The 144,179-nt window shown below is 37.5% G+C and overlaps 1 protein-coding gene across 3 annotated transcripts; it reads right to left on the reverse strand.

Annotated features, from left to right (window-relative positions):
* Window positions 1–6,694: 6,694 nt before the first annotated feature.
* Window positions 6,695–105,472, reverse strand: MACC1 (MET transcriptional regulator MACC1). Of its 3 annotated transcripts, XR_011256610.1 has the most exons (6): window positions 105,256–105,472; window positions 34,146–34,268; window positions 30,631–32,675; window positions 26,798–26,986; window positions 17,081–17,345; window positions 7,758–8,212 (listed from the first exon to the last, which is right to left on the reverse strand). XR_011256610.1 is itself a non-coding variant. In XM_069587630.1 (5 exons), the coding sequence occupies exons 1-5, from the start codon at window positions 105,293–105,295 to the stop codon at window positions 8,000–8,002; spliced, it is 2,610 nt and encodes an 869-aa protein (XP_069443731.1). In that variant the 5' UTR covers window positions 105,296–105,472; the 3' UTR covers window positions 6,695–7,999. The 3 variants fall into 3 exon arrangements, 2 of the variants coding, with proteins under 2 accessions (XP_069443731.1, XP_069443732.1); XM_069587630.1 differs by lacking the exon at window positions 17,081–17,345 and having other exon boundaries at window positions 6,695–8,212; XM_069587631.1 differs by lacking the exons at window positions 17,081–17,345; window positions 105,256–105,472 and adding an exon at window positions 94,687–94,853 and having other exon boundaries at window positions 6,695–8,212.
* Between the last annotated feature and the right edge of the window lie 38,707 nt (window positions 105,473–144,179).

Genomic DNA, 144,179 nt, shown 5'->3' on the forward strand with positions numbered 1-144,179 from the left:
GTGAGTGAAGGTGCTCAGTCGTGTCCGACTCTTTGCAACCCCATGGACTGTAGCCTACCAGGCTCCTCTGTCCATGGGATTTTCCAGGCAAGAGTACTGGAGTGGATTGCCATTTCCTTCTCCAGGGGATCTTCCCGGTTGGGAAGAGTTGGACACAACTGTGCGACTTCACTCACTTCACTTCACTCACTCTCTCATAGCAAAATAAATCTATAAAACCCATAAAATATACCATTCATTAGCCATTCATAAACATTTAAGCCTAAGAGGACTTTAGAGACTACCCAGTTCGAGCCCCTTATTTTACAGATGAGAAAACGGAAGCCTGAGGAGGCTGAATGACAGGTCAAAAGTCTCTTAGGAAGTGATAGGAAAAAATTAGAAGCCACAGCTGCCATCCCTGGACTAGTATCTTATAGAATAAGCCTTTCACGTTGTACTCACTACTACAACAGCACTGCTTGCTCTGGAATTTTCTCCTTTGCCATAATTATTCAGTTCAGTTCAGTCACTCAGTCATGTCCGTCTCTTCGAGACCCCATGAACTGCAGCACAACAGGCCTCCCTGTCCATCACCAGCTCCTGGAGTTCACTCAAACTCACGTCCATTGAATCGGTGATGCCATCCAGCCATCTCATCCTCTGTCGTCCCCTTCTCCTCCTGCCTCCAAATCCTCCCAGCATCAGAGTCTTTTCCAGTGAGTCAACTCTTCGTATGAGGTGGCCAACATACTGCAGTTTCAGCTTTAGCATCATTCCCTCCAAAGAACACCCAGGACTGATTGCCTTTAGAATAGACTGGTTGGATCTCCTTGCAGTCGAAGAGACTCTCAAGAGTCTTCTCCAACACCACAGTTCAAAAGCATAAATTCTTTAGCACTCAGCCTTCTTCACAGTCCAACTTTCACATCCATACATGACCACTGGAAAAACCATAGCCTTGACTAGATGGACCTTTGTTGGTAAAGTAATGTCTCTGCTTTTTAATGTGCTATCTAGGTTGGTCATAACTTTTCTTCCAAGGAGTAAGCATCTTTTAATTTCATGGCTGCAATCACCATCTGCAGTGATTTTGGAGCCCCCCAAAATAAAGTCTGCCAATGTTTCCACTGTTCCCCCATCTATTTCCCATGAAGTGGTGGGACCAGACGCCATGATCTTCATTTCCTGAGTATTGAGCTTTAAGCCAACTTTTTCACTCTTCTCTTTCACTTTCATCAAGAGGCTTTTTAGTTCCCTTTCACTTTCTGCCATAAGGGTAGTGTCCTCTGCATATCTGAGGTTATTGATATTTCTCCCAGCAACCTTGATTCCAGCTTGCACTTCTTCCAGCCCAGCATTTCTCATGATGTACTCTGCATAGAAGTTAAATAAGCAGGGTGACAATATACAGCCTTGATGTATATTTAGAACCAGTCTGTTGTTCCATGTCCAGTTCTAACTGTTGCCTCCTGACCTGCATATAGGTTTCTCAAGAGGCAGGTCAGGTGGTCTGGTATTCCCATCTCTTGAAGAATTTTCCACAGTTTGTTGTGATCCACACAGTCAAAGGCTTTGGCATAGTCAATAAAGCAGAAATAGATGTTTTACTGGAACTCTCTTGCTTTTTCGATGATCCAGCGGATGTTGGCAATTGGATCTCTGGTTCCTCTGCTTTTTCTAAACCAGCTTGAACATCTGGAAGTTCATGGTTCATGTACTGCTGAAGCCTGGCTTGGAGAATTCTGAGCATTACTTTACTAACATGTGAGATGAGTGCAATTGTGCGGTAGTTTGAGCATTCTTTGGCATTGCCTTTCTTTGGGATTGGAATGAAAACTGACCTTTTCCAGTCCTGTGGCCACTGCTGAGTTTTCCAAATGTGCTGGCATATTGAGTGCAGCACTTTGACAGCATCATCTTTCAGGATTTGAAATAGCTCCACTGGAATTCCATCACCTCCACTAGCTTTGTTCGTAGTGATGCTTTCTAAGGCCCACTTGACTTCACATTCCAGGAAATCTGGCTCTAGGTGAGTGATCGCACAGTGATTATCTTGGTTCTGAAGAACTTTTTTGTACAGTTCTTCTGTGTATTCTTGCCACCTCGTCTTAATATCTTCTGCTTCTGTTAGGTCCATACCATTTCTGTCCTTCATCGAGCCCATGTTTGCATGAAATGTTCCATTGGTATCTCTAATTTTCTTGAAGAGATCTCTAGTCTTCCTCATTCTGTTGTTTTCCTCTATTTCTTGCTGTGATCACTGAGGAATGCTTTCTTATCTCTTCTTGCTATTCTTTGGAACTCTGCATTCAGATGATTATATCTTTCCTTTTCTCCTTTGCTTTTCGCTTCTCTTCTTTTCCCAGCTATTTGTAAGGCCTCCCCAGACAGCCATTTTCCTTTTTTGAATTTCTTTTCCATGGGGATGGTCTGATCCCTGTCTCCTGTACAATGTCACGAACCTCCGTCCATAGTTCATCAGGCACTCTATTAGATCTAGTCCTTTAAATCTATTTCTCACTTCCACTGTATAATCATAAGGGATTTGATTTAGGTCATACCTGCATGGTCTGGTGGTTGTCCCTACTTTCTCTAATTTAAGTCTGAATTTGGCAATAAGTTCATGATCTGACCCATAGTCAGCTCTGGTCTTGTTTTTGGTGACTGTATAGAGCTTCTCCATCTTTGGCTGCAAAGAATATAATCAATCTGATTTCGCAAGCGCCCCGGCTGCAAAGGACCTCACAGAAGCATGGCCGAGAGGAGCTACCCCACATCCTAGGTCAGGGGCGGCGTCCGAGAGGAGCTACCCCGCATCCGAGGCCAGGGGTGGCAGTTGAGAGGAGCTACCCTGTGTTCAAGGTCAAAGGCGGGGTCCAAGAGGAGCTACCCCACCTCTGAGGTCAGGGGCGGTAGCCGAGAGCAGCTATCCCGCATCCGAGACCCGGGGCGGGGGCCATGAGTGCCAGGCTGTGACAGCACAGGAGCGGCCCAGAGGAGCTACCCCATGCCCGAGGCCAGGGGCGGCGGCCGAGAAGGGCAACCCCATGTCCAAGGAGCAGTGGCTGCGACGGTGCAGGAGGGCTGAGGGGAGCTACTCCATGTTTAAGGTCAGGAGTGGTGGCGGTGAGGAGATAACCCTCCTCCAAGGCAAGGAGCAGCAGCTGCACTTTGCTGGAGCAGCTGTAAAGAGATACCCCACGTCCAAGGTAAGAGAAACCCAAGTAAGATGGTAGGTATTGCAAGAGGGCATCAGAGGGCAGACACACTGAAACCATAATCACAGACAACTAGTCAGTCTAATCCCACTAGGACCACAGCCTTGTCTAACTCAATGAAACTAAGCCATGCCCTGTGGGGCCACCCAAGATGGCCGGGCATGGTGGAGAGGTCTGACAGAATGTGGTCCACTGGAGAAGGGAATGGCAAACCACTTCATATTCTTGCCTTGAGAACCCCATGAACAGTATGAAAAGGCAAAATGATAGGATACTGAAAAGGGAACTCCCCAGGTCAGTAGGTGCCCAATATGCTACTGGAGATCAGTGGAGAAAGAACTCCAGAAAGAATGAAGGGATGGAGCCAAAGCAAAAACGATACCCAGTTGCCAAGGTCCAATGCTGTAAAGAGCAATATTGCATAGGACCTGGAATGTCAGGTCCATGAATCAAGGCAAATTGGAAGTGGTCAAACAGGAGATGGCAAGGTGAACATCGACATTCTAGGAATCCGCAAACTAAAATGGACTGGAATGGGTGAATTTAACTCAGATGACCATTATATCTACTACTGCGGGCAGGAATCCCTCAGAAGAAATGGAGTAGCCATCATGGTCAACAAAAGAGTCCAAAATGCATTACTTGGATGCAATCTCAAAAACGACAGAATGATCTCTGTTCGTTGCCAAGGCAAACCATTCAATATCACAGTAATCCAAGTCTATGCCCCAACCAGTAACACTGAAGAAGCTGAAGTTGAACGGTTCTATGAACACTTACAAGACCTTTTAGAACTAACACCCAAAAAAGATGTCCTTTTCATTATAGGGGACTGGAATGCAAAGTAGGAAGTCAAGAAACACCTGGAGTAACCGGCAAATTTGGCCTTGGAATACGGAATGAAGCAGGGCAAAGGCTAATGGAGTTTTGCCAAGAGAATGCACTGGTCATAGCAAACATCCTCTTCCAACAACACAAGAGAAGACTCTATACATGGACATCTGCAGACTACTAATTATTACCCAGTACTAATTTCTCCATCACTCCTTCATGTATGTGTGTGTGTGTGTGTGTGTGTGTGTGTGTGTGTGTTAGCTGCTCAGTCATGTCTGACTCTTTGTGACCCTATGGACTGTAGCCTGCCTGGCTCCTCTGTCCATGGAATTCTCCAGGCAAGAATTCTGGAGTGGGTTGCCATACCCGTCTCCAGGAGAACTCCCAACCCAGGGATAGAACCTGGGTCTCCTGCATTGCAGGCAGATTCTTTACCATCTGAGCCACTAGGGAAGCTCCCCTTCATGCGTGAACCGACACTATTATTCAGAATTGCAAAGCTATTAGATTTAAAGCTTTCTGGCCTCCATAGGCCTAGAAATGTATAAAAAGAAAAGGTAAAATATGTATGCAAAAGCCACAGATTTCTACAACAGTTAGTGAAATACTGAAATACTGTAGTGTATCCATAAGTCACTTATTCATGTTGTGGTCTAGGAAATAAGCATGCAAGAAACCAAATTTCAACAATTATGTTATTCTGAAGAAAGTCTTTGGGTTAACCCCACCTCTTTAGAACTCTGGAATTCACTAAATTATACAGCAGCACGTGAAGGAAACTTCATATGGAAGGGGAAGAAGTTTGTAGATATAAAAAGAAAAAAAATCTATTTAAACAGGAAAAGCCTTCAGAGACATAATTTTTATTATCTCTCTTTCCTTTATAGTGCCTAAAATATTCCTTAGACATGAAAAAATTATAGGAAATATAATTTACAACAGCACAGCATGCAAATCCATTTTGAAACTTCCAATTATGTATTGTACTGTATGATTTTGAATGCATTTCCTTCATTGTATCTACATATAACATATTCAAAGCTATTTAGCAGTAGCAACATTTCTTAGACAAACACCATCCATTAATGTAATGCATTCTGCTCCTTCCAGAGACCTAGTTATCCCCAGTTTCAAAATTTCATGTGGTATTTTCTACATTACAGAACATGAAAGTGTGCTGTACTCATGACTGGCATGAACAGTTAATGACACACTATTACTTGCACCTCCTTAATTGACTTTCATATTAAGGCTTTAACAGAAGGAAGTAGAGGATCTGTGGCTTACATAGAAAAATTACTACATTGCAAGCTGAGCTCCAAACAAGAATCTCATCCTAATTCATCATTAGGCGAAAAGCCTGAGGAACTGAAAGAACCAGCTATGCTTTTTCCAGTTTCCAAATGCTTGAAGAAGTTTTACATTAATGGCTTTTGATGCTTTTAATGATGTCAAGGATGGGATTTAATTGCCTTATTAATTCTCTTGATTTGCTGCCAAATGTTAAAGGCAATTTGTGATTACTGAGCTAATCTTTTCTGATTATGAAAATCCATTATAGGAAGAAAAATATAAAATTCAGAAAAGTGGAAATGATTTATAAAAATGTTAGAATATATTTAAAAGAACAGAATGTTTGGACATGGGTTTAAAATTCCTCTGAAAGGATTTGTTATGAGATTGTAAGATATCGTTGTGTATATTAATATTTAAACTGTTGTTTCATCCTTAAATTAGAGAGATAATACTGTTCATTTTTAAAACTCTTCTTAAACTTCCCAACCACAATCACAAGACTCTGATGTGATAAACCTGAGTGATTTATTTAATCTTACTGCCCTAATCAACTCACAAGATCTCTGTTGTCTCAGATCTTAGAGCCTGGAAAAACCCAGTTATTAATTCCTTATTATCCTTTCCCGAAATTCTCTGGTTTGCTGACATGCTAATAAGATTCCAAGAATGTTCTAAAGAAAGCAAAAGCAAAATCACCACTAAAAATGATTGTGTTCCGAACTTACAGATTGTTTCTTTTTTCTCCCTTCTCCCTGAATTCATTTTCAACTGAAATAAATTCTGTCCTTGAATGTGTGTACATAACTTCTTGGGCAGGCTGTATTCACTTGTCATCAAATATAAATATTAAAAGCCTTAAAGATCTTAAATCCTAATTCAAATTACCTTTGCCAGCATACCAAATACCTCAGGGTGGGTGTATTAAAAGCTCTAAAATGATTCTGCTTTTACTTTTTAGCCAAATGGACATGTTTTATTCAGGATCCTTAAATAAAATCCTTATTCAGCTCATCCACATTACCTTTGAAGACTTCTCTTTCTTTCCTTCACTCCTTCACCCTTCCCAGCCCTTCACCTTGGATACCTGCATCTCCTGAGCTCCCTTCCTGCTTGAGGTCTTCAATGCATTGAGGAACTGCCCTCTCCACCCTCTCCAGACAAGAAGCAATGTCTGATCCTCCTTCAGGCTCACCATTTCTTTACCAGGGAAAACTTATGTGATCTCCCTGGTCCACATGATCCCACCCACCCCTCCCCCCACCCCTCCCCCACCTCTCCCTCCACCCCTCCCCACCAAATCTATATCTCTTGGCATTCCAGCCTTTCCTCTGCAGCTGGTATTGCAGATGCCATTTTAAATAAAATTAATTGTATAATTCTTTATTATTGCCTCTATCACTTCAGCAGTACTGAAATCAGGGGGATCATGCTGTTTTTCTCCCATTATTAACCTCAAACATCTATGCATCTGCCACAAAGTGGGTATACACATTCTGTCAACTGAATGACAATAAATGAGTGACTGTCTAGAGCACATAAACAGAGGCAGACAGCCAAAGGACTGGACACAGGAGTAAGCACAGACCATCCCTTATCAACTCTCTAACAGTTAGCATTTATACTTGCCTACATTTCTATACAATCTTTGTATTCCAAAAGATTTATAAAACATTCTGAAACACACACACATACACATGATTACATAAACATCTGAGCATGCACACACACACTCACAGGTATCAGTGTTTCTGGTAGATAAGATGGCTGCATTCAGCAGCTATAAATCAGGCTTTTAAAAAATAACCCTCCTTCTTAAAAAGTCTTTGACAGTTAAAAGAATTACTCTGCATTATGATCCTGAAGAAAAAGTTGAAGGATTAGCTAGACCTCAAGATGGAGGAAGGTGGGAAAAATTCCAGTTGGTGGATGCAGAAAACAGATTTCCAGTCGTTTCTTCCTTCTGGCACTTTCATGAGATGGTAGAATAGAGCAGAGAGCTTAATTAAGAAGAAATAATTACCCATAAGTTTTAATATGCATTGTGTGTTTTTTAAACTATATTCCCATGTGCTGTTTTCTTAAAAAAAAAAAAAAAGAGCCAGATTTTGCAAACAGAAAACCTGCTCCACACTGGCTGTATAGCCCTGACTGTCCTCTCCAGTCCTTAGTTTCTTCACATGAAAAATGGGAATAATCCTAACAAATGCCACTGGAAATAAAAGAGATCAGCTAGAGAAAGTATGTAGTCTGGTGCCTGGCCACAGAGCATTGCTTCTTTCTCCTCTCCCTCTACCTGTCTGCTGGCAAAATTCCAGTGTTTTTATTGAGAGCCTCTGGATTATCTGGGTTTCGGTGTGATGTAATAATGCCGGCAGTCATTTGTTTTAACTAAAAGAAATTAAGAGTAACTTTGAAAGGGAGAAAGAGTTTTTTCTTTCTTTTCTCAACAATAAAGCAGCTTAATGTTTGTATGTGAAAGGGAGACACAAAAATACATATTTGATTATAAAACCCATCCTTGGATTTTGTGTTAGGCTATGTTTTCACCAGGAAAAACTTTTTTTTTTTTCTTAAAAGCAATACTTTTATGAGAGTCTTTTCCTTTCTCTCTCTCTCACACACACCCCTTTCTCCCTCTACTCCTTCCTCTCAAAACGTATCCTTCATTTCTATACTTCCTCACAAGTGGAGAATGCAGTTGCTCTCAAAACCTCTAAAGAATTCACTAGTATTAAAGCTCCAGTTAAGTCTCGCCACTGTTTGGTCACAGGGTTTTTCATTCTGTCCAAAGCTGATTGTAGGTCTTGTAACACATCTCTGTAGCTGTTTCCATAGTGAGCACTCCAAGTATAAAGAAAATCATAGGCAGGTTTCCACATCATCTATAAAGGAAAAAAAATTAGACTAGTTTGTAAATAAGTCAGAGAGGAAAATAGATGCTTTAAAAAAGGGTTAAAAAGGTTCTTAAAATTTGAAAACAGAATACTAATTATATATATATATATATATACACACATACATATTTACACACATTTATTTAACGTCACAGATGATGCTCAGTCGCACAGTCAGGTCCAACTCTTTGTGACCCCACAGACTATAGCCTGCAAGGCTACTCTGTCCGTGGAATTTTCCAGGCAAGAATATTGGAGTGGGCTGCCATTTCCTCATCCAGGGGATTTTCCCAACCCAGGGATCAAACCCATGTTTACTGTATCTCCTGCATTGGCAGATGGGTTCCTTACCACTAGTACCACCTGGCAAGTACAATATCACAGAAAATATGTTTTAATAACTATCACTCCTGTTATATCCCTGTGTTTCTAAAACTCTAGATTTTAAAAACAATGACCATAATAGGGCCTTTTTTTCTAGATTCATCTAAATACTGCTCATTTTCTTCATGTGAATTCCTTGTGCAATTTTTTTTATTATAACAAATATTACTGATAAACTTTTCACTCTCTGACACAATTTTAAGGTTTAAGTCATAACTCTTTTATTGTTATATATGTATCTGTGGTGATCTTTACCACACCATATATAACAAGAAGGAGCTGAACAGTATATCTAATGCTTTAAGTCACTGTATTTGAGCAAGTCTCAGTTCAGTTCAGTCACTCAGTCATGCCCAACTCTTAGCGACCCCATGGACTGCAGCACGACAGGCCTCCCTGTCCATCACCAACTCCTGGAGCTTATTCAGACTCATGTCCATAGAGTCGGTGACACCATCCAACCATCTCATCCTCTGTCGTCCCCTTCTCCTCCTGCCTTCAAACTCTCCCAGCATCAGGGTCTTTTCCAAAGAGTCAGTTCTTTGCATCAGGTGGCCAAAGTATTGGTGCTTCAGCTTTAGTATCAGTTCTTCCAATGAATATTCAGGACTGATTTCCTTTAGGATAGACTGGTTGGATCTCCTTGCAGTCCAAGGGACTCTCAAGAGTATTCTCCAACACCACAGTTCAAAAGCATCAATTCTTCAGTGCTCAGCTTTCTTTATAGTCCAACTCTTCCATCCATACACGACTATTGGAGAAATCATAGTTTTGAGTAGACATACCTTTGTTGGCAAAGTAATGCCTCTGCTTTTTAATAGGCTGACTAGGTTGGTCATAGCTTTTCTTCCAAGGAGCAAGCATCTTTTAATTTCATTGCTGCAGTCACCATCTGCAGTGATTTTGGAGCCCCCCAAAATAAATTCTCTCACTGTTTCCATTGTTTCCCCATCTATTTTTCATGAGCAAGTCTATAAATAAGTAAAAATGTAGCTTCATGATCAAGTCAAAAGGAACACAGAAATATACCTCTCTAATTAAAAAATAATTTAATGATATATTTTAATAACCAAAAGAAGAATAGATATTCAATACTTCATTGTGCTTTCTCTAAAGCACCTACCCATACCAATGATCTCATTGTTTCCATAGAAATAAATGTACGTCAAAGAGGAACCTCACAAAAGAGGGTGTATATAATGGTAACCAAGGCAACCAGCCTCAGAGAGAATAGAGACAAAGGCTGACCAAATAAGACAAACTGTAGAAAACACACACAGACACATAGCCAGGTTAAAATACATTTTTTCTAGGATAATAACAAAATGAACCCTGTACTTTTAATCAGAATATTTGGAATATAAACTTTGTTACTTGCTACTTTCTGGGTTCGCTAAACTAATTCATTTGTGATTTTATCACTTGCAAAGTGCAGGAACACAGACTGTGAGTGACATATTATGCAGAGCTGCCCCTTTAAAATAGAGCCTCCATTAATAGTAATATCACGTGAAGCAGGGCCTTGAGATCTAATTGTCACCCTTCACTGATATCTCCATATACTCTACATTGAAGCTAACAGAATGAAAGACCTAAATAAGGAGTTCTGCTATGTTTCATTTCAATCTAAATATTAATGAAAGAGTAGGCATCAAGACCAAAGTATAGTTTTATGTTATTTATTCAACTGGCATTCCTGGGAAGCCATGAACACCTGTATTTTCACCTCTCCAGGCAAAGCTTGATTCTTCAGGATACTGAATGGAAGAAAATTATCAGTTAAACCATATTGATGTGGTCTTGATGCAGCAACAGAAATCACACCATATTTCTGTATATAAGATTTATCCTCACCAAGCACTGTATCTTCCATCACAGTAAACTGTGAATGAGGTGTTCTCTCATCTACTTTCCTGAACACTCACACTGAAACCAAACTTCCCAAAGTGTAGGTTCCACCAATACTCTGCCATGCAAAATGAGTTGAGGCACAGTAATAGAACCTTACTGTCAGATTCAGTCTTGCCTATCACTGCTAAGATGCACAGAAACACTAACTGAATAGTTTATTCTGTAGCGGGTATATCTCAGTTCAGTTCTGTTCAGTCGCTCAGTCATGTCCAACTCTTCGTGACCCCATGGACTGCAGCACGCCAGGCCTCCCTGTCCATCACCAACTCCCGGAGCTTATTCAAACCCATGTCCTTCGCATTAGTGATGTCATCCAACTGTCTCATCCTCTGTTGTCCCCTTCTCCTCCTGCCTTCAATCTTTCCCAGCATCAGGGTCTTTTCAAATGAGTCAGTTCTTTGCATCAGGTGGCCAAAGTATTGGAATTTCAGCTTTAGCATCAGTCCTTCCAATGAATATTCAGGACTGATTTCCTTTAGGATGGACAGGTTGGATCTCCTTGCAGTCCAAGGGACTCTCAGGAGTATTTTCCAACACCACAGGTCAAAAGCATCAATTCTTCAGCGCTCAACTTTCTTTACAGTCCAACTCTCACATCCATATATCACTACTGGAAAAACTATAGCTTTGAATAGATAGACCTTTGTTGGTCAAGTAATGTCTCTGCTTTTTAATATGCTGTGTAGGTTGATCATAGCTTTTCTTCCAAGGAGTAAGCATCTTTTAATTTCATGGCTGCAGCCACCACCTGCGGTGATTTTGGAGCCCCCAAAATTAAAGTCTCTCACTGTTTCCATTGTTTCCCCATCTATTTCCCATGAAGTGATGGGACCAGATGCCATGATCTTCATTTTCTAAATGTTGAATTTTAAGACAACTTTTTCACTCTCCCCTTTCACTTTCAACAAAAGGCTCTTTCGTTCTTCTCCACTTTCTGCCTAAGGGTGGTGTCATCTTTGTATCTGAGGTATTGGTACTTCTTCTGGCAATCTTGATTCCAGCTTGTGCTTCTTCCAGCCCAGCATTTCTCATAACGTACTCTGCATATAAGTTAAATAAGCAGGATGACAATATACAGCCTTGACGTACTCCTTTTCCTATTTGGAACCAGTCTGTTGCTCCATGTCCAGTTCTAACTGTTGCTTCCTGACCTACATACTGATTTCTCAAGAGGCAGGTCAGGTGGTCTGGTATTCCCATCTCTTTAAGAATTTGTTGTGATGCACACAGTCAAAGGCTTTGGCATAGTCAATAAAGCAGAAGTAGATATTTTTCTGGAACTCGTGCTTTTTCAACGATCCAGCGTATTTGGCAATTTGATCTCTGGTTCCTCTGCCTTTTCTAAATCCATATCTAACTCTATATCCTATACCTCTGTAAAAGCTTTAAACTTATAATCTATGTTGGATTCATTTAAAATTCCCTGATGTTCAACCAACTGGTACATTATTTTTCAACTTTTTATATATTGTTTAAAATGCTAATGTTTATAGCTAAAGACATCTAAGACTTTATTTTAAGCCCCCCAGTGACTGAGTCTGATGAAAAGACGTGTTTGATGATATGATAAACAGCAACTGAGAGCATTTCAGTACCGAGATAATGACACAGTATCACAGAGAACAGATGTCTCTTAAGGACAGCGAATGGGTAATTTTCAGGTTGTGCACTACGATGCAGATTCCAAGTATATACCTTCACTAACTTTCTTGAGTAGAAAAGCTCTGTGTCAAGTATCTTGTCACAGTACAGCAGATTGTTATGTACAGAAAACACCTGAGGCATACTCAGTCACAAAGCAGCTCCTTGGTGCTGTCAGAAGCAGGTAATACACCAAAGTGATATGGGAATTAGAAAGTACAGATTCAGAAGTCCAGTGGTATATCTACCCACTTACTAAGGCAGCTGCTGCTGCTAAATCACTTCAGTCGTGTCCAAATCTGTGCGACCTCATAGACGGCAGCCCACCAGGCTGCCCCATCCCTGGGATTCTCCAGGCAAGAACACTGGAGTGGGTTGCCATTTCCTTCTCCAGTGCATGAAAGTGAAAAGTGAAAGTGAAGTCACTCAGTCGTGTTTGACTCTTAGCGACCCCAGGGACTGAAGCCTACCAGGCTCCTCCAACCATGGGATTTTCCAGGCAAGAGTACGGGAGTGGGGTGCCAAAGGCAGAGGGCCACATAATCCCTTCAAGTTTGGTAATTTGTACTGATAGCATAACAGTATCACCAGTTTTTGCAATTCAGCGGAATGTGGATAGATTGCTGAGTCCCAGATCCTAATTAGGACCTCTGAAGTGGGAAATGACTTCCCAGGAGTCTCCTGTATTTGTCAGAAATACAAGGAGACATATTGCCCCTACACTCATTAGAAATCCCCTGGAGTCTAAACTATAAGCTACCTAGAAATAGGTATAGTGGTTTTGAACTATAAACACATGGTAAACTTCATGATTTGTACTAAAGCATGAGCACATTTTGCATCCCGTTTTTGCTCCTATTTGCTGCGAACTAAACCTGGATATTCCTTTGGTGGAAAATTTGTTCTGCTATATATAATATCATTGGTGGCTCTCAATACAGATGACAGAGAAATACCACTGTGGTACACATTCAATGAAAATGTTTGAAATACATTGTTGTTAGTTATTTCACTTTTTAAATCAAAATTATTGAGCAACTGCTATAAGGAAAAGGAATAAAATGAATATAGCAGAGCTCTTGTTTTTAGAAGTTTTATAGCATGGAAGGGAGATTGATTCTTGTGGAAACGCTGGCCCAGTGTATGAACAGACAAGATTTGGTAGTATATAATAATTTAGAAAAATTCAAAACTACTTGCAGATTATAATTCAATGTAAGACAAAAAAAAAAATGGCAGTTCCATCAACTGAGAAGCACTATGCTGTAATAGAAAGATGAGAATTGATTTCAGAATCCTGGGTTCATATCCAATTTCCTTTTTCTTTTGGAGCATTCTTGCTTGGAGAATCCCATGAAGAGAGGAGCCTGATGGGTACAGTCTATAGGGTCTCAAAGAATATGACACGACTAAAGCAACTTAGCACCGTATGTCATGACATGGGATAGTTACAGTAAACTTATCAAATTATCAGAGCTTTTAATTTTTATTCTATAAAACAGTGATAATAATCTCTATGTCTGTGTCCAAAACACCTCATGAAGTGTCTGGCATATAGGATGCATTTAATACTTTTCAATAGGATATGATTGTACTTTTTGGTGAGGGAAAGATAGGCAGTAGGGTTTCAGCCTTACTAAGTTTGAAGTAAAGCAGGGGCTATCTGTTATCCCCAATAAGAAACTGAAATAGAGAGATGACCTCTAGGGAGCAGGCAAGGGTTTAGCATAACTCATGCTAAAGTGATGGTGAAAAGAATGAGAGTAGAGGAAAATGACAAGGAGGAAAATAAAGGTGTAAAAAGTTTAAGCCATAATGAAGTCTACAATTGGGGACCACAATTAAGAAACAGAAGCAATAAAAGGGTGGAGAAAAGCTGGTGTTAGAGTAATAGAAAAATGAAACAGATTGCTTCATGCTGCAAAAGTTAGACTAGATAGTATCCCCCAAAGGACATTCAATGGTTTGCTCACACAAATTTATGTTCATGCAGTTTCCCAATTCCATGTTCAGTGACACACTGGAAGATTAAAGTCATCCATGTTGGAAGAATTTACACCGAGGACAGTAGTAAAAGCTATAAATTAGGGCTTTTCCTCCCTGGACAAACTTGTACAACTTCTACCAGCATAGCACTCTCTCACTGAAGATGTCTCTCTTCTGTTACTTCTGCTACTTGGAACATCAAGTGATGTGGAAACATGAAAGAAAATGGAAAAAGTTCAGGATTTTGGCAATTAATAGGAATTTGGTAACCTTGGAGGAGGCAGTTTCAAGAGAGTGAAAGGCAGACTGCAGGTATAAGCAGGCGCCAAGGAACTGGAAGCCAAAGAACAAACGGGTCGCATCTGGGATTTGGAAGTTAAGGGAAGAGAGACAACACTAGAAGTAGAGGCAGTGGAAGATAAAACTACGTTTCAAAGGAAAATAGTCTGTAAAAAGTGATATTATATAACTGAAAGGAGAATTTGGTGTGAATCCTAACTTAGCCAGATGGAGAATTTAGGGCTGCTGGGGATTAAAGAGGTAGCAAATGTAACATATTCAAGGAGAAAAGTCAACTTTCTTTAGGCAGAAAAGACATAAAGACAGACAAACATTAAAATAATTATGGATTGGGGCAGGTAATTAAGGGGGCAAGTATCAAGAATAATCGAGAAGGGATTAGATCAAAAGCATATGTTGTAGTTATGTACTTGATACACTGATGAGAAATATTAAATTTGAGGATCTATATTTTCCCTCAAAATATAACTTTTTCTATATTAAGCACAGTAAATATAACTTTTTCTATATTAAGATTTGCCTTAACAAAGCATGATAGAAGTCCAGCTTTCATCAATGCAATAGTCTAATCAGTTGTTTGTTGTCCTATATGGTATAGGTATATGACAATAGGGCTCAAATTCTTAAATACTTACATTTTTATTTCTTCAGCACTTTTTATTGTTTAAAATCATTCTAGTTTTCTTAGCAAGTGAATATATGTTATCATAGGCAAAGACAAAAAACATAACTTGCATACATTAATTAACTATGGCCTTTATGTCCATCACGAACTCGATGGACATGAGTTTGAGCAAGCTCCGGGAGTTGGTGATGGACAGGAAAGCCTGGCGTGCTGCAGTCCACGGGGTCACAAAGAGTCAGACACAACTGAGCGACTGAACTAAACTGAACTGATGGACTTTATGAAGTTATATCCAAATAAACATACATAGTAAGACAACAAAGGATTCTAAACTTTATAATAAATTAAAGAGAAAACAAAATTATTTGCTCTGGGAAAGTTTGAATGAATAAAATGAGTAGAATTAACAATTTTCTTTCTAGGATGATCTAAGTTAAAACCTCTAGGATGATCTAAGTTGAATCTAAAAAAATTGGAAATGAGTTGTGGACTGCCAAGAACTCTTCCAGGTTTATGTTATCTTATATCTATTCAGTGGATTAAAAATAGTTCTTCCTCTCTTGCTCAATGCTATGATCTAAGGAAAGATATTCAGGAACTCTGCACTAATGCTCTGACTAATCAAAAGGACAACATGCTCTTGAAGGTTTGTTTTTGTTGAATTTTTCCTAATGACAAAACAATTTCCATCAGCCTTTTCATCTTTATCATAAGTATTTGACACAGAGGCATCATTCTCATCTCTTTAAGATTTTTTATGTTAACTTCATGGTGTTTATGGGTTCATCTTTGAATAGGAAGCATGAGGCTGATGAAAGCCGAGAGTTGTTAATTTCTCGCCTCTGTGCTATGATCTCTTTGTATAAAGGGCAGCAGCATCAGTAAAGCATTTAACCTATGAAGTCTGAGCAGTTTCCAAATCCTCAGAATTTTTATAGTAGGAATACGTCTTTGATTTATCTTTCAGATATTAGAAGACAAATAAAAATGTAAAGGAGCAGTGAAAAAGTAATGTGTGATGCTAAAAGAAATGAAACAGGATAGAGTTTTCCAAATTTAGAGTGCTTGTTCCTAAAAGCCAATCAGATGTATTAGATAATGCAATAGATAATGAAATGCAACATGAACAAAAGCAATTCAAATTGAGCAAAGCATTCCTCATCTTATTTTAGCTCATAAAATATGAATAGTATAAAGAACGCAAGTGGTTTTAACTACCTTGAGATAATTACATTTTGCCACATTAAAGAATTAATAATCCACCTACTTTCCTCATGAAACTATAGAAGCAATGTTTCATTTTAAGTACAATTATCTGATGTATCAAGGCAAATTTGCCTCATTAGTGATAATTATATGCGTTCTATCTTCAGTGCATCATTTACAATATCCAGGTGGTCCTTCCATCACTTGTAGTCGGTAAATACATAAATATTACTGAAGATGAGGTTGCCATTATCTTCAGAAAAGAAAGGAGGCTAACATATCAGGCATCCCTATTTCCTTAGAAAGGAGACAGCACTTGGACTTGGTTAAAATTTGACCTAAGATTCTCTTCGAAAAGTCCCTTTGGGCAGAGACAGCTGTGTTTGCTCTAGAAATAACCTCTTGAAACTTCAGGGATTAAGCATGGGCTGCCGTCTTTGGGGTCTCACAGAGTCAGACAGGACTGAAGCGACTTAGCAGCAGCAGCAGCAGCAGCAGAGGAAGACAGAAGACCCATTCCTTGCTACTACGTCAAAACAGTCTAACATCTTAGGAAAACCTAGGTAGGAAAACCTAGGTAGGAAACAAGTCCAGGTCACCTGGCTATAAATATGAGGCCATTTCACCAAAGTATTACCACACATTTATTTCAGTATTAGATTGTTAATAAATACTAATTTAAGTCTTATAATTAGCTACACCGGTTTTCTGAATTTTTTTGTGATCATTAATAATAAAACTTGATGGAGAAAAATCTAAATTCTAATACAAATATTAGTGTTTATAAATACATTTTAAAATACCTTTGTAATATTTAACCTAATATGACTATTACTTCTATCTGATTTTTAGTGTGCTAATCAGACACATTGTTGTTGTTGTTTAGTCGCTCAGTTGTATCCAGCTCTTTGTGACCCCATGGACTGTAGCCCTCCAGGCTCATCTGTGGAATTTCCCAGGCAGGAATACTGGAGTGAGTTGCCATCTCTTATACCAAGGGATCTTCTTTCCCATGGGTCAAATCCGCGTCTCCTGCACTGACAGGTGGGTTCTTTACCACTGAGCCACCTGGGAACCCAATCAGATATATAATGCAGAATTAAACCACATATCACAGGAATACAGTGTGTTTCCCCATATATTACACTGTGATGTCTTTTTTCTCTATTCTATCATCTCAAAAAAGAAGGAGTGTATATTTTTAGAATTACAGATTATAGTACCGAGCATTATAGTACTCTACAAAATAAACCATGATAGTCTAAATGTTATGTCACTGTGCCAGATCTCTAGTACAAACAATGAACATCTGAGAAATTATTCTAAACACTTTGCCACTGGTAGATGAATTTTCATATAATATGTTCTCTTTTTAAAGAAATTATTAATATATTTCTTACTGTAAAACAGCAGCAAACCATAGACATAAGCACCAAGGCTAGACCTGAGCCAGGCCCAGATACAAAACCAGGCAATACCACACTCTATAAGCAGAGTCCATACGTTGCAGTGTGAACCAGAAAACCATAAGAGTACAAGGATGTTCCTTTCACTTTTTATAAGAGATATTTTCCAAAGAAAATTAAATGCTGTTAAGCCAGTAAGAAAAATCTGATCAGCCAGGTTTCCACCCCCTCCCCTCATTTTTTCTGTGCATCACCATTTGCCAGTCTCTCAGAAGAAGGTTTAAAATCACTGTGGGGCTGGTGCACTGAGATGACCCAGAGGGATAGTACGGGGAGGGAGGTGGGAGGGGGTTTCAGGATGGGGAGCAACATGTGTATACCTGTGGCAGATTCATGTTGAAGTATGGCAAAACCAATACAATATTGTACAGTAATTAACCTCCAATTAAAATAAATAAATTTATATTAAGAAAAAATAAAATAAAATCACTGTGGTTTTTCCCTTATCTACATTCTTTCTATGGTTACTCTTGGCTATATTACTTAAAAATTATTATACTTCATTCCCTTTTTCAAAATCACGCATTGTCACACAGTTGTCACATTCACCTATTCCTCTTAGACAAAATAATAAATAACATGTATTTAGCTATTACAATGTGCAAAGCATTGTCCCAAATATTTCACATTTCAATCCTTCAAACATCTGAAGAATAGGAGAGTATTATTTGCTTCATTTTACAAGAAAAAGTGATTCCTAAAAACAGTCAAGTAATGTGTCCAAGGTCTTAGGCTAATAGCTGGTAGAGCTGGGACAGAAATCCAGACAAGGAATTTTAACCAATGGTCTGGCAGTCATTCAAGACTCTCCAAAGTATATCTATGTCCAGCCATATCTCCTCATAATTATTAAAATGGCCTATCTCCTCAAACACTCAGTGGTCTCCTCAGTGGCCTCTAGAAGTCACTGTATCCTGAGCCCTGAAATCTCCTCTAGTCTTCACCAGTTAGTAACATGTTACCTATCCTTCAGGACTAAGATATGCCCTCTGAAAGCTCCTGACTCTTTGATTATCTTTTATTTAGTTAACTCTGAAAAGAAGTTATCATCAGCAGAGCACAGTGAACAGAACTGTGTGTAAAACAAACCTAGATTTAAATCCTACTTCTGTCACTTATCTGCCACATAACTCTGGATAGCTAACACAAATGTATTCACTCAGTTTGCATATCTGCAAAAAGAAAATTGTTTAATATTTGCCTTGAAAAGTTTGTTGAAGTAAAGGAGATATTGTAAAGAAAACGCTCATAATGATTGGATGACACACAGTAAACATATAACTATTATTCTCATTATTATTTATATTCACTTATTTTAGCATCTAGTCATATATGTCTTTGAAAATATAACAATGCAAATATTAACAGTTTATCCCAATTCCCATGCCAAATGAAATGTGACTTCAGAGAGAAAAAAATCATATCTTTCATTCTGTGTTTGTTGTAGTTCCTATGTTCCAATGTTGAGAACTGATAATCACAGAAAACATGTTAATTGTATGGATGATTTAAATACTGAATAAGGATACAGAGGTGAGAGTCTAAAAAAGTAGGAAGAACTCCATTTAGAACTTTCATTCAGCTATAAAAAAATAATAAAATTACCTGTTTAAGGATTCCTACTTTACCATTTTAAAGCTAGACTTAAAATAAAGTGCTCTGAACACTGCAGCAGCCAGTTGGAGAACGAGGAGGGAAAAGATTGCTAGAAGATAAGACAGAGAATTATCTTCTCACTGATTAAGTGCAGATGGCAAAACATATAAATATTGCCTATTATAACTCTCTATAAATGAATGGATTCTGAGATGAAAAAATATTACCATTAGGAATGTTGACTTCACTGGACTTTTCTATGGGAGGATGGCCCATTTTGGTAAATCAGACAAGAGATCAGCCTCAGCAGGTTTATTGGTGCCTGTTGAGGTGGAGGTGGAGCCCAGTGGGCACTGCCAGAGGTAGTTTAAAAGGGGAAGTGAACCTTTAGTGTCCTTGGTGAATAAATGTTCATACTGAGTAAGATGGAAAGAGCACAGCCTTTATTGTTAGGCAGGGGACCAATGTGAGACAGTTGCTAAGGAAATCACTTCTGTCATAAATAGTAATAATCTCCAGAAAGTTAAATAAAGGATACCTAGTTTAGGCTGGTGAGTATCTTGACCCCTAAACCCCCAGCATTCTACTTGTAAAATACAACTGCTTTTAAATATGGACTCATTTTTTAAATGTTTTATTGCTACCTATTTTGAAAAAAAGTAGGCTCAGAAAAACTCAGAAAAAAATTTTACTAACATTCACAGGAAATTTTTCTTTGTATAGTGTAAATATACTCTTTTCTCAAAAGAAATACTCTGAAAAACACATTTTGCTTATAATCATATTCTAGGTTGTGTAACTTTGCTTTTTATGTAGGAATTGTGACATCATTAGAAAAACTGAATAACTTTTCTTAAAATTTTACTTGGGGCAATGGTTAATTTAAAATTGTTGTTCTCAGACATCTCCAGAGAGAAGCTTTTTTCATCTTATAGAAGAATAAAAAGTGGCCAAAAGAAAAATGTGACACTCTTTTGATAATCCATTTTTAAACTGGCTGAGGCGTTGAGACAAATTTTGATAGAATCATGACATGGCTTGAAAAAAAAAGAAATGAGCTTTTTAAATTCCCCATCCCAACCATAACTCCCAGCTCTGCCACTCAGCCACTATACTGTATTTGAATTGGTGGTCAATGTGTAGGGGTTAAAGTATAAGGACCCCAAAGTCAAAGGTCTGTGCTCCAGACTTGGTTCTGTGAGTTTCTAGCTATGTGCATTTGAGCAAGTTACTTAGCCTCCCTACAGCTCAGATAACATTAGTATCCACCCCACAAGTTTTTGGTTGAAAGGATTAAATAAGTTAATTTTTGAACTGTTACTGGAATAGCGACTGGCACAGAGTAAGTGCCAGATAACTGTTAGATAAAATAAAAATAGAACAAAGGAAAAAGGGAGAAGTTGAACAGCAAGGAAAGTGAGTGAAAAGAAGCTGATTGTAGGCATTGGCACACACAGGAGGAAATTTTCTAAATGCATGTCCACTGAGGAAGTGAGATAAAGGAAATAAAAAGCAGCATGGGAACCACAAGAACTTGTTATCTCCTTGCCTCAGTTTCAATACCCTCCCTCTGCATACCCTATCCAGAACTAATAAAAGTATGTTTTGAAATCAACTGCTTAACCTGTAAATTAGTCTCATTGAAGAATCATCTCCTCCTTAAGAAAAAAATATTGTACAGGTTTTTTTTCTTTTTTCAGAGACATGGAAACTAGCACACATTTACCCTTCACAGTACATAATCTAAAAGGTAAAGAATCTCATAGATTATTCGGAATAGCTTGAAGCCAATATACTATGAATTAGTTTCTAAACATTTAACCATATGCACCAAAGTGATGGGGGCTTCCCGGGTAAAGAAGACAGCGGTAAAGAGACACCTTCAATGCAGGAGCCACAGGAGACGTGGGTTCAATCGCTGGGTCCGGAAGATCCCTTGGAGGAGGGCATGGCAACCCACTCCAGTATTCTTGCCTGGAGAATCCCATGGATAGAGGACCCTGGCAGACTACAATCCATAGAGCTGCGAAGAGTCAGACACGACTGAAGCGACTTAGCACAGCAAGCACCAAAAATTGAACAACAGGCCCTAGAAAGACACACAGAGGTTTTCCTTTCTGCTTCTGAGTATTTATCAGCCTCAGGCATAGACTTAGTCATTCGTGATTTGGGCTGTGCTAAAGTAAATAAAGGAAAAGTAGGCTGTTAGCTGGCCTCTATGAATATTTGCCGGGAGGACAAACTGAAAACAACCACAATTTGAGAGAAGTTGGATATTTAACAAAATTCCTTGATAAACAACTCTATGTAAAATCTTTTTAAAACCAGAGCTTAGTGAGAAAAAAAAAACAAGCCCTGATTTCAACTGGACAACTTTTTTTGGAAATATATATATATATATATATATATATATATATATTATAACTGTTTTAGGTTCACAGCAAAATTGAGAGGAAGATGCAAAGATTTCCCATTTATCTCCAGCCTCCACACATGCATAGCCTTCCCCATTATCAACATCCTTCACCACAGTGGTATATTGGATACAACTGATGAATTTACACTGATACATCATAAGCACTCAAAGTCCATAGTGTAGGGTTAACACCTAGCTTTGTACATTCAATTGGTCTGGACAAATATAAAATGATATGTATTCATCACTATGGCAAAAATCCTTTGCATTCTGCCTATTTATTCCTCTCTTCCAAACTCTGGCAACCACTGATCTGTCTCCATAGTTTTGACTTTTCCAGAACATCATATGTTTGGAATTGTACAGTATATAGCATTTTCAGATTGGGTTCTTTTCTTTAGTAATGTTATTTGAAGGATCTTCCACGTCTTTTCATAGCTTGATAACTCATTTTTTTATGTGCTGAATAAAACTTCATTGTCATGTAATATTCTAGTATACCACGGTGTACTTATCCATTCACATTCACCTACTGAAGGACATCTTGGTTACTTCCAGGTTTTACTAATTATGAATACAGAAGCTTTAACATTCATGCACAGGGTTTTGTGTGGACAAAAGTTTTCACTGCCTTTGAGTAAATACCAAGGAGCAGGACTGATGGATCATATACCAAGAGTATGTTTCATTTGCCAGAAACAGCCAAGACGCTCCAACATAACTGTGTATTTCCATGAGCAATGAATGAGGGTTCCTGTTACTCATATTCTCAATAGCATTTGCTGCGGTCAGTGTTCTGGATTTTGGCTACCCTGACAGGTGTCTGAGTGTGTGCTTGTGCTCAGTTGTATCCAACTCTTTGAGACCCCATGGACTGTAGGCTGCCAGGTTCTAGTCTGCAGACATACCCTGCACACACAGGTGACATAGTTACTTCAAAGTAAGGAAATGTTCTCAAGACATTAATACCCAGTTCTATGCTCAAAAAGGAAGCAGAGAATATAGATTATGCCTCCTGTCAAGTCATTATCTAACTAGAGAGACAATTTTTCCTTAAGTGAAATATCTTGAAAACGTTTGCACTCATGTGAAACACAGATATAGGCCATTTTATATGTGCTCATCACAGGAATATTTTTATTTCAGTTCAGTTCAGTTAAGTTGCTCATTTGCGACCCCATGAACTGGAGCATGTCAGGATTCCCTGTCCATCACCAACTCCCGGAGCTTCTCAAACTCATGTCCTTCGAGGCAGTGATGCCATCCAAGCATTCATCATATGTCGTCCCCTTCTCCTCCTCCCTTCGGTCTTGCCCAGCATCAAGGTCTTTTCCAATAAGTCAGTTCGCATCAGGTGGCCAAAGTATTGGAGCTTTATCTTCAGTATCAGTCCTTCCAATGAATTAGTTCAGTTCAGTCGCTCAGTCATGTCTGGTTCTTTGCCACCCCGTGAATCGCAGCACACCAGGCCTCCCTGTCCATCACCATCTCCGGGAGTTCACTCAGACTCACGTCCATCGAGTCCGTGATGCCATCCAGCCATCTCATCCTCTGTCGTCCCCTTCTCCTCCTGCCCCCAATCCCTCCCAGCATCAGAGTCTTTTCCAATGAATCAACTCTTCGCATGAGGTGGCCAAAGTACTGGAGTTTCAGCCTCGGCATCATTCCTTCCAAAGAAATCCCAGGGTTGATCTCCTTCAGAATGGACTGGTTGGATCTCCTTGCAGTCCAAGGGACTCTCAAGAGTCTTCTCCAACACCACAGCTCAATTCTTCGGCGCTCAGCCTTCTTCACAGTCCAACTCTCATATCCATACATGACCACAAGAAAAACCATAGCCTTGACTAGACGGACCTTAGTCAGCAAAGTAATGTCTCTGCTTTTGAATATGCTATCTAGGTTGGTCATAACTTTTCTTCCAAGGAGCAAGCGTCTTTTAATTTCATGGCTGCAGTCACCATCTGCACTGATTTTGGAGCCCAAAAAGTAAAGTCTGACACTGTTTCCACTGTTTCCCCATCTATTTCCCATGAAGTGATCGGACCAGATGCCATGATCTTCGTTTTCTGAATATTCAGGACTAATTTCCTTTAGGATGGACTGGTTTGATCTTCTTGTGTCCAGGGGACTGTCAAGAGTCTTCTCTAATACCACAGTTCAAAAGCATCAATTCTTCAGTGCTCAGCTTTCTCTATGGTCCAAACCTCACATCCATACATGATTACTGGAAAAACCATAGCTTTAACTAGATGGACCTTTGTTAGCAAAGTAATGTCTCTACTTTCAATACGCTGTCTAGGTTTCTCATAGTGTTTCTCCAAGGAGCAAGTGTCTTTAATTTCATGGCTGTAGTCACCATCTGAAGTGACTTTGGAGCCCAAGAAAACAAAGCCTGTCAGTGTTTCCACTGTTTCCCCATGTATTTGCCATGAAGTGATCACACTGCCATGGCGTTCATTTTCTGAATGTTGAGTTTTAAGGTACCTTTTTCACTCTCCTCTTTCACTTTCATAAAGAGGCTCTTTAGTTCTTCTTGGCTTTCTGCCATAAGGGTGGCTTCATGTGCGTATCTGAGATTTTTTTATATTTCTCCCAGCAATCTTGATTCCAGCTTGTGCTTCATCCAGCTTGGCATTTTACATGATGCACTCTGCACCCTGTTAAATAAGCAGGGTGATAATATACAGCCTTGATGTACTTCTTTCCCAATTTGGAACCAGTCCATTGTTCCATATCCAGTTCTAACTGTTGCTTCTTGACTTGTATACAGATTTCCCAGGAGGCAGGTCAGGTGGTCTGGCAATCCCATCTCTTTAAGAATTTTCCACAGTCTGTTGTGACCCACACAAAGGCTTTAATGGAGTCAATGAAGCAGAAGTAGATGTTTTTCTGGAATTCTCTTGCTTTTCTGTGATCCAAAGGACATTAACAATTTGATCTCTGGTTCCTCTGCCTTTTCTAAATCCAGTTTGAACATCTGGAAGTTTTAGGTTCATGTACTGTTGAAGACTAGATCGGAGAATTTTGAGCATTACTTTACTAGCATGTGAGATGAGTAGAACTGTACAGTAGTTTGAACACTCTTTGGCATTGCCTTTCTTTGGGATTGGAATGAAAGCTGACCTTTTCCAGTCCTGCGGCCACTTGTGAGTTTTCCAAATTTGCTGGCATATTGAGTGCAGCAATTTAACAGCATTATTTTCTAGGATTTGAAATAGCTCGGCTGGAATTCCATCACCTCCTCTAGCTTTGTTCATAGTGATGCTTCCTATGATCCACTTGACCTCATAATCCAGGTGGTCTGGCACTAGGTCAGTTACCACACCATCATGGTTATCTGGGTCATTAAGATCTTTTTTGTATAGTTCTTCTGTGTATTCTTCCCACCTCTTAATCTCTTGTGCTTCTGTTAGGTTCATACTGTTTCTGTCCTTTATTGTGCCCATCTTTGCATGAAATGTTCCCTTGGTGTTTCTTTTTTTTTTTTTTTTTTTGTATTTCTAAATGTTTTGTTCCCTTGGTATTTCAAATTTCTAGTCTTTCCCATTCTGTTGTTTTCGTCTATTTCTTTGCATCTATCACTTAGGAAGGCTCTCTTGTCTCTCCTTGCTATTCTTTGGAACTCTGCATTCAGATGGATATATCTTTACTTTTCTCCTTGCCTTTTGCTTCTCTTTTTCTCTCAGCTCCTTAGACAACCATTTTGCCTTTTTGCATTTCTTTTTCTTGGGGATAGTTATGATCACAGCCTCCTGTACAGTGTTACAGTGTTCTTCAGGCACTCTTTCTATCAGATCTAATCCCTTTAATCTATTTGTCACTTCTACTGTATAATCATAAGAGATTTGATTTAGTCAATAAAAAAAGACTCATATGTCTTTATGGTAAATAGAGAAAATAATTATATAACTTACACTGAATAGTATACTTTATTTTAATATTAATATTTTTTTTTGCATTTTACGTATTTGCTTTGTTTTACATGCTGTGAGAAAGGGGATATTTCCTGCCATACCAGTAAACAAGGATTACAGTCATGAGTGATTCCAGCCCTTCAAATGTGAATTCCTGAGTCCTAAGGGTACCCAGGAAGAGTACCTGAGCTCTCTGGCCCGCTGGGCCACAATCACTCCCTACAGTGAGCATGGAGGAATTCAGGAAGTGAAAAATGCAGGATGCTGGGCCCAGATGGCTGAGATGCATATTAAAGGAATGATTTCAGTAAGCCCAGACTCTTGTATTTTCCCATACACAGAAAAGTGCTACATTGCTTAACTTGAGATATCTGGTTTTCTGTAATTTACCAAACACTTTTGATGTTCAGACTGCCTGCCCTTTGTTGCAAACTTCTATATGACTTGACTCTTCCCCCCACTTCCTCAGAGCAGTTCTTTCAGGGCTGCTCAAGATGCTGCCTCCCAGGCTTAACTCCGCAAAATTTCCAAATAAAACATAACTCTCAACTTTCAGTTTGTGACTATATTTTAAGTTGACATCTGTCGTTCTGTATTTGATGTCTATAGTTACTGTATGCAAAATTGTGAAGGAGATAGATAACGCACACAGATATCTCTAGCTATTGTTACCAACGACCTCACACCATTTACTCTCTTAAATTTTTTTGTCACCAAACATTATTTACCACCAAAGACTAATTCTATTTTTGAAGCTGATAAATAATTACTATTGTGTCCCTTTTCCTTGTCCTGACTGGGTCCCAACTCCTTCAAAGTTTATCTTTTCTCCGCCTCAAGTTCTTATAGCCCTTCATAACAACTGTCTATCTTATTTGGTCAATTTATTTGATAAAAGGCCGTATGCAGTCCAGTAGGAAAAACATCAATATATCTTAAAGGTTCTTAATACCATTAAAGAGTGATGTGTATATTTCAGATAACATCAATGGTTATAGATTCAGTGATTTCAGTGAGTGGATCCCTTAGGACACTCCCTCAATCAGTTAGTATATGCAGTGGACTCTTGACTGCATTTGATTTACTTTGTCTGCAGTTTTTTACTACTTAGATGAACAGAAATCTTACCTCTACAGCCACATCTCCAGATTTTCCTTGGTGAGGAATTTCATATGCCTCCATTTGTCGCTTTGTGAGTCGCACTAGCTTTTCAGCTAGTTCCCTCCAGCCTTTCCCAAGCTTGACAGCTGAAGTCAGAATAGCAGCCTCCTGGACAAGATGCACTACTAATCCTTGGCAATCAATCTTCAGCAGAGCCTGCAGCAACAACTACATGTCATAACTTTAAGCAACTAATTTGAACTTTTATCTAGAAATTAAATTTGTTATTACATATTCTAGAAACTTGCATCCTTTTTTTTCACCACACATATATTTGAGTTTTCTAAAATTCAAAGAGTTGATTTACTTTTAAGCGAATCCAACAAGCAAAGTACAGAGGATACAAACTAGACCAGAATTAAGGGGAGTTTCAGGGCTAACTTGGTAGCTAATTATAGGGCCTTAAGTAAACCACTTAACTAAAATGTCTCTTAATATCCTTAATTACCAAAGAAGGAAGTTGAATTAGCCACTTCCAAAGATACGCTGAAGTTTTAGCAGTTAATAATTTATTAACCCATGATTATTCACTATACAAACAGTAATTACTTTCCTTCCAGAGGACTGGCTATAGGATTCCTAGAGTGAGCACACAGCTGTTGGTAAACATTATTTAATTTTTTAATCAAAATATGATTTAAAACTCCCCAGAATTATATGTATTGCATAAAAATGAGAAACTTGGACAACCTTCAACAAAGCTATTGCTATTAATAACTTAAAAAATTAACTCTCTCCCTTTACCATCAATGTGCTGCTGCTGCTAAGTTGCTTCAGTCGTGTCCGACTCTGTGTGACCCCATAGACAGCAGCCCACTAAGCTCCCCCGTCCCTGGGATTTTCCAGGCAAGAGTACTGGAATGGGTTGCCATTGCCTTCTCCATATCATCAATGTAGTTAATGCTAAATTTAAATCACAAGGTATCAAATATAAAACACTTAGGTTTCAACAATGCAAAAAAGAAAAAATTCAGACTTTTTTTTATTCGTTAAGCATTGAGCTTTGTCAGTCACCATGCATGTTTCAAACAAGTCTACGAGTTTCTCTTTTGTCTTGAATATATTTTTAAAGTACAAGAGATTTATCTATATTTCTTTTCTGTTCAAATAAAAATGTTCAGTAGTCCTTCATCATTTAATGGCACTTAAAAGCTTTATCTATCATTATGAAACAATAAGTAAAAATGAATGACTAAGTGAAGCAACTATTACAGTCCAAGGAATGTTCATTCTTATGGATGCATTAGGAGAACTACTCATGGTCTCTATACATGGACTATATTTATCCGTAAATTTATGGAGACGAGTTGTGACCTCAGGGAGAAGCAGTGCTGAGACAGCAGGCCCCTGAGGGTGCTTTTAGTAAACTGTGGAGTGGGTTCAGTTTATCCCAGTTCCTTGTTTTAAGGAAAATAATTTGCACTTAAAGTTATAAAACCTAAGTTTAAAATCCAACTCCACAAAGAACAGGAATTTAGATAAATCACAAAATATCTCTATTTAATGACTTAAAGTGGATATTATAGTAATACTACCCCGTCTAACCCCTTAAAATCATTATGAAAGTTGAATCAGATGCTGAAGTGCTTAGAGTGTCAAACTGCAAAATATATAAAGACAGTCTTAATGTCTAGATATGATTGAGGAGATTGTAACCCACAATCTTTATAAGTTCATTTCCAGCTACTCCAAGCTGGAATCCCAAGTATATAATCCAAGAAAAAGGTACTCCTAATTCCATTGACTGTATAGTCCATGGGGTTGTGAGAGTTGGAAGCAACTGAATGACTTTCACTTTCACTTTTCACTATACCAATAAAGTTTCAAGAGGTAGCCTCTATACCATATGCTTCATCATCTTCTGGTTAGATAACTAGGCCTTAGCTCTTTCCTTTCAGAAATTTTGAAGCCTCCACTGAGGCACAACATGAAATTGTAGGAAATACTCACTTAAACGAGCTCTCCACCAGCACTATCTAGTTAGTCACCAAAGTGGCTCAACTATCATACACTAACATAGAGTAAGTGTAACCCAGCTTAAACTTTAAGACCATTTGGTCAATATAACCTTTTCTGCCACAAACAGAAACAAGAAAGCAATTTTCAGTTCAAACTTTCACGGGTCCATGCTGAACACAAGCTATGAGAGGTCATGAGCTATTGCAAAATGCATGTGCAGCTTCAACCAGGTAGATTAGCCAATGACTGTAAACATCCTGGATTAAGTGAGAATGCATCACACCATCATAAAACCACCTATTTAACTGGATATTGGGTTTTAAAAATTCACCCTTCTCAGTATCACTGTAGAATCATAAAAACAATTGAAGAGTTATCTGTGTGTGTGTGTGTTAGTCACTCAGTCATACTTGACTTTTTGCAACCCCATGAACTATAGCCGACCAGACTCCTCTGTCCATGGAATTCTCCAGGCAAGAATACTGGAGTGGGTTGCCATTCCCTTGTCCAGGGGATCTTCCTGACCCTGGGACTGAACCCAGAGCTCCCACACTGCAGGCAGATTCTTTACCGTTTGAGCTACCCGGGAAGCCCATAAGCCCACATGTATATATATATATATATATATACATATATATATATATATATATACTATATCATGTTAGCTATTGTTAACATCACAGAATAAACCCCTTGCCAAAAATTTTTTCTCCCATTTTGCATTTCGATTAAAACTTGACTCCTCTACATGAATCTGCTTCACTTTACATGAACCACTCATCTCTTATAGGGCACCTGTTTTGCAATTATAATGATATTTACTACACACCAATACACATACAAATATCTTTATATACCTATGTACATTGTTAAAAACTTTGTTTCAGGGAAATATAGTGGTTTTATGTGTGGCTTTGGAACCAAAAAGATTTCAAATCCCATCTCTGATACTAACCAACTGGCAGATCTTGGGCAAGTTGCCCAACCTCCCAAGACTCTGTTTCCTCTATTTGAAGATAGAGATACTAACTAGACTTATCCTGTATTGCGATTAAAATGGCCAAATGAAAGAGTATGTATACAGTGCTGGGCACAGTGCCAAATATATAGAGATCCTTAGGAAAGTGGTATATATCATTATTATTATTTATACAGTCACATTTTAGCCATTTTTAGAAATATGCTCTTGATTTTTTTAAAATAAATTACTGAATATCCAAATGTAAGACAAAACAGTTCTTCATGTTTTTTATAATTCTCTGCTGAGCCTTACACTGGGATGAATGCTCTGTTGAAAAAAAACCATGATTCTTAGAGTCCTATTAAAACATAAAGAAGAGAATTAGCAATATCACTTTTGGATTGTGAGGCACCACATACATAAGACAAATGTTAAATTGCTAAAGTTAAGGACATTGGTAGCACATCTAAAAAACACTAAAAAGTGAATCTACAGCAATGCCCAAGTTAAGTAGTTTTGTTTCAGTTTTGTCTTATTTACTTTCATGTAATTGGAACTCCTCTGATATTTTAAGAGCTATCTAAATATTTGAGAGAGGAAAAAAAGGGATCTCTTAATTGTTGTGTTTTAGCACAAACAGAATCTTTAATCTTCCATTAAAGGATGATCCTTGGGGGCCTAGTTTCTGGGAAAATCACAATTGAATGTCAAATCTAAGACACTAGTTATATGATCTTGTACGCAAAGCTCTGAAGTGACTTCAGTTTACTTGAGACTACTGAGAGTTTTTCAAACTACTCTCATATGTTTACTTATAAATATTGCCAAGTTAATAAAGTTCTCTACGGTAAGTAAATTCCTGTGATCAAGCAATACTCACCACAGTAAGTTCATAAAGAAACTTCCTGGTATTTCTATCTGCATGGCAATCTTCCTTTAACTTCTTTACAACATAAGCAACTTTTTCTGATTCTTTGTCTGCTTGTAGCTGATCAAAGTCTTCTAGTGCCAGATGTGAATAGCCTAGGACATAAGCTAAAACTTTCCAATCATACACTTTTTCTGACACCAAAGTCAAGACAACTGAGTAGATGTAAGTCAGTTTTTTAAGAGGCAGGGTAATTTGTTCAAGAAGATTCTGGGTTGTGAAGACAGTATCTGACATAGACATTACTTGTTCCTTTGCAATCACCCTGATGTTTTTGCAATGTAAAAGTCCAATCTTGCCTCTCAGGACTCCCACATACCATTCTTTCACTTTGGACTGTCCAATGGCTTTTACTTTACCTTCTCCAAGAAGAGCTACTGTGTCCCCTTTGAAATATTCAAGTAAGTATTCAATCTTATTTTGTCTTATCACTGTCTTCTGGGTTATTCCATAGCTGGTAAAGTTCAATTTTTTGTCTTGAAATGTAGGGTATTTAACATGCACTGTTGGTAATAAAGGCAAAGATTTGCTTTCCTTCTTCTTCTGCAAATCACTTGGAAGATTTGACAGACTTTTTAGGTTCGGAGCTGGATCAGGTGAAGTTATAAAGAACTGTGTCACTGGCCTACCACTGCACGGCTCCAACTGAACACAGAAAACAAACAAGTGCATTTCTCTGGAGTCAACTAAATAGAAGAAAAATTGTTGATGAACTACTTGACCTGATTGCAAGTGCTTTTGCTTAACTTCTTTCCTTTTTCTTTCTGCTTTTACTTCAAAATCAGGATCACATGATAAGACAGATATACTTAAATCTTGTGGCTTTTCAAGTAGGAAGGAATGCTTCCCCCAGAGCTGAAACACAACTGGAGATGTGTTGGGTTTCCCACCTTTTTTAATATCAGAGATAGTAAGCTTTCCTGGCATATAACTATGTCCACAAACTGTGAAAATGGCAGTGAAACTGGGGTGGATATATTTGGGTCCATAAATTCCAACTGAAATGGTTTTGTGGATATAATCCCAAATGGTGGCAGCTGGTGATTGAGTACCTTTAGTTTGTGCGACAACCACTAGATACATCACTTGACTCAAGTCTACTAGCTTGACCTGGATGGTGTCTTTATAAATGTAGCAGTTGTTTAATACTTTGAAAGGGCCTTCTTTATCCAGACTGTGTAAACACACTATTTCTGCCATGACTTGGCTGAAAGGATCCTTTTTCACTTCAGCCCCAATTTTCATCTCCAGCAAAATGGCTTCCATTGTGTTGAGGTTACCTAACATGATTTCCAACAGTGGGCTTATGGTGCATGAAAGATCATGGTTAAGCTTTTGTGGAGGATCTAGAAAAGCCCTTAGAGATACCTCTTGGAATTCTCCCACAGCTACATGGCCTTGGGGCACATGAACAGTGATATCTGATTCAGGTAACTGTACTGACCCTCCTTGGTGGTTTAATTTGCAAACGACTATAGTCTCTGCAACTTGTGTTTGGGCCCATCCAGGACTCTGATTAATTGTACTCAAATCTAGGCAGGAACGGGCAAGGTGGCGCTGACTTAACCAAGCCATTTTATAAGCCTCTCGATCATTTCGAAGCCATTCTAAGTCTTGTTCTAAGATCTGGTCAAAGTTATGTATATTCTGATGGGCATGTGCTGTGTCATCCAAAATGTCCAAAAGTTCTGAAACACTTTTAGATCTTCCAGACTTTCTTGAGGAAGACTGCCTAAGCAACTGATGCACATCAAGTTCATCACCAGAGGAATCAAAAGAGTTTCCAGTTTCTATTTCTCTAAAAAAAAGAAGAGGATCTTCCTTCAAGATAGAAATATTATCTCTCTTCTGGTTATTTCTTAGCTGAGTTATATCATCCAAAAATGGGTTAGATGCAGACAGTCCATTCCAGAATGGATTTGTAGCACTGGAAGCATTATTGCCATGAAGTGTGAAATCCTCTGGCCAATCAAGAGGCAAACCTGGATCTGGACATTCTTGTTATTTAAACGAAAATAAAGCAAAACAAAGATGAAATGGCATTCTGAGATACAACCAAGATTAAGTTTTACTATAGCTTAAAAATTGAAGAATTTTTATTTGTCTTTGATCTCCAGTCTAAGTACTACAAAATCAATGTTAATTTCGGTTAAATTTTCATGATGAGAGGAAATAGAAATTGTTCGACCAGGTTATTTTGACTCTATGTAACATTATTTTATCTTAATACACTATGATTTATAAACAAAAATATTTAGAAATTTCAATAATAATCATTTAACACATATTTGTGAAAATGACCCAGACTACATACATTTATACCTTAATATGTCATTTTCATAAATGAGTACCTCTGAATAAACAGAATAATTTAGTCTGTTATCCAGATTTTTCCAAATATACAGTGGTTGGTCTCATTACATCTAGATTATTTATTTAACATTTTCTTTCCTGATAATATTCAATATGTGAAAAATATCAAATATATCTATAAACAGCTAAAATTTTTTTTAAAAAACCAACAAACTAGACAAGCATGGATTCCTTAGAATATTTTCCAAAAATTTCATATTGAAAAATTTTAACAGGTTGAATTTTTTTTCATGAAAAGTGAACATTTCATGAAAATAAGCACAGAAAAAATAGACCACCATTACATTTACTACTTGAAGGAATTCTTTGAGCTTTTTAAAGTTTAAAATGGCAAAGAAGAGTCTTATTACCACCACAAAAGGGAAATATGCTGTTACTTTGGAAAGTGGATATTTTAAGAATCAGCAACACATTCAAATACTTGTATATCAACAATAATGAATTTCTATATATCTCAAAAATACTGAATATTTATGTTTAGAGCAAATTATATTTGATCACTTTTTCAATAAATATTGATAATGATTCTGTGGACTTTGTAAAACTGTGGCTGCTTTAGAGAAAATGAAAGCTAAAATAGAAAAAATGAGTTCAAGTAAGCTTTCAGACATTTTTGTTATATATAGAACTATATATTGATTGAAATTAGTTTTAAGTGTCATATATTAAAAATGTTAAGATACATTTTGAAAAACAATTGCTGCATTTCTTTTATTTTCACAATTTTCTTCAAATCCAGGACCTTCAAACTCTCTTAAAACCTACATTTCCTCTGAGAATCTTTTCAATCCTTTTATACTGGATTTGTTGGCCCACTGCAACCTACAGATGCCTCTTTAACCTCAAAATTCACTGTATTTACTGCATATACTGCTCATTTAATAAAGAACTTTGTCTCCTTATAATACTTATCATTACCTGTTTTATTTTGACTATTTTATTGTTCACATCTTTTAAATGATAGTGTAAGTATTTCAATGATAAAGTTGTGATTTGACAATTCTCTTAATTGTTTGTAACAGTTTTCAGAAGTAGTCCCCCAATAATTAGTCATGATGGATTAAAAAAAATTCAATATTTATAAATTCCTATACCTGTAATATCACAATTTCTTGAGGATTTTCGGGCTTCCATGTCAAACAGATTCCCTTCAGACATACTTCGTGAAATTCCTCCTGACCAAAAATGGGCTTTTTCATTGGTTAGCATTATTCCACCTACAAAGTAAACAATATATAGGCATATGTATGTTATATATATATGTATGTATATTTCTTATAAGATAATATAAGCAGGTTGGCATAGAAACCAAACTCAAAGAAATCCACAGATTTAAATAGAAAACTACATATAAAAATACTCTTCATAGATCCTCTACTTCTGGTAGGATGCTTGACAGATATCCTTATACAGCTATTAATACTCCATTGAAAAACACTCAGATCCTGGATTAATAGCAACAAACAAATCTAGAAATGCACTAGGGATACTATACTATAAAAAATGTAATAATGAAAAACTCAAGGATAACAAAAAGAATAGTAAGTTGAAACTCCACTAAATAGGCATTTCTTGTTTGATGACTAAAAAACTAAAAAAATCATTAAACTAGATATCCTCTCCAATCCTCCTATAAATTCAATGCAGTTCCAGAAAAAATCACATATTACAAACATGTTTGTAATTTAGGCTGTTTTGAAAATTATGAAGAAAAGCAAAGGACTATTCAAGACAATCCAGAAGGACATAATAGAAGATGTGATACTAGATATCATAATTTATTAGAAATAAGTGCTAAGTAAGACAATGTGGATTGGAATAGAAATATACTAAGGACACACAATATCCCCAGAAGTAGTATCACCCTCAAACAAGAACTTAATATTTATATATGATAGAGATAGGCAGAGCAGTGTGGAAATAGATAATTCAATTAACAGTGATGGTACAATTGATGGTTCATGCTGAAAAAAATTACATTGATCATATGCAAAAATTTATTCTAAGAGATTTAAAGACTGAAAAGCAAAATTTTAAAAGTAGAGACTAAGGATTTATCTTGATGCTGTTTAGAAACAATTTTTAGGCAAAGCACAAACACAAAGCAAACCATAAAAAAAAGAATGATATACTATATATCAAAGTACATTGTTCACAAAAAGTAAAAACACAAGCCAAAAACCTGGAGAAGATATTTTCATTATATATTGCTGAAGATAAAAAAGGATTGGATTCCAACATATATTGAAGACTTCTACAAAATAAGACATTACTAAAAAATTTGAAACAATATCTGAATAAGCATTTATCACAAAAAGCAAAAATAATCAATCCCTAAATATATTAAGATTGAAGACAAGAGGAGGATGTTGTTCAGTTGCTAAGTTATGTCTGACTCTTCGCAACCCCATGAAGTTTAGCACATCTGGCTTCCGTGTCCATCATCATCTCCCGTAGCTTGCTCAGACTTATGTTCGTTGAGTCAGTGTTACCATCCAACCATCTCATCCTCTGTCGTCCCCTTCTCCTCATGCCTTCAATCTTTTCCAGCATCAAGGTCTTTTCTAATGAGTCAGTTCTTCACATCAGGTAGCCAAAGTATTGGAGCTTCAGCATCAGTCCTTCCAATGAATATTCTGAATTTATTTCCTTCAGGATTGACTGGTTTGATCTCCTTGCTACCCAAGGGACTCTCAGGAGTCTTCTCCAACACCACAGTTCAAAAGCATCAATTCTTCGGCACTCAGCTTTCTTTATGGTCCAACTCTCACATCCATACATGACTACTGGAAAAACCATAGCTTTGACTAGATGGGCCTTTGCTGGCAAAGTAATGTCTCTGCTTTTTAACATGCTGTCTATGTTAGTCACAGCTTTTCTTCCAAAGGAGCAAGCATCTTTTAATTTCATGGCTGCAGGTACCACCTGCAGTGATTTCGGAACCCAATAAAATAAAGTCTGTCAGTGTTTCCACTGTTTCCAATCTAAGTGATGGGACAAGATGCCATGATGTTCGTTTTTTAAATACTGAGTTTTAAGCCAGCTTTTTTATTGTGTCCTTTCACCATCATCAAGAGGCTCTTTAGTTCCTCTTCACTTTCTGACATACGGATGGTGTCATTTGCATATATGAGGTTATTGATATTTTCCCCAGCAATCTTGATTCCAGCTTGCAATTCATCCAGTCCAGCATTTTGCATGATGTACTCTGCATATAAGTTAAATGAGCAGAGTGACAGTATACAGCCTTGACATACTTCTTTCCCATTTTGGAACCAGTCTGTTGTTCCATGTCCAGTTCTAACTGTCATTACTTTTTAATTTATTTATTTTTTATTGAAGGATAATTTCTCTACAGAATTTTGCTGTTTTCTGTGAAACCTCAACATGAATCAGCCATAGGTATACATATATTCTCTTTCTTTTGAACCTCCCTCCCATCTCCCTCTCTATCCCACCACTTTTCTCAACACAGAGTCCCTGTTTGAGTTTCCTGAGCCATATAGCAAATTCCAGTTGGCTATCTATTTTACATATGGTAATGTAAGTTTCCAAGTTACTCTTTCTATACATCTTATCCTCTCCTCCTCACTTCCCATGTCCATAAGTCTATTCTCTATTTCTGTTTCTCCACTGTTGCCCTGTAAATAAATTCTTCAGTACCATTTTTCTAGATTCCATATATATGCATTAGAATATGGTATTTCTCTTTCTGACTTACTTCACTCTGTATAACAGATCCTACGTTCATCCACCTCATTAAAATTGATTCAAATGCATTCCTTTTTGTGGCTGAGTAATATTCCATTGTCTATATGACCACAACTTCTTTAGCCATTCATCTGTCGATGGACATCTGGGTTGCTTCCATATTCTAGCTATTGTAAATAATGCTGCAATGAACAATAGGATACATGTGTCTTTTTCAATTTTTCTTTCCTCAGGGTATATGCCTAGGAGTGGGATTGCTGGGTCATATGGTGGTTTTGTTGATAGTTTTTTAAGTAATGTCTATATCATCCTCCATAGTGGCTGTATCAATTTACATTTCCACCAACAGTGCAAGCATGTTCCCATTTCTCCATACCTTCTCCAGATTTACTGTTTGTAGGCTTTTTGATCATGGCCATTCTGACTGGAGTGAGGTGATATCTCACTGTAATTTTGATTTGCATTTCTCTAAGATCAGCCCTGGGATTTCTTTGGAAGGAATGATGCTAAAGCTGAAACTCTAGTACTTTGGCCACCTCATGTGAAGAGTTGACTCATTGGAAAAGACTTTGATACTGGGAGGGATTGTGGGCAGGAGAAGAAGGGGATGACAGAGGATGAGATGGCTGGATGGCATCACTGACTCGATGGATGCGAGTCTGGGTGAACTCTGGGAGTTGGTGATGGACAGGGAGGCCTGGCATGCTGCGATTCATGGGGTCGCAAACAGTCAAACACAACTGAGTGACTGAACTGAACTGAACTGAACAATGAGCGACGTTGAGCATCTTTTCATGTGTTTGTTAGCCATTTGGATGTCTTCTTTGGAGAAATGCCTGTTTGGGTCTTTTTCCCACTTTTTGATTGGGTTGTTTGTTTTTCTGGTATGAGTTGTATGAGCTGCTTGTATATTTTGGATATTAATCCTTTGTCAGTTGTTTCATTTGCTATTATTTTCTCCCATTCTCAGGGTGTCTTTTCTCCTTGCTTAGAGTTTATTTGCTGTCCAAAAGGTTTTAAGTTTAATCAGGTGCCACTTGTTTACTTTTGTTTTTATTTCCATTATTCTAGGAAGTGGGTCATAGAGGATCTTGCTTTGATTATGTCATCAACTGTTCTGCCTATGTTTTCCTCTAAGAGTTTTATAGTTTTTGGCCTTACATTTAGGTCTTTAATCCATTTTGAGTTTATCTTTGTGTATGGTGTTAGGAAGTGTTCTAATTTCATTCTTTTACATGTAGCTGTTCAGTTTTCCCAGCACCATTTATTGAACAGACTGTCTTTGCCGCATTATATATTCTTGCCTCCTTTGTCAAAAATAAGGTACTCATAGGTGCATGGGTTTATTTCTGGGCTTTCTATCTTATCCATTGGTGTTTATTTCTGTTTTTAGCCAGTGCCATACTGTCTTGATGACTGTAGCTTTGTAGCATAATCTGAAGTCAGGAAGGTTGATTCCTCCAGCTCCATTCTTTCACAAGACTGCTTTGGCGATTCTGGGTCTTTTGCATTTCCATATGAATTGTGAAATTTTTTGTTCTAATTCTAGTTCTGTGAAAAATGCCAATGGTAACTTGATAAGGATCGCATTGAATCTGTAGATTGTGTTTGGGAGTGTAGTCATTTTCACAATATTGATTCTTTCTACCCAGGGACATGGAATATCTCTCCATCTGTTTATGTCATCTTTGATTTCTTTTAATAGTGACTTACACTTTTCTGTATCCAGTTCTTTTGTCTCCTTAGGTAGGTTTATTCCTAGATATTTAATTCTTTTTGTTGCAATGGTGAATGGGATTGATTCCTCGATTTCTCTTTCTGATTATTCATTGTTAGTATATAGAATTGCAAGTGATTTCTGTGTATTGATTTTGTATCCTGCAACTTTGCTAAATTCACTGATTAGCTCTAGTAATTTTCTGATACTATCTTTAGGGTTTTCTATGTAGAGTATCATGTCATTTGCAAACAGTGAGAGCTTTATTTCTTCTTTTCTGATATGGATTCCTGTTATTTATTTGTCATCACTGTTTGCTGTAGCTAGGAATTCCAGAACTATGTTGAATAATAGTGGCAAAAGTGGACACCCTTGTCTTATTCCTGATCTTAAGGGGAATGCTTTCAGTTTTTCACCATTAAGAATAATGTTCGCTGTAGGCTTATCATATATGGTCTTTACTATGTTGAGGTAGGTTCCTTCTATGCCCATTTTTTGAAGAGTTTTAATCATAAATGGGTGCTGAATTTTGTCAAAGGGTTTTTTGTGCATCTATAGAAATTATCATGTGGTTTTTATCTTCTAACTTGTTGGAAGATGGTGTATCACATTGATTGATTTGCATATATTGAAGAATCCTTGCATTCCTGGAATAAATTCAACTTGATCATGGTGTACAAGCTTTTTGATGTGTTGCTGAATTCTGTTTGCTAAAATTTTGTTGAGGATTTTTGCATCTATGTTCATCAATGATATTGGCCTGTACTTTTGTTTTTGTGTGTTGTTATTGTCTGGTTTTGGTATCAAGGTGATGGCTTGGAAGTGTTCCTTCCTCTGCAATTTTTTGAAAGAGTTTTAGAAGGATAGGCATTCAGTTCAGTTCAGTAGCTCAGTTGTGTCCAACTCTTTGCGACCCCATGAATTGCAGCACACCAGGCCTCCCTGTCCATCACCATCTCCTGGCGTTCACTCAGACTCACGTCCATCGAGTCCGTGATGCCATCCAGCCATCTCATCCTCGGCCGTCCCCTTCACCTCCTGCCCCTAATCCCTCCCAGCATCAGAGTCTTTTCCAATGAGTCAACTCTTCCCATGAGGTGGCCAAAGTACTGGAGCTTCAGCTTTAGCATCATTCCTTCCAAAGAAATCCCAGGGCTGATCTCCTTCAGAATGGACTGGTTGGATCTCCATGCAGTCCAAGGGACTCTCAAGAGTCTTCTCCAACACCACAGCTCAAAAGCATCAATTCTTCGGCACTCAGCCTTCTTCACAGTCCAACTCTCACATCCATACATGACCACTGGAAAAACCATAGCCTTGACTAGATGGACCTTAGTCAGCAAAGTAATGTCTCTACTTTTGAATATACTATCTAGGTTGGTCATAACTTTCCTTCCAAGGAGTAAGCGTCTTTTAATTTCATGGCTGCAGTCACCATCTGCACTGATTTTGGAGCCCAAAAAAATAAAGTCTGACACTGTTTCTACTTTTTCCCCATCTATTTCCCATGAAGTGATGGGACTGGATACCATTATCTTCATTTTCTGAATGTTGAGCTTTAAGCCAACTTTTTCACTCTCCTCTTTCACTTTCATCAAGAGGCTTTTTAGCTCCTCTTCACTTTCTGCCATAAGGGTGGTGTCATCTGCATATCTGAGGTTATTGATATTTCTCCTGGCAATCTTGATTCCAGCTTGTGTTTCTTCCAGTCCAGCATTTCTCATGATGTACTCTGCATATAAGTTAAATAAGTAGGGTGACAAATTACAGCCTTGATGTACTCCTTTTAGGTGATGGCTTGGAAGTGTTCCTTCCTCTGCAATTTCTTGAAAGAGTTTTAGAAGGATAGGCATTAGCTCTTCTCTAAATGTTTGACAGAACTCTCCTGTGAAGCCATCTGATCCTGGGCTTTTGTTTTTGGGAGATTTTTGATCACAGCTTCAATTTCAGTGCTTCTAATAGGTTTGTTCATAATTTCTATTTCTTCCTGGTTCAGTCTTGGAAGATTGAACTTTTCTAAGAATCTGTCCATTTCTTACAGTTTGTCTATTTTATTGCCATATAGTTGTTCATAATGGTCTCTTATAAGCCTTTGTATTTCTGCATTGTTTCTTGTAACCTCTCTTTTTTCATTTCTAATGTTGTTGATTTGATTCTTCTCTCTTTTTTTCTTGATGAGTCTGGCTAAAGACTTGTCAATTTTGTTTATCGTCTCAAAGAACCAGCTTTTAGTTTTATTAATCATTACTATTGTTTCTTTCATTACTTTTTCATTTATTTCCCCTTGGATCTTTATGATTTCTTTCCTTCTATTATTTTTTTTTCTTTCTGTTCTTCTTTTTCCAGTTGTTTCAGGTTTAAAGTTAGGTTGTCTATTCGTGTTTTATTTTATCCTTGAGGCAGTATTGTATTGTTATAAACTTCCCTCTTAGAAGTGCTTTTCCTACATCTGATAGGTTTTGAGTTGTTGTTTTTTCATTGTCATTTGCTTCTAAAAATTTTTTGATTTCTCATTTGATTTCTTCAGTAACCTGTTGGATTATTTAGAAATGTGTTGTTTAATCTCCATGTGTTTGTGTTTCTTACAGTTTTTTTTTTTTCTTGTAATTGATATATAGTCCCATAGCATTATGGTCTGAGAAGATGCTTGATACAATTTCAATTTTCTTAAATTTACTGAGGTTTGATTTGTGACCCAAGATGTGGTCTATCCTGGAGAATGTTCCATGTGCACTTGAAAAGAAGGTGTATTCTTCTGCATTTGGATAGAATGTCCTAAAGATATCAATGAGATCCACCTCATCCAATGTATCACGTAAGACTTCCATTTCCTTATTAATTTTCTGTTTTGATGATCTGTCCATTGGTGTGAGTTGGGTGTTAAGATCTGCTACTATTATTGTGTTACTGTCAATTTCTCCTTTTATGTCTGTTAGCACTTTACTCATGTATTGAGGTACTCCTAGGTAGGGTGCATAGTTATTTACAATTGTTATGTCTTCCTCTTGGATTGATCCCTTGATCATTATGCAGTGTCCTTCCTTTCCTCTTGTAATCTTCTTTAAGGTCTATTTTGTCTGCTATGAAGATTGCTACTCCAGCTTTCTTTTGCTTCCTATTTGCATGGAATGTATTTTTCCATCCTCTCACTTTCAGTCTATATGTGTCTTGAGGTCTGAAGTGGGTTTCTTGCAGATGGCATATATATGGGTCTTCTTTTTGTATCCATTCAGCCAACCTGTGTCTTTTGGTTGGAGCATTTAATCCATTTACCTTTAAAGTAATTATTTATATATATGTATATGTATATATATATATATGTATATATATATATTCTTATTGCCATTTAAAGTAATTATACATATATATATATATATATATATATATATTCCTATTGACATTTTCTTAATTGTTCAGGGTAGATTTTGTAAATCTTTTTTCTCTTCTTGTATTTTTTGACTATGTAAGTCCCTTTAACATTTGCTGTAAAGCTGGCTTGGTGGTACTGAATTCTCTTGTCTGAATTTCCTTGTCTGAAAAACTTTTTATTTCTCCATCAAATTTGAATGAGATCCTTGCCAAGTACATTTTTCCTTGCCAGGTAGATTTTTCCCTTTCAATACTTTAAATATATCCTGCCATTTCCTTCTGGCCTGCAGAGTTTCTGCTGAAAGATCAGCTGTTAAGTGTATGGGGTTTCCCTTATGTGTTACTTGTTGCTTTTCCCTTGCTGCTTTTCATATTCTCTCTTTGTGATTAGTCTTTGTTAGTTCGATTAGTATGTGTTTTGGCGTGTTTCTCCTTGGGTTTATCCTGTGTGGGACTCTTTGTGCCTCTTGGACTTGATGGACTATTTTCTTTTCCATGTTGTGGACATTTTAACTATAATCTCTTAAAATTTTTGTCATACCCTTTTCCTCTTCTTTTTCTGGGACACCTATAATTTGAATATTGGTGTGTTTGACATTGTCCCAGAGGTCTCTGAAATGGTCCTCAGTTCTTTTCATTCTTTTTACTTTATTCGGCTCTTCAGAAGTTATTTCCACCATTTTATCTTCCACCTCACTGATTCGTTCTTCTGCTTCAGACAGTCTGTTATTGATTCCTGCTAGAGTATTTTTCATTTCAGTAATTGTGCTGTTTGTCTCTGTGTGTTTATTCTTTAATTCTTCTAATTCTTTGTTAATCGATTCTTGCATTTTCTCCATTTTGTTTTCAAGGTGTTTGATCATCTTTACTATCATTATTCTGAATTGTTTTCCAGATAGTTTCCCTATTTCCTCTTCATTTATTTAGACTTCTGTGTTTCTACTTTGTTCCTTCACTTGTGCAGTATTTCTCTGCTTCTTCATTTTTTTTTAAGTTATTGTGTTTGAGGACTCCTTTTCCTAGGCTTCAAAGAAAATTGAATTCTTTCCTTGAAGAAGGTTGAATTCTTTCTTCCTTTTGGTTTCTGCCCTCCTATGGTTGCTCCAGTGGTTTGTGTAAGCTTTGTATAGGGTGATATTTGTGCTGAGATTTTGTCTGTTTGATTGTTTGTTTTTCCTCTAATGGGCAAGGCTGAGTGAGGTGGTACTCCTGTCTGTTGATGATTGGGTTTGTATTCTTGTTTTCTTTGTTGTTCAGATGAGGTGTCCTGCACAGGCTGCTACTGGTGGTTGGGTGATGCCAGGTCTTGTATTCAAGTGATTTCTTTTGTGTGAGTTCTCACTATTTGATACTCCCCAGGGTTAGTTCTCTGGTAGTCTAGGGTCTTGGAGTCAGAGCTCCCACTCCAAAGGCTCAGGGCTTGATATCTGCTCAGGAACAAAGATTTCACAAGTGGTTTGTTATGGCATTAAATGAGATTAAAACAAATATCCAAAAACAAGAAACCAATGATGAACTCCAGATAAATGGCAGTTACAAAATCAGGCAAATAATAATTAAAATAATGGGATATACAGATACACCCATGAACAAAGTCAAAACAGCCCAACAAAAATAAAGTACAGTAGATTGATGCAGAGAACAAAGGAAATCAAAAATTATATTTATCCGTTAAGAACAAAACTAACTAAAGCACAGATTGGAAAACAAAACTAAAGCAAGGTGCTTAGTGGGAAATAAAGAAATTAAAACAAAGCTAACAAATTTGTTGAGAGAAAAGGAAAGAAGAAAAGAAAGAACAGATATGCAAAATTAAATAGAGGTAGATTTGTATACATTAAAGATTAACTGCAAGAGGAAAAGAATAGTAGGAAAGGAAAATAAAGGAATAAATGTAGAAAAAATATAACAGGTTTAAAAAAATTAAAATTATAAAAAAGAGAAAAAAAAGAAAAATCAGAAGAAGAAAGAAAAAAGGAAAAAAATAAAGGAAAACTCCACAGAACTGCCAACGCCCAATTAAGAGGCAGAGGTTTATAACAACAATAAAAAGTATAACTGAATATACACGTATACATATATACCCTTAAGCAAAATCAAAACAGTCCAGGAAAAATAAAGTACAAATAGATTGATCCCGTGAACAAAGGAAACCAAAAATTACATCTACCAGAATGAAACTAAAGCACAAACTGGAAGACAAAACTAAAGCAAGATGCCAATTGGGGAATGAAGCAATCAAAATAAAACTAACAAATCTGTTGAGAGGAAACGAGAGAAGGAAAGGAAAGAAAAAGTAGATATGCAAAGTTAAATAGAGGTAGATAAAGAAGATTTATATACGTTAAAGATTAACTGCAAGAGGAAGAGAACAGTAGGAAAAGCAAACAAAGGAATAAATGCAGAAAAAATAATAATAGACTTAAAAATTAAAATTTAAAAAAGAGAAAAGAAAAATAAAAAAGGAAACCTCCACAGCTGCAAAAGCCCAATGTACAGGCAGAGGTTTATAACAATAAAAATGTGACTGAAAAAAAAAAATGTGACTGAAAAAAAAAGCTCAAAGGCTTAATTGGATTTCTTAGTGCCAATAAAATCGACAACTACAACAGAACGGGGAAAAAGAAAAAAATATTGAAAAGAATCTACAGAACAACTCAAAAAATAAGAACAGTAAATGTTTTTCTTGAGTCACTGCTGTCAGAGTCCTTTCCCTTGCTGCAAGTCACAGTCCACCTCACCTCCCTAGGATGCCCTCCAACACTGTGCTGATCTCTGGACCTGCTGTGGGGGCAGCTCAGATTTTAATCTGGTCCTACTCCTGTGTGTCTTGCCTTCAATGTCCACAGCTATCAGAGCTACTGCATTTTCTTTTGTGGGAGCTCTCAATGGCCTTTTATATAATCCATAGACACAAAGTCTGCCCAGTTGATCATGTGGATTTAATCTGCAGCTTTTACAGCTGTTTTGAAAATTTTGGGTCTTCTTCCTTAGCCACACTGCCCCTGGGTTTCAATTGTGGTTTTATTTCCACTTCTACATGCAGGTCGCCCACTGGGGTTTAGCTCCTGAGGCTGCCCTTGAGGACCTTGGTTTGCCTCTGTGAGGGCCAGGTGCGGAGGTGGTGCAGCTGCTTGGTTCCCAGGGGTTCTGGCAGCACCAGGTACTCAAAGGGGCTGACAGCAAGGGCAGCAGGAAATATAGTGCTTTAGAAGAGTATGGCAACCAGTATTGGCCAATACTCTTTAGTATTCTTGCCTGGAGACCCCCCTCTCTGAAAGAGAAGTCTGGCAGGCCACAATCCACAGGGTCGCAAAGAGTCAGACACAACCGAAGCAACCCTGCGTGCATAGATGCAAGAATTCTTTTGCCTCTGGCAGCTCTGCCCCAGTGAGAGTTGAGTGTGAAACTGGAGCAGCTGCTTGGCTTGCAGGGACCCTGGTGGAGCCAAGTGTGCAGGGACATGCACTGCCTCTGCTGCAGGAGTTATGGCCCTATAAGAGTCTTTTTTTGAGCCTCTTGTAGCTGGCAATCAGAAGGCCTCTTTGGTCAGTCTTTGTAGCTCCGCCCTTTCAGGCACATAGAGGGGCCCCCCTGACTGGGGTTTACTCTGTAGATTGGCGCATCAGTTACTTAAAGGAGCACCCTGGGCGGGGTCCTACTCTGTAGTTCAGTGCGTCAGGTGTTTGATGGGGCAGCCTCTCTATTGTTCAGCTGCCGGTGGTGGTGTGTGGAGAGAGAAAGGCTATGGTGATGTTTCTACCCACTACATGTGACTCAGCAGCATCGCCTTGCTTCCATGGCTGCCTGGCTTTCCTCCACAGGCATTTCCCACCATGATCTCCTCCCTCATATCCCCTCAATCCGTCTCTCTGGAGTCAAAGCAGCCCCCGCCCTGGGATTGCCCCACAATCCCTAAACTCCAGCTCCCAGCCACTGTGCCTTCCAGGGGACCAGCGCTCCTGTCCAGGGTACATATGGCTGCAGCAAGGACTGTCTGATTCTCATTCCATTTAGGCTGCCACAGAACAGCTGTTTCACTCTCAGCCTTATGTGTTTGTCCTCTGACTCAGTCAATTACCCCGACATGGGGATCGGACCCCTGCTTCAGTTCCCCATCCACAGAGGGCAGGTCCAGTCCTACTAACATTCCTGTTTTTCCCCCTAGTTCCTTATTCCTACCGAGTTTTGCATTGATTCTATATATTCTTTTCCACTGGTCAGGTACTCCTGTCCCCTCTCACCTGGTGTTCTCCATGCACTTCTGTGTCTGAAGGTGTATTCCTATTTGTATCTGTGGAGAAAGATGTACTCCACGTCCATCTATTCCTCTGCCACCCTGTTCTCTAACTGTTGCTTCTTGACCTGCATGCAGGCTTCTCAGGAGGCAGGTAAGGTGGTCTAGTATTCCCATCTCTTGAAGAAATTCCCAGTTTGTTGAGATCCACAGAGTCAAAGGCTTTAGCACAGTCAATGAAGCAGATTTTTTTTTTTTTGGAATTTTCTTGCTTTTTCTATGACCCAACAGATGTTGGCAATTTGATCTCTGGTTCTTCTACCTTTTCTAAATCTAGGTTGAATATCCAGAAATTCTCAGTTCAAGTACTGGTGAAGCTTAGCTTGGAGAATTTTGAGCATTATTTTGCTAGTGTGTGAGATAAGTACAATTGTGCAGTAGTTTGAACATTCTTTGGCATTGTCTTTCTTTGGGATTGAAATGAAAACTGACCTTTTCCAGTCCTGTGGCCACTTGTGAGTTTTCCAAATTTTCTGGCATATTTAGTGCAGCACTTTATCAGCATCATCTTTTAGGACTTGAAACAGCTCAGATGGAATTCCATCACCTTCTCTAGCTTTGTTTATGGTGATTGTTCCTAAGGCCCACTTGACTTCGCACTCCAGGATGTCTGGCTCTAAGTGAATGACCACACCATCGTGGTTATCTGGGTCATTATGACCTTTTTTGTATAGTTAGTCTGTGTATTCTTGCCACCTCTTGTTAATATCAAATAAATATATTAAAATATGCTCAATTTATCAGTAATCAGGGAAAGGTAATCAGGGATGCCACATGAGATACAATTATCAAACATGAAATTTGGAAAAGTTTTAAAATCTGGCAACACTAATTATTGGAAAAGATGAGGAGTACAGCAAACTTATATATTTCTAGTGGAAGCGTCAAAAGCACAACCACTTAGAAATCAATCTAGTATTATCTAGGAAAGATGCTTACAGGGTGCGTGTGTGTGTGCGCGTGTGCGCGCGTGCACGCGCGCACGCACTCAGTCCTGTCCGACTCTTTGCGGCCCTATAGACTGTAGCCTGCCAGGCTCCTCTGCCCATGAGATTTCCCAGACAAAAATGGGGTGCCATTTTCTATTCCAGGGATCTTTCCCACCCGGGCCTCATGGGTTGCAGGTGCATTCTTTACCACTAGCGCCACCTGGGATGCTGGTACCTAGCAATTTTAATTCCAGTTATTTGTTTCTAGTAAACCTTGCATATGTGCATTAGAAGAAATATATAAGAATGTTTTTTATATATTTATCAAAAAACTAGAATCAATCAAAATATCCTTTGCTATATAAGGTAATAAACTGTGGTGTTATAATACAATGGAGTATCATGCAACTATGAAAACATGAATTAGAAGTAAAAGTATCAGTATGTACTAACTGTAGACATGGCATTGCTGAGCTTCAGCTTTCTTTACATATATGTTTTCTCTGAGACCTATGACAACACTGAAAAATAGGTATATTAAATCAGATTTCATAGAGTCCAAAAGTGAATCTTAGCCATGGGACATAAATAACCTACAAGATCAAATAGCTGGTGAGTGGCTGACCAGTCATAATTCCCCATGCACATTACAGCTATCCCATACACTCCATAATGCAAGCTGCCATATACCCCTTCCCAGAGTCAAGATTCCCAGGATTCTATTCTGAGCCTATCCTACCTTGCAGTTCCAGTTTCCACTGTTGCTTAACCTTGCTTCCTGTTGTCCATCTGTTAACCACACCTCCTTCACCTCTCACTTGTCTTTTTTGCCATACGTTACTTTCAAGTTCTTGACATTTTATTTCAAAAACTTTTTTTAAGAAATAAAAAGCCTTTTCTGATATAAAAGAAAAAAAATTAAAAAGGAGAAAGGAAAATAGGGGAGGAAGGAAAAGAAAAGAAAAAGGAGGACCTTCCCTGCCAGTCCACTGGTTAAGACTCCCTCCACGCTCCCAATGGAGGGGAAGCAGGCCCAATCCCTGACTGGGCAGCTAAGACCCCACATATTCCAAAGGAAAGGAAGGCGGAGAAAGAAAAGGAAAAAGTGGTCATATTTTCCAAACATGGTATATAAGCAAATGCAAAAATTATCTCATTAAAATATGGTGCAATAGCAGTTTTTTTCTCTAACAGGTAAAGCCACATGGAAAGTTTCGGTGAAAAGCAGAATTTTATGTGCATTTTATACTGAACCTCGTTTCTTGGCAGATTCTCAAAATTCTCTGGCTGATTTTGCCAAATGTAATGCCCAATACTAAAATCCTTAGAACACTTTGAAATAGTGTAGCCAAAACTTTAAAACAGGAAAACTAAGTTCACATCCTTCAGTAAAATTAAGCAAATTAAAGTGGGGAAAATACTTAAATATAAAAAGTATTTTTCAAAAAGATAAAGTACATTTTAAAAGGAAAACCAGTTTAGACAGAAATCTACCTAAACTCTTTAATTTCTTATAGAAAAAAGACAGAAAGGAATAATTTATACCAAGGATTATTTAGCAGCAAATAACCCTTGATGTAAAACATAATTATAACCCAATGGAATACAGTGAGAATATCTCAACCATGTAAGAACCAGGAACAATGCCTTATGACATTATGCTCCTGTAGGATCATAACTCCTCACAAAGGAACAGGGTGGTTGTGCTGGAATTTTTTGTAGAGTAGTCCTCTTCTCCAGTCACCTAAGAAGATCTTCACTGTCATTTAAGCCAGTAGTTGTAAAATGCAACCCCACTAGAATGACATGGAAGGTTTGAACAAACACCAAACAAAACAGTTTGCTGGAGCCACCCCATCAGCGCTTCTAATCTATTAACAGAAGGGCTGGGGTTGCACTTGAGAATTTGCTTTTCTAAGGAAGTGGCCAAGTGATAGGACGCAGTGGTTCTGGGGACGCAGAGGACACATTTTAAGAATCACATTCTAAAAACCACCCTGCTGATTTCTTTCCCAATAGATTTCTCCTATCTTCTGGCTATTCCCACTACCCCTCAACAGATCTTTCTTCTTGTACGTTTTTTCTGTATGAACACACACACAGGATTACACACATACATACACACATACACACATGCATACACACCTCACTGGACTTTCTTCTAAATCTGGAATTCTTTTCCTATAAATACAGGGACAGGCAATATAAGGGAAAAGCTCTTGACTGGAAGGAACATGGTGCCGGCATGCAGAGGGTAGTGCATATTTACACAGGTGCAAATAGCACTAGACACATTTATCATTTATTTCCTTGTGTTTTCTTCTAGTTAAACTTTACACTCAGTTGCAATTGCTGTCAGAAACAGGAAATTTTAAACTTCATCTAAAGAAGCGTGAGTCAGTCTTTTTTGGAATGAGTAAATAGGAAAAGAACAATCTAGTACTTTACTAACTTAACTGGGGACGTGCTTTGGCCAGTATGCTTTTACAGCACAATCATTCTGACTCTACATGATCTACCTTTTTTTTCTTAAAGAACCAGTGAGTAAAGTTTTGACCTTCATTTATTTTACTGTTTCAATTAGGCCTTAAGTGACTTAGAAAATCTACCAATTATATAATTTAGTAAAAGATTACAGATTTTTTTTCAGAAGGGGGGCAGTGTTTCCAAGAGTAACCTGGGAAGCAGTATCATTTAAAAGAATTACTCCTTTAAAATGCATTCATTTGAAGTTGTTATGCTTATGCTAGTCATTATACAGGGAAGATTGCTATTTTTAGCCACCAAGTAGGTTCAAAGTATTTTCCAACTTATCCTTGAATATCTCAGGTCTCCTTTATATTTCTATGATCTCTACTGCATTTAATTTTTGACCTATGTGATATTAAAAATACTTCCATCTAGGCTATAACTCTTATAGGTGACAGTACATGCTAAAATGTCAGAAAAGCAATTATTGGATTAGTGGACTTCACTCCCAAAAGGCCAAACCTACCTAAATAACTTTGCATTTTCCTGAAAATGCAACTGGTATAAAAAGTCTCAATGGAACACAAAAGAACTATAAGCAAAAGAAATAACTGTGATGATGCTTACCTGCTGTGATTTCACTGGATGTTTTCATCATGTGTATGGCCCCACTGGATATTAACCCCAGGGCACCTTCTGATTGTATACTGGCAATCTTTGATCGGTATATATTCTTGCCATTAGTCATTAAACCATGACTAATGGTTTAACGTTTTTGGACTAATGGTTTTGAGTGTTACCTCTGGTAATCATGATCAAAGATTTAAAAGAGCTGACAGGGAAAATATCAGCAGTCACTTTTCCTAAGAAAAATAGCTTTAGGCTCTTTTCCAGGAAGGGCAGCAGGGACCCTGGTGCATTAGGCAGTATTAGTAATAGACAATCATTTCTATGATGCCTCCAATTGTTGTGACTCAAAACATTCTATCAATACATCATATTGTTAATATAACCATGTCAAGATTTCCATCATGTCCTTTTTATCTTATCACCCTTCCATCACTGGCAGAGCTGAAGTTTTGGTAAATTACAATAATTATGCAGGATAACATCATATTAGCAAGTACAAATCAGAAACAGAGGAAGAGTGGAATGGAAATTGTTTTATGTTCAGCTTCATGATGTAGCCAAGAAACCTTCCTAGGAACCATAGTCTGAAACAGAAACTGTAAAGGACTCTAAACAAATACACAAAAGGAATACTTCAGACCTGAAAAATAATAAAACATATCCATAATAAGTGGAAAAGGAAATAGTAACCCACTCCAATATCCTTGACTGGAAAATATCATGGATAGAGGAGCCTGGTGGGTTATAGTCCATGGCATCACAAGAGTCAGACATGACTTAGAGACTAAACAACAACAACAATTCATAATAAGAGCTATTATTATCATTATCCTCAATGCCATGCATGAATTTTCTCATTTGTAACTTGCAACAACACTAGAAAGTTGGTTCTAAAGATAAGGGAATTGAGCTTTGGGAGTTTATTTGCCCAAAATTATGTAGGTACTAAACAGCAAAGCCATTGTTTGAACTTAGGGATAAATTATTCTAGAGAACAAGCTTTTGAACCCTACACTATGCTTCCTATCCACTGGTCAGAACAAGGAAGTAAGATGAGAGGCTATGCCCGGGCTTGTTGCTGGAGAGCATCATCAAGTCACAATCTTGACCCCAAAAGACTGTCACCAAGTTAGCAGGACCCACAAGAAGAATGTATCAACCAGGGTCCCATTCTCAGCAGGGTCTCATGCTTGGTCTAATACTCTGCTGTTGCCATCTTGAAGTACTATGTTTGAACAAGGGGTTCCATATTTTCATTTTGCGCTGGGCATTGCAAATTATGGAGTGGCTCATGCAGTTGGCAACTTTCAGCCTTCAGAACTAATGCAAGTGACTGCAGTTACAAGTGACCATGAAGAAAAGAGAAAAGCATTATTTTAGACAAAGAATGCTCATTTTGCAGATGGTAAAACTGAGCTGAAGAGAGGTTAAATGAGTTGCCCAGGATACCAGGATCATCACTGGTAGGGGCAAGAATCAAACTCTCACCTCCTGATTTGAACTCTGTGAGAAGAAGAGTATGAGAATATTTCTAGCCATTTCCATGAGTTCTATAAGAACAACACATAGATCTTTTAAACTTCTGATGCTATATGATGTCAAAAGTAACAATGGCTTAGATTTTAAGACTTTGAACCAAAAATAATAAAAAGTTTAATTCAAGGAGAATAAAATAAAGTGGTCTCCAGCCTCATGCACCATACCTCCTACCAAACAAGGACTTTTTAGGTAGGACATTTAGCTAAAGCAAGAGAAGATCACTTCCTTGGCAAAGTTAGTTCTACTCATCCTGACTTTATCTCATTCTTGCAACATCCTGTCTTTCACTTCAGAGAGCAGAACTATGTAACCAACACTTAAAAAATGGTAAGAAACCTTTCAAAAGTTCAGAAGCTAATCCATGGAGAGAGAAGTGTTTCAGAGAGTATTATATACTTCTTATAAATATTCATTATAAATCATCAGTATTTAATATTGACCTAAGTACATAATTGATAATCAGTAAACATTTGTTTTTATTAATTTGAAGTCCTTTCAGTATGTTCATTTTAAGAGTGTTGTGTTTTGTGTGTGTGTGCATACACACACTTTGGTTTAAAAAAGAATTTGAAAATGTTTACAAATACTCAAATAGCACAATGCAGTTACCCAGCAAGTAAGTGTGTGTTGTTCTTCAGTAAAAAATAAAATATATAAGCAAATAAATTAGGGTGATACTTGCAGAGAGTTGGTAGGAAAATAAAAATAAATAATTTTACCAACATCATGCCATACGTTCCAGTATATTATTAGCAATAGACCAAAAATTTGTCTCTCCACTTTCTCATAGAGACTACAATAAGGAAAACATTCCTAGTTACAGCTACACAGTGAGCATTTGATACAAACAAACCACTTACCGGAAGCATCAACATCACTGGGAGTGTTGGGGACCTTGTAACTGCTAGGAAGGACATCTTTGGCCCACCCTTTAGTGTATGTTGAACAGTGTGAGTCTCTGTCATGGAATTCTCTCTTAACATGTGCTGATGGCATCTCTCCCAGGGCAATTCTGTCTAATTGGATAGAGAGCAGGGGTTCCAGCTAAGCAGCTATTTATTTCCCCATCCTAATAGAAGAATGTTAGGTTACAAAAGGGCAGCACAGATCATCGGGTCCAGTAAAGCCCACTCTACTTAGTTTCTCTCAACTGAGTTTCTGTTTACACATTTCAACCCACACAAATTTATATGCTCCAGTTCTTGATGAGGATCCAGAGAAGCATTATCTCTTGATCCAAACAATCGGCTAAGCTAAAGATGGGATTCACTCCCACTTGTGCAATTAAGAGGAGTGGCTAAATCGCAGACCTGAACAGATCACTCTACCTCTGCATATTACAGTTAGGACACCGGCTGAAATCTTCCTGAGATCATAGCTATGTTAATGCTCCCACAAAGAAACATGGATACTAACCTTCTGAGTCATAGAACAAAGTTAGTACTTTTCTGTGGAAAACATTTAATGAAGGTGTTATCAAATGTCTGTTGCTACCATATAATATTCCTAGTAATATGTCTCTTAAGTTTAACTGCCAGTCTATGTTTGATACAGGATACAGGATGCTTGGGGCTGGTGCATGGGGATGATCTAGAGATGATATGCAGTGGGAGGTGGGAGGGGGATTCAGGATTGGGAGCCTGTATACACCCATGGTGGATTCATGTTAATGTATGGCAAAACCAATACAGTATTATAAAGTAAAATAAAGTAAATAAATAAATAATAAATAACAACAACAAAAAGAAATATATCTTCCTTATGCACACACACAATTTTTCTTGATTTCAAAAAAATTGAAGACTGCTTACAAATACTCAAATAATATAATGCACTTAAACAAGTAAGTATATATCATTCTTCAGTTTAAAAAAAAATGAACACAAAACAAGTGAATAAATTAAGGTGACACTTTCAGAGAGCTGGTAGGTAACTGAACAAGTTTAACTGTTGCATGAGCTCCTGGATATGATTTTGACTGTCTAAATAACCTTAAGCAATATTTTTTTTGCATTGTTTAGTGCAAGAGAAGTCTCTCAGCTTGTATTTTTTAAAAGGTACAGAGGTCAAGTACTGATTCTGAAAGGGTGGAGCTAGAGTAGAATTATTGCGATTAAGGGGGCTGAACCTGTAGGTCTTTGACTTGCACAGCCCTTTTCAGGACCCTGAGACTAATGCTGTATTTGTTTTCTTTTAAGTTTTATACCCTGTAAAACTCTACCACTTTATAGAGTACTTGACATTATGAGATCTCAGTAGTTTTCCCCTATCAGCAGTGTTTGTTTCTGTTTTTATGTGCAAAGAATTGAGGCTTTGAAGTTAGAATTCTCTTGTTTTGGACCCCTGGGTATAAACTAAGGAAAGTTACTAAACATTCTGTGACTCTGTTTATCATCTGTAAAAAATGAAGACTAATAATAAGTATTGTTGTTGTTATTGTTATTAATGAGCCCACATTGATAGTGCTGCTTTTATAGTCAAAGTACTATATAAAAAGTGTCAGGACCAGTTGATTCTTTCTTTTCCTCTGATCCCTCCTATTAATTCCTGTGCATATAGAAATAATTTCTCCAACTAGGCCTATTCCAGAAGCTTCTCCTATTATGCAGGTGGTTTGAGACCCTGACCTCAGCCCCTAAGGGAAAATAAATAATTGCTGGTCAGTTGTCTTTGGGGACCCTATCTCCTATCCATCATTCTTCTTAGAACATTTTAATAGGTATTTGCATTACTCCTGTCAAAAACAGTGGCGGGCTCATGACAACAGAGGAACTGGGGTGCAAGAGAAAGAATGCAGACCTTGAAATTAGACAGATATAACTTCAAGACAAAGCTTACAAATGAATTCACTGTCTGAGCATCACTTTCTTGACAACAAAGTATAAAAATATTTTAAAAGTTGTTCTAGTGGTATGTGAATTATATATATATCAATAAAGCTGCAGAATTTTTGGTAGAAAAGTTGTTGTAAAGATTAAACTGAATAGCATAAATCCTGAATTAATACCAATTACTGCTGAAAATGATAGCTCTTATTTGTCTTATTTTTCTCATATCTGTGAAAAAAATCACATCAATTCTGTTGGTCTTAGCATACGTAATGAGTAGCTACTGACAAAGATACTTAAGAAATATTGGAAAAGAGGAACCAGAAAAAGTACTTTGGAAGTTTAACTGCTTTTAACATGATTGATTATTCAACTATGATCTTTTTACCTCTCTAAGGAGAGTAATTGAAAAATTACTGTATTTTTTTCTAACTTGTTTTTCTCAGTCCTTTTGCAACGAAATCTAATGCTTTTTAGCCAATACTTGCCCCATTGTTACTGAACTGAATTAATTATAAGATTCCTCAAATTCTTTGCCAGGAAAGAAAACACCCTCTGACAAATATTTTGTGTATACTCAGTCTTCCTAGGTTTGAACTTAAAATGCTAGTGTAAATCATCTACATATCTAAAGTCTACCTTCTTGACAGAAAGACAGTACAAATGTTCAGCTGCTATTAAATGATAACAGCATGAACACTGATGTAAAAAAGGCTTATAGTGGATCACTAATAAGAGATGCTGAGTCCTACTCAAAGGCATGAATAACAGGAAAACACAGCTGCCTGAATGAATGTATGGGCTACAATTTATGAGGGTTTGCCCAGGACTGTCCTGTTTTGAAACTAAAACCTCTCAGTCCAGGGAAACCAGGATGGTTGTCACTGTAATTACACTATGCTGTTTAGTTGCTAAGTCGTGTCTAACTTTTGTGACCCCATGGACCATAGCCTGCCAGGCTCCTCTGTTCATGGGATTCTCCAGGCAAGAATATTAGAGTGAGTTGCCATTTCTTTCTCTAGTAATTACACTATATTATAGTAATTACACTATATTAGACAAACACATGGTCCCACATAGATGATGTGAAATAGTCAATATACATTCCTTGTATCTGTAAATATTTTTAAATATTTTAAATCATCATGAGGAAAAAAGTAAACAGCCACAACTGAGCCATCAGGAATGCCAAATTTTAATGTTTAAATTCGACTTTGTTGGTTCTATTTTCATGTGTTAAATTCTAATAGAAATAGCAAATTAAATACAAAGGAAACCATCCAGAATGGGATGAATAGACTTATCCATCACTGTCCTTTTTACTTCATTAAATCAGACTGAAAAATTGAACTCTCTCACTTCCCCCAAAAGAAATTCGAACATTTCCAGAAGGAACTCTTCTTTTCCCTTCCTCCGCCTCTCCCCTTTCATTCAAAGCACTTGGAACACTCAAGATAGAGGGCTGCGTTTCCCTCTACTGAGACCCTCACGGCTCTGTGGGAATTCGTGGATTCCGTGTGTTCAGCTGAGGAAACCGGAAGGAGGCTCAGATTTGTGCCCAGAGCGCCACCTGGTGCCAGGTCGGGGTCCTCCTAGACTGCTGCTTGGGAGCTTTGTGATGGTCTTGCTTCCAGCCCCAGACTGACTGCCCTAACTAGTTTAGTGTAAAATGGAGATTTGCAGCCATTCTTCTGCATCATCAACCATGGAACTTAAAAACAAATAAACAAAAAAACACTGATGTCCAGAACTTGTTACAAGAGTCTGGAGAAACGTCCCAGAAGATTCCGATGCACAACAAACATTGAGAGCCACTGAATCATAATTAAAGGTGATGAGAATATATTGTAGAATATTAGAATATTATCATATATATGAGAATATATATGTTGACTATATTTGTTTCATTTTGTTTTGTTTTGGACACGCATAAAATATACACCATTAAATATAGGAAGCTCAAGATGCCCATCTCTACAAGTCAAACCTTCTGGGGCAAAAACACTTATTGGGACATTGTAAGAGACATGGGATTTCAAGGTGGTAAAGCAAACATGTAGGATTCTCTCTTCCCTGTAAGTGGCATGGCCCTTCCTGGTATAGCCCAGAGATCATTTCTAAGACCAGTGCTACTTTAGGCTTTAAGGACAAATACTCTCTCCCTTATCAGGCTTTGTTGGGGCTTATGATTTCCTCTTTTCTTTCTCTTAGTACTATAAGATCTATATGGAGACACTTTTGGATACCAAGGTAATATAAAAGCCTGTTTTTAGCATAAACCTTGGTTATGTTAGGCCAAAAGAGTTTTCTTACGTTCAGGGTAACATTTTCTAGCTTACCACATACATACATATAGATATATCCCCAAAGAGCATCTCCCTAGTTAACATTTCCCAGTAAAAGCTTTCCAGCTTTTATTACACAAATTTTACATAACATGTGAACCTCTCATTAGGACCTATTGGCAGCCTCTCTAGGAAAAAAATATGTTTATTTCCCCTAAATTCAAAGTAATATTTTTAGCTAAAAACCTAAAGTTTCATGGATCAAAGCCATGTCGTGGCAAAGGGGCTTGTATAACTCAATGAAGCTATAAGACATGCCCCGCAGAGCTATCCAAGGTGGATGGGTCATAGTGAAGAGCTCTGACAAAACATGGTCCCCTTCATGGACCACAGACTTGTTGTGGCAAAGGGGTTTGCATAACTCAATAAAGCTATGAGCCATGCCATGCAGGGCAAAACAAGATGGACAGGTCATCGTGAAGAGTTCTCAAAAACATGGTCTACTGGAGGAGAGAATGGTAAACCACTCCAGTATTCATGCCATAAGAACCCCATAAAAAGTATGAAAAGGCAAAAAGATATGACACCAGAAGATGAGCCCCCACTGGTTAGAAGGTGCCTAATATGCTACTAGGGAAGAGTGGAGAAACAACTCCAGAAAGAATGAAGAAGCTGGGCCAAAGTGAAAGTGACAGCCAGTTGTGGATGTGTCTGGTGGTGAAAGTAAAGTTTGATGCTGGAAAGAACAATATTGAATAGGAATCTGGAATGTTAGGTCCATGAATCAAGGTAAATTGGATGTGGTCAAGGAGTGGCAAGAGTGAACATTGACATCTTAGGAATCAGTGAACTAAAATGGACAGAAAAGGGTGAATATAATTGGATGACCATTATATCTACAGCTGTGGGCAAGAATTCCTTAGAAGAAATGGAGTAGGCCCCAAAGTCAATAAAAGAGTCTAAAATGCAGTACTTGGGTGCAGTCTCAAAAATGACAGAATGATTTTGGTTTGCTTCCAAGGCAAACCATTCAGCCTCACAGTAATCCAAGTCTATGCCTCAAACACTAATGCTGAAGAAGCTGAAGTTGACCAGTTCTATGACAAAACCTTCGAGGAATAAAACTGAAAAAAAGTGTACTTTTCATTACAGGGGAATGAAATAGAAAAGTAAGAAGTCAAGAGATACCTGGAGTAATAGGCAAGTTTGCCTTTGGAGTACAAAATGAAGCAGAGCAAAGCCTAACAAAGTTTGTCAAGAGAATGCATTGGTCACAGCAAACACCCATTTCCAACAACACAAGAGACAACTCTACACAGGGATATCACCAAATAGTCAATACCAAAATAAGACTGATTGTATTCTTTGCAGCCAAAGATGGAGAAGCTCTATACAGTCAGCAAAAACAAGACCTGGAGCTGATTGTGGCTCAGATCATCAGCTCTTTATTGCAAGTTCATGCTCAAATTGAAGAAACTAGGGAAAACTACTAGGCCATTAAGGTATGACCTAAGTCAAATTGCTTACAGCCAAACTGAAGAAACTAGGGAAAACCACTAGGGCATTAAGGTATGACCTAAGTCAAATTGCTTACAGGAGGCAATGACCAAAACCATCCCCAAGAAAAAGAAATGCAAGAAGGCAACATCGTTGTCTGAGGAGTCTTTACAAATAGCTGAGGAAAGAAGAAAAGTGAAAGGCAAGGGAGAAAGGGAAAAATATACCCAACTGAACACAGAGTTCCAGAGAATAGGAAGGCGAGATAGATAAGAAGCCCTTCTTAAATGAACAATGCAAAGAGAAAAACAATAGCATGGGAAAGACTAGAGATCTCTTCAAGAAAACTGGAGAGATCAAGGGAATATTTCCTAAAAGGATGGGCTTGATAAAGGACAGAAATGGTAAGGATCTAACAGAAGCAGAAAAGATTAAGAAGAGGTGGCAAGAATACATAGAAGAACTATACAAAAATGTTCTTAATTACCTGAATAACCATGACGGTGTGACTACTCACCTACAGCCATACATCCTAGAGTGCAAATTCAAGTGGGCCTTAGGAAGAATTATTACAAACAAATCTAGTGGAGGTGATGGAATTCCAGGTTAGCTATTTAAAATCCTAAAAAGATGATGCTGTTAAAGTGCTGCACTGAATATGCCAGCAATATTGGAAAATTAAGAAGTGGCCACAGGACTGGAAAAGGTCGATTTTCATTCCAATTTCAAAGAAGGGCAATGACAAAGAATGCTCAAACTACCATACAATTGTGCTTATTTTACAAGCTATTAAATTTATGCTTAAAATTCTTCAAACTAGGCTTTGGCAGCACATGAACTAGAACTTCCAGATGTATAAGTTGGATTTAGAAAAGCAAGAGGAACCAGAGATCTAAATGCCAACATTCGTCAGATCATAGAAAAATCAAGAGAATTCCAGAAAAGCATCTACTTCTGCTTCATTGCCTATGCAAAGCCTTTGACTGTGTGGATTACATCAAACTGTGGAAAATTCTTAAAGGGATAAGAGTACCAGACCATCTTCCCTGTCTCCTGAGAAACCTGTATATGGGTCAAGAAGCAATAGTTAGAACCAGACATGGAACAACAGACAGTTTCAAAATGGGAAAAGGAGTACAACAAAGCTATTGCCATCCTGTTTATTTAACATCTATGCAGAGTACATCATGTGAAATGTGGGCTGGATGAATCACAACTGGAATCAAGATTGCCGGAAGAAATATCAACAACCTCAGATATGCAGATGATACCACTCTAATGGCAGAAAGTGAAGAGGAATTATGGAGTTTCTTGATGAAGATGAAAGAGGAGAGTAAAAAACTTGGCTTAAAACTCAACATTAAAGAAACTAAAATCATGGAATCTGGTCCCATCACTGGGTAGCAAAGGAAGGAGAAAAAGTGGAAGCAGTGGCAGAGTTTGTTTTCTCAGGCTCCAAAGTCACTGCAGACAGTGACTGCAGCCATGAAATTAAAAATCTTGCTCCTTGGAAGGAAAGCTATGACCAACCTAGACAGCATATTAAAAAGCAGAGACATCACTCTGCCAACAAAAATCCATAGTCAAAGCTATGGTTTTTCAAGTAGTCATGTACAGATGTGAGAGTTGGACCATAAAGAAGGCTGAGTGTTGAAGAATTGATGCTTTCAAACTGTGGAGCTAGAGAACACTCTTGAGAGTCTCCTGGACAGCAAGGAGATCAAACTGATCAATCCTGAAGGAAATCAACCCTGAATATTAATTGGAAGGACTCGTGCTGATGCTGAAGCTTCAATACTTTGGCCACCTGATGTGAAGAGCTGACTCATTGGAAAAGACCCTGATGCTGGGAAAGATTGAGGGCAAGAGGAGAAAGGAGAAGCAGAGCACGAGATCATTAGATAGCATCACTGATTCAATGGACATGAGTTTAAGCAAATTTCAGGACATAGTGAAGGACAGGAAAGCTTGGCATGCTGCAGTCCATGGGGTTGGAAAGAATCAGACAGGAGTTAGTGACTGAATAGCAAAGTTTCTTTTCAAATTCAACCAATAGAACATCAGAATCGTAAGCAGTCACTGCAAAATAAAGATAGTATAAATAAAGGGGTTATGAATTTTTAAGCTACTGGAACTAAGCAGTATTTTGTTATACATCTATATTAACTACATAGTATTTCTTTTTTTTTTCTTTTAGAATATTCATGCTCCCCTAATTTTATTTCACTTCATTTCTGTATAATTTCCCAATTATGCTATTTCATTCAAATTATTTTGCTTTTGAATTTTTAAAGGATATCAACTTAGGATCTATTTATTCAGAAAGGGCATTAAAAGGTCCTCACATTCTTCTGAAACAACTATGCTTTCAACCAAACTTTTATTTATTTATTTATTTTTGGTTTTTGTTTTTTTATTTTTTAAATTTTAATATCTTTAATTCTTACATGTGTTCCCAAACATGAACCTCCCTCCCACCTCCCTCCCCATGACATCTCTCTGGGTCATCCCCATGCACCAGCCCCAAGCATGCTGCATCCTGCGTCAGACATAGACTGGCGATTCAATTCTTACATGATAGTATACATGTTAGAATGTCATTCTCCCAAATCATCCCACCCTCTCCCTCTCCCTCTGAGTCCAAAAGTCTGTTATACACATCTGTGTCTCTTTCCCTGTCTTGCATACAGGGTCGTCATTGCCATCTTCCTAAATTCCATATATATGTGTTAGTATACTGCAATCAGAGCAGAAAAAGAAATAAAAGGAATCCAAATTGGAAAAGAAGAAGTAAAACTCTCACTGTTTGCAGATGACATGATCCTCTACATAGAAAACCCTAAAGACTCCACCAGAAAATTACTAGAGCTAATCAATGAATATAGTAAAGTTGCAGGATATAAAATCAACACACAGAAATCCCTTGCATTCCTATACACGAATAATGAGAAAGTAGAAAAAGAAATTAAGGAATCAATTCCATTCACCATTGCAACGAAAAGAATAAAATACTTAGGAATATATCTACCTAAAGAAACTAAAGACCTATATATAGAAAACTATAAAACACTGATGAAAGAAATCAAAGAGGACACTAAAAGATGGAGAAATATACCATGTTCATGGATCGGAAGAATCAATATAGTGAAAATGAGTATACTACCCAAAGCAATTTACAAATTCAATGCAATCCCTATCAAGCTACCAGCCACATTTTTCACAGAACTAGAACAAATAATTTCAGGATTTGTATGGAAATACAAAAAACCTCGAATAGCCAAAGCAATCTTGAGAAAGAAGAATGGAACTGGAGGAATCAACTTGCCTGACTTCAGGCTCTACTACAAAGCCACAGTCATCAAGACAGGATGGTACTGGCACAAAGACAGACATATAGATCAATGGAACAAAATAGAAAGCCCAGAGATAAATCCACACACATATGGACACCTTATCTTTGACAAAGGAGGCAAGAATATACAATGGAGTAAAGACAATCTCTTTAACAAGTGGTGCTGGGAAAACTGGTCAACCACTTGTAAAAGAATGAAACTAGATCACTTCCTAACACCGCACACAAAAATAAACTCAAAATGGATTAAAGATCTAAATGTAAGATCAGAAACTATAAAACTCCTAGAGGAGAACATAGGCAAAACACTCTCAGACATACATCACAGCAGGATCCTCTATGATCCACCTCCCAGCATTCTGGAAATAAAGCAAAAATAAACAAATGGGATCTAATAAAATTAAAAGCTTCTGCACAACAAAGGAAAATATAAGCAAGGTGAAAAGACAGCCTTCTGAATGGGAGAAAATAATAGCAAATGAAGCAACTGACAAACAACTAATCTCAAAAATATACAAGCAACTTCTGCAGCTCAATTCCAGAAAAATAAACGACCCAATCCAAAAATGGGCCAAAGAACTAAATAGACATTTCTCCAAAGAAGACATATGGATGGCTAACAAACACATGAAAAGATGCTCAACATCACTCATTATTAGAGAAATGCAAATCAAAACCACAATGAGGTACCACTTCACACCAGTCAGAATGGCTGCGATCCAAAAGTCTGCAAGCAATAAATGCTGGAGAGGGTGTGGAGAAAAGGGAACCCTCCTACACTGTTGGTGGGAATGCAAACTAGTACAGCCACTATGGAGAACAGTGTGGAGATTCCTTAAAAAATTGCAAATAGAACTACCTTATGACCCAGCAATCCCACTGCTGGGCATACACACCAAGGAAACCAGAATTGAAAGAGACACATGTACCCCAATGTTCATCGCAGCACTGTTTATAATAGCCAGGACATGGAAGCAACCTAGATGTCCATCAGCAGATGAATGGATAAGAAAGCTGTGGTACATATACACAATGGAGTATTACTCAGCCGTTAAAAAGAATTCATTTGAATCAGTTCTGATGAGATGGATGAAACTGGAGCCGATTATACAGAGTGAAGTAAGCCAGAAAGAAAAACACCAATAACTACATAGTATTTCATGCACGTGTGTTTTAGTAGTTTTCTGTTACACTTGTGGGAAAGAAGTTCAGGATTTTGTGTGATATGTAATACATTTTAATTTTTTTCATTTTAAAATTTGGAAATATGCAAACAATATTCGAAATTAAAGGACAAATTACTAACATTATGCATGAAATTGTTCTATCCAGTTTTACTTATTAGGAAATTTTTAAGCTACTTTTTCAAGCTTTCTCTATCCTTACAGTTATTTTACACCTGTTTGATTTATAAATTTCTGCTGGAAATGTCATAAAATTGCCAAATACATTTTTAAATTGTCAAATTTTCTTGAAATTTCATCAGTTTTTTCTTCATAAGGCTAGAGGCTTTATTGTTAAGACTAGATACATTTCTGCTGCTGCTGTTTAGTTGCTAAGTCATGTCCAACTCTTTGTGACCCCATGGACTGTAGCCAGCCACGCTCCTGTCCATGTGATTTCCCAGGCAAGAATACTGGCGTGGGTTGCCATTCCCTTCTCCAGGGGATCTTCACAACCCAGGAACTGAACCCATGACTCTTTTATCACAAGCAGATTGTTTACCACTGTGTCACCAGGGAAGCAGTAGTTATGTTTCTTTAACGGATTTTCTCTTTATTTTTCTCTAGCATTTCTCTTTATCACTATAAATGTTTTTTGACCTAAATTTTATTTTATGTGGTATTAATACTGCCTACCAACATACTTTTCATTATTGTATTTCACAATTTAAGGCACTTTTTTACACAGTTTGAAATCTTAGAAATTAAAATGCATAAACAATTATTAGAGTTGAGATGACTTTCTGTTTTCTGGTATTATATATCATAAGGGTGTGTTTTAAAATGGAATGGTGCCTGAAACTCAAGGAAATTCAGTATTTGTGTGACATCTTTTTCTCTTTATTTCAACACTTTTGATTGGTTATTAGGTATGCTACCATAAACAGCTAACAGATGAATTTTTAAGAATTCACATTGATTGTTAATCTCTGTCTTTAAAGAGTTGAATTCTATCATTTTATAGTCATTTAAAAGTCATCAAATGTCATGATTTTTACTTATTTCTCCCACCTCATATTGTATTTTTACTTATTTGTCTTTCTTTTCTTGGTTTGATAAAATTTTCAATATTCCTTTTATTCCCTATTCCAAGTTTCTAAACATATATCATGAGTCTCTTTAGCCTCTTGGTGAGACTATGGAGGAGGAGTCTCAGTCTTCTCTTAAGAAGTAAAAAGCTGAACTCGAGTTACTAACAAATAGTTATTTGTACAGAGGTTTACAATTTGCTGTTTTAAGAATTAATAAGAGACTGACAAATTGCTCTTTAAAATTCCACCACTATCTATCTACAATACCTATTGTAAGTTCTTATAAGACTGTAATATCTATTTTATATTATTATATTATCATTATTACAATATATATCTTACAATATCTATTGCAAGCTTTCATAAGACTATATAAAAACATGTATTATTCTAAAATATATATTCTGATATTCAAACAATAACCAAAATGAACACTCCAACTTAACTCAACCAAAGAGACAAACTGACTGAAAATGACATGTAATCATGAAAGAAAGACAAGAATATAAGGAAGTTTCTTTGGATAAGGTTGGATGTCCAAGCTAAAAATGAGATGGCACTTAGAAAATATATGGAAGAAAATAGAAACATTCATTTAAGTAGATTATAATCTATGAAGAAAATTTGTAAAAGAATACCTAATCTGCTTAGTTACAAAGGGAAAAAGGTAAAAACAGAATACAGTAAACATTACTACTAATATTTACAAATGATTGTGAGTAAAATAATAGAAAATAAAGAGACTGGAAATAAGGGAAATCTGACAGAAGCAAGAGTTTGTCTAATATAGGTAAACTTAAACTTGCAGTAACTAATAACAGCTAAAGATTACTAGGTATAATTTGTGCTAGGTAGTGTTCTAAGGACTTTACATCTGTTATCTCCTCTAACCTGCATAGTGAAATGAAAGTGAAGTCACTCAGTCGTGTCCAACTCTTAGCGACCCCATGGACTGCAGCCCACCAGGCTCCTCTGTTTATGGGATTTTCCAGGCAAGAGCACTGGAGTGGGGTGCCATTGCCTTCTCCAAATCTGCATAGTAGGTAAGTGATATTATTATCTCCATTTTGCAGTGAGGGAAACTGAGGTATGTAGAGATTAGTTTACTTACCTAATGTCATATAGCAAAGAAGTAAAAAAGTCAAGAGCCAAAGCGCAAAAATATTGCTCTGGGGTCCACACTGTCATAGAGTAAAACCAGAGTAATCTGTAGGCAATGTCCCTGAAAATCCCAAAGCAGAAGGCCTTGAGTAGCTCCCCTGAAGGACCAACCACACCTGCCACCACATGGCCAGAGCGCCGGTTACATCTGTAACTGTATCCCAGGTCAGCAAAGCCCTGCTCATTGGTTTCTCACGTTGTTTTTCTCTCTAACATCCTCATGTTGCCTCTCCATGACCCCTTGTAATCTAAAGGCATCTTTGATTCTTATAAACTCAAAGGGACCTACTAACTGGGATGTTTTTGAGTTTTACAATATAAATGAGATGAAGCATTTATCAACATTCTTAATGGGTCTGGAAACTTTCAACATAAAAACTGATCCATAAGTATAAAATATTTAATGCCAAACTAAGTAACTAGAAGTTAGAATAAATCATTATCTTAATCAAGAAAACAACAGGACATGTGAATTTACAGCTGTGGTCAGGATGGAGCATCATAAAAATATAGTATCATATTGAAAAGTGGGAAAGATAATAAAATAAATAAAAGGAGCCCAAAATACTGAAAATGAAAGAATGATCTGTTATATTTAAATTCACTGGAAAAGGTTTTAAAATACTATCTGGAAATTTTGAGAGGATTCACTTGAAGAAAATAAAAATGTCTAAGGACTGGTTTGAGGCATTTGAATAATTTCATTTAAAAAAAGGAAGAATGAACATATAAAATTCCTTAGGAGATCTAAACAATAATTTTAAAATCTTTCATAAAACATTAATCACCACACAATTTTAATGCCAAAGTAAATTAGTATAAATATCCCATAATGTAGAAAAAAATGAATGGAATACAAAACACACCCACATTAGAACATTATACAGTCATTAAAGGTAATCTTGGTGGAAGTATGTAATAGCATGAAGTTTGTTTTTTTTTTAAATAAGTTATGCTTGGATGCACTGAAATGGAGAGGAGTTGGGGGCAGACAGGTAGGCCTGCACTGGAGGGAGCTGAAATGAAAGGTCAGAGATGCACTTTTTAATTTTTTTAAAGAATAATTTCTTAACAGAATTTTGTTTTCTGTCATAAATCAACAAGAATCAGCCATAGATACACCCATGTCCCCTCCCTCCTGAACCCCCCTTCCATATCCCTCCCCATCCCACTCTTCTAGATGGTCACAGAGCCCCTGTTTGAGTTCCCTGATTCATACAGTAAATTCCTGTTGGCTTCCTATTTTACATATGGTATTGTAAATTTCCATGTTACTCTCTCCATACATCTCACCATCTCCTTCTTCCCCTCCCACCATGTCCATAAGTCAGTTCCCTATGTCTGTTCTCCAATGCTGCCCTGAAAATTATTTCATCAGTACCATCTTTTTAGATTCCATATATATACATCAGTATACACTATTTACATTTCTCTTTCTGTGTTACTTCAATCTGTATAATAGGCTCTAGGTTCATCCACCTCAATAGAACTGATTCAAACGTGTTCCTTTTTATAGCTGAATAGTATTCCATTGTATTTATGTGCCACAGTTCTTTATCCATTCATCTATTAATAGACATCTAGGTTGCTTCCACATTCTAGCTATTGTAAACAGTGCTGCAATGAACATTGGGATAAATGTCTCTTTTTCAGTTTTGGATTCCTCTGAGTATATGCCTTGGAGGTCATATGGTGGTTTTATTCCTAGCTTTTTAAAGAATCTCCATTCCATCTTCCATAGTAGCTGTATCAATGTACATTCCCACCAGCAATGAAAGAGGGCTCCCTTTTTTCCACACCCTCTCCAGCATTTATTGTTTGTAGACGTTTTCATGATGGCTATTCTGACTGATGTGAAGTGGTATCTCACTGTAGTTCTGATTTGGATTTCTCTAACAATGAGAGGTGTTGAGCATCTTCTCATGTGTTTCTTAACCATCTGTATGTCTTCTTTGGAGAAATGACTTTTTAGGTCTTTTTTCCCACTTTTTGATTGGGTTGATTGTTTTTCTGGCATTGAGTTGTATGAGTTGCTTGCATATTTTGGAAATTAATTCTTCATCAGTTGTTTCTTTTGCTATTATTTTCTCCCATTCTGAGGGTTGTCCTTTCACCTTGTTTGTAGTTTTCTTTGCAAAAGTGCAAAAGATTTAAGTTTAAACAGGTCCCACTCATTTATTTTTATTTCCTTTACTCTAGGAGGTGGGTCATAGAAGACCTTGCTTTGATTTACATCATTCAGTGTTCTGCTTATGTTTTCCTCTAAGAGTTTTATACTTTCTGGTCTTACGCTTAGGTCTTTAATCCATTTTGACTTTGAATATCTCTCCATATCTTTGTGTGTGGCATTAGGAAGAGTTCTAATTCCATTCTTTACCATGTAGCTATCCAGTTTTTCCAGCACCATTTATTGAAGAGGCTGTCTTTGCCCCATAGTATATTCTTGCCTCCTTTGTCAAAAAATAAGGTACCCATAGTTGCATGCGTTACCTCTGGGCTCTCTATCTTATTCCATTGGTCTATATTTCTGTTTTTATGTCAGTGCCATACTGCCTTGATGACTATAGCTTTGTAGTATACTCTCAAGTCAGGAAGGGTGATTCCTCCAGTTCCATTCTTTCTCAAGACTGCTATAGCTATTCAGGGTCTTTTGGGTTTCCATATGAATTGTGAAACTTTTGTTCTAGTTATGTGAAAAATGCCATTGGCAATCTAATAGAGATGGCACTGAATCTGTAGACTGCATTTGGTAGTATAGTCCTTTTCACAATATTGATTCTTCCTACCCAGGATCATGGAATATCTCTCCATCTGTTTATGTCATCTTTGATTTCTTTCATCAGTGTCTTATAATTTTCTGTGTCCAGGTTTTTGTCTCCTTATGTAGATTTATTCCTGGATATTTTATTCTTTTTGTTGCAATGGTGAATGGGATTGATTCCTTAATTTCTGTCTTATTTTTCATTGTTTATATAGGAATCAGTTCAGTTCAGTTCAGTTGCTCAGTCGTGTCCGGCTCTTTGTGACCCCATGAATCACAGCACGCTAGGATTCCCTGTCCATCACCAACTCCCAGTCCACCCAAATCCATGTCCATTGAGTCAGTAATGCCATCCAACCATCTCATCCTCTGCTATCCCCTTCTCCTCCTGCCCTCAACCTTTCCCAGAATCAGGGTCTTTTCAAATGAGTCAGTTCTTCACATCAGGTGGCCAAAGTATTGGCGTTTCACCTTCAACATCAGTCCTACCAATGAACACTCAGGATTTATCTCCTTTAGGATTAGCAGTAAGTATTTTTGTAAGACTATGTTGAAATGAAAAAACTTAAACATGGTAGAAAATCATGAAATGTCATGAAGAGAAACAGGACAGAGATATTCAAAGACTGACATACACAATAATACTACCAGTACATTTGTTTAAGTGGTAAGACTCTTTCAGTGATTTTCATTTACCTTTTCTATATTTTTTAAATTTCAATGGGTATATGTTATTTTATTATGAAAATATTATTTCACATAGAGAGGACAGTAGTAATTAAATCATACCTAATGTCTCCAAAGTCACTGCAGATGGTGATTGCAGCCATGAAATTAAAAGACGCTTACTCCTTGGAAGAAAAGTTATGACCAACCTAGATAGCATATTCAAAAGCAGAGACATTACTCTGCCAACAAAGGTCTGTCTAGTCAAGGCTATGGTTTTTCCAGTGGTCATGTATGGATGTGAGAGTTGGACTGTGAAGAAAGCTGAGCACCAAAGAATTGATGCTTTTGAACTGTGGTGTTGGGGAAGACTCTTGAGAGTCCCTTGGACTGCAAGGAGATCCAACCAGTCCATTCTAAAGGAGATCAGTCCTGGGTGTTCTTTGGAAGGACTGATGCTGAGACTGAAACTCCAATACTTTGGTCACCTCATGTGAAGAGTTGACTCATTGGAAAAGACTCCGATGCTGGGAGGGATTTGGGGCAGGAGGAGAAGGGGACGACAGAGGATGAGATGGCTGAATGGCATCACCGACTCGATGAACATGAGTTTGAGTGAACTTCGGGGGTTGGTGATGGACAGGGAGGCCTGGGGTGCTGCAATTCATGGGGTCACAAAGAGTTGGACATGACTGAGCGACTGAACTGAACTGAATGTCTAAAGATGGACATGTTTAAAGGAAAAACAGGATGAAGGGGAAACCACAATGGGAATAAAGAAAAATTCTTGAAATTGATATGAACTCTAATATGAATTAATATTTCATGGCAATTCCTTGATTCCTTTACCCTATAGGACCAGCAACCTACTGATTCTATCACTGTTTCACTGCCTCTCACCTGTTTCCTCTTCAAATAGTTCTTCCTCTATTCACAGTTTAAATGACAAGAATGGTCACTACAACCACCTTCCTGCCTTCCTCCTTAACTCTCCAAATGTTTCTACAAGTTCTATCAATACTAACCATTGGGACTGTACCTTGGTGAAACCCAACACTGAACCATAATTCAGAAAGCGCTCGTAGATGAAGAAAAACACACAGACTAACCCCAGTTGGTTAGTTCCTAATGTTGCAAGGCAATCTTACTTAAAATCCCAGGCACATACATGTCCCTCTCCTTTCTTGTTGAATCTCTAACACCCTCCTTGGTTTCCATTTTTAGCTGATAATTTTCCTTTGTATTTTACTGAGGATAAAAAAAAGCATTCAGAGAGAACTTCCACCTGTTCTTACCAACACTTCTTTTGAACTACCTATATTTGGATCATGCACTTGGGTTTCTTTCCCGTTACTGAGGATGAACTGTTGGTACTGCCAGCCAAGTATCCCTGGCTCCACAGATATGCAGGTTCCATTCCTAGTAACCTATTCAAAGAAATGCATCAAAAACAACCTTTCTCTTTCCGGCATCACAAGTGTATTCCCTTCTGTTGCATCTTTTCCAATGCATAAAAACATGCTGATACTTCGGACATCTTTTGAAAAGTCAGCCAAACCATCCTGACCTTACTATACCCTCTAGGTTCCACCTATTTCCCATCTTCCCTTTATAGCAAAAACAGACACAGAAAAATACCTTCTCTGTTCATCCATAATTATTTTTTTCTTACTCTCGGTGTCCTTCCATCATTTTTACCCACTCTCTGCTCCATCAGAAATGCCCTTGTCAAGGTCACCTATGATTTTCCATTGCCAATTTCAAAGGTAAATTCTCATTCAGTGTCTTTAATCCATCAACATTATGAAATGTAGCTTATTACTCTCTCCTCCTTGAACAGTCAGGTCACTCAGAGCATATCATTCATTTATTCAAAACCTTGCAATGGCTTCCTTTCTCAACCAAGTAAAAGCCAATGTCATATGATCTATACGAACTTAGTCCAAAACACCTGACCCCATACCCAGTCTGAGGTCATCTTCTATACCGTCTCCTTCATCAAGAGACTCTATTCACACTGGCCTTACCGTGCTTCAAACACAATAGGCACATTCCTGCCTTAGGGCCTTTATGTTTGTTGATTTCTCTGCCTAAAAATCTCTTTTCCCAGATATCTGTGGTGACTTCATCAGCATCTTTATGAGGTGATATTTTGGCAAGTATCTAAATGACATTTTCCTTGGCCCCTTGACTAAAATTATTAATTCAATACACATCCTTCATTGCATTCTTTTTCTCCATGCCACCTTTAACCTCTAACAGGCAATATATATGACCAATTTATTTTATGTTCTGTATTCCCTACACTAGAATATAAGCACCATAGACTAAAGACTTATTTATTTGTCTATTTTGTTCACTGTTGTATCCCTAGGATCTAGATAAGTTTCTAGTGTATAGGAGGTCCTCAGTAAAATATGCAGCAAAATGAAAGAATGAACTTCTGCTTAAGAGCTGAGAAAGTAAAAAGCTGGATTAACAGACCAAAAATTACATGTAACAAATCGATAGAATTTTGTGAAGGTTTTCTAGGTGGTTTGCAAATGTGGCATATAGGTAGTTTACATGAATGGTTTTCTTGAAAGAAATGCCCACGATAGTGTGAAAGCTCTGGGAAGACTAACCAAGAAATGGTATAAATTCCACTATCTACTGGTTCTAGACCAGCATGAGAAAGGGTGCCAACTAATTGAGAAGGTGAGAGAGACAGAAAGAGTCAGATACAAACACAACCAGAGAGAGAAACAGAAAAAGGGAGAAAGAGAGAAAGATTCAGGAAAGTAGATGAGACTCCATTTTTTCTAACCTACCTTATAATCTATTATTATCTATGCTACATGTGAGGATTAACATGTCTCATTGTAAATGAGTAGACCAGACAATCACAAATATCTTCACCCTCCTAAATTATCTACATATTTATAAAGTTGGTAACTAATAAACATCTTTATTCTCTTTAGCCTTTACAACTATCCTAAAAGACCTCCTTCTATAAAGACCTGAGTAGGTAATCTCAATCTAGACTGTTTATCAATTTGAAGTATTTGTTCTCCATGTGCACAAAGATAGTCACATGAAATGATATTCTAAATAAGCCCCACTGGCTATAATAAATAAACTGTTAGCTTGATTTCTGTATTCCAGAGTAACTTAATCCTAAAAGGAGGATATCTATGATACAAAATAACTATAAATACATCATGCTGTAAGGATAGAAAGATAATTATCCAATTTGGCATTTTCTAACCATCAGTTCAGTTCAGTCACTCAGTAGTGTCCAACTCTTTACAACCCCATGGGCTGCAGCACACCAGGCCTCCCTGTCTATTACCAACTCCCAGAGCTTACTTAAACTCATGTCCATTGCATCAGCGATGTCATCCAACCATCTCATCCTCTGTTGTCCCACTCTCCTTCTGCCTTCAATCTTTCCCAGCATCAGGGTTTTTTTTCCCATGAGCTGGATCTTCACATAGGTGGCCAAAGTACTGGAGTTTCAGCTTTAACATCAGTCATTCCAATAACTATTCAATAACTGATTTCCTTTAGGACAGACTGGTTGGATCTCCTTGCAGTCCAAAGGACTTTCAAGAGTCTTCTCCAACACCACAGGTCAAAAGCATAAATTCTTTGGTGCTCAGCTTTCTTTACAGTCCGACTCTCATATCCATACACAACTACTGGAAAAACCATAGCTTTGACTAGATGGACCTTTGTTGGTAAAGTAATGTCTCTGCTTTTTACTATGCTATGTAGGTTGGTCATAGCTTTTCTTCCAAGGAGCAAGCATCCTTTAATTTCATGACTTTGGTCACCAACTGCAGTGATGACCATCTGTATCTGCAGTGATTTTGGAGCCCATCTGCCTTGATTTTGGAGCCCTAAAAATAAAGCTGCTCACTGTTTCCATTGTTTCCCCATCTTTTTGCCATGAAGTGAAGGGACCAGATGCCATGATCTTCGTTTTCTAAATGTTGAGTTTTAAGCCAACTTTCATCAAGAGGCTCTTTAGTTCTTCTTCACTTTATGCCATAAGGGTGGTGTCATCTGCATATCTGAGGTTATTGATATTTCTCCCGGCAATCTTGCTTCCAGCTTGTGCTTCCTCCAGCCCAGCGTTTCTCATGATGTACTCTGCACAGAAGTTAAATAAGCAGGGTGACAATATACAGCCTTGACGTACTCCTTTCCTGATTTGGAACCAGTCTGTTGTTCCATGTCCAGTTCTAACTGTTGCTTCTTTACCTGCATTCAGATTTCTCAGGAGGCAGGTTAGATGGTTTGGCATTCCCATCTCTTTAAGAATTTTCCAGTTTGTGTGATCCACACAGTCAAAGGCTTTGATGTAGTCAATAAAGCAAAAGTAGATGTTTTTATGGAATCCTCTTGCTTTTTTGATAACCCAGCAGAAGTTGGCAATTTGATCTCTGGTTCCTCTGCCTTTTATAAATCCAGTTTGAACATCTGGAAGTTCATGGTTCACATACTGTTGAAGCCTGGTTAGAGAATTTTGAGCATTAGTTTGCTAGCGTACAGTTTGCTAGAGATGAGTACAATTGTGCGGTAGTTTGAGCATTCTTTGGCATTGCCTTTTTTAGGGACTGGAATGAAAACTGACCTTTTCCAGTCCTGTGGCCACTGCTGAGTTTTCCAGATTTGCTGGCATAGTGGGTGCAGCACTTTAACAGCATCATCTTTTAGGATTTAAAATAGCTCACCTGGAATTCCATCACCTCCACTAACTTTGTTTGTAGTGATGCTTCCTAAGGCCCATTTGACTTCGCATTCCAGGATGTCTGGCTCTAAGTGAGTGATCACACCATTGTAGTTATCTGGGTCTAGAAGATCTTTTTTGTATAGTTCTTCTGTGTATTCTTGCCACCTTGTCTTAATAGCTTCTGCTTCTGTTAGGTCCTTACCATTTCTGTCGCTTATTGTGCTCATCTTTGCATGAAATGTTCCCTTGGTATCTCTAATTTTCCTGACGAGATCTCTAGTCTTTCCCATTCTAATGTTTTCCTCTATTTCTTTGCTCTGATCACTGAGGAAGGCTTTCTTATCTCTCCTTGCTATTCTTTGGACCTCAGCACTCAAATGGGTATACCTTTCATTTTCTCCTTTGCCTTTAGCTTCCCTTCTTTTCACAGCTATTTGTAAGGCCTCATCAGACAACTATTTTGCTTTTTGCGTGTCTTTTTCTTAGGAATTGTCTTGATCACTGCCTCCTGTACAATATCATGAATCTCCATCCATAGTTCTTCAGGCACTCTATCAGATCTAATCCCTTGAATCTATTTGTCACTTCCACTGTATAATAACCATAATACCAGGCTTAAGGTGTTAATAAATAAATCAGGACTATTTTATATGTTTGTCCAAATATATGTATACAATATCATCTTTGTCTTCTGAATATTAAGGATAATTACATTTGTGCTAAATTAAATGCTTAATTGTGAGCAGTTTTCTGCTTGGCTTTCTTTATTTGAAACATTTTGATTCTACTACTTTATTATTTAATATTTGTATAATAATTAAGGTCATACACTAATAAATTGTTGCTGGATCTTGATATTAAAGAAAATTCTTTTCTCAATACAAATTTTTCAGAACTGACAAATGAATTTAAGAGTCAAGGCATAATAAATAAACACCCCCTTTTTTTTTTTTCAAAAAGCAATTGGCAGTGCCTTTTTCCATTCCCACAGCCTACACAGCTAATTCTAAACATGAAAAATCTGGAACAGTTCATGGCTTCAAAACAGCAACAAAGCCAAAATCTGTTAGTTTTTGTCAAACCAATAAAAATTGAAAGATTTTCAATGCAAGCTTTTTTTTTTCCTATAATAACCCACTCTTTATTTTTGAGAGGCTTCCTATGAACTGTAAATGACAGAATAATCACTGCACCTATTCCTGTGACTTATGCTGTTACAAAATTCAATTTGACAATGACAAGAAAAATGAGTACTACCCCCAATAATGTTTGCTTTCTGTTTTGTGAAAAGACAGTATTTTCCTGCAGAACACAACTGGTACTGTGACACAAAGCCCATAAACAAGGGTGGTATTAAAAACTCAGATAACAAAGCACCAATATTTTATGAATGGCTTGCTCAACTTTCTCTTGAACCAGCTGCTCTGATCTGAATATTCTCCCTTAGTAGACATGTTATCCACATCTGCAAATGACTAGCAGTAACACAGCTCCTACTGTATCACTCAGGGTCCAGTAAAAAAAAAAAAAGAAAGAAAAAAAGAAACCATATGAGATCTTTCAAGCATAGACGTCTGAAAGAGTAAAAATTCAGAGTGTGAACTAACCTAGATATTGACACCTGCAGGAAGGAGCCATTATTCCCAGGCCAAGGAAACAAAAGGGAGGATGAGATTGTAGAATCCAGTTGCCCACTTGCTAGTGCATTTTTGTGGTCCTTTAAGAAACCCTGGAAACATGAATAAGGTGCTGGAGAGAGCTGGGTGGCTGGAAATATAACTGGGCCTTGTATAACTGGTGCTCAACTGCTGAAGAGGTACCACTCAACTGGAGCCAAGGTTACTGAAAAAGTCTCTACTGCAGGTTCTGGTGTTGGTATAGCCAAGGAGTACACCAAAAGGCAGGTGTGTGAATTAGGGAAGAATTCTGTACTGTGTTATTGAAATGGTCAGAGGATGCTTAGAGTTCATAACTTTTTGCTGCTGCAGATGGAGGCCAAGGAGCTGAAATCAGGAAATGAGTCACTTTCCCCCTCCTTCATTTCTCAGTCTCTTGGCAGGACCTCCCATTGGCAAGACCTAAATAGAATCTTGCTGTCAATAAAAACCTAGAAAGGCAATATGTGGGGTATCACAAACCTACAATACACAGAGGAGCAGAGAAGGACAGAAATGGAGGCTAAGGGCAAACAGGCAAAGGGCTCACATGTCCTTTCTTCTATGCTAATTTTCCTGTAGTATTTATTTAACATGCTGCTGCTGCTGTGTACTTTCAAATTGTATCTGACTCTCTGTGACCCCATGGACTCTAGTCTGCCAGGCTTGCTGTCCATGGAACTTCCCAGGTACGAATATTGGAGTGGGTTTCCATTTCTTTCTCTAAAGGATCTTCCTGACCCAGGGATCGAACCCATGACTCATGCTTAGCAGATGGATTCTTTAGCACTGAGCCACTTGGGAAGTGCAAATTATCCATGTTAAATGTAGCCATGTTATTATAGTACTGAAGTAATTAAGTCATAGTACTCATGAGGTTTCAGAGATGAAGTATTTCATATCTTACTGATGAAACTGCAATTATTACAGTATTTGAGCATTTACCGTTTTGACAATTTGAGGCTGTTAGAAGTTGAGCTTATGGCGCCTCACTGTGATGAGCCTTCATGGGCACTGAGAGGAATCCTAACAATTTATATTTGTGGTTTTATATTCTTTTTCTCAAAGATCCCCTTTCCCCAAGTTATATAAATTTCATGCCTCACAAAATAGTCTGTCCTTGGGGAATGTGCATGTGTGTGCATGGTGAGTTGCTTTAGTCACATCCTACTCTTTGTGACCCTATGGTCTGTAGTCCACCAGGCTTCTCTGTCCATGGAATTCTCCAGCAAGAATACTGGAGTGGGTTGCCATGCCCTTCTCCAGGGGATCATCCCAACCCAGGGATTTGAACCCGCATCTCTTATGTCTCCTGCATTGGCAGGAGGATTCTTTACCACTAGTACCACCTGAGAAGCCCACCTTGGGGAGTTAAAATAATTATTTTAATCCTTCTAAATAATTTGTATTTTCCCTAAGAAAGTAATTCAAAAGTAAGAGGGATAGGAATGCATGTAAGAATTAAAGATTTTAAAATTTAAAAAATAAAAAACAAAAAAAATTCTCAATCATAGCCTTATATGTAATAGAAAAATAAACTGAAAATGACCCCAATGTTCTTTAATAGATGAATAATTAAGTATATTATAAGCTATGAACTTAGAGCATAATGTCCTCTTTTAGCAAAATAGTTGCAGAACCTCTAATATGAGAAATAGTATGTCTAAGTGAAAAGGCTAGTCTTGAAAGTTTATTTAAACTATGATTGAAAGTATAAAAATGTACATACTACAAATAAAAACTGAAAAGAAATTTGGAGAAATGACAAAAACAGTTACATCAAGGTGATGGCTATAAGGTACAACTTTGTCTTCAACTTTTTTTATTGCCATTTCTCTTCTAAGTTACATCCCCTTACAGTCACTGGTGCAAGTTCTCTAAGAAATCAGCTTCTGAGGTTTTACGAGTGATCTTGTAAAAGGTGCAGCTAAACTAAGGAACTTACTGTAATGTCAAAAACTAGGGAAAGCAGGCCAGGTTGCGGAGGCCCCACTTCTCACTTCTTTGCAAAATGTGACGTGGAAAAATAAACATGTCATTAAGAAGGTAAACTCATACTCTTGGGGAAGTTTGACTTCTTTCTATTCCCTTTTTGTCTCATGAACAGCAAAGTAAAACCATCAGGAGCCAGAAATCAAAAGGCCAACACTGTTCTCCATCCCTGTATCTATCATCTTTACACAATAGGGATGTGTCTGCACACACAAATACATAGTCACACACACAGTTTCAAGTAGATATATTTAAATAAAACATTGACTATTGTAACATAATCATTTCTTTGGACCCTGAGGAGTGGTAAAATGGAAAAAGTGAGACCTGGAGGCTAGTTCTGGGTTTGTGACCAGCTGGTTATGTGACCTGCGGTGACTCATTGCTTGCTGAGAGTCTCATGTCTCCATATGTAAAATGAGAGGAGCTTCATGATGTGACCATCAAGATTTCATCTCGTCACCATCATCTGACTGTTCACAAATGACATGGAATCCATTTTAAAATCAGGGAAATTAGGAAGTCATGGTGCTCTGAGGGGTTTTATCTTTCTTTTATATCATAACCACAGATCATAGAATTTTAGATCATAAAATTTTTGGTGATAGAACTGAAAAGGAAGCCAGGTTCTGACAGTGGTGGCAGAGGTAAGGAACCCAACTTTTCTTCTCTTCTCCAAACTTAGAAAATAGTACAAGCAAGTGATGCCCCCTTCTATGTTCTTTCTTTTTAGTTTTCCTTAGAGATAACCACAAGGGGAAGCATTTTAATCTGGTCCCATGGCAGAGGAATAAAGAGCCTCTTAGTAGGCCTCACTCCTTTTACTGTACCCTTAAAAGCTCACACCTGAGTCACTCATTTGCTGGCTGAAAGCCAGCTCAACCTCTGGGCTCTGCTGGCTGAAGTCCAACAGAAAACTAAGAAAACAAGACCATGCCAAGAATTTTATTTCCACACAAAACATCATTTTGCTGTATTCACAAACAACAAAGAAAATCTGCCTTTTAGATATGTTCCACAATGTGAATTTAAAATTGCCCATCACATAGATTCTATTAAAAGCCATGCCAATCTTAGAAGAGGGTATATGAACCATTCACAGCACCCCAATTCTAGCCTTATCCCTAAATCAATTCCAATAAGTGGGCAGCTTTAAAAGTAAAGCATATTATTCTAGTCTGTTATCAAAATGGTCTTTACAGAGTGATGGCTTAGCACTACTTCCTTGGTTTTTACTCCTGGTAAAGATAAGATATGACCATACATGTAGTTTCCCTATATTTCTGTAAAACTGTAATCAGGAAACTTGCCCATTATGTTTCATATAAAGCCATGTATGACAAATTATTCTCCAATGTGGGGGATAGAAAAAGTTTCTTCCTTCGAATTTTAATCTTTTCTTTTATTAAACGACTAGTTTCATCTACCTCGTAAATCTAGAGCCTGTTATACAGAGTGAAATCAGAAAGAGAATAACAAATATTGTTTTGCATATATATGGAATCTAGGAAAATGGTACTGATCAACCTATCTGCAGGGCAGAAATAGAGATTTAGACATAGAGAACAGACTTATGGACCCAGTGGGGGAAAGAGAGGGTGGGATGAATCAAGAGAGCAGCAGTGAAATATATACATTACCATATGTAAAATAGATAGCTAATGGGAAGTTCTGTATAACACAGAGAGCTCAACCTGGTGCCCTATGACACCTAGAGAGGTGAGATGGGGTGGAAGTGGGAGGGAGGGGACATATGCATACCTATGGCTGATTTATGTTGATATATGGCAGAAACCAACACAACATTATAAAGCAATTATCCTCCAATTAAAAATAAATATTTAAAAAAAACAGATTAGTATTGCCTCAGGCTTTGGGTTTTACCTTAGCTAGGGAAGATTAGACAAAGATGTTATACCTTAAAAGAGATTCTCGTATCCCTGATATTTTTGTTTAATATAATTAATCTCTTTACCTAACCTGCTATACCTTGCCATTATTTTATGAGGCTTAACTTCCATTGTTAATGGTTTTCAATTTTATTATGTATGTATATTTTGTGATTTGGTACTTTAAGTCACATTGGGGAAAGGTAGTGTATAAATATATAACAATGTATGTTGGTATACATATATAGAAAACACATCTTTAGAAACGAAAGGACCTTAGCAATAACTGAATGTTTTCAAACATAATTCTCTCATGCATAGAGGAACAATTCCTGAAAATGAAATATTGTGCAAAACTTAAAGAAATGAGTTTTGGAAAGTAATAAAAGACAAACTTATCTGGTTGACAGGTAACCCTCACCTTGCTAGCCACCACTTTCACTGCAGTGGGAGCTCTGAAATCACTCCATAGAACTTCTAGTTCCCACGATATATATCTGAAAAGTACCAATCAAATTCAGTTGTCGTCTGTTATAATATGGAAACTGTTTTTGTTTATCTAAAAACACTTACAGAGGTGGTGGTAAGGTCCACATCAGCTCTCAGGTTCCAAGAATGCCAGATGTTTATATTTGTCAAAACAGAAAGTTTAATCCCAATATGAGCATTACATTAAAATTGTGGTATTTGAAAAGGATTGAATAATTTTTAATTTGGTTAAAAATTAAAGAGAGTCTAAGGTTTTCGTAACAAGACAGGAATCATTATTTTCTTTTTTGCTCCTCCTAGGCCCTCCCGGGGGAAGAGAGGCAATCTCTTCTTTTCAGGTTTGCTTTCAATTGGTTCTGCGCCTTGTGCCTTTCCTATGTGAAACTAACAGATGTAAATTGTTTGACCTTCTTGAGTAAAAATCATGTGGCTCTGCATTTTTTGTGTGTATTAAATAAGCAGAGCTAAGATAAAGATTGTGTGGAATCTTAATGACAACTTATTTTTCTTTCTTGGACATTTCAAAATGTTGAGCTGACTCTGATTTTTCACATAATATATATCAAACTCTTTTGTCTGCTAGTAAATCTGTACATGTCCTTGTGTTCCCACTATCAATAAACTGAGGAATGAAAAAACTTGAGAGCATGGTTTATTTCACAAATGCCTCCAGACAAAAACTAAGAAAGTAGAATGTAACTGTATGATGTACAAAGATTTCAGACAAACTTTATCTTGTAAAGTTTTAAAAACCCATATTTGAAAAATGAAGTTTAAAGTCATTATTCTTCACACTCAACTTCAATTAAAACAGAAAAGTTTAAAACGAATTTTGATCAGCTAATAGTAGACTTAATATTTTGGTTTCTAGGAGAAATGCTTCCAAAGCTATCATTTTATTGTTTGCTTTCATCCTTAAAATATATAGGCTTCCTTTGTCCACTAGAATATATATGTGACTTCATTTATAGAAATATTTATTTAATAAAAACCATTTCAACATAAATTATTTCAAGGATCATAAGAAGAAAATAGCACTCTCTAGTGATGAAACCCTGAAACACCAAAGTCATGAGGCAGACTGCCTTCCAGTTACTAGACTGACTCATGCAGGTAGAGAAAGAAAGAAGAGGAAGTTCTGAAGTCTAGGTACTAGCAAAGAAACCTCATGAAGACTACATACATCTGGATGTCCTGGAGAACACAGGATACCTGGGGCATGAAGAAGAGTGGTGGGAAGAGAAGCAAACTGTTGCCAAAAAGATATTAGATCAAAGCAATGCCTGATCCCCTTTCATGAGTGATGGAAAAAACCTGGCACTAATTAAACTAGTGCCTGGGTAAAGTCCCAGGGACTTTTCTGAACCAGAATTAAGCATTGGATCCAAAGGCAACATGGGAGATCGAGAGGGATAAAGAGCCAAGTGTATCCAGACAGTTTCAGGGTATAAACAATGAACAAAGCTGTACAGCCAAGGAATCAACTTAATGGATGCTGGTCTCCTAGTGGGCGGAGGGGATGAAAAGAAATCAACTGCCCAAGGTAAACATTGAAGGCTTATTTGGACAAGTGAACATTCTGTCCAAGCTCCACCCTTTGATAATTCAATCATGATTTGATAAGCTCCTAAAGTCTGAACCTGGTCCAAGCCTCCATTCTGGAGTTCTCAATACAGATCTCAGCCTCAATTTTAATCTCTTCATTTCCATTCTAATGAAGCAATATTTTTATAAAGGTTACCAATTTATAAGTCAAATTATATTTATAGTATCAAAATAATTCAATTAGAAGAATAAATCCCATACCCCCCAAGCAGCCTTGATATAGAACAAATCCTTCAAGGATGAGACAAAATAGAATTGAAAAATAATAATCTGAATCAGCAAAACAATGACGAGTTCATGAAAAAGATCTATATGAATCCTTTGTCAACAGAAGCATGATGCTGAGACTGTGCAGGGAAAGGCTTTTCTAAGTTATTAAAGATTACAAAATACTTTTAAAAATGCAAAGCCCTTTATAAATACTAGATCCCATTTGAGTTACTATTCTCCTGGCAGTAAAATGGAGGATAGTAATAATTGTAATTTGAATTTATGGAGGGCCTATCATCTCAGACACTTGTGCTTTTGAAACTCAGTTCATTAATCCTCAGGACTATCTTAGCAGAAAAAGTAGCCAGAGTACAAGCTCCTTTTGCAGATAAGAAATTGAGACACAGACAGATTATGTGGTTTATACAATACACACACAAAGAAGCTGGAAGTAGAAGAGAAAATAGTTAACTACAAAGGTGGAAATGTGGTTCACAGATAAAGAGTTGGTAGATTTGACTTTCTTCTGCTTAGGCACATTAAAAAAAAAATAAAAAAGCACCATCCCAGCCAAAGCTATCAGGGCAAAGGGGATTTACACATATAAGGGACTTGAGAGTATATGGCAGAGAAGGTGGCAGCAGCTCAACCCAGGACATACCACTGACGTTTAGGTAAAGGGCTTGGCCTGCCTTGCCCGGCACAATGGACACTCTGGCACCCTCTTGACTGGTGCTCTAGCACTGTCCTCCCCACCACACCCTCCAACAACGTGAAGATCATTGCATAAACATGAAGAAACAATCTCTCAGAACCATGCTCTAAAATAAGGCTTAGAATGAAGGGATAAGCATCCACTTGCAATTCTTATCACCTAGTTTTAATAAAAAATAGATTTCATTTCAAAATAATTTGTTTATATTGAAATGCTTAGATTTTAAAGTGAATAAAATTAATGTTCTATAAAATTAATCAATATGAAATGTGTGAATTAAACGTATTTTCATAAGAGAAAAAGGTCTTTTGAACAGTTTTAAAGCAACTGTGATTTAACTATTGCTGTTGTTTACTCCCTAAGTCATGTCCAACTCCTTTGGAACTCCTGCCAAGTTCCTCTGTCCATGGAATTTCCCAGGCAAGAAAACTGGAGTGGGTTGCCATTTTCTTCTTCAGGGGATCTTCCTGACTCAGAGTTTGAAACCATATCTCCAGCATTGCATGTGAATTCTTTACCGCTGGGGAAGCCACTAGGGGAGAAGCCCAAGTGAACTATGTGCATATGTGCTCAGTCATGTCTGATTCTCTGGGATCCATGAACTGTAGCCCACCAGGCTCATCGATTCATGGAATTTTCTAGGCAATAATACTGGAGTGGGTTGCCATTTCCTATTCCAGAGGATCTTCCTGGACCAGCAATCAAACCTGCATCTCTTGCACCCCCTGCACTGGCAGGGAGATTCTTTACCACTTGCACCACTTGGAAATCCGTATTATTCTACAATTATTAGCAAGATAGAGAATAAAGAAAAACAAGTGGCTATATCATCCTATATGCATACTCACACACACACTCATTAAAAGATTACTAGAAACAGAGAGCTACAATTAAACATAAAAATTTCTCTCTCAGAAACAACCACTACTAAGTTATATTTCAAAATGATAAGAATAAATATGGAAGAAAATCATGACACCCACGAAAGAAAACAGGTCACTGAGAGACTTCTGCTACCAACATTCTCAACTTACTGATCATAACAACAAATCCTAAAAGAGAAAGTAAATTGCTATCAAACCTCAACAAGCAAGAGAGCGTAGTTTAAGAACAGGGAATTTCAACTTCAGTAAACAGCCAAACTCAAAACTTAAGGCATGAGAGATCAAGCAATGTAATTAGATAAAAGGGGAGCCAAAGCAATGCTCTCAACCATCAGTACCTCATTTACTCTTTGCTTGAATCAAGAGAAATATCCTCATAGTTAGGCTCCCAAGATATCTCATGCCACCCAAGACTGGAAACATGAGTGTTATCTAATATTGGAAGTTTATAAAAGCCAGGCAATATTTTCATGACTATCCATGCTTCTAGGCAGCGCGGATACTCAGTGAGAACACTGGGTACTATATGCTGACCAGCATCCATTCTGATAAGTCAGTGTCCGTGCCAATAGCCATTACTGAGTATTTTTCATATTACTCAGTACCCAGGAAAGTGTCACCCTAAACCAACCCAGGTAGTTATTCATCTTTCTTTTTTAAAGTCTTCAAATAACTGGGTATTATTTGGCAGGATAAATTTCTGTTTTTATGTTTCTTTATTTAAAGGCATATATTGTAAAAGGAAAGAAGTGACACTATATCACCTGAATTTAAGAGTCAAATATAAAGATGACCTTAACTGGTGCTGGTCGGGCTTCCCTTGTGACTCAGCTGGTAAAGAATCTGCCTGCAATACGGGAGACCTGGGTTCAATCCCTGGATTGGGAAGATCCCCTGGAGAAGGGAAAGACTACCCACTCCAGTATTCTGGCCTGGAGAATTCCACGGACTGTATAGACCATGGGATGGCAAAGAGCTGGACACAACAGGTTAGACCCAGAGGAAGGGGTACAGTCTGTAGCAGTAACAACAGAGAGGGATGAAAGGAACAGCTGGGATGAGGAGATACAACAGTAGGAGATACGTAAGATACAATGTGAGCCCCATTGTATCATGAAATGTTTATGAAATGGACTCAAGGCTGAGCCATCTCAGTTCATATTTTCTCCAATAAAACAGTTACATGCTCACACCATTAGATGTTTAGTGTGAAGCAACAGTTTTAAATCTATTTTTAATATAAATTTGTTTATTTTAATTGCAGGTTAATTACTTTACAATTATGAGTTTTGTATATTTATTTTGTAAAAACAATAGAAAGTAAACCTGGTCTTAAAACAATCTATGCATAACCAAGCACTGAGTAAGTTTCTTAGAGAACCATACAAAAGTGAAGAGGAAATATTAGTTAAGTGTAGTTATATAGTACTTCACTATTGCTGCTAATGGAGAAGAAAATGGCAACCCATTCCAGTATTCTTGCCTGGAGAATCCCATGGACAGAGGAGCCTGGTGGACTACAGTCCATGGGGTTGCAAAGAGTCGACCACGACTGAACGTCGAACACGACTGAACGGCTAACACAACACAACAACATTGCTACTAAAATATTCCCCACTCATTAAAACAGTCTTTTAATGTTGAATCTACAACTATATGAATAAATTTTATAGACTGTAAAACAGGCTGTATTAGAAACTAGAAATGCCAGCAAATTTGGAAAACTCAGCAGTGGCTACAGGACTAGTAAAGGCCAGTTTTCATTCCAATCCCTAAGAAAGGTAATGCCAAAGAATCCTAAAACTACCACACAATTGCAATCATCTTACACACTAGCAAAGTAGTGCTCAAAATTCTCCAAGCCAGGCTTCAGCAATACATGAACTGTGATTTTGAAGATGTTCAAGCTGGATTTAGAAAAGGCAGAGGAACCAGAGATCAAATTGCCAACATCTGTTGGATCATTGAAAAAGCAAGAGTTCCATAAAAACATCTACTTCTGCTTTATTGACTATGCCAAAGCCTTTGACTGTGCAGATCACAATAAACTGTGGAAAATTCTTAAAGTAATGGGAATACCAGACTGCCTGATGTGCCTCCTGAGAAATAGGTATGCAGGTCAGGAAGCAACAGTTAGAACTGGACATGGAACAACAGACTGGTTCCAAATCAAGAAGGGTATACATCAAGGCTGTATATTGTCACCCTGCTTACTTAACTTATATGCAGAGTACATCATGAGAAATGCTGAGCTGGATGAAGCACAAGCTGGAATCAACATTGCCAGGAGAAATATCAATAACCTCAGATATGCAGGTGACACCACCCTTATGGCAGAAAGTAAAGAAGAACTAAAAAGTCTCTTGATGAAAGTGAAAGAGAAGAGTGAAAACGCTGGCTTAAAATTCAACATTTAGAAAATGAAGATCATGGCATCCGGCCCCTTCACTTCATGGCAAAGAGATGGGGAAAACAATGGAAACAGTAAGCAACTTTATTTTATGGGGCTCCAAAATCACTGCAGATGGTGACCGAAGCCATGAAATTAAAGGATGCTTGCTCCTTGGAAGGAAAGCTGTGACCAACCTAAACAGCATATTGAAAAGCAGATACATTACTTTGCCAACAAAGTTCCATCTAGTCAAGGCTATGGTTTTTCCAGTGGTCATGTATGGATGTGAGAGTCGGACTATAAAGAAAACTGAGTGCAGAAGAATTGATGCTTTTGAACTGTAGTGTTGGAAAAGACTCTTGAGAGTCCCTTGGACTGCAAGGAGATCCAACCAGTCCATCCTTAAGGAAATCAGTCCTGAATATTCATTGAAAGGACTGATGCTAAAGCTGAAACTCCAATACTTTGGCAACCTGATGCGAAGAACTGACTCATTGGAAAAGACCCTGATGCTGGGAAAGATGAAGGCAGGAGGAGAAAGGAATAACAGAGGATGAGGTGGCTGGATGACATCATTGACTCAGTGGACACAAGTTTGAGTAAACTCTGGGAGTTGGTGATGGACAGGGTGTGCTGCAGTCCATGGGTTCACAGAGTCTGGCACGATTGAGCAACTTAAATGAACTGAACTGAACTGACTGAGAAACTAGAAATAAGACTTGTTCCCCACCAATCCAGTAACACTTAGATGAGCAAATCTTCCTTCCCTCAGGGATTTCTAGATTTTAGGATATCCCCTACTGCATTCTGAAAGTAGAGTGAAACAGATTTTTTTACCTTCTTGCCTTGAGGGTCAACCAGTGTGGTTTGGAGGAAAGATCAGGGGACCTGGAATGGAAGAACTTCAAGATTCTAAACCTCTTTGATTCTATATTTTCATATTTATTAAGTAGGAACAATAATTATAACATTCCCCCTATGTTTTGTGAGAATTAAATGGTTTAATGTCTGTGATAGGGACCAAAAATTCTGTGATTTGGGGAATATTCTATATCTGCTCTGTCAAATCACATAATCAATAGTTATTTGTAGCTACTGAACATTTGAAATAAGGCTAATACAAATGAGAAACTAAATTTTTCATTTTTGCTCATTTTAATTAACCTAAATTTTAATTAGTTTAATTAATGTAAATTCTAAAAGAGACATTACCATACTGAATTCATTTCAGTTCATTTCAGTCGCTCAGTTGTGTCTGACTGTCGGTGACCCCATGAATCGCAGCAAACCAGGCCTCCCTGTCCATCACCAACTCCCGGAGTTCACCCAAACCCATGTCCATCGAGTCGGTGATGCCATCCAGCTATCTCATCCTCTGTCATCCCCTTCTCCTCCTGCCCCCAATCCTTCCTGGCATCAGGGTCTTTTCCAATGAGTCAACTCTTCACATGAGGTGGCCAAAGTATTGGAGTTTCAGCTTCAACATCAGTCCTTCCAATGAACACCCAGGACTGATCTCCTTTAGGATGGACTGGTTGGATCTCCTTGCAGTCCAGTGACTCTCAAGATCTTCTAGAAATACTCTCTATACTCTGTCTACAGTAGTTTTAGTTTCAGTTATTCTTACTGCAAGTTAATTACTCGGTTCTGGAAATTCATAGATACATTGTCTTTGTTTAAGAATGAGAGTTTCCCTTACATATAGGCAAAGATATACATGTAACCATTTGAAACAATTTGTGAAATGAATCAGAATGTAATTGTATTTTTGTCCACCACTTTCCTTTTAAAAATGTATTCACTGGGGGGAGTTTTTCCCAATACCACTGATGAAAATTCCCCAGTTGGCCCCATGTATCTTTTGGTTACTCTGTGGTTATTTAAAGTTGCAAAATACAGTTTTGATTCATGAATTAGAATGCCCCATCCAATATTTCCATCAGCATACCAACATTTTGGTGTAAGACCGAACTCCCTGCTCTCGTGCCCTACAAGTCTACAGGCTTCTGGGGAGGGAGTGCTGTGCACACCTTCCCTTTTTCTACCTCACTTCCTCTGTCACCCAACTTGCAACCTCCCATTACTGTAGCCTCCAAAATTGGAGAGTAGGGAAGAAAAAGGAGAAATAAAACAGAACATTTTTACTCTGTTAGTGTGACTGAGAGTTGGCTTTGGCTCTGCAGTGTGTATTATTGACACTGTGTGTGGGGGTGAGTGTGTGCACATGTACATGAGTGAGCTTTGAGGAATCCTCAGAAGCTTATGACTGTATCACCTGTGAACTGAGCAACGCATCTAATTCTTCTGTTAGTGATGTCCCCCTCAGCTCTGGTTTTCTAGAGGAAAACACATTAAGCTTTCCAGGAGTATATAGCAAAGCCACTTCCTCTAAGTTTGAGATAAAAAAGACCATCCCTCACTTCTACCTCTCCACACTGGGTTAGCACTTCAAAACTCATTCTTACAAAATCCTCTATGTTTTATTCTCCCTTTATTTTTCCTTATAACCTGGAGGTGGGTGAGGAGTCAATACTTGTGAAGATATTCCCAACTTGGGATTTTAGTTAGAAAACAGTTATCTTAGCATCTTGGCCAAATTTTCCAGTTTAACCTCCTTGACCACTCTTGCTTTGTTAATTGTAGCCAAAATCTAGAAATTACATAAAAATCAACAATATGAGACCAATAAAAATCTTTGGCATATCCATAGCCATTGTGGGAAAAAATAATGTGGTCTTCTCATATGCAATGATATGGGTCAATCACTGAAATATATTAAGTAAAAAAAGGAAAGGCACTAGACACTCCATATGTTTACAGTGTTTCTTACTGGAAAGAGTTGGAAAAAACTGAAAGCTGCCATGTCGTATTTATGAAGAGAGAATTTGCAGATTAAAAATCTGAAACCTGGAGTTTCAGCTTACTTCACGTTCTATATGCTAACATATTATTTGCATTTTCTTATTGTGGCAAGAATTACTTTACATTTTTTCTTTAATATCTTTGTAAATATATTTACATACACAGTAAGGCCTCTATTCATTGCTGAATTTTTAAAAGTTTTTCTATTTGGCACAAAGTCTCCAACATCTTCTTTCAGCCCTGACATTCTGACACAGTTGTGTCTATATCCAAGTGAAATGCCCTTTCCAAATAACTGACCAAGTCATTTATAAATAAGATTTAGAAACCTGAATGAAACACCATGGACTGAATAAATGAGTCTATATTTTTCCATAAATAGGTGAGCTATAACATACTTTTTTTTTTTTTTTGCACATGATAATACAGAAAAATAGGCTGGATTACAGGCACAACATAAAAATACATCCATACTGTATGCTTGCAATCTACATGTAAATACTGAGGAATTAACCTTTACAACTAGAAAACAATGTTCAATTATTGATATTCAAAAACAAGTAATGTTTTTATTGAATTTTCAGTTTATTAAAACCATCCAAAAAGAGAATGGTTTAGTAAGCAGAGATTGTTCACTTTGCTTGAGACTTGCTATTTTTCAAGTAGCAAAGGATAAAGGGCTTCTCCTAGCACTCTAGTTTGAGGATTGAGAATTATATTTCTGTATAGGTACTGAGCAGAAAGTTTCAGAAAATTAAAAAGTTTGATATATGAAATGATATGTCAGTTAATAAAATTTATTTTCTTTTGAACATTAAAAAATTAGAAGGGAAACAGACCTAAAGTTTTACTCTGATAAATTTTGATGAGGTCAAAACTGGCTGCTATCTCCAACCCTAGTCCCCCTCTTCTCACCACACACTCCAGCCTCTGTTAGGCTTTCCTATGCTTTGCAACTCCCACCTTATTTCTTACATAGCATTATCAACTGTATACACATGCTTATCACTCCCTCAATCTTTGTATCCCCAGGACTAAGTAAAGCTCAGGTGGAATTAATGCTTGTGTGCTCAGCCGCTTCAGTCATGTCCAACTCTGTAAGATGCTATAGACTGTCACCTGCCAGGCTCCTCTGTCCATGGGATTCTTCAGGCAAAAACACTGGAGCGTTTGCCATGCCCTCCTCCAGGGGATCTTCCCGACCCAGGGATTGAACCCTGTCCCTTATGTCTCCTGCACTGGCCGGCGGGGTTTTACCACTAGAGCCACCTGGGAAGCCTGCTGAATTAAAGTTTACTGAATAAATAAATGAATAATGCCACCCACCCCACAGTGACTCACACTGATTCCTCACTGCCTTCAAAATAAAGTGCACAATTCTTAGGCTGATATTTGGAAATGCTTCATAATTATAGGCAATCTATCTTTCCAGTCTTATTTCCTTCATCTTTTGCCCCCAATTCCCCAGATACTACATCACGAACCACACTTACCTATGGGGAGAGATGGGGTCTTTTTTGTTCACTGCTATGTCCCACAGTTTAGGTCAGTGCCTCACACACAACAGATGTTCAGAAATTATTTGTTGAGTCAATGGCTGGATAAATTAACTTTACCAAATATATTTTGTACTTTCCATTTCCTTATATTTTATAAGTAGCTACTCCCTTTGTTTTTGCCTCTTTAACTTCCTTTCTCTAATTTCCAAGGCTCAGTAAAGTTTGATCATTTATGAGAATCATTTCCAGGTTTCCTAGGCAAAATTAAATTCTCTCCATACAAATATAGACTTATTTGACACTTCTCATCACTTCATTATGCTCTTTTTATCTTATTAAATAGTGGCTAGATTTTAAAGTTTTGGAAGTTTAGGACTATGATACTTTGATGTCTCTTTATCCAGTCTGTTCCCACCTACCTTTTATCACTTGTCTTAGCTGGAATATTCTGAGTAGATACAAATTCCATAACCTCTTACTACTGACATGGTATTTCTGTGAATCAGTTTCTTTATCTCTAAAACTGGCAGAACATGTTTATCCTAACCCTCAAATTAATTGAGTCACATATTTTACTTAAGGGACTTAATACAGTATTTGGTACATGGTATTGTTATTATTATTAATACAAAAGTGAAAAGGCTGGCTTAAAACTCAACATTCAAAAAATGAAGATGATGGCATCTGGTCCCATCTTCATTGCAAATAGATGGGGAAAAAGTGGAAACAGTGGCAGATTTAATTTTCTTGGGCTTGAAAATCACTGTGAACAGTGACTGCAGCCATGAAATTAAGACTTGCTCCTTGGAAGGAAAGTTATGACAAACCTAGACAGAGTATTAAAAAGCAGATACATCACTTGGCTGACAAAGGTCCAATAGTCATATACGGATATGAGAGGTGGACCATAAAAAAGGCTGAGCACCAAAGAACTGATGCTTTCAAATTGTGGTGCTAGAGAAGACTCTTGAGAGTCCCTTGGACAGCAAGGAGATCCAACCAGTCAATCCTAAAGGAATTCAACCCTGAATATTCATTGGAAGGACTGATGCTGAAGCTGAAACTTCAATACTTTGCCCACCTGTTTCAAAGAACTGACTCACTGGAAAAGACCCTGATGCTGGTAAAGACTGAAGGCACAAGGAAAAGGGCGTGGCAGAGGAAGAGATGGTTAGATAGCATCACTGATTCAATGGACATGAATTTGAGCAAATTGTGGGAGATAGTGAAGGCCAGGGAAGCCCACTGTGCATGGAGTAACAAAGAGTCGGGCACGACTTAGTGACTGAGCAACAACAATGTCTACTAAATAGAAAATTCAGTTGTTCTCTCACACCATAGGTTGAGAAACAAGGAAGTTGATTTAAGATCAAATTTTGCACTATATTTTAGAGATTACAATGCTACAAACATATCTGAGTCTCCAAGATGCCACAAATATCTGGTTTTCAGTTACATCTGGAGAGATTATTTATTTAGAGCATTGAAGATAAATAAGTGTCTTGAGATTAGGGAGAAACAGGAATTCTCCTTCACTGTGTATGAACAAAATATGGGATAAATATTTTAGAAGGCAATTCATCAGTATCTCATAAATTTGAAGATATACATGACTATGGTTCAGCAAATTATGAAATATTCACTAAAATAAATCTTATATTTGTATACAACTGGCATGTATAAGAATATTATTTACAGTTCTATTTATGATAGCAAAATACCATGCTGCTATGAAAACTAATAAGTTGTGCTACAAAAATCAATACGGATTATCCTGAAAAGTACGAGGTTAAAAGAACAGAGCAAGTTGCAGTTGAACACTGTATACTCTAGGGTTTATATAAAATCTTTCAACTTTAAAACAAGCTTATATAATATTTATGGATATGTTCAATTGCAGTAGAAATAGTAAAATATAAAAATAAAGGTAGACAAAAGAATAAAAGCGTACAATAGAGAGAAAATCTACAAAGACCGAAAAGCAGTGACTGCTGAGGTAGCAAAGGGAGGAACAGAACCAGGGAGAGCACTTGAATTTTTTAATTTCTAATTTTTTTTTGCTAGGCTGGAAGGTGAGTGTGCAAGGCTTTATGATATCTATCTTTAAATGGAAATCTACTATGTATTGTATCTTTTAGGAAAACTTCCAAATTAAATGCTCTTCCCAATGGAAACAGAAGACACAAAAACTCCCCTCTACCATTCCTGGAAAGTAAACCTAGTGGTCAGCCTCCTGGCTAGAGATGATGTTTCTGTTTTTCCCCAGGAAGACTCCTACAAAGAAGCATCATCGCTGAGCAAGGTGGTAACTATAGTAATCAAGAGAGAAACCCTAAGACAAAATAAAGTTGTGGAAGCAGTCAATCCAGTCTTCTTTCCCCTCTCCATCCCTAGATACCTGGAAAGTCTCTTTCTTCAGCATGCCTCTATGAGTGAGGCAGGAGCAAGAACAGAACTAAGTTTCATTTTACTGAAAGAGGTGCTTGCTTGCTGTCTCTATTGTTCTGGCCAGTTCTGATGGCTCTCCAGAATTCCAATCCCAAGTGATTAACAACTCAGTTTCCCTTTCCACTGAAAGATCAGCTCAGCTCCGATTTCAAATTGCCTGAAGCACATTTCCCCCACAAGAACTAGCTCCCCTCTCTTTTGCTTCAGTTATTACTGTTATTCTCTCAGGCCCAAGCTTAAAAACTCAAAAGCATTTTGACTGTTATCATTTATTACTATTATTAAATTATTATTGTTGTTGTTTTGCTATTGAGTTCCCATCCCCCTCTTCCATTTTCATTCCCAGCACCTGTTATTTATTCCAGACACTATGAACTCCCCTTCCTCTGAAATTCTGGGTATGTATTTCTTCCATGTTCAGGGAAGTCATTCCACTTTGTTTTTGACCAACTCACATTCAAGTTTCCAAATTTATTTTTTTCTGTCCTCTAATTATTACAGTTCAAGCAAAGATTTATGAAAACTTCTTTAATCTCATGATCCTGAGCACCATATATGCTAAGCAGTAGGAATGAACCAACATTCCTACTGAGGCCAGGAATGACTTAAGCGACATGAATTAGCACTTTCTGCCTTTAGCTATTTATAAGTACATACCTCCTCTAATAGAATAGGATCCCCTCAAGGGCTATGCCTCAGTTACTCTAACCCCAAAGCCCAGCCCAGGGGAAGGACATTGTAGGACTGTGAAAAGTAATCGTTAAGTGAATAAATGGCATGTCCTAGAGAGAGTAGACTATAGATGACATTCAACAGCAGAAGTAATGCCCTTTTAGATAGTATACTATATTTATCAACTGATTCGGCAGCTTTCCTTCTCCTTTGTTTTCACTTTAATCCTACCCTGGACTTCCTGACATAGTTCCTGAGAGAGTTTACATTTAAATGATATATCCCATGCAAAACTTTTCACACTTGTCACGCTGCTGCTAAGTTGCTTCAGTCGTGTCCGACTCTGTGCGACCCCATAGATGGCAGCCCACCAGGCTCCCCCGTCCCTGGGATTCTCCAGGCAAGAACACTGGAGTGCGTTGCCATTTCCTTCTGCAATGCATGAAAGTAAAAAGTGAAAGTGAAGTCTTTCAGTCGTGTCCGACTGGTAGCAACCCCATGGACTGCAGCCTACCAGGCTCCTCCACCCATGGGATTTTCCAGGCAAGAGTACTGGAGTGGGGTGCCATTGCCTTCTCAGTTATCACCAAATACCATAGAAGACACATAGTTTCAATAGACAGCTAGGCATTGGTGTAGTCTTTCAAGAGAAGATTTTCCAAAAATTCAACAATGACATACTTTCATTATATGTTATTAAATTTAAAATCAACTTAATTTCAAATTGTCTTTTGTCCTCCAAATTAGCTAACACATTTTAAGACAGGATGGTGTTTAACAGATCCTGTCTTAATAGTCTTTATTATCTCTAAGACAGACACATAAAATTATCTGTTTATAAATTAGCTCCAGGGAAGGTGAGAACACCAAAATAAGTACAACATTTAAGCTGTTTCTAAAGTTTTCAAGTAAGTTGCAACCAAACTATGACTTCACAATTCCTATATCCTATACAGTAATGATGAAATCTCACTATTATGAATTAATCACATAATTAAGTTATGGAGGATATAAAAGGATCTCCACAAAAATAGTGATGACTTTAAGAATACAGCAAAATTGCATTATCCTCTCTGCTAATTATTATTATGCAAAAAAACAGAGATTAACACAGGTGATCCAATATCAACTCTAAAATTAGACCCACTGAAAATGGATTTAGACATGTGTTAAGGAGTCAGAGATACTTTCATAAATAAGAGGCACCAGAATTCTCGCTACACACTCCTTGATCTGGTTTTTTTTAATTGTGGTAAAAACACATGATGTAAAATTTACCGTCCTAACCATTTGTAAGTGTAGAGCACGGTACTGTTAAGTATATTTACATTATTGTGCAATCAATCTTTAGAACATTTTCAAATTGCAAAACTGAAACTCGTTACCTACTAAATATTTCCTATTTCACCCTCTCCCTAACCCCTGGCAACCACAATTCTACTTTCTGTTTCTATGAATTTGACTACTCTTAATACCTCATATAAGTGGAGTCCTACAATAAATTATCCCTTTAATCTGTTTTTGAAGCTGAATTGAAACTTCATTATGAAGAAAGTCCACCCTCCAGTAGCTATTGTCTAGGCACCTATTCAGCATAATGCACAGCACTCATTTATACTATTAATCTCGTGAGGCAGGCTTTACACCCACCTTACAAGTGTGGGAATGGGGCTCCACAAGGTGAAATACTGTGCCAAAGTTCACACATCTAATAAGAAGTAGGGCCACTGAATCTAACTTTATCTGACTTTAACATCCAGTCTTTTCAACACAGCTGTTGCCTTTTGAAATATTTAAAAGTTTCAAAGGATTTCAACATCCACATATCTGAAGTAAGTCAAAGTGGGGTTCTATTGTTGTTGTCATTGTTTATACCTGACTTTGAATGTAGCATGTCTTATTGTTCTTTTCATAAATTATTTCATCCTATGCCATGTCTCAGGTATTTATGTATTAAAATTTATTCTAAACCATGTCCCACAAACCCACAGAGTGTCAATTACCTTCTCTTTTTCTTTCCCAAGGAGGCCTTGGGAAGGAAGAAATATTTACTTTATTCAATTGTTCTGGAAATGACACAATTTCCTATTTGCACCATGTATCAATAGTGAAAATAATTAATTTTTAAAAGCAGCACTTACAATTGCAGAAATGAACCCCAGTCTCTTCAGTTCAGGAACATTATTTGGTAGAGTGAATGGAAGTCTTTCTACCCCAAACCAAGGACTCCTTACAAACGTGCCTTGCTCTGTATGTGGCGCCTGGACTAATACTTACTGAGCCACCTGGGACTAGGAGTCCTTGTGGTATGACTCCAGGCTGCTCAACCGGAAATCCTAAAAGGGAGAAGAACTACAATACCCACAATTCAAATGTCTCACCTGAAACTGGGAGAAGAGGGTGCAGCTTTGCTCTGGGAAGATGGGGGAAAAAAAAAAAGCAAAGCAAAAAGTAAACATGTATGTATTGGGTGGGTATATTTAAGAACAATTTGTAAATATGAAATTATTTCTATAAAAGGAAACAGAAAAAAGGTTTGATGTTTGCCAACAAGAAGGTGCCCTCACTATTGGAACGAACTAAAAAGACTTTATGCAAACAAATCCTCATTCAGCTGTGCAACCTGCCACACCAGATTCTCTTTCAGTGATTCAGGGCAGAGATGCCTCATTACCTTGTGCAACAGATGAATGAGAACTTCCCAGGTAAATCCTGAAAGCCTCTAGTTAATCCTGCATCAGCATTTGTGATTGTCACTCACAGGTGCTAAAGGATATAATAGAAACATTATACCCTTCAATTTCTAAATGCCCTGGATTACTTTAAATGTGATTTTTAAAATGTGAACAAGATGAAACTTGTTGATATTTTCTATCATTTTCCTTTCCATTCCCTGATTTTGTGTTTTCCTTCTGTGGATTCCAACATTACTTCTGATTGCTCAAAACTCAAGAAAATTGGAAGGAAAAATAGAAATTTTAAAACTTGGGTAAAAGTAAAGGTGCAATAATTGTTTCACTTCTTTACAACACTGGGAAAGTGTTAGAAACAAACAAACAAAACCTAAAAAATGTATTTTCTCCATTTATTCATACAGCATCTGTCTCTAGCCTTTTCTTTCTCATTAGAAACAAACCATAAAATGGTTATAGACAAGTCCTGGTCTGAACCCAAAAACCTAATGGAAGCATTCAGCTAAAGTAAGCAGATGGCAGAATGGTGACAAAGAATTTTTTTTTTTTTCCATTTTCTGCACTTTCTGTATCCCTGCCTCCCCACTAAGGAAATGGGTTTCATGTGGCCAAACCTACTTGATCCACCCAGAGCTCCTTTGAAGTTTCCCCTTGGGTCATTCCACAATTCAAACTGAGTCATTCTATTTCCTTTGCCACAGATCTCTCAATCTCCTGACCAGAACCTAACTTGCCCTTATGTCATTTATATTATTTCCAAAACAAACAGTTTTCTGTTTCCCTAAACCCTACAGATTTTGTTCTCCATGCTGTTTCTTCTCTCTGAAATACTATTTTCCCAACTTTAAGTGTTCAGATCCTTCCTTTCTTTCAAAGCTCAGTGAAACAAAACATTCTTTTCTAAGAAGCCCTTGCCAGTCTGTCCTAATTTGAATTATTTTCTCTCTTAACAAACTTCATATATTATCTAGCCCTCTCATAACAGGTTTTATACCTTATTTCATTGGTATGTGTATATATATGTGGTCTTATCTTCCAATGTGAAGGTAAGATCTGATTTTATTCCCACTCACTAACTCAGTGATTTACATGTAAATGTTTCTGATAAAACAACCAATGAATGAAATAACTGAGATATTTACTCCAAGCTGGATAATACTATCTTTATCTCTCCCAGGAAATATTTGCATTTAAAGAACTCTTTAAATACCTAGGAGGAATACCGATCTCAGAATGCTCCTGTGGTCTACTCTGGTGCAGCCCTCTATTTGCAGAATGGTATGGTACTAAGTCTATCAATTTAACACCTGTCAGTACCCGAAATGAACACTTTACTGGATCAGAACTAATTGTTTCACCAGTTCTGCTCCATGCTGTGCACTTGGCTTGCTAACAGCTTCCCAAAGACTGGCCCTCATTCCCATAATTGCATCTTGGTTGGAGACATGGCCCTGCCACCATCTACAGTTTTTGATCAGCTCCAGTGTTTCTGGTTCCCTTCCCCTGCAATCTAATCTCATGGTTCTGAAGTGAAAACTCTGCCCTTCAGACTTCTTTAAATAATTCTTAATCACGGATCTCTCCCACCCAAGAAGGGAATTGTTTCGGTAATTGTTGGATCCTTACATGTCTGCTTCTATAGAATTCTCCCAGTCTTCACACAGTCTGCTGTGTAGTCTAGCTGTCAGCCACTGTGGAGGAAGTGAACCTTCTAGATTCTGCTGACACACAGTGAGATATCTGTGGATCATCAGACACAAAGGCAGGCTGGTGAAGGTGACTGTTGGTCACGAGAGTCTTCCCAACTGCCCTCTAATATATCTTAAGGACTTCTAGCCCCTCATCCTGCCTGTGTGCTTACAAGCTATCTAAAATTGGGCAGGGAGTTCATCCCCAGCACAGTTCAGAGTTGTTTCCTTAAGAATGTCTTTTCTGACCCCTTTACCCCATTCTTAACCCCTTACATGTTTCTTGTACTGATTTACACAAATATCTGGCTGACTTGATATTTTGTTAATGCTAAACCAAGTTGTTTTCATTTCTACCCTGAAATCGTGATCACTTGCAGCCACAAGATTTGTTGCACCTAAAAATTAAGTAGAATATGGATATCTGTTATTTCCTGACAGATAGTATAAAAGTATAGAAAGCCAGCCCTTTCTAGCCCAGTGTGTGGAAAGAAGAAAGCCAGAGGGTGAGTGGGACTCTAAGAGGGCTTCAGTTGAAACAGTGGCTCAGTAGATAAAGAACTGCCTGCAATGCAGGAGACGCAGGAGACATACCCTAGGTTTCAACCCCTAGGTTGGGACAATCCCCAGAGAAGGGCATGGCAACCCACTCCAATATTCTTGCCTGGAGAATCCTGTGGACACAGGAGCCTGGGCATGCTACAGCCCATGGGGTTCCAGAGAGTTGGACACAACTGAAGCGACTGAGCAGGCACACACATGCTCCCTAGGTACTGAAAAGTGAAATATATCAAGTGTAGGGCCTCCATGTTCAATCACACAGCTGACACCATTGTATTCTTTGCCCAGCTAGGACAGCTATTCAGGGACTAACACCACATTCTTCATTGTGGGAACATGAAGGTGCCAAGTGGGCAAGGGGACATGCACATACTAGGGGGTTAGGACAAAGAGGCTATATTATGCTTTGTGACCCAAGAAAAATGGTAAGGATCATATAATGGATGTCATGCTTGCACAACACTTCAAAAAGACCTGTTGGTCAAGCACTAGAATCAAAGCAAACTCCTCTATAGCAGGTGACTAGCCAGGACCCAGACAATGTGACATGGCTTCAGATCCCCTTCTTTCCCCATACCATAACGTTATGTCTGTCTTCCTATATACACTTAGGGACCATCTTAAAGAAAACTGAAGATGGAGGAGGAGAAACTGAAAGGCTGAGAGCAAAAAAGGAGTTATCCGAAAGATTATTTAAGCTAAAAGAGACAGTGATGTATTAAACTGTGAGTTTAAAATCTGCTACACTCCATCCATACTTTAGTGGTGACAACAACATGGAAGCCAAAATGCCAGTGACTCACTGTCCCAGCTAGCCTGGCAGATTAGGGAAAGCACTTAGAGCGGCTAATCGGACACAGCTACCTGGCACCTGGAATTAGGAACTGGAGGCCCAAAGAAGCAGAAACAGAGGAGGATCCACTCTTCAGGTGAACAGAGGCAGCTGTGCAAACAATGTTCTGTCTTGGATGTGTCTGTCAGAGCCATGGAGTGTAGAACCTAGAACTCTCGGTAATGGTTCTGCAAACTGTTTTCTAGGGCTTAGCAGGAAAAAAACTAACTTATTCAATAACAACCATGGCTGTTTCTTTGTCTTCACAAGCCATGTGCCTGATTCTCTACTGCTGCTGCTGCTGCTGCTAAGTCACTTCAGTCATGTCCGACTCTGTGGGACCCCGTAGATGGCAGCCCACCAGGCTCCCCCGTCCCTGGGATTCTCCAGGCAAGAACACTGGAGTGGGTTGCCATGTCCTTCTCCAGTGCATGAAAGTGAAAAGTGAAAGTGAAGTTGCTCAGTCGTGTCCGACTCTTAGCGACCCCATGGACTGCAGCCTACCAGGCTCCTCTCTCCATGGGATTTTCCAGACAAGAGTACTGGAGTGGGTTGCCATTGCCTTCTCCAGCCTGATTCTCTAGCCTTCAGCAATTGTGGGACTAGAATTTGATGCATCCTTCAATTTACATCAGACAAATTAAATTTCTATTGCTTGGAACTAAGAACATTGACTGATACATACATTTAATGTAGTTCTTACCTCACTATAACAGATATTACCTCTGCCCACCCAACTTTATTAAGACTCTGTCTGATCAGGACTGGGTCTTATTTAATCCCTAAATATCCAAAAGCTCCACAGTATCTGGAAATGGTAGATATTCGTTGACCTAACTGAACTGATCTGTAAAATGAGGAAGGCTTGCTTAAAGTTTTTTAAACTTAAAATTTTTCTGACCACATGGAAGCTGTCGATTGCTCATTAATGCAGAGGTAGCTTTTTTTCTCCTAATACCACATCTGATAGAGAATTTAGACCTTATTGCCTCTCTGTATCTGGTAGGGAGCAGAGCTAGGGATGCCTGGAACCCATAGGGGGAAATCAAACACAAAATGTGGTTTGAATATGTCCACAGTGTTACTTAATAATTAAAAGGGGATTTTCTTGGTATCCTTTAATGACCTATATTAAATATCACTCATGTTCATCCCTATGTTTGGAACAAATATACTAGAAAGAGCGATCGGCAAAAGCCATATCCCTTCCCCCACCCCACATGATCAGATTCTTCCCCATATGAGGCTGTCTTGGAAAGGGAAAGGCCACTTTTGCAAGCTTATAAGAAAGATCCCCCTGGAGTTTTTTCTCTGTCCTGTTTCAGTATGCCATTGACTCTTATACCCCTGGGCTGCCTATGACATCTATTTTCTGGATCACTTTGTCCCTGAGTCATGATCATACTACGACTTTCCCAAAACAGTTAATACTGTGCCATTTACCAGTTAATTTCAGTGAGTATCTCAAATCATAGAAAAATGTTAAGTTAGTCAGTCAGCCAGTCATGTCTGACTCTTTGTGACCTCATTGACTGTAGCCCACCAGACTCCTCTGTCCTGGAATTCTCCAGGCAAGAATACTGGAGTGGGTTGCCATTTCCTTCTCCAGGGGATCTTCCCAACTCAGGGATCAAACACAGTTCTCCTGCATTGCAGGCAGACTCTACTGACTGAGCCACCAGGGAAGCCCTTAAATGTTAGGGCCAAAGTTAATTTAGGTCACATCAATCCTAATTTCTCTAGATTAAGAAAGTGAGCCAAGTTGTTCTTACAATTTCATAGTTTCCTTCACTACATCTTTCTGGCTCTTTACTCAAGCATAAGATGAATCATTCATAAATTGACCCCTGCCAAGCTGTAGTTTAGAAATTCACTGCTGTTTTCTTTCACTTGTTGCTTTCAGGATAGCACATAATGGAATATATGCCAACTCTTCACATGGTCATAAGATGTTTCCATGCTGCCCTGTTGCTACTAATCAACAACAGGAATCCCCTGTGCAGTTTTTGCTGGAACGTCTATGGATTACTTGCCTTGTAACAGTAACCTAAATAGTAGTCCATTTGTTGACTCCTCTGTGGTGTAACTGCTATCGTCATACCAAGATCACTCTGGCAAAACCTTCAGCTGTCTTTACATCAATTTCCCTGGAACTTCTGATTTTCCAGAAATTTTCCAAAGTATATATTTGTCATTAAGTTCTAGAAAAGTGTTGAATTTTGTGTCCCTTGATTAAAACAGTGATTTTTTTGCACTCCATTAACAGATATCTTTATGTGTATATGTGTGTGTGTGTGAGTGTGTGTGGGTGGGTACAAGCATACAGATTATCTCACTCACTTTCAGGGGAAATAAGAATTTATTCTGAGTCCCTGATATACCATATTGCAAGTTATTTGAGAAAAAAATATCAACTTTTAATTGTACTCCATAAAGTTCACATCTGTAAGTCAAGAAAAAGGGAAATGGCAAATATTCCTAATTCACCTGCTAATATAGTTTACATAACATGTTTTGCTATCTATATCTATTTATATACCTATATCTCTATATGGGGTTCCCAGGTGGCACAGTGGTAAAGAATCCCTCTGCCAATGCAGGAGACGTGAGTTCAATCCCTGAGTCAGGAAGATTCCCTGGAGAAGGAAATGGCAACCCACTCCAGGACTCTTGCCTGGAGAACTCCATGGACAGAGGAGCCTGGTGGGCTATGGTCCACGGGGTGCCAAGAGTTGAAGCAACTAGGCATGCACACATGTCTGTATGTGCGTGTGTGTGTTTCTTGAATATTTAAACACTTTTGCACAAGAAGACACAAAACATTTTTTAATGTTAACATTGGAGAAGGAAATGGCAACCCACTCCAGTACTCTTGCCTGGAAAATCCCATGGACAGAGAACCCTGATAGGCTACAGTCCATGGCATCTCAAAGAGTCGGACACAACTGAGCAATTTCACTTTCTTTCTTCTTTCACTTCCATTCACATACTGCTATGTGCTGTGGGCACCAGTATTGGGATTTTTCAGAAGTAATTTTTCTGTCAATTTGAATCTCTCAAGAAAGTAGCAGTATATTTCATATCCTGTCTCTTAGTTTGCATATTCTTGACAAATTTTCAAGCACAGCGAATTCTATTCTCTACCTTGCAGGTTAAGAGAATAAACTTCATAGAGACAAGTCTCTTACAAAGTCTGAAAGCTCGATGTTCTCTTGCATAGAAGAAAAGGAGTGCCTTAAGTCACGTATCCACTACCCTTAAACAACCTGTTTGGGATGTCAGAATCTAGATGAGGTTCTGCTTTTATTTCCACACATTCTCCTGGTGCTGGCAAATTCACTCTGAATGCATTTGTTTTCCATTGCTGCTGTAACAATGTACCCACAAATATAGTGGTTTAAACAACAAAAATTTATTATCATACAGTTCTGAAAGTCAGGAGGCTGACATGGGTCTCACTGGGCTAAAATCAAGGTGTTAGAAGCACATGCCTTTTGGGATGCTCTGGGGAAGAGTCCATTTTCTTGCATTTTTCAACTTTAGAGGCCATCCCCTTCCTTAGCTCAGATCCCTTCCTTGTCTTGAAGGTCAGAAATAATAGACGGAATCCTCTGAAGTCACATCTTTCTGATCCTGTCATCACATCTTGCCCCTAACTCCCTCCCTCCACCACCCACAGGTTAACCTACCCACACCTGAGTGAAAAGGCCCTTAACCACATTTGCAAAGCCCTCCTTACCATTTCAGGCAACATATTCACAGATTCCAGGGATTAGGGTGTAACATCTGGAAGAGGCCATTATTCTGGCTGTCTCATCATGTTACCATCTCAGGAAATCCCGCAGCATTGCCAAAAAGCCCTGGTTCCCCCAAATATCACCTGCTTCTGGACTGTCACCCATTATTTCATAACGAGCAACCCAGGATTCTGTTTTAAAAATGGTGTGCTCTCAAGAGTGATTAAATTACATTAACTAAATACGACTGTACTAAAATTAAAATGCATCTTAAGAGAGGTTCTCATTGCAAGACTCTATCAACCAACATTTTAGTAGGGGTTAGTTTAAGAAATGGGCAGAGTGAGGAAAAGATAGGGCTGCACTAGAATGGGAGATAGCCTCTATCATAGAGAACATATTAAGTACTTTTCACATCCACATAAAAAAAAGGGACTACCTCTTCTGCAGAGTACATCATGAGAAATGCTGGGCTGGAAGAAGCACAAGCTGGAATCAATATTGCTGGAATATCAATAATCTCAGATATGCAGATACCACCCTTATGGCAGAAAGTGAAGAAGAACTAAAGAGCTTCTTGAGGAAAGTGAAAAAGGAGAGTGAAAAAGTTGGCTTAAAGCTCAACATTCAGAAAACGAAGATCATGGCATCCGGTCCCATCCCTTCATGGCAAATAGATGAGGAAACACTGGAAACAGTGGCTGACTTTATTTTGGGGGGCTCCAAAATCACTGCAGATGGTGATTGCAGCCATGAAATTAAAAGACACTTACTCCTTGGAAGGAAAGTTATGACCAACCTAGATAGTATATTCAAAAGCAGAGACATTACTTTGCCGACTAAGATCCGTCTAGTCAAGGCTATGGTTTTTCCAGTGCTCATGTATGGATGTGAGAGTTGGACTCTGAAGAAAGCTGAGTGCCGAAGAATTGATGCTTTTGAACTGTGGTATTGGAGAAGACTCTTGAGAGTCCCTTGGACTGCAAGGAGATCCAACCAGTCCATCCTAAAGGAGATCAGTCCTGGGTGTTCACTGGAAGGACTTAGGTTGAAGCTGAAACTCCAATACTTTGGCCACCTGATGAGAAGAGCTGACTCATTTGAATAGACCCTGATGCTGGGAAAGATTGAGGGCAGGAGGAGAAGGGGACCATGGAGGATGACATGGTTGGATGGCAGCACCAACTCATATATGAGTTTGGGTGAACTCTGGGAGTTGGTGACGGACAGGGAGGCCTGGCGTGCTACAGTTCATGGGATCACAAAGAGTCTGACATGACTGAGCAACTGAACTGAACTGAACCTCTTCCTTCTCATAAAAGATCCTAGCCAAAAATATAATCTTTCTTCGCTCGCAACATATGATTCCACTGGCTGCCCTAGCTGACCACAAATGGTTGATCCTAGATGACCAGGTTAAAAACTGATGTCTAAACCAAAGTTGGCCATATGCAACTTAGACTAAGATTTTTCACACTGTATGTTTGACCTGTTTGTGGGCCATGAATCAATTCACAACATTTTTAAGTGAAATAGAATAAATGGAGGTGGAACAGAACAGAATGAATGGAATGGAATGAATGAAATAAAATACACTAGACTAGACTACAATGTAACAGTATATTGAAAGAAAAAGGATCAATTCTGTTTCATGAAGTATTATTTCCCTGTGTATGTGTGTGTGTTAACTATGTTAACAACGTGTTTGTGCGAGTGTTGGGTCAAATGGAAAATATTTTCCTTGATGTGGACAAATTTGAAAGCTACAGACTTATACAGTGGTCTTATGAGGTATTCTGAAATGAGAGCTATGCCCCATCTTATATATATATATATATATATATATATATATATATATATGAGAGAGAAAGAGTAGTAAATAACTAACTAAACAATCATACCATCTCTCTTATGGCATGAAAATGAAAAACTTCAAATAGAGCTACAGTCTCTGGAGTATTGCGAAACTAAGATAAATACCTTGACAAGACGGAAAATAGAAACCACAAACTAGTCAAAAGCTTGAGTAATATACAGAAACCGTGGGAGGAAGAGAGGAGCAGGGTGGGGTGTTGGTGACTGGCAGCGCAGTAGAAGCAGAGAAAGAAGCAGAGTAAGATAAAGGCAGGAGTGGCAGAATCAGAGTTCGGAAGTATCAGACATTTATAAGGGCAAGGCAAGCTGTTAGTCATTCTCACATTCAACAAATACTTCCTGAGTGCTTACTATGCACTGTGGACTAGTCTAAGAGCTGGTGATACTGACAAGGTCTACTGAGAGAAGAAAATAAAAATAAATCCATGCTTTCACAAACCCTACATTCTAGTGGTTGTGTACTGAGTTACATCTTAAACTATATTTGAGTTCTTCCTGATTGTTTAAGTGTCATAGTGACTTCCTGTGCTTCTTGATTTTATTCTCTCTCCTTTCAACACACCCTCTTCACTGCATTTCTTGCAACATGAAAGAGTGGCATAAATTAAAAGTTAATTACTTAGAGTTTTGCTCAGAACTGGTTCTAAACATACACAAGTCTCATTCTAAAGGGGTGAGGTAAGAACTGTCTCTTCTGACGTATAACATAGGGACCAAAAAAAAAAAAAAACCAGGAAAATATAAAGGTTTCATCTTTGTTTATTCTTTACTCATTATAGAATATCTATTTATCTAGTCATTCATTCATTCATTTTTGTTCCAATAAGTGATTCTTTTTGTAAAGAGTCAAGAATTACTTAGTCAAAATTTGCCTCTGTTAGCAGTTCTTAGACATTTCCCTCTTGCCTTTTCAAGAAACTGTCAATATCAATCATCTCTTATTTTCATTTATATTTTCTTTCATATTCTACCTCATTTCCCATCAAACTTCTTTCTATCCACATGTTTCTCAAGTCTCCCCCATTGTACAAAAACAACAAATTTTACACCTCTCTCAAGCACCCATGATAACCTTTCCTTCTCATCACTGATGTTGTCAACAATCTCTCTATATAAACTTGCTGTCAGTTTGTTTATCTTCTCAGGCCTCAACTCTTTCTGACTTCTACTTCCATTAAACTCCCCTTATGACCACTTTTCTAAATCCAATGGAATTTTTTCAACTCTTTAATTTTCTTGATCTTTCAGAAGATTTTAACACATGTCATTCAGAAGGGTCTATATGATACTAAAGTAAAAAACAACTCCAATCCCTTAGGCTCACCATAACAAAGGTCTCTTTCTTGCTCACTCTGTAGGTCCATTGAGGGTTAGCTGGAGGCCTTTGTTCAACTCAATCACTCAGGAACTTGGACCTTCGTAGCAGCCTCTAATTTGAACACTGCTTGTTATCCTGGTAGAGGGAGACCTCTGGTGAACTTCATACAGGCAATTATAGACTATGCCTAGAATCAACACACATTCTGTTTGCTTATAACCCTTTAGCCAGAACTAAATGCATGGCCACACCCACCCACCACAAGCCAGGAAGGAGAGCCATCAACGATGTGCCTGTAGACAGAGAGCTGGAAAATCCTGCTGAGTTGGACGCAATTCCTACTGTGAAGTTCACTGATCCCTTCTTGGTACTCACTCTCCCTTGGCATCTCTGAGACTCCTTTGATGCTTTTCCTGTCTCTAGCTGCTCTTTTTCTGTCTTTGCTGACTCATTCTCCTCTACTGTTTGTCCTAGCAGTTCGTCTCTTCCCCCAGGCAATCTCATCTTTGCCACTCTTTATATTATCTGGTATACATTAATGGTATTAAATTTACATCAGGACTCTCCTCTGAGCACTAAACCCAGATAACTAGCTCTCAAGCTCTTCCCTCTTCTTCTTTTCTACGCATGCTGCTACTGCTGCTGCTACTGCTTTGTCGCTTCAGTCATGTCTGACCTTGCACAACCCTATGGACTACACCCTGCCAGGCTCCTCTGTCCACGGGATTCTCCAAGCAAGAAAACTAGTGTGGTTTTCTTGCCCTACTCCAGAGTATCTTTCCCAACCAGGGATCAACCCCGGGTCTCCTGCGTTGCTGGCAGATTCTTTACCACTGATCCACCAGGGATGTCCTTCTACCCATGCAATTCAATCCAAAACAAAATCACAAACTTGTCCCCAAATGGTTTCCTTGCCTGTATTTCCCACCTCAGGAAGTGACACCATGAGCAGTCCAATTTTGAAGGCCAACCTCCCCAAATCACCTACTTCATTCATTCCATATCTAATTCATCACTAGCCCTTGCCAGGCATATCTCCTAAATATAATTCATCCCATATCCCTCTTTCCCGGCTCACTGTCATGACTCTCCTCCGAACAACCCACTTCCCTTGCCTCAAATACAACAGCAGCTTAAGTGGCCTATTTTTTTTTTTAATCCATGTTTGATGTCCTTCAGTCAATTCTTTTTTAGTAAAAATGAAAGAAAACAGAGTGGTGTTTCCAGAATGTAAATACAATGCTCCAGCCTTCAAATTAAATAGGTTTCCCTTCCTCTCAAGGCAAAGCTGAAATCCCCATTTGGCCAGTAAGGCCCTCCATGGTCTCTTGTGTCCCTTCTTATCTGCCCACTGTAATAATATATTGCTCCTAGTGCTTAGTTCTGTTCTGGAGGAGATTTCTTCTAATTTCTAGATTTTCCAAGTTTTTTTCCATCAAAGAGTCTTCCACATTTCTTCCAACTAGAATACTCTCCTCTCTCTTTCCATTTAGATCATTTGAGTATCAATAGAAAATTTTAAAGTCCATGATAATTTTTGTAAATAATTCATGTTCATTGTTCAGATAAGCTCCATGAGGCCAAGGCCTATGTTTCTGTTTCTTCACTTTTATTTCCCAGCTGCTAGCATGTTGTCTGGGATATAGAAGAGGCTTGCTAAACATAGTTTGAATGTATGAATTTCATATTCCTTTTTGATTTTAGGGGAAACAAAATTTGCATGTTTGTTTAAAGTTGCTCCAAAAAAGAGTGAGTTAGGTCCTTATCACTAGGACCTTACACTAGGGAAACTTACAAAGAAATATTTTTTTAAGTGTGATGAGGATTTTGCTATAATATACCTATTTATGAGATTATTAGCGATAACCTCATTGCAAAAGAAGCACAGTTGCTCATCTTTTCCCAGTTAAATCTTATGGACATTCTTCTAACATTATACTTAGGGTAGAGACCACCTACATATCCAGATGGCATTGATAAAAGAGAACAATTAACTGGAACATTGTTACAGTGATTTCCCCTATTTTCATTTCAGAAGAAATTTATAAATTTCCAAAGCTAGAGTTTAAAGTTCTGGATGCCATATTAAATAAATATAGGTCTACAGATTTCACTAAATTTCTGGGAAATGAAATTAGCGCCATCAAGCGATTAAGGCAATGTGTCACCTTAGATTCCACACTGATAATTTTAGATAGCTATCCTAAGTACTAATGCTGTCAAGTAAGCAGGAATAACTTTGTCTCAATTTGGACAAATACTATTGCTCTTAAGTTACTAATGTTCCTCTGGTGCAATTTTAAATGCTGTTCAATAAATAGGTTTCTTCTCACTTAAAGGTCATAATTTGCATTTGAAATACAGTAATGCATTTCTCAGTAATGGACTAGGCACCAGAAATTTTACATTTTTAACATTGAAATCTATGTTTAAAGTCCATGTGTAATCAACAGACATTTAAAATGGGCATGATTTAAAGAATATCAATCAGTATATGTAAGAAAGACAAATACCAAATATGTTTGAGACTAAGATCAGAGGACTATTATTTACATTAGTTACTGGGCACATTGAAAGTATTTGGAACTTACGTTAGCATGTAGAGCATTAGTTTCTTAGAGATACCTAATTAGTGAATTTTGGTGCTACTGTAAGAAAATTACCTGCTTCTATTTTCTATACCTATAAAACAGACGCTATCTAAATTTATAAGATAGATTTGTTCCTAGTCTATTTATCTTTGCAGAGAATAACAGTTTACTAATTATTTAGGAAAGGCCTGCTGAACAAATTTTAATGAAAGTTATTAGAAAGACATGAGGATAAAGTCTAAAAAGACAATCTTACCATTAAAGAGTTATTTAGAATTTTTCAAGTTCAAGACTAGTATTATTTTGAAAATTCATACAACATTATTTATTCATACAACACACAACAATGTATCAGGCACTGCAACAAAGTGAGAATCAAAGGATTTAAACAAATCTTCTTAGTGGGTGAACCAGAATGGACCTCTGAGCTCTTTATTCAGTGTTATTTTCACTTTACCAAGATGACATTTCAGAAAATCTTTCTTCTGGAATCATCAATGTTTCAACACTCTGGAAACCATAATCTTGCGTATTTTAAAATAATATTTTGTGTAAGTGGTTGAAAGTAACCATTTCATAAAAGGGAAAAAAGTATTTGAGGATTGAAACATTTTAGGGAAATGCTTTAGGATTCCAAAGAAGAAATTAAACAGAGAAAAGCCCCTTTCATATTCACCGATGAGTAGCTGAAAGTAAAAGTTCGAAAACATGAGAAAAGCTCTGGGACTCATTTGGGTATATTTGCCTGTATTTCCAAAAGGTAAACCACATAACTCAAAAGAATGTTTTTGGCCAGTTTAATAGCCTTAGGAGAATAATTTGTGGTGACACCATACAACTTCCTTTTATATTCATGCTCCTAATATTGATTTACCTATTGGTCTCTCTCCTGGCCAACTTTTCCAATATCTCTGAGAATGTCAGCAGTCAACTTTATCTGTAGAGTAACTATATTTTAGGTCTAGATTTGTATTCCCAACTACTCCTAGGAACTTTACCTAGATGTTTATTGGGAAATGTAGAAACATTGTTATAAAATTAACTTTTTCCTCAAAAATGTGCCCTCCTTTCTGTCTTCTGTTTGGGTAAATGCTATCATTACTCATTCTGGTGTGTGGCTACCGCCCAAGCATCAACACTGACACTGATTTTTCTCATTCTACATGCAAAGTTTTTCAAATCCTCTTGATTTTGTCCCCAAAATAAATCTAGCATTTATCCTTTGTTTTCCTGTGCTTAGTTGCTCAGTTGTGTTCAACTCTTTGCAACCTCATGGACTATAGCCTGCCAGGCTCCTCTATCCATGGAATTACATAAGCAAGAATACTGGAGAGAGTTGCCATGCCCTCCTCTAGGGGATCTTCCCAACCTAGGGATCAAACCCTGGTCTCCCATATTGCAGGTGGATTCTTTACCATCTGAGTCACCAGGGAAGCCTTTGTTTTCCAGTCCCTCTCTTTCTCAGATTAGGTTCTTATGGCCACATGTGGATTGTTGCAATTACTCTCCTAGCTAGCTACCTGCCTCCGACATCCTACAATTTGATTATACCACCTCCCTACTCAAAACCTTTGGAAGCTCCCTTCATCCTAGGGTATAATGCCAAAGTTCCTTCTTAGCATAGCATCCAGGGCCCTTCACAATCTGAATCAGCACATACTTCTGTCTCATCTATACCACCCCCTCCATGCACTCTCCACTCCAGTCACATGGGACCCTTTATTCTTTCATACAAGTTTGCATTTGTCCATATAATTTGCTTTCTCTTAATTTGTTCTTTCTGCCTTTCGTGCTGCTGCTGCTGCTGCTAAGTCGCTTCAGTCGTGTCCAATTCTGTGTGACCCCATAGACGGCAGCCCATGAGGCAGCGCCATCCCTGGGATTCTCCAGGCAAGAACACTGGAGTGGGTTGCCATTTCCTTCTCCAATGCATGAAAGTGAAAAGTGAAAGTGAAGTTGCTCAGTCGTGTCCGACTCTTAGCGACCCCATGGACTGCGGCCTACCAGGCTCCTCCGTCCATGGGATTTTCCAGGCAAGAGTGCTGGAGTAGGGTGCCATTGCCTTCTCCGTCTGCTTTCTTAACCATCCTTATTTTAATTTATTTATTTTTTAATTGAAGGATAATTGCTTTACAGAATTTTGTTGTTTTCTGTCAAACTTCAACATGAATCAGCCATAGGTATACATATATCCCCATCTTATTCATCTTTAAATATCCTTCAAAAATTCTATTTGTCCTTCAAAATAAAACCTCCTCAGGGAAGCCTGCCTGACATTTCCTTCCTTTTTTTTAAGGAATATGTTCCTGGATCTCCTGTGTTTCCATGGCAATAAAAAGCATTACTACGTTGTTTTAAAGTTGCTGTTAAAATATTTATGTTTATTAAGCTAATTTATCAGCTTACTATGGAAAAATGATTTTCTTGCTTTTAGTCCCTAGATCCCTATAAAACAATACCTAAGGCAATGCTTACCTACTAACATTTTATTGGAGAATATAATCCCAGGAAAGCAAGAGTGGAAAAGAAAGTGAAGTGATATAAGAAAAGAGTGAAGCAAATGTTAGATGATTGCTGTTGAACTGACCACTTGGAATCACAGTATCTCAGATCAGGCTATCTAGAAAAGAAAGGTAAGTAACTTAATCCATTTATTCTTCCTTTCCCTCTTTGACTAGCCAAGTGTCACCCCACAGGGAATCAGCTCCCATATCTCCAAAATGTGTTGCCCAGTCCTTTGGGCAGCCACTAGACAAGGCTGTGCCTCTGAAGGACCAGTGACCCTGGATGTAGGTACTGGAGATGAGCTCTTGTGTCATCTCAAGAGGGCAGCAGTAACTCATGTTGGTCAGAAATGAGGTGATGCCCATAATGGCTTTGATGACTCTAGTAAAGATGTAAGCCATAAAAAGACAGATGACACCAAGCAAAGTTAAGTGGTAGGGACACAAAAACTGGGTCCAGTGTAATTCTTCCTGGTGCATAGCATGGTTAACGTGTAATGTGTTTGGGGCATAGCTTGGTCATCATCTTCATCATTATCAAATGTAACCTGAGGCAAAGCCAGCTTTCTTACATTTCACTTGGGAGTACAACTGCAAGGCAATTACATGTATTGGATACCACTAAGTGCTAAGTACAACATGAAGCCGTTTACCTTCTTCATACAAATCTACTATTTTGATACTCCCAATATCCAATAAGACAGGCATTTCTTACATTCATTTTATAGGGGAAGAAACTGAGCCAGTGAATTTCTCACCCAAGGTCACATGACTAGTAAGTTATAGACTCAAGATTCTATCCTAGGTAGCCTAACTCCAGAGTCTGAGCTTTCCTAAACGTGCTACATGGCTTCTCCAAATATCCCCTAATCAGTGTGCAAATCTGTTCTGAATAAGAAAGGCAGAGCTAAAGTGGAAGATGAGCATAGGTTGCATCATTGTTTATTTCAAAAATGCACAATTACCCCCAGCAACCTCCTTCATAATACCTGCAATAACTCAGAGCTTCACAAGCACCCTCAGATCCAAGGTGGTGCCTATGTGCTGTGACATTTACAGTCACAAGAGTTCACCACTACAGGGTTCCACTATTCTCCACTCTCAGATTAAGAGGGGACAAACAACTGATGAAAACTACTTCTTCAGAAATCAAAACTGTTGCAGTATCTGAGGGCTGACTTGCTGTTGAAGTCAAAATTGGCTGTTTAGCTCTTCCTGAGATGGAGGGTGGAATGTACTCTGCTTGTGGGTTGCTTTGTCTCATGATCTCTGTAGTGATCAAGTAATGCCTGACTGCCTTTCTCCTCACAGGGAAGTCTCTGTGGTGCCCTCATCTGAGCCCCTAACCTATCTTCAGGGGAGGAACATATTATGCTTCTCTCTAAGTATTTGCTCAGCCAAGGAATCTGCTTGCTGTCACATTTTGGGGGAAGCATCTTGAATCTCAAAAACATTGTTGAGAAGAAGCCATGTGGTGTATCTGAAACCTGATGATAGCTTTTCTTGATTTATAGAACGTACCTCTCTGAGGAGACTAAGTTAATTCCAATTTCTACCCCTTAAATTACATAGTAAAAAATACTCCACGTGACTGAGTCCTCGTCTTGCCCTTTCCAATAGTACAAATGTTTTGGTGTATGTAAGAAGCACAAAGTGTTGTGGATATACTGCTGCTGTACAGTTGCTTGTTTATGAGACAAAACAAGATAGTAAAAGGCTAGAAACAAATCCCAGTCACTAAATGACTTCATAAATTAAAAACCTATTGCATTCCTGGCTTTCCTTGAAAGACAGCCACAGAATGATCTATTGAGGAGGCACAGATTTTCATAAAATTCTTAATGTTTAAGCCACATGTGTGGTTTATGTGTCCTATGTGTCCTTCCAGCCTACTGGTTGAATGTTGAATCAGATATATGTGATTTGGAATCCAGACTTCAGCTCTGATGGTAGCTGAGAGCAAATGCACAATCTCTCTAAGCCTTGCCTGACCCATCTGTAAAATGGAGGTAATAAAATTCCCTACTTTATAAGACCTTTGTGAAGGTTAAATGACTAATAACTGTAAAGCACTTAGCATGTCTGACTCAAAGCTATCTGACAATTTGTCACACATATAAATATCAAGGATTCCTTGAAAATACACTTTGATTTTTATGTATGCTATCTCAGTATTTTTCCTCTCTCAATAATATTTAAAATCTTAATGACATGGAACTGAATGTCAACTAAATGAATATGAATATGAATAGATAATTTTTAAAGAAAACACTAGCATCTTATTGAAAATAAAAAATTTTAAATCAACACAGAAATGGTTGTTGAATTTCAGAAAATTCAAAGGATCTCTGAACTAGAAGGCTGAGAGTCTTCACCCCTAGAAAATCCTAAAGATTTGATGGGAAGTAAAAAGAAAAAGAAAAGCCCACTAAGGAAAAACCAAAAGGGAACTCACAGAGTTTTTGAAAAGAATTAGAAATGAGTGGCATGGTGATTTGAAGAGATGAGAGATTTTCAAAAGAAAGTTTCCTTCATCCATTTAGATATTCATTTAGTGTGTAAGAGATGCAAGAAAAAGAAGGTGATAAAACATGTCTCTGCTGTTAAGTGAATCTCAATAGCATAACAGCATTATTATAGTAAAAATTCAAGCAAGGAAAGGAGAGTATGAAGAGAGAGCACCTCCATCTGCTTGGCAAGGAGACAGCAGTCAAAGCAGCCTCAACAAAGGAGGCAGGTAACAGACTGTTGGTGGTTGCTTCTCTTTTCACCTCCAGCTCCATATAGCACCATCAGGGGATTCTCACACACTTGTATGAACACACAGCCTACAGGAGAAAGGTTTGTCCACACCCTTCAAATAAATATTCTCCTGTTCATCCTTCACACCAAGTACACATACCAGGAGCAGCAAAATGCAATTCATGAGACAGCTCAAGAATGCATGAAACTTTCCTTTTTGCATAAGACTTAAAAGCAGGATCAGGGGTCAACTGGACAGTGAATTCCAGAGTCCTTGGTTCCTGGATAAGGGGGTGTCATGGGTTTTACCTGGTCCATCCCTATGGCCTTGGAGATTCTATGGCCAGTAGGATGAAGCCTGGAAGGATGAAGTAAGAAGAGGACCAGAACAAGGTGTTGAGAGCAGAGGACACTTCTACCCAAGTCTAAAGGCATGATGGGTTGCAGGAGGAACTCCAGAAGTTCTATCTTGTCATCTTGGACCCCTATAGAAATAAAATTAAGAAGGCTTCCTCCCCATCCACTCATTGTAGACAAAAATCACCTTAGCCAGGAGGAATGTGGTTGACTATTTAACTTAATCTGGTTACATGCTGCACCCTATAGGAGAGGTGTGAACCCCACGGTCTGAGGAGGGAGAAGTGGAGGATGCTCGGTGAGATAAGGTGAAGGGATGATGAGGAGCAATGATTTTTACATGTATACTACAGATCGACACGAAGCCAGGTTCCAGGGAGTTATGGAGTGGAAAGCAAGAAGGAATCGGAATACATGAAGCAGCACGTGAAAGTCTGGCCATGACAGAGATGAAAAATATAACTATAACAAAGATCTGCTGATAGCTTTTCCAGACAGGGAAAACCTGTGCATGTTTGAATGCAGAAGAGAGCTTCGAACTTTAATATATATATAAGGCTTGCTGTTAAAAATGCAGGTTCTGATTCAAGAGCTCTGGGGGTGAGGTTTGAAATTCTGCATTTCAAACAAACTCCCAGGTGATGCTGCAGGTTTGTGGACTTCACCTTGAGAAGCAAAAATACAGAGAATTAGGTATCAGGAAAAGAATGAGGTCAAAGGTGTGGGGGAAAAGTACAGATGAAAACTAGAGAGTCCCAGACAGTGCTCCTCTTTGGCCCCCTATATTAAGCCATTTCTCAGCAGAGAGGCTGTAGGCAGTATTGTGAAGTAATCTGGGACAATCCCATGATCTTTGAAGAATACTTGAAGAATATCCGGACCAGAAGCTCATCTAGTGTAAGAATGAAGCAGGAAAGTCGAGTCTGTTACCTTCTTGTTCCTCCTATGCCTGTGTTCTATAAAAACATGGCTTTTGTGTGTGTGTGAGTCTGCATACACATGTGGGCATGTGTGTGTATACTGTGTATGTGCTGGATTCTTTCGACAAACTACCGCTGACCACAGAGTTTCAGTCACATTGTTAGTGGTTCCTTCCAGAATTAATTTTTAATCAGTCATATACATAATGAAACTGAGTGAATTAGGGCTTCATAATGTATTCTTTCTACAACTCAGAGATCTGAGAAACATAAATTTGCCAAGTAACGAGGTGTCAGTACTTTGGGGTGACAATACTAAAAAGTACCTCATTAAAATAAGGAAGTAATCATTAGTGAAATTGTATTTCTTCAGCTTTTGACCTCAAACAAATATTGTCATTTTTTCCATAGATACTGACCTCAGCAATGACTAAACATCAAGTGGGGTACTGTCATGACCAAGAGTTTCAATAAAGCCTTTTAATTAATGTTTTAAAATGCTTTTTTGCTTCTTTCTTTCTTTAAAATGTATTTTTGCTTCTCAAGGTGAAGTCCACAAACCTGCAGCATCACCTGGGAGTTTGTTTGAAATGCAGAATTTCAAACCTCACCCCCAGAGCTCTTGAATCAGAACCTGCATTTTTAACAGCAAGCCTTATATATATATATTACAGTTCGAAGCTCTCTTCTCTTTTTTATAATAAATCTACCATCCTCATTGTCTCAATTTACTGTTGGAAAAAACAACATATTTTTGCAAATATAGAATTTATATCCTAAGATTTTACCTTGAAATATCATTCCATGGAGAGTTATTAGTTCTCTGGAAATATAATTAGTCCCTTAGTATCTTGAAGACCTGCTAAAATTTGAGTAGAATTTTTCCTCTGGCCTCCTCATGGCTCTTTAGTCCATTTAATGCTCATCTCACTGTCTTGGAAATAGGAAAGTATAACAGAAATCAGAAGAATCAGTCTCTGAAAAACTGGTTTCCTTGGCTCTGCAAGTAACAAGTTTTTAAAAAATCTATATTAAGTCACTAAATCCCCCTCCTCCAATTTCTCCCACTTCCCATATTAAGTCTTTCATTTCCTTTGTCTGGACTTCTTTCTGACTGACTTTTTCCATGATTGTCTCCACCTCAAATTTCCCTCCCAATTTATGTCACCTCTTTGCAGAGGTTTTCTTAATCTCCCTTCCCTAAAGTGGGACATTCTGTTATTCTTTCTCACAACACCCTGTTTAATCCCTTCATAGCAGTAAACATAATTTGTCTGTATTTGTTTACTTGATTATCTTCTGTCTTTTTTTTGAGAATGCCTAATCTCAGGTATATATTCTTCCTTGTTTTGGGTTATAAGTCAGAACCAAGCATGATACTGCATACAGTTTACTCTCATGTACTAAATGATTATAGGAAAAAAGAAGGAACAATCCATAAGTTCTTTTAAAGCAGGGAGTCTCTCTTTAGCTTCCACAAATCTCAACCTCATAGCTCCATACTTGACATAGAATAGGTGCTCCACAAATGCTAGTTAAGTGAACACTGGTGCTCAGAGAAGTGTCTGCAAATGTGTCACTCTTAGCAACCACAGGAGGCAGAAGAAGAAGCAGGTACCAGAAAGTCATGCTATTCAGCCTGTGTAGCCACCAACCACAAGTACCCTTTTGATTTTGGTTGATATTTGCAAGGCTTTTCCCTGGTCTTTCCAAATATACCTTACAAATGCCTCACCGGGAGTACTTGGCTAAAAAACTCCTACAGTGAAAAAATTATCTAATTTTCTCCAAGGTTTCTGTTTGTATCAACATGCACTATTATTTTCAACAACTTCCCTGTTGTGCTTATGGGGATCACCCTCAGGAAGAGCAGACAGATACTTAGAAAAACCATGATCTTTCGCCACACTGGATTACTTTCCTTCTGATTGTGACCAGTGGCTACCTCAGACATGTTGTTCCTCAGGCCATGTAGTTCATTTTTTTTTCCACTTTTCACTTAGAACCTGATCCATGTGTTTATTTATCAGAAAAAAAGACTCACAGAGATGTCTGTGTTTAAGAGTTGAGGTCATAAGTCCAATTGCTGAGGTCTTTGTCTGACCCTAATAATATGTGTGACCTTGAGAAAGATGTTCAACCTCTGTGGACTCCTATCCATAACATGAACTTAATAATGTTTAATTAATTGGATGTTTCTTTTCAATATGAAATAATTCACGTAAAGTGCTTTGTATATATAGGGATTCCCTGGTGGCTCAGATGGTAAAAGCATCTGTCCACAATGCAGGAGACCCAGGTTTGATCCCCGGGTCGGGAAGATCCCCTGGAGAAGGAAATGGCAACCCACTCCAGTACTCTTGCCTAGAAAATTCCATGGATGGAGGATCTTTGTATATATACTGTACAAGGAAGTTATTATTGACTAATACTTTTGAGTGCCTGGAATATAGTAAGGGTTAGATTTGAGCTGGATATTAGCTATTATCTTTATCAACCTGATATCTGATTTTCAACTACAGAGGAAACCTCTCAGATATTTGGAAAAAGTAGAGAGGGGAAACAAATTTGCCACTTGCCTCATGACCATTCAAGAGCTATAAATACCATCATTACTCTTGCCTGATAAAATAGGATAAGATAGAGTCTAAGGCCTTTCTTTGCAACAATACACTGGAATTTTCCAGGAATGGGAAAAGCTTTTTCACAGAAGCACTGAGGACAATCCAGTGTGTTTTCTGTTTTGTGAGTCATTCTACTGTATTTTTACTCTCTCTTTTGTTCTTGCAAATTTTACATCACATTTATAAATGTGTTAACAGTTAGATGACAATTTCATTGAAATAAAGTGGAGTAATAATGACAATACAATAAAAAGAAATGAATCTGAATATAAAGTAGCATGTAAACAATTTGTCAGAAAAGTCATTGTTGTAGGAATCATACTAATGCACAGTTTGGGTGTATGTGTATATTTTCATGAATGCGTGACATAATAAAGTCCAAAGCCAAGATGGATAAAAGCATACTTTCTGTTAATATCCCCCTGCAAGTGTCTCAGTTCCATCCTCACTTGAAAAAATAATACAGCCTCACAATGTATTCATGAAGTTATATCCAAAATACTCCATCTTTGTACCCTGATTTGAATATTTATTATTGTATAATAGATCTATCAGTTTATTTATTGCCTATCTCCCTCACTAGAATTTAAGTCCTGAGAAGGCATGGGGTTTGTCTATTTCATTCATAGCTATATCTCTAGCACATAGTAATTGCTCAATTAATATTTGTGGACAGAATTAATATCTCTTAAAATCTGTAAAATATTGAAGCAACATATTTATATATATACCACAGACTCTAGACAAATCACTGGTTAAACTCAGTATAAGCAACAGTGGTGTGTGGTATAAATATTAGCCTGGAAATCTAGATTTTTAGAGTTGGTTCTGCCACCAAATGTGAGAATTCAGGCTTTCATATTTGCCAAATGACACAGATGAGAAGGGAAACCTCTTCTCTGCTGTGCTTGATTCAATTCACCAACAAGTATATCTTGTTAATGCCTATTAACAGACTCAAATAGTTTATATTGGGGAGTTGGATTATGGCAGCATGAGAAGGCAATGGATAGTAGGGGGACAGTCAGTATTTTAGACACGTCTTTACATTAAGTTACTGGTGACTAGCAGAGAGAACAGGATGAGTACTGAGGTAATTTTATATGATCCAGAGAGATATAAAGGAAGTCAGAGTAAGAAACACAGTTTTTACAATTTTTATTCAGTATTCCAAATACAATGCATTTTAATTCTTTAAAATAAAATTATAATATAAAGTTCCCAATTCAATTAAAAAGCACTAAAACTGACATTATTTCCAAACCTTAACATATTCTATATTAGAACTGACTTCCCTATAGCAATTTCTTATTTAGACAGCAAATCTCTTTCCAATATATATAAACTGGATTACAGTGTACTCTATCACACCAAAGAATATGAGACTTCTGAAAGCTGTAGTAACCACAAAATATACAATAATTTAAAAGAACAAAATGAAACAAATCGCCAGTCCAGGTTCAATGCATGATACTGGATGCTTGGTGCACTGAGACGACCCAGAGGGATGGTATGGGGAGGGAGGAGGGTGGGGGGTTCAGGATGGGGAACACATGTATACCTGTAGCAGATTCATGTTGATGTATGGCAAAACCAATACAATATTGTAAAGTAATTAACCTGCAATTAAAATAAATAAATTTATATTTTTAAAAAAATCAGAAGGATAAATTTGCATCAGGGTCAATTAAGGCAGAAAAGGGGATTATTCATTCTATACTCCCTTCTATACAGTAACAAGAGCACAAGTTAGTTATAATTAAGTCCAAACTAATTTTTAAAACTCACTTATTTTTTAAGTGAAGGATAATTGCTTTACAGAATTTTGTTGTTTTCTGTCAAACATCAACATGAGTCAGACATACATGTACAATATGTCCCCTCCCTCTTGAAACTACCTCCCATTTTTCTCCCCATCCCACCCCTCTAGGTTGATACAGAGCCCCTGTATGAGTTCCCTGAGACATACAGCAAATTCCCATTTGCTATCTATTTTAAATATGGTAATGTAAGGTCCCATGTTACTCTCTCCATACATCTCACCCTCTCCTCCCCTCTCCCCATGTCCATAAGTCTGTTCTCTATGCCTGTTTCTCTATTGCTGCCTTGCAAAAAATTCATCAGTACCATCTTTCTAGATTCCATATATATGTGTTAGTATACAATATTTATCTCCCTCTTTCTGACTTACTTCTCTCTGTATAATAGGCTCTAGGTTCATCCACCTCATTGAGTTCAATTCAATTCATTTGCTCAGTCATGTCTGACTCTTTGCGACCCCTTGGACTGCAGCATGCCGGGCATCCCTGTCCATCGCCAACTCCCAGAGTTTATTCAAACTCATGTCCATTGAGTCAGCGATGCCATAAAACCATCTCATCCTCTGTCATCCCCTTCTCCTCCTGCCTTCAATCTTTCCCAGCATCCGGGTATTTTCCAATGAGTCAGTTCTTCGCATCAGGTGGCCAAAGTATTGGAGTTTCAGCTTCAGCATCAGTCCTTCCAATGAATATTCAGGACTGATTTCCTTTAGGATGGACTGGTTGGATCTCCTTGCAGTTCAAGGGACTCAAGGGTCTTCTCCAACACCACAGGTCAAAAGCGTAAATTTTTCGGTGCTCAGCTTTCTTTATAGTCCAGCTATCACATCCATACATGACTACTGGAAAAACCATAGCTTTGACTAGACGGACCTTTGTTGGTAAAGTAACGTCTCTGCTTTTTAATATGCTGTCTAGGTTGGTCATAACTTTTCTTCCAAGGAGCTAGCATCTTAAAATTCTTGGCTGTAGTCACCATCTGCAGTGATTTGGGAGCCCCCCAAAATAAAGTCTGTCACTGTTTCCATTGCTTCCCCATCTATTTGCCATGAAGTGATGGGACTGGATCTTTGTTTTCTGAATGTTGAGTGTTAAGCCAACTTTTTCATTCTCCTCTTTCACTTTCATCAAGAGGCTCTTTAGTTCTTCTTCACTTTCTGCCATAAGGGTGGTGTCATATGCATATCTGAGGTTATTTTATTTTATTTTATTGTTTTAAATGTGAAATCATACAGTTTATATTTTTTAATTTTTTTAAAATTTTTATTTTTACTTTATTTTGCTTTACAATACTGTATTGGTTTTGCCATACATTGACATGAATCAGCCACGGGTATACATGAGTTCTTATTGATATTTCTCCCAGCAATCTTGATTGCAGCTGGTCATAGCAAACACCCTCTTCCACAACACAAAGGAAGACTCTACACATGGACAAGAGCAGACGGTCAATACTAAAATCAGATTGAAAAAAAAAATCAGATTGATTATATTCTTTGCAGCCAAAGATGGAGAAGCTCTATCATGAACTCCTTATTGTCAAATTCAGATTTAAATTTAATAAAGTAGGGAAAACCACTAGACCATTCAGGTATGATCTAAATAAAATACCTTACAATTATACAATGGAAGTGAGAAATAGATTCAGGGATTAGACCTGATAGACAGAGTGCCTGAAGAACTATGGACAGAGATTCATGACATTATACACAAGGCAAGGACCAAGACCATCCCCAAGAAAAAGAAATGCAAAAAGACAAAATGGTTGTCTGAGGAGGCCTTACAAATAGCTGTGAAAAGAAGAGAAACAAGAGGCAAAGGAGAAGAGGAAAGATATACCCATTTGGATGCAGAGTTCCAAAGAAGAGCAAGCAGATAAGAAAGCCTTCCTCAATGACCAATGCAAAGAAATGAAGGAAAACAATAGAATGGGAAAGACTAGAGATCTCTTCAAGAAAATTAGAGATACCAAGGGAACATTTCATGCAAACATGGGCACAATAAAGGACAGAAATGATATGGACCTAACAGAAGCAGAAGATATTAAGAAGCGGTGGCAAGAATACGCAGAACTATACAAAAAAATCTTCATGACCCAGATAACCAAGATGGTATGATCACTCACCTAGAGGCAGACATCTTGGAATGTGAAGTCAAGTAGGCCTTAAGAAGCATCACTACGAACAAAGCTAGTGGAGGTGATGGAATTCTCATCGAGCTATTTCAAATCCTGAAAGATGATGCTGTGAAAGTGCTGCACTCAATATGCCAGCAAATTTGGAAAACTCAGCAGTGGCCACAGGACTGGAAAAGGTCAGTTTTCATTTCAATCCCTAAGAAAGGCAATGCCAAAGAAAGTGCAAACTACCACGCAATTGTACTCATCTCACACACTAGCAAAGTAATGCTCAAAATTCTCCAAGCCAGGCTTTAGTAATACATCAACCATGAACTTCCAGATGTTCAAGCTGGATTCAGAAAAGGCAGAGGAGCCAGAGATCAAATTGCCAACATCCATTGGATCATTGAAAAAGCAAGAGAGTTCCAGAAAAACATCTACTTCTGCTTTATTGACTATGCCAAAGCCTTTGACTGTGTGGATCACAACAAACTGTGGAAAATTCTGAAAGAGATGGGAATACTAGACCACCTGACCTGCCTCTTGAGAAACCTATATGCAGGTCAGGAAGTAACAGTTAGATCTGGACATGGAACAACAGGCTGGCTCCACCTCATTAGGGCTGACTCAAATGTTCTTTTTTATGGCTAAGTAATTTTTAAATTGTGACTTCTAATTTTTAGACCTATAGTTCTTGTACTTTACATTATGAAAACAATTATAACAAGCTTTACAGCCTTAAGAAAGAATTCAAAAAGAACTAGAGATAGTGGAAAATGAATCACAGTTATATATAGATAGAGTGTGCCAATGAGACAAATCACAACAGGAAGGTCAGGCCTGAAGTGATATCATCTTGAAATGATATATTTCAGCCCATTTTCTTTGTTAATATATATTCATGGCTGGACTTGAGTAGTTGAGTCTGAGGCAGCATTCCGAAAAGCAAGAATATGGATGAACACTAGAGTGTTGAATCCTAAATTAGACTCTGCCAATTTCTAGTGAGGAATCTGGGATGGAGTATTTCATTTCCCTTGAGATCCATTTTACACATTAGCAAAAGTAGAAGTAATACCTCTTGCTCCAAGGTTTGCTGGGAGGATTAAAGGCAAAATATCTGGCACCATCCTAGTACATAATTGACATGCAAAAAATATTAATTTCCCTTTTTCCTTTTCTAAAAATAAAGAGCTGTTCAAGGGAAGTCAAGTGTTTTCCATGATTACTGAATAAAAAGTTGAACTTTACAAGCAATAAATAGCTTGAGTTTGGCACTCATGAATGATTTTAATCAGAGGGTTTAAAAAATAATCAACTCAGCAATTTTTATGGAAATAACAACCATGATCACTTTTTAATTCCTAGTTTAATGACATTCAGCCACATCAATGACCCCACCAAAAAATAATAATTTTGTTCATATACATAACTAATATATACAAAATACTGAAATCTCAAGGAATCCTCACAGTTACCTTAATATAAGGAAGACAGAATTTTTAAACATAAGGTGAATTCTGGCTTTAGTTTTGCATCATGTGAGTATAGTCTTCTGAAGTGTTATGGACTTCAACAGAGTAGACACATTAAAAAGTAAAAGCAGGACAAATATCAATATGGCAGAGTAAGAGGATGCAGAGCTCATCTCTCTCCACTAACACATCAAAAATGCATCTACATGTGGAACAATTCTCACTGAAAATTAACTGGAAACTGGCAGAAGGACTCCTATACAATTAACGTGAAGTGGTAAGAAAGATACACACATAGTTGAGTAGGAAGGGAAGGAAAGCAATAAGGTCAGGACTTGTGCCCCTGGGAGGGGACTCAGAGGAAATTGAGATTATATGATTGAACATCCACCTTGAGGAGGGAGGCCAGATACTGGATGTCCCAGTCCTGGAATTAGTAGAGGGAATTCCCTTTGTCTGGCTGGAGGACTGCTGAGTAAGGTAGAAAGGCTGGAAAAGCCTGGATTCTGGTCCTGGAGAGTGCATGCAGCAGGATAGAGAGCGGTCTGTCCTAGAAGCTGATGGGTCCCCGGCAACTACCTTGCCACAAGTTTGAACCCAGAAATTCAGTTAAGAAAGACAGAAAATCAATAAGGTAATGTGGTCTTAAATGACACAACAGGCCACTTAAGCTTAATTGATATGTATAGGAAATCAACTATAGAAAGAAAAATACATAGGTACTAAACATGCTACTGAAAAACCAATGGTCAATGAAATCTAAGAGGAAATCAGCAAATATCTTGAGACAAGTAAAAATGGGAATACTCCAAAATCTACAGGATGTACCAAAAGCAGTTTTAAGAGGGAAGTTTATAGAGATATGGGGCTTCCTCAAGAAACAAGAAAAATTTCAAATAAGCAACCTAACGTACCACCTAAAGGATTTAAAGAAGAACAAAAAAAAGCACAAATTTGGCAGAAGAAAGGAAACAGTAAAAATCAGAGGGGAAATAAATAAAATACAGACACAAAGAAAAATCAACAAGAAAGATCAATGATACCAAGAGCTGTTTTTTTTTTTTTTGAAAAGAGAAAAATATTAATAAACCTTGGCCAGGCTCATGAAGAAAAAAGAGAGTGGACTCAAATAAATGAAATAAGAAATGAAAGAGGATAAAAAACAATCAATACCAAAGAAATACAAAAAATTCTAAGAGAATACTATGAATAGTTATATGAAAATGAACTGGACAACCTGGAAGAAATAGAGAAGTTTCTAGAAAAATATAACTTACTAAAACTGAATCAAGAAGAAACAAAAAAAATTTGAACAGAACTATCACTAGTAGTGAAATTGAATTTGTAATTAAAAAAAAAAAAAGAAAAAACAACTCCCACCAAACAAGTCCAGGACTTTAAGATTTCGCAGGGGGATTCTACCAAACAATTAAGGAAGAACTATAACCTGTCTTTCTCAAACTATTAAAAAAAAAACTGAAGAGGATGGAACACTCCCAGATTCATTCTATAAGGCCATTATTACCCTAATAAGCAAAACCAAACAAAGACACTACGAAGAAAGAAAATTATAGATCAATATCTATGATGAATAATAGATGCAAAAATCTTCAACAAAAAATATTAACAAATCAAACTCAATAATATATAAAAAGAATCATAGACCATGATGAAGTTGGACTTATTCCAGAGACACAAGATTGGTTCAATATTCACTAATCAATCAATATGGTATACCATATTAACAAAAAGAAGGATAAAAATTACATGATCACCTCAGTAGCTATAGAAAAAGCAACTGACAAAATTCAATTTCCATTCATGATAAAATTCTGATCAAATTAGGTGTGGAAGGAACAAATGACAAACCTATAGCTAGCATCATTCTCGAAAGTGAAAACCTGACACCTTTCTAAATTCTAGAACAAAGAAAAGGATGCCCACTCTCACCACTTCTTTTTAACATAGTATTAGAAGTTTAAGCCACAGCAATCAGACAGGAAAAAGAAATAAAACATGTGGATGGACCTAGAGAATATTATGCTTAGTGAGGTAAGTCAAATAGAGAAAGACAAATACTATGATATCAGTTATATGATGAACCTAAAAATAAATACAAATGAATGTAACATGCAAAACAGAAACAGACTTATGGACATAGAAAATAAGCTAGATGTCACCCATGGGAGAGGGACGGGAGGGAGGGACAAATTCCAGGCTTAGTATTAAGAGATGCAAATTACTATGCATAAAATAGATAAGCAACAAAGATATATTGCACACTACAGGGAATTATAGCCATTATCTTATAATAGTGTGTAATCTGTAAAAATACTAAATCACTATGCTGTACTCCCCAAAATAATATACTATTATAAATAAACTATACTTCAATTTAAATGAAATAAAAGAATTATCAGAACTTTATTCTCCTTTTCTTGAATCTCATGATCCAGTCCAGCCTAAGGAGTAATGCATTAAACACCAAATCTGATTTTTTCCTAAAGGACCCATAATGTTGTAAGTTTGAAAGTTATAACCATGGACAACAAACCATAACACTGATGAACATCCCTGCTTCTCTCTCTCTCCTCGCTTCTACTTCTCCATGCCCAGTGCAGTATAAGTTCTCAACAAATGTTTGTTGGATGAATTAACAAATGAATAGATGATCAAAAAAAAGAACACTTCCAAATTTTAAAATAAGAATCTATGAAGGTGGATTTGTACTTATTGATATAATAACTAAAGAAACTATAGTAGAATACTGAAGAACTATGCAAAAGTAGATAGCTGCACTTGTGTTTTTGAGGAAGAAAAGTAGATATTATAAATAATATATCTAGATAAAGGAATACTACCTAAAATTATTGTCAAAGGTACCAGATGTTAAACTTTATCAAAGCATTCTCCTAGAGATTGGGAATACAAAGATGAGTACAGCAATGACTTTTAAGAAGTTCACAACATAATAGAAGAAATTAACTCATAAACAAACTGAATAAATGTATGTATAAAGTAAAAGTATATTTATAACATACACACATATATGCATGTAAAAATACTATGGTGTTCAAAAGCAGGAATAAGAAATGTTGTTTGGAGAACACTGTGTAGTCAGGAAAGGGAAGCATTGAGATAGTCCTCTGAGAGGACAGTTTAATTGGGTCTCAAAGATGAGCCAGATGTTTTAAGTCATACAATGTAAGGAAGAACATTCAGGCAGGCAGTAGATGATGTGGAACAGCAGAAAGGCCATAAACAAAAGTGGCCAGTTTAGGGAAAGGCAGGGAGATTAATGTGGTGGAGAGCAGGTTGAAATGGGATGAGATAGATAGTGGGGTAGGGAGGGGAAGTAAAATAAGGAGGGCCTTGTTTGCCATATGGAAGAATTTTGATTTTATATTATAGGCCAGTGGTTTTCAAATTATAGAATTTTTACAGGGAAATAAAAGCTTCCTAGCTTATTTATGTTTAGTCTTCCAGTTAAGTTTCATTTATGTAAAAAAAAAAATGTCTTAAAACCTCTGTTACAGGCAATGAGTCTATGAAAGGTATTTCCTGTTTTTGTTTTGAGAGCAATGAGACAGTGTTGCATTTTAAGAAGGTCAATGACAGGGTCAATGACAGTGGCGGTGAAAGAAGTATGGGGTCAGATCCTAAGAATAATTACATTGCCGAAGTGAAAGATCTGGAAAGCCTTTTCCAAGATGGCAGCAGTGTGATAGAAAGCACTACACTGGAACAGAAAGTTAGTGGTCTCTAAAACTATTTTTCATCTCCCTGGAGTAAAGACTGAACTCAAGATTGAGAAGAAGCAGATCAGGATTAGTCTCAAGTTTTAGTTTGGGATTTTGCATATATAATGGTATTTTCTACCAGGATAAGAAATAAAAGAGGATGATCGGGCATAAGTGAAAAACTATAAGTTAAATTTGAAGCACTGTAGTCTACATAAATAAATATGTATATTCAAGTGTTTGGCAGAAAAGTGTGGGGCAAGAAACAAAAATCCACACTGAAGACACAGCTTTGAGAAATAGTGGCATAAAAATATGTCTTTTGCTATAAGCACATAGTAAATCACTCAGGGAAGAGGTGAATACATGAAAGGTCCAAAAATAAAATGTGATTTATCTTATTTAAAGGATAGAGGAAGAAAATTCTATGAAACAAACTAAGAAAGAAAGGAGAAACTAGGAGATTATAGTGTCAATGAAGGTAACAGAAGTTTCAAAGAGAGGGTCAACAAGCAAGATCAAGATCAAGCAGAAAAAAAAAAAGGTCTGAGGAGAATCTACTGAATTTGTCAATGTGCATCTCCTTAAAAACTAAATCAGATCTACTGGTGGTATGGTGAAAGCAGAAGTTGTGTTACTGTTAAGAAAGGTAAGAATTCACTGAATAGAAAGAAAGTACTGGGTTCCATGCTAGGGTTAATTACTTCATGAGTAAAAATCTAATTTCTGTGTACAGAGTTTGTTAGAGGCATCAAGAAAGTTAACATGGCTGTAGAGAAATAACAGTAAGTATAAAATTGCTACTTGTGAGACCAGTACTATCTTATAGAGAATAGGTATTGGCTGTGAGAACTGATATTCAAAGAAGATTAAGAAGAAATTTTGGAGTAAAAAAAAATTTGATAGACTTCATCTATGATAAATGATTTATAATTTTGCCTATTTATTCTGGATTTATTTTATTATGTTACCATTATTGTCATTGTTGTAAAAAGTTAGATAAAAGTAATGAGATGTTCCAAAGTCAAACACCACATAATGACCGTAACCAAGAGTCAGTGCCAAGAATAGGGAAATCTCTGTGCTCCTCTGTCTTGAAAGCAGAAGAAACACTGAAGCGTTCTGAAGGCAATAAAGCAGGCCAAAGAACATGTAAACAGCTCTTTCTCAAATGAAGTAGCTGAAGAACACCATGTCCATTCTAGCATTAACAAAGTAAAAAAAAAAACAACAACAACCTTTTGTAAAGTTCAAGGGCTAACATATTTAGTTAATTTGGTGAGAAAAGCAATGGCCTACTTTCTATAACCATGCTCAGTGACAGAACAAGTGAATCCTACTTTTCAAGGGCTCTCTTTTTCCAAGAAAAAAATATGCTTACTTATAAAACAGAGTTTTTTAATGAAGAATATCATTTAATGATTTATATTTCTTTTAATTTTGATGATGTCAACACTATTCATAAACTAAACACAGTTCTAAATATAAAGCTTTTAAATTATTGAATTCTTCTACTTCTGTTTTATGTAAAAGGTGACAGTATAACCTACTCCAAAGTTACAGTCCTATTACTGGTTTGTTAAGAGGTGATTGATATGGGCAGAGAAGGTCTGTAAGTTTCCTGAAGGAAGATGGCTATATCCTCAGGACTACATAGATGCTCAATAAATTCTTACTGAACTAAACTGTCATATAGAAAATAATATTAGCCAAAAATTCACTTAATCCTATCATGATGTCATCCTATTTTTTTTTAACTCCCCAATACTTAAAAAAAACATTAACTCAATAACTATTAATCTTGAAAGTAAAATTTGTTTGGATCTACTTGATTGGTTGACAAAACTATCATTATTTATATAGATAGGAATTCTTCATCCAGAGATCAACAAATCAATGCCAAGAGGGCCAAGGAGATAATATAAAAGAGGGGAAATGTGTGTGTAGAGGGAGTAGAGACACAAGTGCCTAAAAGGGGACAGGCAGCAGTGACGTCAATCCAAGAAGTGGTGCTGCATAGACATCTGGTCCCAGATCACCTGATCTTTCAGGAGATCTCAAAAATATGTATTTTTGAGGCTGTCTCCTAATTTAAAAATTTTAACTCAATAGCTTTTTATAATATCATGTGACTGACTCTCTCCACTCTAGGTAGATACTTGGCAATTAAGGTCTTTAGACATCAAAGCCATTAAAAGGGCTGAACAATTACAATGAACAGATTATGTGTTTAGCCTGTGCCATCTGAATTCAAAAAAACTATCTCTCTAATGAGGGTATAAAATACACTCTGTACAGCTGTAGAAATTATTGCCAAAATTGTTTTTCTTCTTTCAGCTTCAGCAGTCTTTAATGCTATTACAATCTGAAAGGTTAACATCAAAATGATTAAGACAAAAATACTTAGAGACTTTTGCATAATTCATAGCAGTTGATACTGAAAGACAAATTGTCTTGTAGCACAAATACATTACAAACTATAACACATAATGACAACTTAGTGAAATACACTTAAGTGAAAAGATTAAAAACGTAATTCTTTTCATTATTAAAAACACCAGAAGTACAGTTCACTCCTGTTAACATAAATGAACAAGTCACTATATTTTAAATATATTTTATGGAATAACATAGTTTGATTGGGAGAGGACATTTTTGTGCAATTTACCCATGACATATTCTTTCCACATGGCTGGATCATAGGTATTATTATTGTTCCACCACATGGAAACACATCAGGGCCCATTCTTTGGCTAAAGCACCCTGCAGTATCACATGTGGTGCCAATTTTTGTCACACTTCAGTGGAGGGATTTAGAATAATTTACTTTAGCTGTGGATTTTTCCCTAACAAAGATTGTCAGTCTGTATCACGCAATACTTGAAAGACTCTAGTCTTTTAATAGATGTGTTTAGGTGGGAGGGAGAGTAGTGTTTTTCAGAACAGCACAAAATAAATGCCCCATGGGCAGATAGAGGGCTGGATTTGAATCCTAAATCTGCTACTCATTAGCTATGTAACTTTGGACTAATCACCCGAGCTCCACTGAGCAGCCTCCAGGCACTATGCTATGCTCTGGTTATCAAAGAGTAAACAAGATATAACATACCTAAAACAGCTTGGAGTTTAATAGGAGAATCAGGAAAAGGAGGCATCTGCAACAGAGAATCTTAAGGGCTACACTAAATGTAAGCAGAATGTATTAGAGGAAGCACATAGAAGTAACATCTTCCCCAAACTTAAACTCTTAAGATTTCCTGGATGAAATGATATCTGAGCTGATATCTGGAGGGAAGACAGGAGGTAGGTCAGTGAAAAGTGAGGTAAGAAATATTTGAGAAGGAGGAAATAATATGTGCAAAGCCAGAAATTGAAAGAGAGCCTAGAACTTCTGAGGACCTGCTCACAGTTGAACAAGTGTACACATGGAAGATCAGCTGGACAATCCTCTACATAACAGCCAAAAAGAGTTTGAAGGAAGAGTAAAAATATTATCTTAGTACTACTCATTCATTTATTTCTCCTCTTTGTAAATGGTTATTTAAATCTATTATATTTAAGAAACTATAGGTCACCCCAGCTTTGACCTCTTCTTGCATGTGTGTGCTAAGTTGCTTCAGTTGTGTCCAACTCTTTTTGACCCCATTGGTTGTAGCTTGCCAGGCTCCACTGTCCATGGGATTCTCCAGGCAAAAATACTAGAGTGGGTTGCCATGCCCTCCTCCAGGGGAGCTTCCCAACACAGGGATCGAACCTGGCTAAGTCTCCTGTATTTGCAGGCAGGTTCTTTACCACTAGCACCACCTGGGAAGCCTCTTGACCTCTTCTTACCTACCACCATTCCAGTGAGGTAGTCAGGCAGAACAAGAAAGAGCAATTATGTGAAATTCCTCAGGGTGGAGGTTGCTAAGGCTGTTCTTGTGCTTCAAGGAAAAGTAGTCTGTAACCACAGGAAAAATGGGGTGAGGAGGGAGAATGCAGGTGCAATAGTATCTGAAGGAATAAACTTCAGGTAGGTGAGATGATAATCTGGATTCTCTTATTCCATCTTGGCTAGAAGTGAAAACTAAACCTTTATCTTTAAATGTGAATTTGATATTCAGAAATAGCCCAAGGAAAAGCGTTCCTTAACAAACAAACTTAAAGACTATCTGGATGGACTTTAAGCAACTCTTGCCCTCTTCCACCACTTCTGATTTTGATAATACACACTTCCAAAACTCTTTATGCTCAGGTTCTATTGGTCAAAGCTGGAAGCTACCTTAGAGTAGAGTATTTTAAAAGGTTCATGAGTGGAATGATGTCAGTAAGATGGTGATACAGGAATTTCCAGTGCTGGTCACCTCACAGAAACAATGTGAACAAACTATCCAAGGATGAAAATATCTCCAGAAGAGAGAAGGATTTCAGTTAAGGAATTACAGTACTTGAAAAAAGCACAGATAGAAGATGAATTGAAGCAAGTAGGAAAGACAGTTTCACGTTTTCCCCATTACCCCTCTCCTAGGCCCAGTGCAGAGAGAGAGATTCTCCTGTAGGGGAGAAAGAATGAAATGAGCACAGACCACAACACTCAGCTGCACCAGTGCCAAGCTGACTTCTCCAGGAAGGTTCCCTCAAGTCCAGATTCCTTGCCAACCCCAATGCTAGGCCAGCTATTATACAATACTCCTTGACCCCTAACCCACCCAGTGCCAAGCATGCTCTCATAGCACCAGATTGGCTCCCGAGACTCAGGTCCTCAACCCACTCCAGTGACAGAGCAACTCCTACAGCCCTAGGATCTCAGGCCACCCAAGCACCAGAGAGGCTTCCATTGCCCACGCCTTCATGATGGCCCCTGAGACCTCAGGCTATAGGTCAATTCCCATGGCCCCAGGCTCCAGACTGGGTCAGGCCCTGCAGACACCGGCCTAGGACCACCTCTAGTCAGCCCCTAAATCTAGTCAGCCTCTGAAGACATAGGATCCAGACCCATCCCTATAGACCCAGGACCTAGGACAGGAGCCACAGACCTGAGCACCAGATCTGCCCAGCTGCTGAACCAGGCTCACACCTACCTGCCCAAAGACTCCAGAAGCAAGTCTGCTCACAGAAAGCACTAGAACCTCTGGGTGCATTGACTCATTAAAGGACTTCTCTGTCTAAGCCAATACATAAAAACTAGAAGAGGTGCCTACTTCCTCAATGCCCAGATACCAACACAAGGTCATAGGATTAAATAATCAAGGAAACATAAATATCATAGGATATAAATAAAATTCTAACGACTAATCTTAGATAAATGGAGATCTATGAACAATCTGACAAAGAATTCAGAATTTTAAAGAACTATAAGGAAGCACAACTAAATGAAATTAGGAAAATACTCCATTAACCAAATGAGTCAACAACGAAACAGAAATCATTAAAAAAAAAAAAAAGAAGAAGAAAGAAACACACACTAGAATTCAGGAATACAGTGACTGCCCTGAAGAATTCAATAGCAAGTTTCAACGAGAGAGTCAACCAAATAGAAAAAAGAATTAGTGAGCAGGAAGATGAGTCATTTAAAATCACCTAGTCAGAAGAGTAAAAAGAAAAAAAAAAAAAGAATGAGAGAATTATATGGCACCATTAATAAAAACAAATGGTTTCCATGCAAATATTTAAAGGCTAGTTAACTCCAACTTTCTCAAACTCGTCTAAAATACTGAAGAGGAGGGAACACTTCCCGATTCATTTTGAGGCCAGCCTTACCTTAATACCAAAGTCAAGTAAAGAAAGCCAGATAAGAAAAAAGAAAGCTGCAAGCCAATATACCCAAAGAAATATGTGTCAAAATTCTCAACTCAAATGAATTTAATAATGTTATAGGATAGAAAATCAACATACAAAAAAGTTACGTGTCTATACATTCACAATGAACTATCTTAAAAAGAGATAAAGAAAACAATCTTATTTACAATAGCATCAGAAACAACAAAATACTTAGGAATAAAATTAACCAAGGAGATGAAAGATCTGTACATTGAAAACTATAACACATAGATGATAGAACTGAAGAAGACATAAATAAATGGAAAAGGTTCCATGTTCATGGATTGGAAGAAATTCATATTGTTAAAATATCCGTACTACCCAAAGGCTGCCCTCATAGCTCAGTTGGTAAATCATGTGCCTACAATGCAGGAGATCTGGGTTCGATTCCTGGGTCAGGAAGATCCCCTGGAGAAGGAAATGGCAACCCACTCCAGTATTTTTCCCTGGAGAAGCCCATGGACAGAGGAGCCTGCCAGGTTACAATCCACAGGATCGCAAAAGTCGGACACGACTTAGCAACTAAACCACCACCACTACCACTACCCAAAGCAATCTATTCATTCAACGCAATTTCCATCAAAATGCCAAAGGCATATATTTTACAGAAATAGAAAAAAAATAAGTCTTATGTTTATATGGAATCACAAAAGATCCTAAGAGCCAAAACAACCTTGAGAAAGAATAACAAAGCTAGAGGCATCCTACTTCTTGATTTCAAACTATACTACAAAGTTAAAGTTATAAAACAAACATATAGTACTAGAAAAAGATGAAATGTTTTCATCTATTTCATCTATAGGCCTATGGAGTACAACTGAGAGCCCAGAAATGAATCCATATATATATGGTAAACTAATATTTTACAAGGTTGCCAGAAATGCTCAATGTGGAAAAGACAATCTCTTCAAAAAATGATGCTGGGAGAACAGGATATCCACATAGAAAACAATGGACTGGACCCCTATCTTACAACACTCACAAAAATTAACTCAAAATGGATTAAAGTATTAAATATAAGACCTAAAACCTTAAAATTCCCGGGGGGGTGGGGGGGAAACATGGGGGAAGAAAGCCTTGACTTTGGACCTTACAATAAATTTTTTGGATATGACATCAAAACTGCAACCAACAAAAGTGAAAATGAGTAAGTGAGAGTATATCATCTTAAAATGCTTCTGCATAGCCAAAGAACCAATCAACAAAATGAAATATAATGAAAAGACAATCTATGGAATGGGAGAAAATATTTGTAAATCCCATATCTGATAGGCAGTTAATATACAAAATAGATAACAAATTCATACCATTCAATAGCAACAAACTCCAAATAATCTGACTTAAAAAAATGATCAAAGGGCCTAAATAATCTTGACAATAAATGACTAACAAGTACATGAAAAGTTTTCAACATCACTAATCATCAATGGAATGCAAATCAATACCGTAATGAGATATCATTCCACATCTACTAGAATGGCTATTAAGAAAATGACAAGTATCCAAGTGTTGATGAAGATGTGAAGAGAAGGGAAGCCTTGTGCACTATTGGTAGAAATGTAAAATAATACAGCTCCTATAAAAAAGAGTATGGAGATTCCTCAAAAAACTAAAAAATAGAACTATCATATTATCCAGCTATCCCTCTTCTGAATGTATATATATATGTAAAAAATAAAATCACTTTCCTGAGAAAGTATTTGCCGCCTCGTGTTTTTGGCAGCATTATTCATGTTCATGTGGTATATAGATACAAAGAAAAATGTGATATGTATATAGAATTATGTATGTATTATTATATATACATGGAATAATATTCAATGAGGAAGAAATAGTATTCAGAAGAAATTTCTGCCTTTTGGGACAACATGGATGCCCACGAGGGCATTATGCTACATGAAAGAATTAAGATACAAATACTGAAGGATCTCACTTATATGTGGAGCCTAAAGAAGTTAGACTCACAGGAACAGAAAGTATGGTGGTTGCTGGGGCTAGGAGTTGGAGGAAGGGAGTTGTTGACCAAAGTGTACAAACTTCCAGTTACGAGATGTAAATTTTAAGGACCTTCAGTTCAGTCAGTTCAGTCGCTCAATGGTGTCCAACTCTTTGCGACCCCATGAATTGCAGCACACCAGGCCTCCCTGCCCATCGCCAACACCCGGAGCTCACCCCAACTCATGTCCATAGAGTCGGTGATGCCATCCAGCCATCTCATCCTCTGTTGTCCCCTTCTCTTCCTGCCCCCAATCCCTCCCAGCATCAGAGTCTTTTCCTTGCATGAGGTGGACAAAGTATTAGAGTTTCAGCTTTAGCATCAGTCCTTCCAAAGAACGCCCAGGACTGATCTCCTTTAGAAGTTAACTATAGTTAATAATGTATTATATACTTGAAAGATGCTAAGAGAGTACATCTTAAATGTTTTCACAACACACTCACAAAATGGTAATTATGTGAGACAATGAAGATGTTAACAAAACTCACTGCAGTGATCATTTTGTAATATACACACACACCAAATCATCACATTTATACAATGTTATATGTCAACATGTTATATAGTATATTTCAGCAAAGCTGGGAACAAAAAGAAAAATGACATACAGTCATTGCCTTCATACAAAGTCTGTTAATATTCACATTAACTATGGCAATACTTCTGACATTATTTGAAATAGAAACAATTAGTTGATTTTAACAAAGAAAATGTTTATTTCTAAATGAGCAACTAACTTTTTGATAATTGTTCTCTAGAACACTAATATTAAGAAATTCCATAAGAAGGAAAAATCAGTGATCAAATAATTTTGGAGATGCTACATACTATTCCTATCAAATACTCATTATTTTTATTATCATATTTAATACTCTGAGAAGTCCCCAAATAAACAGACCAATCAATAAGCAAACCTTAGATGAGGATTAGATGAGGGTTAATTAGCACAGATTCAGTCAAGGGATCAGAGTCACAATTTACAGGTCATGGGTCAGCAAGCATGAAGTTGTTAAGGAAATCCTTGAGAAAATCATTTAAAAAGACCTAATCACCTAATGCCACTAAAAAGTACCTTTTCTATCAAAGAAAACTAATGAGATTGACCACCATGACTGCTATATATTGTTCTTATTGTCAAAACCATGAACTTTCCTAGAAATAGCCTACAGTGCCAATGAGGAAGGAGAACATAGCATACCACAAATTCTTTATGAAAGTTAGTTTTGTTCTGCCTGGCAGTCATTCTGGCTTGTTTGTCCTTTATGTTACTTTAATAGATAGGGAAAGACTTGCTTATCAGTGTCCAAAATTCATTAAAGTCGGCTGTGACATTTTTTGGTCACCAAACCAAAAATGTCTTCCCTGAGAAAAGTAATAAAAGAGGTCAGGTTGCCTTTCCTTTCTTAGTAAGCTGCCTGCTTATGCTTTCAGGGCACCATGGGGAACCCTGCCATCAATCCTCATGTCCAAGTGAGCCATGCCAGCTCTCAGGGTCCATGGCTTTTCAGACATTTGGAGAGGAACTTCTTCAGCCAAGGGCAGGAGCAGTGCCTGTGACAGAGGTGCTACTTGGTACTGACTCTGACAGGGGATAAAACATAAATGAAACCTCTATCTTATTTTTTAAAAAGAGGCTTCCTAAGGATCATTTCTTGAGGAGGGCATGGAAACCCACTTCAGTATTCTTGCATGGAGAATCCCCATGGACAGAGGAGCCTGGCGGACTTCAGTCCATGGAGTCGCAAAGAGTCAGACAAGATTGAGTGACTAAGCACATAAATGGTGTGTTATGCACTTTCTACCTGATTGTCTGGAGTATAAATACAATGTGATCTTGCCTAGAAAATAGAAGCAGCTATAATTTTGGTAGACTTTAAAACACCTTTCTACTTTTTTAATATTAACTTTATAATAAAATTTAGAAATATCTGTAAGAAAAGGACTCATGTCAGTCTTTACTCCTACCATCCCTTGTACTTGGCACAGTGTCTGGCATAGAGTGAACCATCAAATATTTGTGACTGAGAGAGCGGAAGGCAAGGGAGGAGATGCTTAGAAGTAGAACACAAAGGCTACCACTTTTAAAGGAGCAGCAATTTTCTATAGGTATGTGCTGTGCTGTGCTAAGTCGCTTCAGTTGTGTCCAACTCTTTGAGACCCTATGGACTGCAGCCCACCAGGCTCCTCTGTCCGTGGATTCTCCAGGCAAGAATACAGCACATCTTAAACCAGATATTTTAAAATGTTCTAAAAAATGTTTTGTCCTCTTTAGGGGAACATAATGCTTTTGTGCTATTTGATACAAATAGTAAGCCACCTACTTTCAGAAAAAAAAAAGGCATATACTTTTAAATGTGAACAACATTCATTTGGCTTGATTGACCCTTAATTCATATAATTTGAACATTCTACACTTTACCTGCATGCCTGGTGTGCCACAGTTCATGAGGTTTCAGTCTCAGACATGACTTAGTGACTAAACAATGTTTACCTGCTATTCTCAAAGGAAATCCTAATTTTCTTTGTGTAACACTGAACTGGCATACTAGGATAGTTATCCATATTTCTGGTTTACAAGAAGGTATAGTTGAATGGGCTTCCGTGGTGGCTCAGACGGTAAAGAATCCGCTTGCAATGTGGGAGACCTGGGTTTGATCCCTGGGTTGGGAAGATCCGCTGGAGGAGGGCATGACAACCAACTCCAGTTTTCTTGCCTGGAGAATCCCCATGGACAGAGGAGCCGGGTGGGCTACAGTCCATGGGGTTGCAAAGAGTCGCACATGACCTGGTGACTAGGCACAGCACACGGCATAGTTGAATGAATGAGTCACTTGCATCCCACAGGAGAGCATGGCAACACACTCCAGTATTCTTGCATGAAGAATCCCATGCATGATTCTATTTACATAGAATAGACAAATATTTAAGGCCCTTTATGCTCGAGGTTCAACATATACTTTCATGGATTTTTCAGGGTTGTTAACTTTGTACTCTCATGTTGAAGGACTGAAGTTATGATCATCTATCTATATAGTGTATTGATAAGTGCATTTTCAGTTACAAGTAACAGAAACTCAAATCAGAGAGGCTTATGCAATCAGTCAATCAAAATATTGGCTCACTTCACTAAAGTGCAGAGGTAAAGCTGGCTACAATCGGTGTGAAGAAATGCTATTAAGAACCTATATCACTCCATTTCTTAGCTTTCCTTTTCTCTGTGTTGACTTCATCAAGCTCTCTCCGTCTGGTAGCAAGATGGACCCACTCGCTACAGGCTAGGTTTCCTCCACTTTGTTGTTTCTCAGTCTCTTAGCTGTGTTTGACTCTTTGTGACCTTATGAGCTACAGCACACCAGGCTTCCCTGTCCTTCATCATTTCCCAGAGCTTGCTCAAACTCATGTCTGTTGAGTTGGTGATGCCATCCAACCATCTCATTCTTTGTCGTCCCCTTCTCCTCCTGCCTTCAATCTTTCCCAGCATCAGGATCTTTCTTAATGAGTCGGCTCTTAGTATCAGGTGGTCAAACTACTGGAGCTTCAGCTTCGGTTGTTCCAATGAATATTCGGGGCTGATTTCCTTTAGGATTGACTGGTTTGATCTTCTTGCAGTCTAAGGGACTCTCAAGAGTCTTCTCCAACACAACAGTTCAAAAGCATCAATTCTTCAGCGCTCAGCTTTCCTTATGGTCCAACTCTCATATCCATTCATGACTACTGGAAAAAACATATCTTTGACTATATGGGCATTTGTGGGCAAAGTAGTGTCTCTGCTTTTTAATATGTTATCTAGGTTTGTCAGAGTTTTTCTTCCAAGGAGCAAGCGTCTTTTAATTTCATGGCTGCAGTTACCATCTTCAGTGATTTTGGAGCCCAAAAAAATAATCTGTCACTGTTTCCATTGTTTCCCCATCTATTTGCCATGAAGTGATAGGACCAGATGCCATGATCTTAGTTCTTTGAATCTGAGTTTTAAGCTAGCTTTTTCATTCTCCTCTTTCACCTGCACCAAGAGGCTTCCTCTTTGTTTTTTGCCATAAGTGTGGTGTCATCTGAATATCTGAGGTTTTTGATATTTCTCCTGGCAATCTTGATTCCAGCTTGTGCTTCATTCATCCTTAGCAAGCCCCAGATGAGAAATAACTCTTCATTCCTAATAACACCTAGAGCTTAGACTAAAAGTAGGGACATGTGACTCCCCAAAATAAAGTCAAAATGTTGTTATGCCAAAAGAAAGGGATATGGATACCAGGTAGGCAGAAATGTAATGATTGTCTGCTATGCCTATATTCTAAATTTTTCTGGAATTAATCAGAAATGAGGGTAATTAAATTCTATCTGAATTGTTCACAGACAATTCACTGAGGTGTTTTTTTTTTTCAAATACTATTAAAAGTTCCTTTTTTTAACCTAGAAAATAATTGGTTGATTTTAGTTCATAAAAATTCACCATTAAAATGAAATGGTATTACTGATATAGCTCCATTTTTCAGTTATTAACAGTGACTCAAAGATGAAGCATTCTCATTTAAGGCATAAATATATGAAATGTAGGTTTGTTAAATATGAATATTTATGAGTATAAGCAATAAACTGCTGGTTAGACAGTAAATCTGAACCCAATCCCCCACCCAAATTACTTGAAAAACATAAATTTTCAAAGTTATTTCAAAAGTTAAATAATCCTTTGCTTAAGTAATCTCAATTCTGTGTGCTTTTGATTTTATACAACACAGAAAAAAGATCAGTAAATACAAAGTCAGAATGTTTTTGTTTCAGTAAAAATATTTAGCATATTAAAACCATGCAATCCCAGGCAAGTAACTTCTTTCAAAAGTTGCACTATAGCCCAAAGGATATTTACGTGAAAAGTAGTTCTAAAACTTACAGAAATCAACGTAGATTTATAAAACAAAGGGTTTTCTCCATAATACATTTATAATTCCGCTCCTCACAGATAATTTTTATTTAGCTAGTGTTCTTTTGTCATTATTCAGTTACTTTCTTCTGATGAATTTATTACTGTTTTTGTCTTACAAGCCCATTACAACTGTTTTATTATGGAACTTGTACCTAAACAAAGTAGAATGCCCTCTATATAATGCTCTGGTTTGTTCTTTTTGGCAATGCAAAAAGAATGAGAGATGGTAGTAACAAGCATGAAGAGGGAAGCTATTATTTTTGTAACTTATTTAGAAAATAACTATATGTGAGGTTTAATTTCTTATTTAAGCTACATTTGAATGAATCAAACTATATTATTTTAAATACCAGTGGTTACATTTCTATCATTTGATATGAAATAAATTCAATTTTCAGGCAAGAATTTAAAATTATGCAAAATAATTCCTTAATTAAATATGAAAAATAAGGTCTTGGGAATTAAAAGGTCTCACATGAACATATCTATTTAACTAAAAATAATGACAGTGGCAACACATCTTGACATCCAATATACTAATTCTAATATCAGAGTAATTATATCTGCAGGTAGACAGGTAGAGTTTGTGTAGAAAAGTAGATCTCTTTTTGGATCTTTTTGGCTTTGTGCCATGACACATCTGTACATGATTTTCTAATTCAAAATTTGGAAGATGTCAACACTTTCAACAACACTATCAACACTTTCACAAGACAATGTGTGAATATTTCTATGCTCATTTTTTAAAGAATATATGGCTTAATTATTATGCTTTATTTTCTTAAGAGTTTTACTTTCTTGTTTTCAAAAAAGATTTGTTTAAGTATGATGTGTGTTTATATGTTATTTATTATCTCTTACTTTGAATATCCAATTGGAAATAGACACTCTCAGTAGAAGAAAAATTCAGAACATTATTTTCGTCATGAAAAAAATCTCATTTTAATTTGTATCATGAATAATTTTACAGAGCTGGAGTCCCTGGAGCTTCAAGCCTTTTTGGACATCTGCTTAATTCCACTGCTTAATAACAAGGCATGATGAAACAGTTGCACTATCAAAAAAAAAAAAAAGATCAGTATTGTATTATTCTTGGTTGCATTGCCTTCTGTTTCCCACCTTCTAGACTTTCATAGAAATCTAATAAAAAACAGAAACAAGCAATTCAAATACAGATGATAAAGTACCTTTTGCATTATCTGGCCACTTGTTCAGCTGTATCTTTAAAATGTCAAAGATCTGGATAAAATTAAAAAGGTTTTGTCAATGATCTCAGTCTTTCTTTTCTCTTAAGCTAAGGTTATGCAATACCTATCTTTAGGTACACCTCGTGAATGGAACACTCCCATTAATATTTATTTAGTAGAGTTATTACTCATTTTATGGGAGAATTTCAATAACAGTTGGATTTCAAAACAAATAACATTTATGAGGTCCTATTCTGTACCAAGTATTCTATATACTTCAATTTATAAAGTTTCATTTGAACATCATTAATAAACCAATGTAGTTGCTATTATAAACCCTTTACAAAATGGTCCATCTTCTAGATCATTGTCTAGAAGACTGTCTCAGTCGCCAAGCTGGTGAATTAAGTACAGGGAATTAAACCTCAGATTCCAACTTTTAAACTAGCATTCTTTTTATTATACTACATTTAATACAATAAGTAATAGCAATCAGGCATATTAGATATTAGCATCCATTATATGCCATACAGTTTTCCTATCTGTCATGATCCCGTAAGATTATTTCTATTTTTCCAGATATGTAAGTTGATAATCAAAAAACCTATGCAGTTAGTTGCCCATTGTCACCCAGCAGGTAAGGAGTGAAATTCGGATTCGAATTCAAGCCATGCACCTGACTTCAACATTTAAATTCTCCCTAAGATAGCATGCTGACTTTCAGTTGTAAGGAAAACTTGCAAAAACTACAAGTCAATCTATGTGAGATGATTAGATGATAATTTAGGAGTTATCACGTTAAAGTCACCATTAAGGACTTCTTTTCCATTGTCTCACATATGTGAGGTGCTAATTTAAGAGGCTTTTTTGGTTAATAGAAAATTAATAAATATTATTAGTTAATTGAAATTTTCATTTTACTTAGGCCTGAATATTTAGCACTATGCACTGTATTTTGAAAATTATGGCAGAGTGTATATAGCTTTTTACATAATCAAATTAATAAAAAGTGTTATAATTGATTCAGTCTTCAAAAGTTCGGTCTTCAAAAGAAGACCAAACAGACAAATATAAGAAAAAACAGAAAAATACATGAAATTCAATTTTGTGAAGTGATCTAGTCTATAAGCAAGTTGGTACACAATCTCATAAATAAATACTATACCTATATACATACTCACATAAACATGATGGAATAGGCAGGAAGTTCAAAGAAATAAAGTCTAAGAATCCCTAGGCAATAGAGACTTAAGATATTTTAAAATCAATTTTATTCTGAGATAACTTATATAAAATATGATACACTCATTTTAAGTGTACTGTCCAATAAGTTTTGACAAATCCATAAACCTGTGTAACCACCACCACAATGAAGATAAAGAACGTTTATATTCTTCAAAATTTTTCTGGTATCCTTATTAAGTTAATCCTACTTTCTTAGTACTAGTTAACCACTTTATATCACTTTGGATTAGTTCTGCCTATTCTGGAACTTCACATACGTGAAATCATACACTATGTGCAATTTTTTGTCTGTCTTTTTCTCACTGTAACACTTTTAAGACTTCCCCATATAGTTGCAAGTATCAATAGTCTATTCCTTTTTATTGCTGATTAATATTGCATTGTATGTATTATCACAAGTGGTCTATCCATTCACAAGTTAATAGACATTTGGATTATTTTCAGTTTTTGAATACTATAAATAAAGTGGATATTAACATTGTATATAGGTACATTTTTATTTCTCTTGGTAAATACCCAAGAAAGGAATTATAGGGTTACGTAAGTGTATGCTAACTGTACCTGCAATACTCAAACTGTTCTCCAAATAGTTTGCACCCTTCTATACTATACCTGCGGTATATAAGAGTTTCAGTTGCACCATATGTTAGCCTTTTTAAATTTTAGTCATTTCAGCAAGTATGCAGTGATTTACATTGTTGTTCTAACTTGCATTCAGGCAACAGTTTTGAAGAGGACTAGACTAGCAACTGAGAATCCTAGTTAAAATGTTTGACAACAGAATCTCCAAAAATACAAGCAGCTCATGCAGCTCAATATCAGAAAAGCAAACAACCCAGTCAAAAAGGAGGCAGAACACCTAAACAGACAGTTCTCCAAAGATATACAGATGGCTAAGAAACATGAAAAGATACTCAACAGTGCTATGATTAGAGAAATGCAACTCAAAACCACAATGAGGTATCACCTCACAGTGGTCAGAATGGCCATTATCAAAAAACCTATGAACAATAAATGTTGGAGAGGGTGTGAAGAAAAGGGAACCCTCTTGCAATACTGGTGGGAATGTAAATTGATACAGCCACTATGGAGAACAGTAGAGAGATTTTTTTAAAAAATTAGGAAGAAAACTACCATATGACCCAACAATCCCACTAATGATCATATACCCCGAGGAAACTAGAATTGAAAAAGACACAAGTACCATAATGTTCACTGCAGCACTATTTACAGTTGATCAGACATGGAAGCAACTTAGATGCCGTTGACAGATGAATAAAGTTGTTGTACATATATACAATGAAATATTACTCAGGCATAAAAAGGAACACATTTGAGTCAGTTCTAATGAGGTGGATAAAACTAGAACCTATCATACAAAGTGAGGTAAGTCAGAAAGAGACAAACAAATATCATATATTAACACATATATATGGAATCTGGAAAGATGATACTGATAAACCTATTTGCAGGGCAGCAGTGGAGATACAGCCACAGAGAAAAGACTTGTGGACACATGAGAGAAACAGGGAGGGAGACACTGGAACGGTAACATTGAAACGTATACACTACCGCGTGTGAAATAGATAGCCACTGGCAATTTTCTGTATGACACAGGGAGCTCAAACCCTGTGCTCTGTGGCAGCCTAGAGGGGTGGGATGTGGTAGGAGGAGGGAGGTTCAAGAGGGAGGGCACCTATGTATACCTATGACTGATGGGTGTTGATGTACGGCAGAAATGAACACAATACCCTCCAATTAAAAAATAAATTAAAAAGATTGACAGTAGAGTCACACATAGATCTGAATCCCAGATCTGATACCTACTATGGGCATACTCAGAGATACTGAGGCTTTGGTTCCATACCAAGGAATTAAGGAGAGTACTGCATTAGAACAAGTCACACAAATTTTGTTTTGTTTCCAAAAAGTTATATCTACTCTATACTATAGTCTATTAAGTGTACAATAATATTATGCATTAGTTTTGCCTTAATTAAAAATACATTATTGCTAAAAGATTCTAACCATTATCTGGGTAATTGGTAATCTTTCTGTGATAGTATCATAAAAGATTACTGATCACAGCTCACCATGACAAATATAATAACAATGAAAAAGTTTGAAATCTTAGGAGAATTACTAAAATGTGACACAAACATGAGGTGAGCAAATGCTGTTGGAAAAAATGTCGCTACAGATTTGCTTAATGCAGGGTTGCCATGAATCTATTTGAAACAAGAGCAGTATCAATGAACTGTAGTGCAATAAAATGAGGTATGCCTGTATATATGTGACTATGAACAAGTTGTCTTTGCTTCTCTATGCCTCAAGTTTCTCCTTTGCAAGCCACAATACAAAAAGCACCTTGCTCAGATTTGTTTTGAACTTTAAAAAGAATATAAACTTAAAGCACCACACACTGTGCCTGGATCAGAGTGAGTGTTCAATGAAAGTTAACTATTATTATTATTCCTATTTCACAGAATATGTAGGGTTATACATTTTTTACTTTACATTGAGCTTAATTTTAATGACCATAACAATAATGCTATGCCATTATAGGATCTATCTTACCCAGCATATGAAAGTGCTTTAAAGTAATTTTTTAATAGATAAATCTAATTTCTCCAAAGTTAACCATAATATAAACAAACTTAACCATAATATAAACAAACTTACTCAAGAAAGTATCTTTGCATCTAATTCTATTTTTTTTAATGTTTGGGTGTTTTTTCCTAAGTTAGGACTTGATCCCAACAAAATATTCAGATAGCATTACCTCACATGGCCTTAATCCTAGAAAGTAGTAGTATCAAGTATTTAAAGCAACCTAGAATAGATCACAAGCATTCTGCCTACACTACTCCTTCCTCATCCACAAGCAATCTTT

Source organism: Ovis canadensis, chromosome 4 (assembly GCF_042477335.2).
Source record: "Ovis canadensis isolate MfBH-ARS-UI-01 breed Bighorn chromosome 4, ARS-UI_OviCan_v2, whole genome shotgun sequence".
NCBI classification, from domain to species: domain Eukaryota; kingdom Metazoa; phylum Chordata; class Mammalia; order Artiodactyla; family Bovidae; genus Ovis; species Ovis canadensis.

What these genes read in the sequence shown, in the direction of transcription:
- MACC1 (XM_069587630.1), bottom strand. Translation starts at nt 105,295, where the DNA reads ATGGACCTACAGAGTGAGCAAGAAAGAGACCTTTGTTATG. An exon ending in TTCTTTATGAACTTACTGTG is followed by an intron (nt 26,987 to 30,630) that starts GTGAGTATTGCT and finishes TTGTTGCTGCAG; the next exon opens with GCTCTGCTGAAGATTGATTG. An exon ending in CTGGAGATGTGGCTGTAGAG is followed by an intron (nt 8,213 to 26,797) that starts GTAAGATTTCTG and finishes TTTCCTTTATAG; the next exon opens with ATGATGTGGAAACCTGCCTA.